This window comes from Hyperolius riggenbachi, chromosome 6 (assembly GCF_040937935.1).
Source record: "Hyperolius riggenbachi isolate aHypRig1 chromosome 6, aHypRig1.pri, whole genome shotgun sequence".
Classification (NCBI taxonomy): domain Eukaryota; kingdom Metazoa; phylum Chordata; class Amphibia; order Anura; family Hyperoliidae; genus Hyperolius; species Hyperolius riggenbachi.
In genome coordinates, this window is record NC_090651.1 from 236223751 (window position 1) to 236346937 (window position 123187).

The 123187-nt window shown below is 45.6% G+C and overlaps 2 protein-coding genes across 2 annotated transcripts; one reads left to right on the top strand and one right to left on the bottom strand.

Annotated features, from left to right (window-relative positions):
• Window positions 1-18699: 18699 nt before the first annotated feature.
• Window positions 18700-32315, top strand: LOC137522684 (claudin-16-like). The gene is made up of 6 exons (XM_068242749.1): window positions 18700-18741; window positions 21182-21239; window positions 23300-23435; window positions 23525-23689; window positions 28643-28707; window positions 31542-32315. Exons 1-6 carry the CDS (start codon window positions 18713-18715, stop codon window positions 31728-31730), a joined length of 642 nt encoding a protein of 213 aa, XP_068098850.1. The 5' UTR covers window positions 18700-18712; the 3' UTR covers window positions 31731-32315.
• A 20499-nt stretch (window positions 32316-52814) lies between these two features.
• On the bottom strand, window positions 52815-79696 carry LOC137522685 (claudin-16-like). The gene is made up of 5 exons (XM_068242750.1): window positions 79538-79696; window positions 62498-62600; window positions 58575-58739; window positions 53363-53554; window positions 52815-52906 (listed from the first exon to the last, which is right to left on the bottom strand). The coding sequence occupies exons 1-5, from the start codon at window positions 79694-79696 to the stop codon at window positions 52815-52817; spliced, it is 711 nt and encodes a 236-aa protein (XP_068098851.1).
• Window positions 79697-123187: the final 43491 nt, after the last annotated feature.

The window sequence follows — 123187 nt, forward strand, 5'->3', positions numbered from 1 at the left end:
TTCAAACTGCAAAACGGAGATACTTTTGGAATGATGATTGGATAGGGACGTGCAAGTATGCGTCCTCCAAGTCGATGGAAAGTAAAAAGTCGTTGACTTCTACTACCGAGATGATTGTGTTTAGTGATTCCATCTTGAACTTGTCCAACTTTATGAAGGAGTTCAGATATTTTAGGTCCAGGACCGGTCTCCAATCCCCCGTTTTTTTCTGTACAAAAAAGAGATTGGAGTAGAATCCCTTCCCTCTCTGCTGACGAGGAACTGGTGTTATCGCTCTTTTGTCTAATAGGCTTTGAAGATATTCCTGTAGTATCTGTTTTTTCTGAGATGAGACTGGTATTTTGGTTTCCCTGAAATGATTGATTGGTGGAGAGTTTTTGAACGTCCAGAAGTGCCCGGTAGTTACTGTTCTTAGTACCCAAGGGGATGCTATGTTCTCTTTCCATATTTGGGAAAAAAATTGGAGTCTTGCTCCTACCGGACAGCTCTGGGGATTCCTGATGTCAAAAAGACTTTTTAGCGTTTGTTGGAGTAAGAGTAGACTTTTGTTTCTGTGCCTTATTGAAAGTGGGTTGAGTTGTTTGCCAATTTCTCTTGAAATTCCTACCCGGTCTGTAAGACCTGGCATTCCTGTATCTGAAGGATTGAGATTGACCCTGTTGACCGCTGCTTTGTCTGCCCAAACATCTATCCTGGGGAATTAAACCTGACTTTCCCCCTGTGACTCTACTTATGGCCGTGTCCATTTTCTCCCCAAACAGTGTCTTGCCATCATATGGTATTTTGCACCACAGCAATTTGGATGAAGGGTCCGCTGACCAGGCTCTCAGCCATAGGGCCCTCTTTGCTGTGACTGAAAAGAACATATTTCTTGATGAGGAGCGAAGAATGTCTATCGCTGCTTCTCCTACGAAGTCTCCCGATATCTTCAGATCTTCCATGGCCGCTATTAGGGTCTCCTTGTCTGCGTCAGCCAAAATTGCTAGTTCTAAGTTTTCTGACCAACTTCGAATTGCCTTGCCCACCGATGTTAAGGCAATGGCCGGCTTACAAATACCACCTGACATGGTGTAAATTTTCTTTAAATCTAAGTCTAATTTTCGTTCCAAAGTGTCTTTGAAAGATACCGCGTCGTCTAGGGGTAATGTGATATGCTTGGCTAGCCGCATAACAGAGGCATCTACCGGAGGAGCCGTATCTAGAGGTTTGGTGGTTGTTTCCGGGAGTGGGTAAAGTTTGGACATCCTATTTGTTAAGGGAAGCCTTTTTTCCAATTTCTGCCACTCTTCCCAGATGATATCCTGGATTTCTTCCATGACTGGAAAGGTGGTTCTATCTTTCGATAAGTGCTTATAGTATCGTTTTTTAGAATTTGTTTTTGATTTTAACTCCTCTTCCATTGCCTCCTCCCACTGGATTGCATCTCTAACTGCTTTGACGAAGGGTTCCACAAAAGCAAATTTTAAATCCGACTTCGTAATCTTCCTCCATGTCCATAAAAGTGCCAGGCTCCCCCGGGGCCGCTGCACCGGACTGATCGGGATGTGTTTCCATACTTGCAACGAAATTTTGTAGTGATTCCTGTACTGCTTTTTGTACCAGCTCAGAAACGTCCACTTGGGTTGCAGCATCTTCCTTTCCCAGCTCCTGAAAGCAATCACTACAGACTAGCTTGCCAGGCATTACTGGCCGTGTGCAGGCCCAGCAGGCTTTCTCCTGATGAACATAGGTTGGGGATTTAGATCTCGATCTATGCCTTTTACTCGTTTTGTTATGCTTGGACTTCTTTCTGTGTGATTTGTCCCTGGAAGCTGATCTTTCCTTAGACCGTCTTTTGGATGCCTGGGATGATCTTGTCTTATCCCTTCCACGAGAGCTAGGGCAGGAAAAGCAATAGATTCACATCAGTCCCTGACTGTAAGTTTATCATCCTTAATGCAAGACTTACCTATCTTCCCCCCCTTACCTGGAGTCCTTGTGCTGATCTTTTGAGGGCTTATGGGCGTCCATGAGAAGGCCACCAAGAAATAACAGTGGCACGCTAGAAATAAAGATAGCATTCGTAAGTATATTAGCTTTAGGGCACCTGAGTAGTTTCCCTGCTCTCCCCTAACTATTCCTGTGATAAAGACTACACTTACTTGAATCAAATATGAGGAGTCCGACTGGTATAAATCTGGACAGGCGCGGAGATATGTTGAGCGCCATGCCGGATTTCCTCATCAACTAAATAGCCGGCCCCACGTCATAGATGCGCGCCGGCGCCTCTAGTGAGTCTGCCGGTAGCTAACCAATGCGGATATACTTCCGCGTACGCGCACTTCCGGCCATGCGTTCCATCTAGCTCCGGAAGAGGCGGAGCCAGTAAAATACTCTGCATCCGAGTGGAACGCACGCCGAGCCAAACTGCCCGACATAGGAAAGAAGCAAGGGAGGAATGGACGCCCGCCCAGCCGAGCATTTAGCCCAGAACAAGTAAATATATTTGTTCATATATTTGTTCATATATTCCGTCCTCTGCCCAGAGCACTGTTAGTGACTGTTTTGAGCAGGGACTAGGCGAGACACGGTAACTGACCCCCAAGACCAGCAGAACAGGGTCAACTCTAGCCATAGCTCTATTAGAGACTGTGAGGCTAAGTACAATATCACAAAAAAAAAAAAGATAAAAACCACAACAATTAGCGTGGGTGGTAAGGGGGATACAACTTAAAAAGTTTAAGCAGAAAACCAACCTGCCAGTCCTATGAGGTGAGTGGACAAAGAAAAAAGACACATGTAGGGGGGACGGTCAAACATTTATACATAACATGTCCTATGGGGTATAGGGGGCGTGGCCAATACCCGTAGTGCTGCCATGGAGGCTTGGGGAAAGAGAGAACCTGAAGGGGAGGAGGAGAAAAAGAACAGAAGCCAGTCCATAGGAAAGGCACCACATAAGAATAGAGAGGTATAGGTCACATCATGGCAAAAAAGTATTGGTACCTATTGGGAATATAACAAATTATTATTATAAATTGTATTATACAAAAGATGAATTAAAAAAATCTTCTAAATAGGATTAAAACCCCAAGGGGCAAATACCCTAAAGTGTAAGTGGGGAAAAGACCAAACCCCAAAACAGGGGTAGTTGCCATGATGAGAGCTGGTGGGCAACAAGAGGTGGCCTAGTAGAGAATTGAGTATAAGGGGTTACTAAGGATCTAGAAAGCAGGCAAGTTCAACGTAGTCATTGAGACCCAAAGCTCCCACAGCATTGGTGCGCAAAATCCAGTGCGCTTCTTGTCTGAGCAAAAGTTTTTCCTATCACCACCTCTACGGGGGTTATTGCAAACATCAATACATGCAAAGAAAAAAGATCAGGATTCTTTTGGTGAGCTGAGGACATGTGTTCAACTATCCTGGGGCAACCTTTGCCCTTGGGTAGTAGACGTGCATGTTCCAGAATGTGATCTTTGAAAATTCTGGTCGTTTTACCAATGTAGAAACGTTGGCATGGACACCATAATGCGTAGACCACAAATTTGGTTCTACATGTTTAAAAAAATGAAGTTTTACATTGTACTGGGCCAAGTTGAAAAGATCCACCCATTTTCATCAAGTGGCAGGCTTTACAAAAGCCACACCTGTGATTACCTGTGGATACGAATTCGCTCAGCCAAGTGCGCCGTGGATTTTCCCAAAAATCACTGTGCACCAGGACATCACCGGTAGTGGGTGCTCTTTTAAAAGCTATCAAGGGTTGAGAAGGTAAACTGTCCTTCAAAACTGGGTCTTCAAGTAGAAATGACCAGTTTTTACTGAAAGCCCACTGGATTTGCTTGGCCATGGGGGAGAATTCAAAGGAGAAGACTCCTGTTCCTTTGGTCGATCTATTTTGCTCCCTCCTTTTGACCAAGTCTGACCTATCCCTGTTGATGGCTTGGTCTAAGCTGCGCTTATTGTAACCTCTGACAAGGAGTCTTTGCTTGAGGTCCTCTGCCTGGTTAAGAAAATCCTCCAATACCTGGACCACATCCTCAAAGATGACTGATAGGGATTATTGGTGGAGTGGATATAAACTTCCTCCCATGCACCTAAAAACAGATTTTCATAGGTGCAAGTGACCGGGGTCCCCATCGCAGTGCCCAAGACCTGCTGGTACCATAAGTCCCCAAATAAAAACACGTTATGTGTGAGGACGAACTCCAAGCACTCACACACAAAGGCGTTATAGGGAGTGTCTTTTTTACCTCTATCCAGATACATCCTCACGGCACCAATGCCATTGGGATGTGGGATCCTACTGTAAACGCTGGTGACATGAATTGTCACCAACAGGTCTCCTCTACACCACGATGGGGATCCGAGGCCCTCCAGGACTTCAATTGTGTCGCTGAGATGAGAAGGGATAAGTGACAAAAGTGGTCGAAGGATGTGTCCAGGTATCTGGAGAGTCTCTCCGTGGCCGATCCAAGACCCGACACAATGGGTTGACCCGGGAGATCGGTCACGGATTTGTGGATCTTGGGTAGACAATACCACACATGTTTCACTGGAAAAGAAGACAAGAGATTATTAGTCAAAACATGTGTAAGAAAACCTTGTTCTACCCTTCTCCGAAGGAGTGATCTCAGGGCAGAGTGGTAACTAGCCGTGGGGTCTCCTCTGAGGGGTCTGTAAACCATAGTGTCCAGGGGTGTAGCAATAGGGGGTGCAGAGGTAGCGACCGCATCGGGGCCAGAGGGGCCCCTAAGGGCCCTCCCTCAACTACAGTATTAGCTCTCTATTGGTCCTGTGCTCATAATAATCACTTCTATAGATGCTTTGACTAGTGATAATCATTAACAAACTGCTCCCCATCCCCTTCTTGCACTTCTGACACTATAGTTGCCTTTGTCAGGTTTTGGTGCGCCGTATATATTGTTATGTATAGAGTGCTTGGGGGGCCCCATTGTAAAACTTGCATCGGAGCCCACAGCTCCTTAGCTATGCCACTGATAGTGTCTGATAATTGTCTCAGAGCCTCTGCTTTGTAATTATCAGTAGAGAGGAGGACCACAGATCCTCCTTTATCTGCTTTGCGAATAGTGAGGTCGGGACGATTCTTCAGCCAATGCAGGGCCCTATTTTCAGCAGGGGTAAGCTTCGGTGTTACTGTAGGATAAACTAAAGCTTTGATTTCGCTATCTATCTGTTTGCTTTTCAAACAAATCAATACAAGAACCTGTTTGTGTAGGAAAGGGCATCGTTGACCTACACGGTTTGAACTTCGTATTGTCATGCGATGGTACTTAAACCAGGGGTGACTCTGCCAATAGTTAATTTTAGGCTGTAATCTCCCCAAGTTCTTTGTCGTTCCATGATCCTGATGGATTAAATCCTAATGTGCTCACCATCGATTTTTCAATCTTTCGGGGACCCATCAGAGATACAGTCTCCTCCATTTTCATTTTCCCAAAGTGCTGTTGAATGTTTAGTTTTCTCACTCTCTTATAAAGGTCCACTTTGAATTGTGAATAGTTAAGTTGTTGAATCAAAGAAAAGTTTAGTCCTTTGTTAAGTAGACTCTCCACTCCCTCTGGTAATTCCACTGTGGTTAAATTAACCAGGTTTGTCTTGACATTGGAAGGCATGTTCACTGTTAGGTTGCTTTTCTCTTCTTTCCCTTTCCTCTCAGCAGCAACATCAGGCACAGTGGTGTAGCTACAAAGCTCTGGGCCCTGATGCAAAATTTTGAACTGTTGATTCAATGGGAAAAAAAGAGGGGAACAGTCATAGTAAGTGTCATTCTGGCACTTTTTCCATTTGGAATTAACACTTGAGGTCCAATTAAATGACATCTTCCTGGCCCTGCTTTTGTTTTCTTAGATCACTTCTCTGCATGGTCCTCCAGTTAAAGTGATATAAAACTCAACATTTCCTCTTTGCTCTAAAAAATTATTTACAGCATAAAACCTACTACCACAAAAAATAATTTAGCAGAACAACATTCAAACAGTTAATAACAGCACTTTGTTCTTCAGGGGAAAGCGCCTTGCTTCAGTGGGCAGCTTCTAGCCGCTTCCGTAGAGGTGATATTATCTTTTATTTACATTCCTTTTTCAGAAACATTTAATAAACATTAGAAAACTGCCAAAACTTAGCTGTACTGAGCTGAGAAGCAAAAATAGTTAAGAAGTGATCACTACATAGATTTTAATATATAAATACAGCAGCTATGCAATAAAATGCAATGGCAGCTGTATTTTGGGAATTTTTAATTTGTAGACAGACAATATTACTTACGCACAAAAGCATATATACTGTAACTGTATGGGTAATAATAAGAAGGAAAACACATTTTTATTGAATATTATGTCACAGTTTTATTCCACTTTTGTGCTGCGCATATAGTGCACCTTGCGTTACTTAGGGAACGCAGGTGTTGCTAGTGTAACACATAATGTATTTCATGAGTAGCATATTGCGCATTATACTAGGTTTTTTTTGCCTCCCCATTTGGAGAACAGTAATGCTTTGTTTGACGATCCTCATTACCCTGCCTGTGAATGTGCAGCTTTATGGACAGAGGAAGTGCTGGTGTTCTTGGGGTAGTGAATTAATGAGGTTATCAGAGTCATAATTCAGAGACCTAACTAGATAGCAATGTAATAATTGAGAACACTTTACAGCTCATATTGTAGAAAGCTCCACATTGATGATATGCTGGTTGCTGGCAAGGAATAGCTATCATAACCCTCCTTGCAGTACAGGACGGTAGATTTTATTTTTCCAAAGCTCCAGATTTTATTTTCAGCTTTTACGACACTTTCTACAATTCCTACATATGGGGCTGGAGGAATGCCCAGTGACATTAAACTGACATATTTTCAGGAATACATCAGTGTGGTTGCTAAGAGGAGTTTATTAGATCAGTGTGTAGAAATAAGACGTGTAACTTGGCACACTGGTGCTTCCTCCAGTAACAATTCTACACACAGCATTAGCTAGTCACTTGGTCTGGTATGGACATAAGCCAAGGATTAGTCATCTGGTTTGTCCTCCCAGTCACCATTTTATTGCACTTTGGGTGGATAGATTGTCTATACATAATGTGCTGCTCCATGGGGCCCCAGTATGGAGAAAAAGCTTATCGGTGAAAAGCAGAATCTGCAAAAATAAACAGGTGTTCAAGATGGTTGAAACCTTCTGTCCCATTGCTAATCATCTGCTCCCTTTAGTACAATGATCAGATGTTTTGTAGGGCCCGTTTCCATTAGGTAAGAATGCACAGCGTATCCATGCATCTGGGCTGGGTGAGCAAATGCTGCCTATTCAATAGCATGCTGTCCGAAATGCATGCTGGTGCAATTCTGGATGGCATGCAGCAGTTTTTCGTAGCATGCATCCTAATCATGGCATGCACAGCACAGCTTAGCACCAGCATGGGTGCTGTGTGTGATACAGAAACGGATGCGACACCAATGGAAATAAACCCTTAAAGAACTTAAAATGTGAAGTCACTAATCTATTTTTTACTCACCTGGGGATTCTTCCAGCCCCTCGCAGCCATCGGAGCCCCTCGCCGCAGCCCCAGTCCTTCATGTTGTCCCGCTGGCTGACCGTGACGATCGCGACCCTGAGTCTTCTGTGCGCCTACGCGGGCATTCGTACCCGTGCGTCCACATCATCTGGCACATACTGCGTCTGCTCAGTAGTTGTGCGCAGGCGCAGTATGTGCCAGATGAAGTGGACACGTGGAAAACCTGAGGTGCAGAAAACATGACCCGCAGGGTCACGATCATCACGGGCGTGCAGCAGAACAAAGCATTGGACCAGGGCTGTGGCGAGAGAGTCAGGCGGCTGCGAGGGGCTGGAAGAAGCCCCAGGTGAGTAAAAAATAGATTTATGACTTCACATCGGAAGTCCTTTATGGGAACTTGAAGTGAGAAAAATACGGAGGCTATTATCTACCTAATTTACAATAGCAGATTCCTGTGGGTCATACCGATCTCATGTTCAGTAACTACACACTGGGAACAGCACGTAGCCAATGGAGTCAGGGCCCGTTTCCACTTGAGCCGCACATGTCTGTAAGACGCGCGGCCGCACTTCCGGGTCTGCGGCTACACAGATGAATCCCATCAGCCGTGCCATGCACAACTATGGGTTTCGCAGCCTCCCACACCATTTCGGATGGAAATGCCAGCCGAATCGCTACCGCAAGCGATTCGGCCGGCGGCACCATTGTACCCTATGGCAGAGTTTCTCCACATAATTTGCCTGTGGGGAATCTCTGCGGAAACTGCGCCAGTGGAAACTGGCCCTTAGATTTGTGTTTGACCACCTGTTCTGCATCCTTAATCTGGGCCAGTGATTCAGAAAGTATTAAAGTGGATACCCACCATATAATGCATATTCAATAGATCATCTTCTCCTGTAAAGTTACAATTACATGCCTGGTCTTCCTCTTGTCTCGGGGGTCCGCGTCCGTCACCCTACGCCATTTAGCCATGTCACCGTCAAAAACGCTTTTTGTTTTATTTATCTTGAGTACAGAAAAAAATTGGCATTTTCCAGCGGGGGCGGGGCTACGCTTCAGAAGTCCGCTGATACAGACCCCCCGGGAATGATTTACAAGAGGAAGAATCGTCAGAAAATAAAATTACAGTTAAAAAATGGCAGTGGAAACATTGAAAGTTTAAACACAGTTAAAAAACAACTGTTCAAATTTGGCAGTTGGAAAATGACAGCTGAAAAATGGCAGTTGAAAAACAACAGTTAAAATTTAGCAGTTGGAAAATGGCAGTTGAGAAATGACAGTTGGAAAATGGCAGTTGAAAAAATGCCAGTTGAGAAATGACAGTTGGAAAATGGCAGTTGAAAAACAACAGTTAATATTTGGCAGTTGGAAAATTACAGTTAAAAAATAACTGTTGAAATTAGGCTGTTGGAAAAGGACAGTTGAAAAATGTCTTTTTTCAACTGCCATTTTCCAACTGTCATTTCTCAACTGGCATTTTTCAACTGTCATTTTCCAACTGCCAAATTTCAACTGTCATTTCCAACTGTCATTTCTCAACTGTTGTTTTTCAACTGCCATTTTCCAACTGTCATTTCTCAACTTCCATTTTTCAACTGTCATTTTCCAACTGCCAAATGTTAACTGTTATTATTCAACTATCATTATCAAACTGCCAAATTTCAACTGCCATTTTTCAACTGCCCTTTTTCAACTGTCAAATTTCAATTGCCATTTTCCAACTGTCATTTCTCAACTGTCATTTTCCAACTGCCAAATACCAACAGTTTTTTTAACTACCATTTTCCAACTGTCATTTCTCAACTGCCATTTCAACTGTTGTTTTCCAGCTGCCAAACTTTAACTGTTATTTTTTAACTGTCATTTTCAAAACTGCCAAATTTCCACTGTTGTTTCTCAACTGCCATTTTCCAACTGTCATTTCTCAACTGTAATTTTTCAGTAGTCATTCTCCAACTGCCAAATTTAAACTGTTTTTCAACTGCCATTACTGCCAGTATCTATCTATCTATGTGTGTATGTATATATATATATATATATATATATATATGTATATATATATATATATATATATATATATATATATATATATACTAGCTGATGGTCCGGCATTGTCTGAGTATGCATTTGGCTGGTTTTAGCTCCACCATATTTTTCTAATCCTAACATATAATTACTCAATTACTCAATGACCTAGTTTGTGAACTTTGCGGTCTTTGGCATCAATAATTTGCATTGAAATGAAACAAATCTGATTGGCTGTGGCTCCACCCCTTTTTTGAATTTGAACCCCAGTCACCTAATGACCAACCATACCAGGTTTGAGGCTTGTGTCATTTACAGTGCAAGAATGGCAGCAATTAAATATTCCCCTTGAAAATCAATAGGTGAGCTCCACTCACTTTTCTGAATATTAATCCCAGTCACCCAGTGACCTAGTGACCAACTGTGCAAAGTTTGAGAACCCTACCATTAACAGTGTAAGAATGGCTGCAGTTTATATTTTCTCCGTGAAATTTTTATTTGTCTTTTGTTATCGATGACCCGGTGTTGCCGATTATTTATTTGGATTATGTATTTGGCACACAATTACTTAATGACCAAATTTGTAAACTTTGCGGTCTTTGACATCAATAATATGCATTGAAATGAAACAAATCTGAATGGCTGTTTGTGGCTCCACCACCTTTTCTGAATTACCACCACCTTTTCTGAGCCTACAAAAGCCAATCAAAATTCACCTATTGATTTTCCATTTGAAATTCAATAGGTGAACTTTGATTGGCTTTTGTAGGCTCCATCCACTTTTCTGAATATTAATCCCAGTTATCCAGTGACCAGCTGTGCAAAGTTTGAGATCCCTACCATTAACAGTGTAAGAACTGCTGCAGTTTACATTTTCCCAGTGAAATTTGTATTTGTCTCCACCCAATGACATGGCATTGCCTGCTTACGTATTTGGCTGGTGTTTGCTGTGCCCACTTTTCCTAACCCTAACACACAATTAATCAATTACTCATTTACCAAGATTGGGAGCTTTGCGGTGTTTGGCATCAATAATTTGCATTGGAGTGAATCAAATCTGATTGGCTGTTTGTGGCTCCACCCCCTTTTCTAAATTTGAACCCCACTCACCTAATGGACAACTGAACCAGGTTTGAGGCTTGTGCCATTAACAGTGCAAGGATAACAGCAATTACATATCCCCTTCAAAATCAATAGGTGAATTTTGATTGGCTTTTTTAGGCTCCACCCACTTTTCTGAATATTAATCCCAGTCACCCACTGACCAACTGTGCAAAGTTTGAAAACCCTAACATGAACAGTGTAGGAATGGCTGCAGTTTACATTTTTTCCCAGTGAAATGTGTATTTGTCTCTGCCCACTTATGACCCCGCGTTGCCTGGTTATGTATCTGGCTGGTGTTGGCTGCGCCCTTTTCTAACCCTAACACACAATTAATAAATTACTCAAGTTTATGAGCTTGGCGGTCTTTGGCATTAATAATGTGCATTGAAATGAAACAAATCTGATTGTCTGTTCGTGGCTCCACCCCTTTTCTGAATTTGAACCCCATTCACCCAATGATCAACTGTATCAGGTTTGAGGCTTGTGCCATTAACAGTGCAAGAATGGCAGCGATGTAAATATTCCCCTTGAAAATCAATACATGAATTTTGATGGCTTTTATAGGCTCCACCCACTTTTCTGAATATTAATCCTAGTCACCCAACGAACAACTGTGCAAAGTTTGAGAACCCTACCATTAACAGTGGTTAATTTAATCAAGTGGTTAATTTAATTTAAGAATGACTGCAGTTTACATTTTCCCAGTGAAATTTGTATTTGTCTCCGCCCACTTTTTGGTTATGGGAATAAAAAGTATCCTATACTTTATTCCTATACTTTATTCCAGGTAATGTACTATGTGTGTGCCAAATTTCATTCAAATCCGTTCAGCCATTTTTGCGTGATCGAATAACAAACATACAAACATCCGAACTTTAGTTTGGGCAACCTTGTTAATTGTCATGTTTTTCCTGTATAAATTGTTGGTTGTTACGATTAAAAATGTTAGTTAAATATATCATGTAGGAGACACACACAGTGATATTTGAGAAGTGAAGCGAAGTTTATTGGATTTACAGAAAGTGTGCAATAATTGTTTAAATAAAATTAGGCAGGTGCATAAATTTGGGCACCACAAAAAAAGAAATGAAATCAATATTTAGTAGATCCTTTTTTTGCAGAAATTACAACCTCTAAACGCTTCCTTTAGGTCCCAATGAAAGTCTGGATTCTGGTTGAAGGTATTTTGGACCACTCCTCTTTACAAAACATCTCTAGTTCATTCAGGTTTGATGGCTTCCGAGCATGGACAGCTCTCTTTAACTCACACCACAGATTTTCAATTATATTCAGGTCTGGAAATGAGATGGCCATTCCAGAATGTTGTTGTAAGGATCCCTCATGTAGTGTATTCTGTCCGTTGCAGTGGAGCTGCAAACGGACAGTTCTGGCTTATCTGCTTGCATTCGGTTGTGCATTTGCAATGGGTCTCATTGTCATTAGCATCCTGAGCTGCCCAAAACTGCAGAGCGATTGCAGTCATCATTCCACCCAGGGCCGGGCCGAGGCATAGGCTGGAGAGGCTCCAGCCTCAGGGCGCAGTGTAGGAGGGGGAGCACAATTCATTCAGCTGTCATTCCTAATTGTGTTTGAAGCAGAAATAAATAAGAAAGGGGAATAAATGGCAGTGACTGCAAGCCATATAACTAGATATTAAGGTGTTGGGGAGGTTGTGGGCCCTGTGGCTCTCTTAGTCTAATAGCAATCAGTGTGTGACAGCTGGGGTGGGAGGGATGGAGGGGCGCACTTTGGTGTCTCAGCCTTGGGTGCTGGAGGACCTTGTCCCAGCTCTGATTCCACCAATTGCTTGTTGCAGCAGATAGCCCTGGATTTCCTGCATGCATGTTGTTACATAATTCTGCATGTATTTCTTATGGGGGTCCTTTGCATTCACAGCCAGCTAGCAAATGGTAATCGATCCAGCTCAGGATTGAGTGATTACCATTCAGCTGTGTGGAGATTTGCATACCTGCATCCATTGGCTGTTGCCAGCATAAAAGTCTGCCTCCCATTTTATACCCCGCCCGTCATAGGTCTCGATTCATAAAGCATTACCGCATGCGTTATCGCCCAAGCGGTAAATTATTGCATGGTATGTTGTTGATAGTGGATTCATAAAATTTAATGCATGTTTTACCGCATGCGGTAATAGTGCGGTAATGAAAACGTTGTTTGTGCCGGTAAACTGAATGAAGGTTATTCATAAAAAAAAAAAGTGGGAGTAAGGAAGCGATAAATAACATGTTATCGCCAACAAAGACCTGGCGAGTTTGCTCTACACAGTAGCATTTTAGGTGACAAATGGAGCCCTTTCAACTTAATGTTATGGAATCTTTAAGGATACAGAGGAGGAAATGTAGAAGGGTGGTTGTAATATCACCAGGGTGTTTAGACATCATACAGAGTTAGATAATTTATAAGAATAATTATCATAAAAAAAAATAAAATAATATATATATATATATATCACACAGCGTGATACTGTTTCAGCTGTCAGATGACACACTTGACAACAACCTCTGTGCAAGTGACAAGTGCAATGGCGTGTGCCCACCACCTCATCAACAAGAGGCTCACCAGATCCTAACCACCTATCTGCAGGTGGCAATTGCGCTCAATTCGTGTGTCTCACTCCGCTCATCAGTGATGCACACTCCACTCCAACGTAGTAAAATTAGGCCTTTTTAATAAACACATTAAAAGACTTCATTGCGCAGCATATCTATACATTGCAATATCTCATCTGCGCTTCTCTCGTACTCCAACAACTTACAAGCTTAAGGAATAGATGATTTGCTACAGCGGTGGTTTCCCCCAGGCTCAGCATTCCCTGATCCGTATAGCTTTCCACAGCGTCCTGCGCTCACGGCCGTGTATGTTCGCCTAGGTCCTTCCGTGTTCTTGGCCAAATGTATGCACCTGCCTAATTTTATTTAAACAATTATTGCACACTTTCTGTAAATCGGATAAACTTCATTTCACTTTTCAAATATCACTGTATGTGTCTCCTGTATGCAGGGCCGGCGCTAGCAGTAAGGCAAAGGGGCAAATGCCCCCAGGCCCCAGAGTCCCTGGGGGCCCCCAAGCAAAATGTCTCCCAATTTGCCTGCCCAGAAACAATGTTTGACCGACCGCGGCCATCTGATGCTCTGGCCTGTGTATCTGCGTACTGTTCGTGGTTGGTGCGGTGCGGAGGGATAGTGTTGGTGCAGGTGAGGCAGAAACAGGGAGGGGAGGAAGGCTGGGACCATACGTTACCTGATTCCTGGTGACGCTTCCTGGTTTCCTCCTCCTCTCGCTGCATCACCCGCAGCCAGCCACAGCGGCGCTCCCCCCCCCCCCCCCCCAGGTGAAGCAGGCACGGACGTCACGTAGTACGTCCATGCCTGCGAGGAGGGAGAGGGATCTCTGCTATCGCCGGTGTCCAGCAGGGGACAATTGTCGCTTTAGTGGCTGCAGCTGGACAGATATGCCTGACTGGTGGTGAGTCAGGCTGCCAGCAGCCTTCTCTATTTTACCTCCGCTCAGCTGGGGAAAGGGGGAGGAGGGTTGTTTGGTAATGGTTTCAGGACTGGCCGGGGATATGGGGGGAGGGGGGGGATGTCATATTGTATACAGTTTTGTGGGGAAGGGGTGGGGAGGATGTTCGGAGACTGGAAAGTTCATGGTTTGGGTGGGGATGTCATGTCATGTGCATACAACTTTGCTGGGGGAATGGGGTGGGTGGACTGGGGTGGCATGTGCATACCACTGTGCTGGCGAGGGGGATGTCATGTGTGTGCATACAACTTTACTGGGGGTGGGGGTGGACTGGAGATGGCACGTGCATACCACTTTGCTGGCAGCGGGGGGGGGGGGGGGGGGGTACGGGGGATGTCATGTGTGTGCATACAACTTTACTGGGGGGGGGAGGAGGGCCGGGGATATGCATACAATGTTGCTGGGGAAGGATTTGGGATGCGTACTTGACTTTGCTGGGGGGAAGGGGATATGCATTCAACTGTTCGGGAAAGGAAGGGGGGGCGAACGACGACCGGGTATGCGCATGCAACTTTGCTGGGAGGAGGCTCTGGGGATATGCATGCAACTTTATTGGGGGGGTCATTAGTGGCCTTTTCTGGCTCCACCTCTAGCGCATTTACGTGTCGGGCAGGGTACTGGGCCACAAATAAACATTCTCTACAATGGGCCCTACTGGCTCTGCCAATCCGTTGTTAGGGGGCCCCCAGGTCACTTTTGCCCCAGGGCCCCATTTTATCTAGAACCAGCCCTGCCTGTATGATATATTTAACTGACATTTTTTATTGTAACAACCAACGATTTATACAGGAAAATCATGACGATTAACAATGTTGTCCAAATTTTCGCATTCCACTGTATATATACATAGGTGTGTGTGTGTATGTATATATATATATATATATATATATATATATATATATATATATATATATATATATATATATGTGGAAAGAGAGTTTAGCCTGTCTATTTCCTCCTCTTTTGTCTATAATTACAAGTTGTAATTTGATCTCTCCCCTGAGTCACCTGACTGCCATGACAGAGATGGCAGATAAGCTTATTTGAAAGCACAGGATGTTTGGTTCACCAGTGCTTCTGCTTTACTGTTACCAATTTTTATCTGGGTTTTGACTACTCTCAGCCTGCCGCCTGCACCGACCTCTACCTGGGATTTGACTGCTCTTTGCCTGCCGCCTGCACCAATGTCTGCCTGGATTTTGACTACTCTCTAACTGCCGCCTGCACCGACCTCGGCCTGGATTTTGTCTACTCTTTGCCTGCCGCCTGCACCGATGTCTGCCTGGATTTTGACTACTCTCTGCCTGCCCGGCTGCCATCTGCACCGAGTTCGACCTCTGCCTGGATTTTGAATACTTTCTGCCTGCTGTCTGCACCGACCTCTGCTTGGATTTTGTCTACTCTCTGCCTGCCGCCTGCACTGATGTCTGCCTGGATTTTGACTACTCTCTGCCTGCCGCCTGCACCGACCTCGGCCTGGATTTTGTCTACTCTTAGCCTGCTGCCTGCACCGATGTCTGCCTGGATTTTGACTACTCTCTGCCTGCCCGACTGCCATCTGCACTGAGTCCGACCTCTGCCTGGATTTTGAATACTTTCTGCCTGCACCACCTCTGCCTGAATTTTAACTATTCTCTTCCTGCCGTAGTTGTACAGTTTCACTATTTTTTCAGTTTATTTATAAATTTAACGAATTCAACAAATTTGTGTTCTAGTCCTTTATTTATATGCAGAATGTCTACCAGGCTTTTATTCTGACATATTTTGATGAGTTATGACTTAAGAATTGGAGGCCTAATATTCTTGAAAAAAATGTACCACTTTTGACTCATAATTCCAGACAGAAATGCACCGCCAAGGAGGTTAAAGGGCAACTGTAATTAGAAGGATATGGATGCTACCATATTTATTTCCTTTTAAGCAATATCAGTTGCCTGGCTATACTGCTAGGTGCACCGCTGGGGAGTGGGAGCCAGCGGCTGAAAGCAGAGCTGCGGCAAGGGACAGATCGGCTGCTATGGGCTGGAGGAAGCCGCGGGTAAGTAAATGTCATTTTTTTTTTGTGGCAGCCTGGACATTCCCTTTAAGGAACGTGTTATTTTAGTTGTATCTTGCTTCCACCTAGTGGCAAAATTGCTCTTATTTGCTTATGTCCAGCTCACATGTCTATTCAGCGCTTGAAATACAGTAGTTGTATTAGCAGCCAGTGACATCATATCTGATGTGTAATACTAGCACGTTGATAACACAAGGGAATTTTATTTAACCTCTTGAGGACCAGAGGTTTATACACCCCTAGTGACTAGGCCATTTTTCACAATTTGGCACTTCACAATTTTAACGGTTTATTGCTCGGTCATACAACTTAGCACCCAAATGAATTTGACCTCCTTTTCTTATCACAAATATAGCTTTCTTTTGGAAGTACTTGCTTTCTGCTGCTTGTTTTAGTTTTTTTTATATGAATGAAAAAAGACCCGATTAAAAAAAACAATAACATACAAATAAGTTAATTGACTTCCCCTTTAATTTGCCCTAGACTATGATACACACACTAAGCAATACAGTACATACAAAGACATATGCCTATGGTAGGGATTAGACTGTGAGTCCCTCCGAGGGACAGTGAAGTGACAATACTATACTTTGTGCAGCACTGCATAAGATCTCAGCGCTATATAAATATAAATTCACATAATACAAAAAAAAAAAAAAAAGCTGATGCTGGGGCCCGCTTTGTTTACTTATTGGAGCCCCCGTCAAATCTTGCTCCTCGTAATATGACGCCGTATGGCATCGCTGAGACCTGAGAGAGTAGCGTTCCTGCTATCCTGCGTTAGGCAGACGGAAGCAGAACCCCATAGCTCCATAGTGATAAGGCTTTAGTTGCTGCCATTTTACTCCCTTTTAAAATGTTCCTTATCTGGCTGTTTTACTGATCTTCCATCATAACATTTATTGAGCCATTGACCCAGAACCAGTGCCACACCGCTTTACCACCGCAGTCAGGTCAATCTGTTTAACCACCTGTGGGTGTGAGTGTAGATCTGTTTGTGAACTGTGTATGTTGTAACGTCTCAATACTGATGGTCACATGCTCAACCTTGTCTTCTCTTAGTCCTGCTTCTTATCAAAAACGCCTCTTCCCGACTTTCTGACCACAGCCTTCTGAATGTCATTCTGAATGTCAGTCTCACATCAGTTAATGGTGCCCATACATGGTACAATTTTTTCATTTTTTTCAATTAGATAATTTTGTTTGATTATTCAGAAAAAAATGTAATAGTTACTTTCGAGGTACCATACATGAATGTGGATTTGTCCGAAAATCCAGAAAAAATTATTGCATTCAAAGATTTATTGAAAAATTTGATAATCGTTTGTTTTTCTTAATAAAAAAAAGATTATTTTTTACTTTCATTCAATTCTATTGTTTTGGTCAAATAACTGGGAAAATTGCATTCGTACTGTACCATGTATGGGCACCATTACAGAGACTCTTCAGTGAGAGGAATGTGGCTGCCTTATTCAGCGTCAGACAGGGCTGGTGGGAGCTCTGGATTCTGCCCTGTTGGCCACCCTTCTAATGGCCCCGGGGGCCCTGAGCACTGCAAGAGGGGGCACAGCACAGGAAGGAGGAGCAGTGGTGGGCACAGAGCAGTGGGGAGGGGGGCAGTTCCCCCCCTCCCTCACCTGGGGCCCCCACTTCACCGCTCTCCCCTCCAAGCTAGAATGAGCAGCGGCAGCGAGCGGGCAACAACTTACTACTTACTACTTCCTGCATGATCCCGCTGTGCCTGCCGCTGCTCTGGTCTGGTCTTCTTGCTTATCCAATCACGCTCTCACTGTGCTTCCTGTGAGAGCATGATTGGACAAGCAAGAAGACCAGACCAGAGCAGCGGAAGGCAGAGCGGATCATGCAGGAAGACAGTAGTAAGTTGTTGCACGCTGGAGGGGGTGGGGATGGAGGGGGGTGGGCCCCAGGCTGAAACTCCTCTGGTGGGCCCTTAGTGTCCCAGTCCGACCCTGGCCTTATTTCCTTTTAAACTATGCCAATTGCCTGGCTGTTCTGCAGATCTTTCCTGTGTCTCTATGGCTGTTTACACACAGTGCAATTCTTTCCATTCTCGTGCACTTAATTTCGAATGGCGTTGTGTGGGGGAAGAATAGAGCCTCCTGCCATTGCCATGCATTGCCACAGCAGGGGCATTCAGATGTGAATTCACATTAACACAGATACTGCTTCTGTTCAGAAACGGACAATTGCGGCGAGTGGAAACACACTCTAATGCTTTCAGCCACTGACCCAAAACAAATAGGAACAGGTATCATGATATAGTAGCCATATGCTTATTTTAGATGTGTGATTCAGACTCTGCTGCAGCCAACAGAATTAGCAGGGCAGACATGCAATTGGCATACTTTAAAGGGAGTCTGAAGTGAAAATTAAAAACAGATACTCACCTAAGGAGAGGGAAGGATTACAACAGTGAATCCTGCAGGGGAACGAGGGGACCATGAGGAGAACGGAAAGCCTGTATGAGACCCAGAGCCTTGCCTCTCCTTAGGTGAGTATCTGTTTTTTATTTTCGCTAGATTCACTTCAAAAGGAAATAAATATGGTAGCCTCCATATCCCTCTTACTACTGTGTTCTTTTAACCACTTCACCCCACAGGCTATTTTACCCTTACCACCAAGAGCCCTCCTCCCATTCATTTGGCCATACCTTTATCACTGCTTATCACACCTAAATGATCTATATCTTTTTTTTCACCACAAATTAGGCTTTTTGCGATATACACGATTTCCAATTCCATCCCCTATAATTTTAAAATAAACAATGCTACTATAAATAAAACCCACACATTTTATTTGCCCATTTGTCCTGGCCATCACAACATTTAAATTATTTTCTTGTACAATGTATGGAATCAATATATTATTTGGAAATAAAGGGCTTTTTATCTGTTTTGTGTTTTTGTACCATATCAATAATAACAAGTCCTTATTTACTAAAATAACAGGAAGTTTTTTTTTTGTTTTTTTTTCCAGTTTTTGTTTACTCTCATTATTATGAATGAACATGGCTCCTGATTGGAGTCATGCTCATTCATTTGCAGGCACTTGATTGACTCGGGGAACATGTTTCCATTTACCAATCCCCAACATGTAAATCCCGTTGTGAACAAGCGGCGGGAGTGCGCTCCCACCTGCTGCTGATTGACAGGTTATTCAGATTAGTCCTGTTTGTATTAGTAAGGCAGAATCTGGACTTACCGGTATGTCCAGATTGTGGGAACAGGTTAATTCTGTAGCCTGTATATAGATATATATGTGTGTATTCTCCTGGTCAGCAGCTATGATTGTGATTGCTGCTGACTCAGGAGTGTTAGGCAAGCTGGCAGGCAGATAGGGAGAGCTGCTGTGTGTTATGGTGGGAAGAGGTGGTGCACATGCACTCTCAGTGCAACCAGGACGTACAGTGGCTGGGCAGAGTTTTCAGCACTCGTGTGGCGAGAGCGAAGGAGGCTGGTGCGAGGAGAGCCGTTGAGCGGAACTGATTTTAACCGGTTCTCCTGTGGCACAGCAGTCAGTCTGGCTACGATGACAGGAGCGGACGGACCAGAAAAAGGGCGGCTCTGAGGGGACCAGGAACGGTTACCGGAGCGCACGGACTCCGACTATGAGGCAGAGAGAGAAGTCCTTTTCCTGTTCTTTACACACAGTAGCCAGCAGAGGGACAGACTCTGAACCCGGACAGGCCACAAAGATAAGCATATGTTATAGGCCGCAGCTGAGAAGCAGAAAAGGGACAGAGAAGCAGATTCAAATGTAACACAGCCAGTCAGAAGCGACAGATGAGTATATGTATTGTACTTGAAAGTGCCACAGTCAGTAATCAGAGCAGGAGCGAGAAAGACAAAGAGAGGAAGAATTCGGTGTTAATTGCCAGCTGGAGAGTGACAGTTGATTAGTGCATTATTTTTCTTTGATTAGATTGGCGAACCAGAATCTGCCTGCCAAGTTGAATTTAAGGAAACAGTAACCTTAAAATGATAAACAGTTTATTTATATAGCACAGTTTATGTCTAAGGAGATAAGACTGTTTCCAGGTACATCACAGTGTATCTTGAACAATATTGCCAGAAAGTATATGGCCTTCCCTTGAGCCCTCAATTGCTGTGTAGCTCAGCCGCCAGACTGTTATGTGTTTCTTGGCCTTTTGTCCTGTTAACAGTGCCATACCCTCAGTCCCATGTTAACTTTAACCAGACAGTAAAGTGAATATATTGCAAAAGATGCTTTGCCAGACTGCAAGTCCTGTTAAAAGAAGGAAAGAGAGAGAAAAAGTTAAAACAAAGAAAGTTATCAGATAGACTCAACATGGTTGGCAACTTACCAGAAGGAAAGGAGATTGTGTAGCCGAGTCGCTGTGAACCTTGTTGAAGGAAAAGAGCTACAGTTAAAGGAGAATAGCATCTGATATAAAGAAGACACCCCGTTGTTCAAACTCAGTTGTTACCCTTACTTCAGTTGATCTTCATCTGCTGTGAAATCTAAGAAAGAAAGAAGGAAACCTTTGTTGTCCGAGCTGAATATATTTGGTTTGTAATTTCTTCTATTTCTTTTATTTTTGATTTCGTTATTTTCTTTATTTGATTTCTTTTATGCTTGTTTTGTTAATTTTTTATTTTGTTTATGCCACAAGAGAAAAAGTCTGAGAGATCCCTTGATTCTAAAGAGTGGAAGTTGCTTAAGTACCATACCCAAGTCAATTGAGAGAGTTTTGCTGAGCAATATAGCTTGGACTTGGTAGCAAGGGACAGAGACTGATTAGAACTAAAATTGCTCAGTAGACCTGTTCCCGCCCAATATAAGATAAGATGGTACTATGATATATTTGGCAAAGAATCCGTAATTATTGTAAACATAGGTTGAACATATGTATAAGTACTTACTTGTAAGATATAAATATATATATATATAACATGCACTTTCTTCCCCAGCTTTGACCGGTGCACCGACTGTGAAGAAAATAAGATAAAAATTGATTCTTTGGTTGAGGTACTTATATTTGACCATCTGTTTCAGTCATATTCTCATTTACATCAGTGTCTGGTGGATTCCTCTCAGTCAGGCAGGAACAAGAGTCAAAACAGGTTACAATTACAACCCCCCTGGCGGTATGATTATTTCTGGATTTTACGGTCTTTTTAAAACATTTCACCTTAGTAAAGCATAGGCTGGGGGCATTTTCCACCTTACCTCTCCAGCTCTATCATGCACTGCGTATTGGTTTCTCTTCCCCATTTCATAGCAACAGTACGGATTGGTATCTTGTACAGCACTTGCACCTAAATTGTCACCTGAGAGATCGATTCCAGATCCCTGCGAGTGACAGTACTTGTGTGTGTATTCACCTTGAGAGCAACACAAGTGAGCTTTTTGAAAAATACAGAGATGTCCTACAACAGTTTAGGCAGGCTCTACCAGTGTCCAAACAATCATGCTTCTCATTTTTTATCTCTTGACAGTTCCTTGATCTCAAACATCTTTTTAAGGGCCCTTTTCCACTAATGCTGAATCTGCAGCGTTTCCCCAAAGATGAGTTGCTTGGGGAAACATTGCCTAATCAAGCAATGGCTTGCTGTCCAGAATCGCACTGGAAATGCGATCTGGACGGCAAGCCACTGCTTGCATAGGCAACGTTTCCCCAGGCATCTCATCTTTAGGGAAACACTGCGGATTCGACCCTAGTGAAAAAAAGTTGTCTGCAGCACATACCCACATCCCTATAGCCATGCATGGTATGGTTACAGGGAATCGGATACATACATCACTGCAAGTTCTGGCATGCAAGACGCACACCAACTCAGTGGAAAATGGCCCTAATGCTTTTAACTCTTAACTCTGTGCTCTACCTCAAGGAACTACTCTGTGCATTTCAGCTGAGGCTGCTACTCTCCACTGCCTCTCTTCACTTACGTGTCATTAGGGGAACCTCTACCACTGACTGAGTTTCTCGCAACTGAACCATGGGTCAGTTGAAAAAGATGGCCTGGTCTGATAATTCATGTTCTCTTTTTAATCATGTGGTTAGTCAGTTGAATGTCTGTATGTTTATTTTTGGAATTTGCTGGATAAACAAATCTGATCCATGAAGGACCTACCTCACAATTAGTATCTGTTGCTGAAGTCTTGGTGCCAGATTATACAAGTCACCATCTTCTTCCGGTGTTGAGGAGTTTATGCCTAAGCTGGTCAGAGCTTCAGTAGGAGGACCTGTGGTAGTGGTGGTTTCATGTTTTGGCTGATAATTCTATATGTCTCTGTTCCACTTCAATGCACAGTTGTATCTTTATTTCAGTTCTATGTATAGTTCTCTCTCATTATTTAGATAGAAATAGGTGGGTGTAGAATGGGCATGAAGAAAGACAGATGGACTATTTATTTCCCAAATATTGCTTGCACGGCAGTTTTTCTGCTTTACTGTTTTATATGTTAAAGGATATATGAGGCCAAAATAATTACGGTAATCTATCTTTGCTTACCTGGGGCTTCTTCCAGCCCCTAGAAGTCTCTGTGTTCCTCGCCACAGTTCCGGTCTCTCCCGGTCTTCTGCTGTCCCCTCCATAGCGGTCGGCGACCCAGCCAGGTTCGTGTCTTCTGCACACACAAGGTTGCGCGCACGCGTCACTCACAATTGAGCTCCCATGGCCAGTAGCGTTTTGCACAGGTGCAGTAACATTGCACCTACATACAGTAGAACATTCCTGGCCACAGGAGCATGAGGGGCATGTGCTCACACCAGCGCATGCGCAGATACCGCCGACTCTACCGAGGGGACAGCAGAAGACCAGGTGGGAGCAAAACTGCAGAAAGGGTTACAGAGACTTCTAGGAGATGGAAAAAGCTCCAGGTAACCTCTAAGTTAATTGTCTTTTAATTGTAAGTATGATGAGTTTGTGACATAACAGTAAAAGCTTGACTTCACATTCTTGCGAAAGATCACTTTAAGCATCATGTTATATACTGTAAATATGAGAAATAGTGTAACTACACAGACATTCATGTTTGCCAAACTCTCACTTCATTACTAAGACCCCATGCCATTTGTGATCTAGCAAGATGCAAAGGATCCTTACTCCTCCGTAGGGCTGAGCTCTAGATGCCGCGGACTGTGGAGTGAGTGTCTGTATGACCACATGGCTCATATCTGGACCTGTGACATCCCAGTCTCCTATCTCAGTGATCATCCAGGTGGGTGCACAGTCCATAAAAGCACAAGGAAATTATTGAGTTGAGGTCTGGCAGTGGCCACTGTAATTTATTTACTGTTTCTTCTATAGTGCTTCTGGTGGTCACTCGTACCCTGGTCATTGTTAATGGAGTTCTCAGCATTTCTGCAGCGCCCCTTCTAGTCCTGGGAATGAAATGCACAACAATCATTAACAAAGAAGATGATCTCAAAATGAAGTTGTCTAGAACAGCTGGCATTATGCTGCTTCTAGGAGGTATGACTTATAGCAGAGAAGACATGTTATGAAGGGATGGAAAAAGGGCACTTTTCCACTAGCAATCGCAATCACAAATCACAAACACCAGCGATTGCGATTTTTCATTAATTTTGTTTTGATTTGCATTATATTATCCCACAAATCGCTCCAGAAAGCGATTGCAAATTGCGATTTGCAAATCGAATCACTATAGTGGAAAATACTTCTCATGATTTCTATGATAAAGTAGCAACTCTAGCGATTTAAAAATCACTAGCGATTTGCGATTCAGCTGTGTAGTGGAAAAAGGCCCTTAGTCAGTTTCACCTTAACAGTTTAAAATGCCTTAAAGTGGTATGAAACCCAGCATTTCTTCTTTGCTCTAAAAGATTATTTACAGCATATTATATACTACCACCATTATTTTTAACTAAAACAGAATTAGGACTTTCAAGCTCCCTGCAGGGAAAGCTGGACGCATTGGAACTGGAGATAACATTATCTTGTGTTGACTTAATTGTATCAAGTGAGGAATGTAAACATTCTCTGGCAATTCAGACACTCCAGAATACAGACAGATACTCAGAAAGCATTTCTGGGTACATTTCAATATGAATACACCAGTTATGAATAAAATGCAAAGGCAGCTTTCAGAGCAAAACAATTGTACTTTGGGAACTTGTAATTTCTAAATGAATAGTAATACTCATGCACAAAAGCAAATATGATAACTGTATGGGATATAAAAAATAGGAAAACATGTTTTTATTAAATATTATGTCAGAGTTTTATACCGCTTTAAGAGATTTTTTATCATTGTGATTGTATATTTACTTATATTGTGCTGCATATATTTGTAAATGTCTGTTTCTGAATAGCATAGTGGTTATGTGCTGACTGTTGTGCAAGGACACAGAAATCATGCCATCACCTTTCTACTGGAGGAAGTGGTTGTAGTTTTCTGTCGGAAATGCAGGAAGGTCAAGGTTTGTACATTGAGTAGAGTGTACAGAGACACTGAGGGTCAGACTTATCAAGACAACAAGACAAGCTCACAGTAAGATGTGACAATCACTCAGCTTGTGGTTAAGATTAGGAGTCAGGAAGGAAGGAGGGGGGGGGGGGGGGGGTCAATAACGGGTAGGTTAATGATTGATAATAATGTAAGTGTTTATACAAATGTAAGCAGTTTGAAAATAATCAAATACAGCAGCTACTGCCTTTGAATGGTCTATTTTCAAGCTGCATAGATGTGCATAATTAATCAACTATTAACATCTCATAGACCATCGCTGGTAAGGAGGAACCAGGAAGAAGGCATACAGCAACTAGGCAGAGGTTAGTGGTAGAATTTAATAAGTGGGGTTTTCAGGACAGAAGGTTAGGGTTCAGTATCAAGAAGGGGGATTTTGTTAAGGGGGAAGCTAGAGTGATATGAATGATGGAGGTGGGCAGATGCTAAAATCACCAGCACAGGAACCAATGGCACTGACCACAAATGTACGCCTGTGGTCACATTGCAAATTTACTTTTACCTTTCATTTCTTTTTGAAAATTCACAAGTTTAACTGCCACAAAACATCTAGGACTGCAACCACTAATAATTTTAATCAGAATAACAGAATTAAGTAGCAATGTGCTCCCTGGTATCAAGATTAAGTAGCCACATTCCCCCAGATATCATGTGCCCCATATATCAATCTTAGGAAGCTGTGTGTCCCCCAAAGTGCGTTCTTGTGTGCCCCCTAAAATTAAGTAGCCATGAAATTTCAGAGTTAAGTAGCTGCATCACCCAGAATTACATAGCTATGTGTCTTTAGAATTAGGTAGCAGTATACCTCTGGAATTATGTAGCTGTGTTCCCCATTAAAACATAGCTATGTGCCTCCAGAATTAGCTAGCCATGTTCTCTCAGACTTGGGTAACTGTGTACCACCAGAATTAGGGAGCCATGTGACCTCAGAATTAGGTAGCCATGTGACCTCAGATTTTGGATATGTGCAGCCAATTAAGTAGCCATGAGATCCCAGACTTAGATCACTATGTGCCGACAAAGTTGGGTAGCCACCTACCCCTATAGTTATATTTCCTTTGTGCTCAAACCCCCCCTCCTTCCCACCACCACCACCACCACCATCACCATGCAAAAGGGTCAGTGCTCATTGTTCCCCTTTGCTAAGCTACTTACCTTGTCTCCCAACCAGAGTAGGTTGCCAGTGTAGTATGGTGAAGTTGTGCAATCACCTCTTCAGCCAGTGGCATAGCTAAGGAGCTATGGGCCCCGATGCAAGTTTTAAATAGGGCCCCCTAAACACACTATACATAACAATTGATACAGTGCACCAAAATCTGCCTATGGCAACAACAGTGTCAGAGGTGCAAGAAGGGGATGGGGAACAGTTTGTTAATGATCACTACTATTCAAAGTATCTATAGAAGTGATTATTATGAGCACAGGACCAATAGAGAGCTAATACTGCAGTTGAGGGAGGGCCCTTCGGGGCCCCTCTGGCCCAAGGGCCCCGATGTGGTCGCAACCTCTGCACCCCCTATTGCTACGCCCCTGTCTCCAGCTTCTGCATTCCTCCATCTTCCAGTCCAGTTACTGATTCCCACTATGCTTGTTGAAATCAGTCACATGCCAGTGGGTCACAGAAGCAGTGGCAAGGTTGTGGGAAGCCCAATGAATGATTTGATTGGAGGAATGCACCAGAGGGACAAGTGAGCAATAACAACTCATCCACATTATGCTTGCTAATCACTAACGGGCAAATTTCCCTCACCTCCCGGGCGATCCAGACGCTGGCGGCCTTTCCTCTTCCTGTCCACAGAGGCTCTGCATCCCCCTGGTGAGATCGTTGACTGTCGTCATGCCAACCGCCGACAATCTCACTATAGGTTGAGCTCAGAGGGAGAACTGCGGCACTGGATTCCAGGGAGGTGAATAAGTGCAGGGGCTGTTCCAGGTTCTCTCGTGGTATGTTTTTTTTCTTGCTTCTAGGGTCTAAAACACATGAAAAAATGGTACCGCTTTTATACCCTAAAATCAGGAAGGAATCATATCGCCAGGGAGGTTAAACAAAACAGGAATGTTATGTTTGTAGAAGATGATACTGAGTGTCTCTGACACTTCAGTTATGTACAAAATCACTATGTTGCTGTTCGATTTCTAAATCTCTCTCTCTCTCTCTCTCTCTCTCTCTCTCTCTGTTATTTGGTCTGTTTTTTTCTTTTAACCTTACTGTTGTCTTTTTAAAATGTCACAGAAATGCAAAGCTTGTGTTTCCTGCATACACCGCATTGCATATGCCGAAGTGACTAATGACGTCACTTCCGCATGCGCAGTGCGGTGTCCATGGGGAACCATGCACACTTTGTTCCGTGGCTGATCGTAGGTCTGACTACGTTGCCTGTGACATGATTTAGGCAGCAAGGACGCGACACAGGCTAGCAGGCACAGGGGTGCAGCAGGCATCGCGCCCATGGCATGAGCCATGCCTCCACCCCTCAAGATTCGCCTCTGATGACCCTATAGTGTGAAGAGGTCATAGTTGTTGAATCAGGCTGGGGTCAGGACTAGCAGAGGGTGGACAGGATGAGGACAGGCCAAAAGTCAGGGCAGGCAAGGTGAAGATATAGGTCAAGGTCAGTATTCAGGAAGCAGATCATTAGTAGTGAGCAGAGCCGGGACAAGGTCCTCCAGCACCCAAGGCCGAGACACCAAAGTGCGCCCTCCATCCCTCCACCCCAGCCATCACACACTGATTGCTATTAGACTAAGAGGCACCCCAGGGCCCCAACACCTTAATCCGGCTTGTAGTCACTTCCATGTATCTCCTTTTCTTATTTCTTTCTGTTTCAAACACAATTAGGAATGACAGCTGAATGAATTGTGCGCCCCCTCCTACACTGCGCCCTGAGGCTAAAGCCTCTACAGCCTATGCCTCGGCCTGGCCCTGGTAGTGAGAATGGCCCGGTTGGTAGCTGGAGCAGGAGATTTAGAGCAGCTGTTAAGGCCGGGTCACTAACAGGACAAGCCATACAAGCTGGGTCAATAATAGGATGAGGACGAGGTGGAGGAGATCAGGAATACTTATACAGACCAGGAGGTCAATAACAGGAACAGAGTTTCAGTAGTACTTGTACAGTCCAACCAAGGTCACACAGGAACAATAAAGGTAACTGACTGGAGCTACTTAGAACTAACTGTACTCAACCTGTGTCTAAACCAGGATGCATGATATCTCCCCAGAGTCCTCCAGTGCCATCAGCTCTGCCTGCCGTATACCTTCTGCCACACACAGCAGACACACCACCTGAGGCAAGAAAAGATTTTCCCAAAAGACTGTTGACTGCTCCAGCCCATGAGTTCAGGTGGAGCAGTGTATCCATACAATGTTATCCTGCAGAAAAGATGGAAAATAAGAACCTGCACAAAAGGATTGATAAACTCTCCTGTTCCTCCAGCCTCTGTCTCTTGATTGTAATTGAATTAAGCACTCCTCTTCTTACTTGGCTTGAGTCTTTCTTTATCGGACTGTTCTGTCTCCTCTAGCTAGCTTTAGTCTTAGTCTTCTTCTCAGAATGGCTACTTCTGTCTACCTTCTTCTCTCGTCTTCTCATGCTCTGACCATCATAAGACTTAGAGGGCTGAGAGCCAGGAGATGGGGAAATGCCAGCAAATTGCAGTACCTGCCAGAGTCTCTGGCCCATATTCAGAAAGTTCTCACTTATGTTGTGCACACGCTGTGTATGGGTATGATTGCCGGGGGGACTAAATTGAAGGATTTGATTTAATGATCCTGAGGATTAATAAATTATTTTTATAAAAAGGGTAACAGGATCATCAAAGCAAATTCTAGCCAAAGGTTGGCTACGAGCTCTGCCTGCACAAGACACATGTAACATGAAGGTGAATTTAACAAGATCACATTTGTGGACTCAGTAACTTGGTGCCTTCTCTTTTTACAGGTCTATGTGAAGGCACTGTATTGCTCTGGTATGCTATGGATACAGCTTTTAAATACAGGGCAGAGGTAAGCAGATCTTGTTCCCGCCTAGATGACTCTTACAAAGTGAAAGTCAAGACCAAGAGAGAGTAAAAACCACTTTCAGGTTCATAGGGATGTCTTAGTTGGAAACATTTCTTCTCACTTCCTATTGTGTCTCTGGAACAGGAAATGAGGAATAGAAAAGTTCTGTAAGTTAGAGCCCTGTGTGGGTCTGATTTTTCAGACCCACACAACCCACAACCACAACCTACTACCTGCTCCCAATCTGTCATTGCTTTGCTGGTGAATCCAATACTGTCACCTGACCTGCAAGCTCTTGGACCCCCAGCATAACTCTAACCCGCTTTTTAATCTTTCTGCAAAAATACTCACTTAGGGCCCACACTATAAGCGCTTTTCTGAGCGCTTGTGATTGATTAGCGCTGAGCGCTTTCTAAAAATCGCTCCCATTCGCTTTCATTAAAATCGTGTAAACATCGCAGTGATTTTTTACGTATGCGCTCGAGATGATTTTTACTGCAACTCCCGCTACACTTAACACTATCCCTCATTCCCTAACTCACTGCCACTACACTTACATGAACCCTTCTACTGCCACTACACATACTTCTAACACTAACCTTCCTACTCCTATACCTAACATTACCCTTCCTTCTCCTACTTCCTTATTTACCAAAGAAAGATGTCAGCTTGCCAGTCATGTCACCGTTGCGCCATTGCTGCCTGAACATAATACCGCAGTTCCACAGTTTACCGAGGTCTGGCGCAGAGTGTGCAGAATGTAAGAACGCAGGTACATCATAGCTGCAATAAACTACCCCCAGTGCCAAAAAGTAAGTGCTTTGAGAGAAAGAAGTGTTTTGAAAATTTTAAAAAATGTATGTTTAAATCAACAAATACAGAGATCTGTAATGGTTCTTACATAAATCACACTAGAACTAAGTACCCAAGTACCTACGCCTTCTCTTCAGGTTATACTGAGCACAATTATCTCCCAAGTAAACCCTATAATAAAACCCACATTAGCTGGACTAGCACAGTTCTGCTCTATAACTCTAACCTCTCACAGGGCACCCTAAGGGCTGGATTTTTTTATGCAATTCAACTTGAAAGAGAAATTACAATTTTACTTAGGAAAACAAGCAACCCTATCACTTCAGTTGTACAGTGCAAGCAACACTAATTTGAGCCTGCTTTGTTTGTTTTGTGTACATAAAAAAAAACAGAATATGTCAGATAGGTATGTCCAGGGGCGTAACAATAGACCCTGCAAGGGATGCCTCCACAGGGGGGCCCGTGGGGGAAAAGTTTGAGAGACTGACAGCTAAGTTCATGGAGAAAAAGAACGTATTCTGCTCTCGCACCATTGTTATATTGACTGCATGTATCCACCACACAGATAAGGACTCATGCACACTTTGGAATTTGTGCACTGTCCCTGCTCCCTAGGGTTCGTAAAAAACATCTGTCTCTCACTGCTACAAAGTTCTGATGATTTCAAGTACAACCTTAAAACTAAACGAGTCACATTTTGAAAAAAAGTTGTACACTTTCCCTTAAACTCCTTGCTTTCACTCTGAAAGGATTCCTAGATTCTTATCACACATGCTGACCTTATGGCCTCGGATTACTTTTACAACACAATGGAGTGGAGATTGATGTCTTTACTGTTGCTGCTTCATTGAGAGCTTGGTCCAAGATCTTGTAATAACAGTATCAATCAGTGACATTCTGAATGTTTTGCCAAAGTTATGCTGGGTTTACATCATACAATTTTCTGTTACATTCTTCTGTTAGATTTTTCTGTTAGATTTTCTGTTAGAATGCATAATTTGATCATTTTCTGTAGGGAATGGTCATTATCTTTGGTGCATTGTCTTCTGTTTATCTCCTGCTGAGTAGAACAATGCCTAATTGCTCTGCAGATAGATCGTAAGATAGATACATTTCCAACATGTTGAACTTTATCTATCTGACAGGTAAATCTAACAGAAAATTGTATGGTCACGGTTTAAACCCAGCATTACAGTGAATACTATATCTTATGTTCAGCATGTCATTGTTGTTCCTCCATATAGCATGTGCTCTCATGTAGTAAAATAATACAGCTGTGTGTGTATGTATGTACTGGGAGCAGAGCTGCAACAAGGGACTTGTCAGCTGCAAGGGGCTGGAGGAAGCCCCGGGTAAGCAAATCTGGGGGTAGCATAGATTGCCTGATATTTCCTTTAAGTCTAAGTGTTTTTATCTGCATGGGGAAAACACATTGGTCCTCAGTTTTCCTGTGCAGAAGGCGAGGGGGGTGGGGGGCCCCATCCAAAGTTTCGTGGGGGGTGGGGGGCCCCATCCAAAGTTTCGCAGGGGGGCCCAGTGATGTCTAGTTACGCCCCTGGGTATGTCACAGCTTGCTGCCAATCAATCGATAAGTCCAGGTGTGTAAAGAAAATAACAAGGAGCTTGATGCACAAAAGGCTGGTTATTGTGGTCTGCCAGCTGATAACGTGTCTGGCGCCAGTAGAGTAACAGGCGGTGCTCGCCTGGAATTAGGACCATCAAAACTGTCATGCGCTACCTGTGCAACATTACCAGCCTTTTGTGCATGAGGCGCAATAAGTCCTGTTCTGTGCATCTAATGACTCTTGCAGCAAGATAGGAGTTTCCAGGCAGAGTGTAATTCAGGTGACAAAGCGGCCCTGGTTTTAAAAGGTGATGTTGCCGCTTACAATCAGGCAACTTAATTTTAAATAGCACTAAATTAAAAAAGGCTTGAGTAGCACTAATCTGTTTCTGTGAAATGTAAATGATTATTTATGTTTGGGTGGACTGTAGCTTTACAAAGATGGTTCTCCCTGTCCTAGGTAGTCCTGGCGGTCCCTGGAATCACATATGAACTTGGCTACTCTTATTGGTTGGCGGCTGTGTCCGCTGGATGTGCCTGTGTCTCAGCCGTGCTGCTCATCTGTCAGAAATGTAAACATGACAACAGTGCTGAAGCTAGTGGCCCTGGTCACTATAGACCCTGCAATAACACTATGACCTACCTGTGACTGTGCATCTGCCTGACTGCTGCCTGGATACCTGCCTGACAATGGGAAGCAAAGCAGGTCATTTGGATGCGCTCATTGCTGCACTGAGCCTGTGGCTTGGAAGCCGCCATACGTGTAATGTTAGTGACGCAGCAGGACTTACAGTGTATTTTGGGGGCTGGTGATACCCGGACCCCAAATTACTTCTTCCTCCAAGTTGCTATGACTCGGAGGGTGAAAAGTATTTAACGCCGCCCGGAATTTCAGCGGCTCACCCTGCACCCAACTGACTGGGCAGTGAGTACCTACATACTCGTGGAGAGGACAAGGTGTCTGTCTGCTGGGAGCTGACTGCCGCCCAATCACATCTGACAAAGTATGCAGCAGTGCCTGAAGATAAACTACAGCTTAACTAATGATGGTTCTGTGAATGCCAGGATATTAAATGCTCTGGAGCCATACTTAGGGAGAAACTGTGGAGACTCAAATTTTTATTTCACAAACTCGATGGAACTGATTATATACCACTATTGTTAGAAACAAATGACACTGTTTCCCTTTGGTACACATGCACCGGCGTAACCACCGGGGATGCGACCCCCTCAGCCGCAGGGGGGCCCGCCAGCCATGTGCAGGGGGGGGGGGGGGATCGCTGCCGCCCGCCCGATTCTAGGACCCCCCAGCCAGGTGTGGAACTGGCCGCAGCGTCTAATAGACGCCGGGCCAGTTCATTCCCCGCAGCCACAGTCTCCCAGGAGGCAGAGCATGGCTACGCCAAGATGGCTGCCGAAGCCCTGCTCTGGAGACTATTTGTGTCTCCAGTACAGGGCTTCGGGAGCCATCTTGCCGTAGCCCTGCACTCTGCCTGTCAGCGCGGGAGATGTGCAGGAGGATCGTCGGGGGATCTGAGGCCAGGAGAGGAGACTTCTGCCAGGTGAGTGAATTGTTTTATGTTGTTTTTTTTACAGGTGCTGCCCACTGTACTATTTTCTGTTGACTGCTGCCCACATTGCGATTTTCTGGTGCCTGCTGCCCACATTGCGATTTTCTAGTGCCTGCTGCCCACATTGCGATTTTCTGGTGCCTGCTGCCCACATTGCGATTTTCTGGTGATTGCTTCCCACATTGCGATTTTCTGGTGACTGCTGCCCACTGTACGATGTTCTAGTGAATGCTGCCCACATTACGATTTTCTGATGACTGCTGCCCACTGTACAATTTTCTGGTGAACACTGCCCACATTGCGTTTTTCTGGTGACTGCTGCCCACTTTACGATTATTTTATGGTGAAATGCTGCCCACTTAAAGATTAATTTCTGGTGAAATGCTGCCCACTTTACGATTATTTTATGGCAAAATCCTGCCCACTTTACGATTAATTTCTGGTGAAATGCTGCCCACTTTACGATTATTTTACGGTGAAATGCTGCCCACTTTACGATTAATATTTGGTGATATGCTGCCCACTTTACAATGAATTTCTGGTGCATTACGATTATTTTATGGTGAAACGCTGCCCCATTACAATTATTTTATAGTGAAACGCTGCCCCATTACAATTATTTGGTACCTATGGGGGGGGGGGGGGCTCTTCCAAATTTTCACAGGGGGGGGGGGCAGTGATTTCTAGTTACGCCCCTGTAAACATGCTTTACAGCTAGAGGAAAAAAGCCTGCAGATACAAACGAGTATCACTTTCTTACAGTGGATATCACCAATGACTAATTCAGGTACCGAGTTAAACAAGGAGGAAAGCTGCTTTAGCAATGCTTGCTGAACCAAAGTTTATAATTTTCTGAATGGAATTGTTTTCTTCTCCATGAAAGGCAATGTATTCTGTAGGTTTAGCATTTGTTGTATACATTTAATGTGCCTAGAACTAAGAAAATTAAAAATACTTTTAATTAAAAACAAGAAATGTTACAAACAATTATTTTTGTACTCTACCTGCACATCCATTTAGTAATGTTTTATGAGCAGAAGAATGTTGCTTTAAGGCATACATGTCAAACTCCGTCCCAAGGTCCAAATCTGGCCCTCAGAGGCATTAGATTTGGCCCTCAGGTGGTTTCCCCACTTTGCATTATGTTTGGCCCACTCTAGACCAGCAGAGAAGCTTTATTTGAGGGTTAGCCTTAGATCAAGCCATATGGGGAGGGGAACAGCACTAGATCCGAGGGAATTGTATAGGAGAGGAAAGGGAGCCACTAGACACCAGGGAACTATTTAGGGGAAGGAGGGGGGCACTATACACCAGGAAACTGTATAGGGGAGGGAGAATCACTAAACATTAGGGAACTGTATAGGGGATGGAGGGGGGCTATTAGACACCAGGGAACTTGGCTTGGCCACAGAGCTCAATTTGGGCCCTCTTTGTATTTGAGTTTGACACTCCTGCTTTAAAGAGGAACTCCAGTGAAAATAATGTAGTAAAAAAAAGTGCTTCATTTTTTACCATAATTATGTATAAATGATTTAGTCAGTGTTTGCTCACTGTCAAATCTTTCCTCTCCCCGATTTACATTCTGACATTTATTACATGGTGACATTTTTACTGTGGGCAGGTGTAGCTGCTCCTAGCTGTTTTGGCTGTTAGAGACAGCTGTAAACAGCTAATTCCTGTCTGTGAACCTTGTTACATTGTGGCAGTTTACCCAGAGTAACGCGGTCCCAGAGCGTCTTGTGGGAGGGGTTTCAGCACAAAATCAGTCATACAATACAATACAATAACATTTCTATAGCGCTTTTCTCCCATAGGACTCAAAGCGCTTAGGCTCTCTCAGATTCAGTAATTAGTAGGATGAAGTATTCACACAACAAAAGTTATATTTCTGCAAATGCCAAACTGAACAGGTGGGTTTTCAGTCTGGATTTAAACACGTCCAGGGATGGAGCTGTCCTGATCTGTTGAGGTAAGGAGTTCCAAAACGTAGGGGCAGCATGACAGAAGGCTCTGGGACCAAAAGTTTCCAAGTGGACTCTGGGTATGACTAGGTTATTAGAACCTGTTGATCTGAGAATGCGGGGATTGCTACGCAGCTGCAACATATCTTTCATGTATCCAGGGCCTAAATTATTCAGGGATTTAAATGTCAGTAGGCCGATCTTGAATAGGACCCTCCATTCTATAGGTAGCCAGTGAAGGGAGTGCAGGACTGGCGTTATGTTATACAGCGCCCCCTGATGGTCTGTTTGTGAAAATCATTATATTTCTCATGTAAAAGGGGGTATCAGCTACTGATTGGGAAAAAGTTCAATTCTAGGTTGGAGTTTCTCTTTAAGGTCTCTGACATTATGAAAGCAAAAGTCTCCACACTTGGTAACTAGGCCCTCTTGTTTTCCATGGAGTTATCATATCCTTACTGCACAGCAGGAAAACGAGGTCTTTGTTGCACTTACAGATAGAGCTGTAAACATACCATTTAATTGGTGATATTTAAAAATTATATGATATTTAATATAAAATAAGTGATATGTACGGTAATACTCGCTTAAAGTGAACCTGAGGTGAAAATAACCTGATGAGATAAACAACTGTATCCTCCTACTCCTAAAAAGAACTAGATTTCCCACAGTTTTATTTTATGTTTAAAAACTTAAAAAGTAGATTTAATGTTTTATTGTCTTTGCTCAATGACACAATTTTTTAAACATCTCAGAGGTAAAATATATGAGCTATTGACCTTTTTTTTAATCTATCCCCTGCACCTGTTCTCTGCCAGGCAAGACTTTTATGGCTGTAATTCTTTGTCAGTGACGGTTACTTTACTTTTGATTCCCAACTGGAGGGAACGTGTTACTTGCATATTTAAATGTTAAAGAGAAACTTCAGCCTAAACAAACATACTGTCATTAAGTTACATTAGTTATGTTAGTTAAAATAGATAGGTAATATAATCTCTTATCCACCCTGTTTTAAAAGAACAGGCAAATGTTTGTGATTTCATGGGGGCAGCCATCTTTTTGGTTGAAAGGAGGTGACAGGGAGCATGAGACACAGTTCCAACTGTCCTGTATCCTGATCACCCATCCCAGCTGCGCGCTAGGCTTCAAATTTAAAATTCAAAATAAAAAAACAAACAAATTTGCACCACAACAACAGAACGAGAACAACAACATCAGAACTCCCATCATTCTTTGCACAACATCTGGGAAAAATGCCCGGGCAGTTTTCTTCTGTGCAGCTAAAAATGAGGCTTGGTTAAGAAAAACAAATTTCATATGCCGTTAAACTGAAACACTAAGCCTTTTCAGTGCTGCTGAGTAGATTTTTAGTTTGGAGGTTCACTTTAACTATTTCAGGCAAAAAAAAAAGAGAAGAAACACAGCCTAATTATTTGGATGCTTGGAACTGTACTGTGTCTGTCCCTTCATGTCAGGGCTGTGGAGTCGGTACAAAAATCATCCGACTCCAACTCCTCAGTTTATGAAACCACCGACTCCAGGTACCCAAAAGTGCTCCGAATCCAAGACTCCAACTCAGACTCCACAGTCGTGCTTCATGTCACATGTCACCTCAGGCATACTTTAAAAAAATAAAGTAATTAACTTTTGGCATGAGACTTAATAAATAAAATGAGAAAATGATAATGCATTTCAGACTTTTTTTAGAGCTATTATCTTAATTCTAGAATGAACGATCTAAGAATACTAGGATTGCTGTGGCTGTGCATAACCAATAGTAGTGCAAGAACTGCTTTTCAACAGTGTCCTTGTAGGCTCTTTATTGCAGGACTGTTAAAAGGCCTTCAGCCTGGTTTAGGACACTCACATTGTAGTCTTTCATAACTTTGAAATGGCAAAAACATTTGTGAAGCCCTAACTAATACACATACCTCCCAACTTTTTAAGATAAGAAAGAGGGACACTTAAGCCACACCCCTGCTACACCTCTAACCGTGCCCCAGCACACCCCTGGTCACATATACCATAAAGATTTCATAAGAAAAATATGTTTTATAATTCAAACTACACTGGTCCTTTCTGTCTTGGTTTATATTCCTTCATATTGATTGACATATAAAAATAAGAAATACATCAATTTAAAAGATAGAAATAAAATTTGGAGTCAATTACACACATTTTCAGTAGATACAATACATAATATACATAGATCTGTACATGAGTCCTGAATGAGGGACAAATGAGGGAGCAGGGGACTGGGTTCCCAAAGAGGGACTGTCCCTCCATAATAAAGGACAGTTGGGAGCTATACTAATACATGTTTGAAGGCATTTTTAGTAATAGTGAAATGTCACTTTAAACCTCCTGATTGTCCACATCTCGTGCTTGAAAATCCTACTAGAGATTTCGTATGATGATGGAACATAGCGAGAAGCTAGGAAATGAAGTGAGATCAGGCTACAGCACTGTCTGCCATGCTGTGAAGGGATGGACATATCTGTAATGACAGCTGTACCCTGCTGTGAGCTCTCGGGCTGATTCTGGCAGCTTTTTGGCCATCTCCATAAACAGGAGATTGAAGTAACAATTACAGAGCACACTTGTGTTTCTCATGGTTTCATTACTTTGTGGCCAGAATGATTAAGATCAAAGTCATTACATGCTTCGTTGCTCATTGCACTAATGCTGGCTGAATGGAATGGTCAAGTCTGCACTTTGCACAGCAGTTCAGCGTTGGGACTGCTGTCAGCACTAGCGCTTATTCCAAATTATGTCTTTAAAGCTAAACCTCAAATACAACGTTTTTCTGATTTGTAGAGACTTGAAGACAGAGGCTCTGTTGGGTTTTTATGGCCGTCTCTGTTCCTTCCTAAAGAAAACTTCCCTCACATCCTCTTCTTGTGACACCAGGGTTCTAAAATCTGGACATTGGTCAGAAATCTCTGAATCTATGAATTTATGCAAGAAAATCCAGATACGGCCCTCTTCTATGTTCTGTTTATGTTCCACTGAGCAGTCTCATTCCTACAACCTTTGACCACTTACTCCCCTGATCCTTCCTCAGTAGCACTGTCCAATAGCTGAGGACATTACAGGCGCACAGGTGAGAATCAGTGTAATCCTCCATGCATGCCCGCAGTCACAATAAGACAATTGTGGTCTACACTGCAGGGCTATACCACCCCTCAACAACATAATGCTGGGTACACACGATGCAATTTCCCGCCTGACAGGCTAGGAATCGGGAAATTATTTCCGTCATGTCTGATCGGCTCCTGATCGATAAAGTGACCGATCACCGGTCGATTGGGCGGGAAATTGCATTGTGTGTACCCAGCGTTCAAGTGTCTTGGTCAGGCTTTCTACATTGCATACTAGCAGCCACAGTGTGATACCCAATCTATGCCAATATTACCCAATTTATGTCAGCTGTCACACTGTGGCCCCCAAAATCTATATCAGTTGTACACTACAAATCTGAGGCAATTACAAAGGACGTTGAAAAACCTATGGGCCTGATATGCTGAGGCATCTCTATACCAGTAGGTCTCTAAGCACCCCCAATGGAAATATACCGGTAAGTGACTCACCAAGCTTGCACTGTATTTTTTTTTTTTTTTTATTCTACTATGAGGTGGTGTAAGTTTGAAATTCAATGCTGAAAAATGTAAAGTCATGCATTTTGGTTGGTCCAATGGTCTAGCACCATACAAAATAAACGGGATACCGATGGGGACATCAAACTTGGAGAGGGACGAGTACTCATCGACAGGGGCGTCGCTAGCCCTATTTTGGGGGGGCACGTGCCCCCAATCTGTCCTGGGGTGCCACGGATTTCTTCCCCAACCGCCACCCCCTCTGTCAGCGGTTCCCTCCAGCCGCCGCCGCGTCACTCAGACCTCGATCAGGCAGCGAGCCGGCGACCAATCGTGCGGGCGCTAGGACCCAGCGCCCGCACTATGTGGAAGTGACATCACTTCCGCATATAGAGCGAGTGCGTCCCGTGCCCGCTTGTACTACTGGTCGGGTCGCCGCTGATCCTGAGGTCTGAGTGACGCACTGTCTGCAGTGCAAGGTAAGGGGGGAGCGGCGGCGGCTAGAGGGGGGGCCTCCCTGTCACTCACTCACTACCTAAAGGGGCTCCCTGGCACTCACTGCCTAATGGGGCTCCCTGTCACTCACTGCCTAATGGGGCTCCCTGTCACTCACTCACTTCCTAAAGGGGCTCCCTGTCACTCACTCACTTCCTAAAGGGGCTCCCTGTCACTCACTCACTACCTAAAGGGACTCCCTGTCACTCACTCACTACCTAAAGGGACTCCCTGTCACTCACTCACTGCCTAATGAGGCTCATTGTCACTCACTCACTTCCTAAAGGGACTCCCTGTCACTCACTCACTACCTAAAGGGGCTCCCTGGCACTCACTCACTACCTAAAGGGGCTCCCTGGCACTCACTCCCTAATGGGGCTCCCTGTCACTCACTCACTCCCTAATGGGGCTCCCTGTCCCTCACTCACTGCCTAAAGGGGCTCCCTGGCACTCACTCACTGCCTAATAGGGCTCCCTGTCACTCACTCACTTCCTAAAGGGGCTCCCTGTCACTCACTCACTCCCTAAAGGGGCTCCCTGTCACACACTCACTCCCTAAAGGGGCTCTCTAGCACTCACTCACTATCTAATGGGGCTCCCTGGCACTCACTCACTGCCTAATGGGGCTCCCTGTCACTCACTGCCTAATGGGGCTCCCTGTCACTCACTCACTCCCTAATGGCGCTCCCTGTCACTCACTCACTACCTAATGGGCTCCCTGTCACTCACTCACTACCTAAAGGGGCTCCCTGGCACTCAATCACTACCTAAAGGGGCTCCCTGGCACTCACTCACTACCTAAAGGGGCTCCCTGGCACTCACTCACTGCCTAAAGGGGCTCCCTGGCACTCGCTCACTGCCTAAAGGGGCTCCCTGGCACTCACTCACTGCCTAAAGGGGCTCCCTGGCACTCACTCACTCACTCACTCTCTAATGGGGCTCCCTGTCACTCACTCACTACCTAAAGGGGCTCCCTGGCACTCACTCACTACCTAATGGGGCGCCCTGTCACTCACTCACTGCCTAATGGGGCTCCCTGGCACTCACTCACTCCCTAATGGGGCTCCCTGTCACTCACTCACTACCTAAAGGGCCTCCCTGTCACTCACTCACTACCTAAAGTGGCTCCCTGTCACTCACTCACTGCCTAAAGGGTCTCCCTGGCACTCACTCACTGCCTAAAGGGCCTCCCTGGCACTCACTCACTGCCTAAAGGGCCTCCCTGTCACTCACTCACTACCTAAAGGGGCTCCCTGTCACTCACTCACTGCCTAAAGGGGCTCCCTGGCACTCACTCACTGCCTAAAGGGGCTCCCTGGCACTCACTCACTACCTAAAGGGACTCCCTGTCACTCACTCACTCCCTAATGGGGCTCCCTGTGACTCACTCACTACCTAAAGGGACTCCCTGTCACTCACTCACTACCTAAAGGGACTCCCTGGCACTCACTCACTCACTCCCTAATGGGGCTCCCTGTCACTCACTCACTACCTAAAGGGCCTCCCTGTCACTCACTCACTACCTAAAGGGGCTCCCTGTCACTCACTCACTGCCTAAAGGGGCTCCCTGGCACTCACTCACTGCCTAAAGGGGCTCCCTGGCACTCACTCACTACCTAAAGGGGCTCCCTGTCACTCACTATCGGGGTCCCTGTCACTCACTACCTAACTGGAGGCGCCTGTCACTCACTAGCTAACCTGGGGTTCCCTGTCACTCACTACCTAACTTGGGGGGCTACCATATTAAGGGGGCATTCTGCCTATTTATGTGAAATGCTGTCTATTTATGTGCCTCATGACTGCTGAATTTGTCTTGTTGTGAGCCTTATGATTTGTTGGGGGCCTCAAGATTGCTGAATTTGTCTTGTTGGGGGCCTCATGATTTGTTGGAGGCCTCATGATTGCTGAATTTGTCTTGTTGGGGGTCACATGATTGCTAACTGTGAGACTATGGGAAAAGCTGAATCCTTATCATATGAGACAATAGCATTAAACCTACTTTTTTAGCTTTTTAAAACAGAAAATAAAACTGGGAGGTTCTAAAAAATTGAATACATTTTCAGTGGCGTAGCTAAGGAGCTGTGGGCCCCGAGGCAAGTTTTACAATGGGGCCCCCCAAGCACTCTATACATAACAATTCATACGGCGCACCAAAACCTGCCAAGGACAACCACAGTGTCAGAGGTGCAAGAAGGGGAAGGGGGGACAGCTTGTTAATGATTACCACTATTCAAAGTATCTATAGAAGTAATTATTATGAGCACAGGACCAATAGAAAGCTAATACTGAATTTGAGGGAGAGCCCCTCGGGGCCCCTCTGGCCCAAGGGCCCCGATGCGGTCGCAACCTCTGCACCCCCTATTGCTACGCCCCTGTACATTTTTCAGGCGTAGGATGGATGAAATTGTTTATCTTCACAGTTTATTTTCAACTTGGATTTTCCATAATGTTCATGTATGAGTTAAAACGTTTGTACAGTATTTAGTTTAAATTGCTGTTGCCACTTTGCGATAGATAAGTGACTTTTGTGTTGCAGTTTGGGCACTCGGCCTCCAAAAGGTTCGCCACCACTGTCATAATCTAATGATCTAATGTCCCACCATAGCTAGGTTCATGTATATTTGTCTCCACCCGTTACCACACCTATATTCTGGTCCATGGCCCACCCATTTTTCGGTGCGGCGCGATAAGCACGCCGCACAATGTGATCCTCATATTTTTGGCTCGCTAGCTGCAGTGTGCTGAATTCTGCTGCCTACAGTATGTACAGTATACGCTGTTCTCTAGTGCCTGCACTGTGTGCTGATTTACCTCCAGTGTGTACAGTGTAAGGTGTTACTCTGTGCCTTTACTGATTGTAAACCAGCTGTATTGTATGCTGATCCCTGCTACTTTCAGTATGTACAGTATTAGCTGTAAAGCCTGGTACACACATACAATTTTGATTAGCCAGTTTTAGCTCTGTTCATAAAATTAATTGTCTGTTGGCCCACTTACTGCACAGGGGGGGTTAAATTGGGGGTCAGTGATTGACCAATCAAAATTGTATGTGCGTATACATCTTTGATCTATGCCTATACTGATTGTTAATTATCTAAATAAAGGACAGGGGGCTCCATCCAATATTTCGATGGGCAGGCCCGTTATCTGTAGCTTACACCGCTGCTAAGTTCATGTACATTTGGCCCCACCCATGGCCACGCCCACTCACCTCATGGCCACGCCCATTTTTGCCGCGGCGCGCGCATGCACCTCCCCACCTGGTGCCCACAGGTGCCCCCGATCTCCAAGGACCCTAGAAACGCCCCTGCTCATCGACAACAAGTTAAATAATCGTATTCAATGCCAAGCCCCTGCAGCTAAAGCTAATAAAATTTTGGGATTCATTAAAAGGGAAATAAAAACTTGAGATGCTAGCATAATATTGCCCCGTTTAACTCTCTAGTAAAGCCTCATTTGTAATATGGAATTCAGTTCTGGGCACCACATTACAGGAAAGATATTGCAGTTTTAGAGCAGGTGCAGAGACGAGCAAAAAAATTGATGCGAAGGATGGAAGGTTTCACCAAGAAAGTTTAGATAAACTGGGTTTATTTAGTCTAGAGAAAAGACGCCTGAGAGGGGATCTAATTAACATGTATAAATACATCAGAGGGCAATATAAAAGCTTGGCGGATGAGCTTTTTGTCCCTAGGCCTTCACAAAGGACTAGAGGACATGATCTCCGCATGGAGGAAAAACGTTTTAGCCATTTATTTAGGAAAGGGTTCTTTACAGTAAGAGTGATTAAAATGTGGAATGCATTGCCACAGGAAGTAGTTATGGCATAGTCTATATCTGCATTTAAAGGGGCTTAGATGCTTTTCTTGCGTTGAAAGACATCCATGGCTATAATTACTAGGTATTGCCCAGTAGTGTTGATCCAGGGATTTTATCTGATTCCCATCTGGAGTCGGGAAGGAATTTTTCCCTTTTGAGGCTGATTGGACCATGCCTTGTAAGGGTTTTTCGCCTTCCTCTAGATCAACAGGGATATGTGAGTGAGCAGGCTGGTGTTGTACTTTGTTTTCTGGTTGAACTCGATGGACGTATGTCTTTTTTCAACCCAAATAACTATGTAACTATCAGGGGCGTAGCATTAGGGGTTGCAGAGGTTGCGACCGCATCAGGGCCCTTGGGCCAGAGGGGCCACAAAGGACCCTCCCTCACCTACAGTATTAGTTCTCTATTGGTCCTGTGCTCATAATAATCACTTCTATAGATACTTTGAATAGTGGTAATCATTAACAAACTGTTTCCCATCCCTTTCTTGCACCTCATACACTGTAGTTGCCATTGGCAGGTTTTGGTGCGCCGTATCAGTTGTTATGTATAGAATGCTTGGGGGGCCCCACTGTAAAACTTGCATCGGGGCCCACAGCTCCTTAGCTACGCCACTGGTAACTATGTAACCTTAGTAATAGTTAAACATCTGGATTTATTAACTGTTTATTCTATGTGAATAGTACTTGTACAGGAATGGACAAATGTATTGGTACAGCACACTTAGAAAGTGCTTTATGCCTCCTAAAGTTGTCCCTCATAAAGCTGCATGTAGTTAATATATCATTGATTGTTCAGTGCTGGCTACCTTGTCACTGTAAGTAATAGTAAACTTGCTGTGCTTTCGTGCATATGGGCCTTTGTGCTGGTGCCATATTACTCTGATAGAGTCCCTGTGGCTCTGCAGGTGCCATATTATCCTGATAGAGTCCCTTTATGTTGGTGCATATTACCCTGATCGAGTGCCTGTGCCTTGTGCCATATTACTCTGACAGAGTCCCTGTTACTTGTACTGGTGCCATACTACTTTGATAGAGTCCCTGTGACTTGTGCTTGTGCTATACTACCGTACTTTGGTAGAGCCCCTGTGTCTTGTGCTTGTGCCATATTACCTGGACAGAGTCCCTGTTACTTGTGCTGGTGCCATACTACCATACTGTTATAGAGTCCCTGTGACTTGTGCTTGTGCCATATTACCTGGACAGAGTCCCTGTTACTTGTGCTGGTGCCATACTAGCATACTGTTATAAAGTCCCTGTGACTTGTGCTTGTGCCATATTACCCTGACAGAGTCCCTGTTACTTGTGCTGGTGCCATACTACCATACTGTTATAGAGTCCTGTGACTTGTGCTTGTGCCATATTACCCTGACAGAGTCCTTGTGACTTGTGCTGGTGCCATACTACCGTACTTTTATAGAGTCCCTGTGACTTGTGATGGTGCCATATTACTCTGACAGAGTCCCTGTTACTTGTGCTGGTGTATTACTACCATACTGTTATAGAGTCCCGTCTAGAAGAAAATGAAGCGCTCCATTGTGCATTACCAAAAGAAAGTTTAATCGCAATTTAAAAAGATCTACTTACAAGATCCAGTAAAACAACTCGCTTATTCAGCGGCACAGTCCACCGCTAACTCCGCATGCAGATGGGCAACAAGTCCCTGTGGCTCTGCAGGTGCCATATTATCCTGATAGAGTCCCTTTATGTTGGTGCATATTACCCTGATCGAGTGCCTGTGCCTTGTGCCATATTACTCTGACAGAGTCCCTGTTACTTGTACTGGTGCCATACTACTTTGATAGAGTCCCTGTGACTTGTGCTTGTGCTATACTACCGTACTTTGGTAGAGCCCCTGTGTCTTGTGCTTGTGCCATATTACCTGGACAGAGTCCCTGTTACTTGTGCTGGTGCCATACTACCATACTGTTATAGAGTCCCTGTGGCTTGTGCTTGTGCCATATTACTCTGACAGAGTCCCTGTTACTTGTGCTGGTGCCATACTACCATACTGTTATAAAGTCCCTGTGACTTGTGCTTGTGCCATATTACCCTGACAGAGTCCCTGTTACTTGTGCTGGTGCCATACTACCATACTGTTATAGAGTCCTGTGACTTGTGCTTGTGCCATATTACTCTGACAGAGTCCCTGTTACTTGTGCTGGTGCCATACTACCATACTGTTATAGAGTCCCTGTGACTTGTGCTTGTGCCATATTACCCTGACAGAGTCCCTGTTACTTGTGCTGGTGCCATACAACCGTACTTTTATAGAGTCCCTGTGACTTGTGCTGGTGCCATATTACTCTGACAGAGTCCCTGTTACTTGTGCTGGTGCCATACTACCGTATATTTATAGAGTCCCTGTGACTTGTGCTGGTGCCATATTACTCTGACTGAGCTCCCGTCACTTGTGCTGGTGCCATACTACCGTACTTTTATACTGACTTTATACTACTGATTTTTTATAGAGTCCCTGTGACTTGTGCTGGTGCCATATTACTCTGATAGAATCATTTTGTCTTAAGCTGGTGTTATACTACCCTGGCAGAGCCCCGAGCCTTGTGCTTGTGCAATATTACCTTATAGATACTCTTAAGGTGGCCATACACTGGCCCGATTCCCGGCCGTTTCGACAGCAGATTCGATCCTGGGATCGAATCTGCTGCCAATCGTTCGCGGTAAACGTCGCCGACGATCCGATTTCCTCCCGAAATCGGATCGGTCCGTCGATCGCGCCGTGCGGGAAATTACCCTCGATCGCCCGCGGTTAAGTGCGCGTCGCTAGCGGCGGCCGATCCGATGAAAAATACATTACCTGATGCGGGCTCCCGGGCGTCTTCTCTGCATCTTCTCAGCGCTGCACCCGCTCCATCCCGGCGCTTCCTGGGTCACTGCAGTGACCCAGGAAGTTCAAATAGAGGGCGCTCTATTTGAACTTTCTGGTCACGGAGTGACACAGGAAGCGCCGGGATGGAGCGGGTGCAGCGCTGAGAAGATGCAGAGAAGACGCCCGGGAGCCCGCATCAGGTAATGTATACGGGGGGGGGGGGGACAGGCGTCAGGAGCAGCTGAACAGATTGTGATCGGTTTCAGGCTGAAATCGATTCACAATCTGTTTGCAGTAAAGGCAGCCATACGATCCCTATCTGATCAGATTCGATCAGTTAGGGATCTGTCAGCTGGTCGATCTGATGGCACATCGACCAGTGTATGGCTGCCTTTATAGAATAAAAACTTGAGTATCTTGGGGCACAGCTACCGGGAGGAACTGCATACTGGAACAATACGCCCCTAATCTCATCCTTCACTCCACAAACAAATCCAACCTAATGGGATTTCCAGGTTCTACTTAAAAACACAAAGTGCATGGCATTCTCATTCACAGTCGCAGCCCCAACCCTGTGCAGCCTACTGCCACAGTCAGTCCCGGTGTCGCTACTCCAAGACATCTCTAAAAAAATACTTTTCTGACACTATTTAATCTATAAGACTATTTAATAGTGCTGTAGAGCACTTTGAGTCCCCTAGGAGAAAATTGCTAGGTAAACATTATTATTACCACCATTCCTATTAAATAAGGCTTTGTTAATTCTTAGAAAGTTTAAAAGTGGCATTCTTAGGAATGAACCCCCCCCCCCCCATCCCCTTATTTCTCAGAAGAGATATTGCTCATTCATGGGTCTCTTTATATGATAGCAGAAAACTCCTCTCTCTGAATTACTAACCCTCAGCGATTTTGCACATCAGTAGTTGGCTGCATATAATGGCAGTTGAGTGCAGGGCATCTTTTATTACACAATCAGTACATTTCTCCTAATTATCAGGGCTAAGCTGCAGTGGAATTCTCCAAGTGCCTCTAGTCTGGGAATCTGGATATACAGCAAGTTAATGGTAATAAGGGGAATGATTAGGAACACAGTGGTTTTACTATAGAATAATTCCAAAGCTCATTAGATGGCTTTTTATCTTCTATACCCAGAAGACAAGTTGTGTGTGACACAGTCCCATGCTAATTTGCTTAGAAAACTTCAGTAAGGATATACATTGTGAGTAGAGGCCTCTGTAGGGACAGCACGGCTTGTGAGTCTACAAGCAGAAGAAAAAAGGTTCTGAACTTTTAGGAATTTTTTACATTTGTAAAGGTACATAGATGTGTGCCTAGAAATCTGCATCTACAGCATGAACAAATCTAAGTCATAATAACAATATTTCACATGTGAAGTTAGAGGGAAATGCAAGATGACATATTTATTTCCTAAACAATACACTTTACCTGGATGTCCTGCTGATCCTCTTCCTCTAATCCTTTTCGCCATAGACCCTGAACAAGCATGCAGGTCCTTTGAATGAAGTCTGACTGGATTAGCTGCATGTAAGGATGGTCAATAAGATGCAAATAATTTTGAGTTGATGCAGCATTATGCAAATTTTGTATACGAATGTATGCAGCTTGAATGTGAACCAATCGATCCTGCTAAGGTAAAAAATGGTTCATTTTCAAGCTAAATAAATTTGCATACAAATTTTGCATAATCCCGCATCAACACAGGGGAAGGATCAAATTACAACTAGTGATTGGACACAAATGAGGAGGAGTTAGACAGGATAAACTCTTTAAATACGTACAGGGTGCATTTCTGTTACAGTACGTTTTCCTTCTGTCCTGTGCAATACACTTTAATGTCAGTTCTGGGGCTATGTCCCTGCTAGATGCTTGGTTGGCTGTACATAGGTGGCGATACATGCTGCCGGACACTGCCACCAGCTGTTTCTGATGACGAGCTCCCCCTGCTTCTTTCAGGAACTCGTCTCCTCCTACTCCTCTCTGACTCCCCCTCTGAACTGTCCCCCTGTTCATCTCCTCTATTGGGAACATACGTGGGATCCGTATCATCGTCATCATCATAAACATCCTGCCCAGCTTCGTTTGCCTCAGACACCTCCAAAACTGCACCAACAGCAGATACTTTACCATCCCCCTCTGCACACGTTACGTCCATAGTGTCGCTTAACTCAGACATATGAGGTGGTGTAACTTGCTTAGCGCCTTCATCTGGTTGTAACAATAATGGCTGTGCATCAGTGATTTCCCCGCCAAATAACTTCTGTGAACTGTCAAATGTAGCGGATGTGGTACTTGGAGTAGCGCTGGTGACTGCGGAAGATGAGGTGTTCTGTGTTAAATATTCAACCACGTCCTGACAATCTTGGGAGTTGATGGGACGTGCCTTCTTCTAAGCACTGTACTTTGGTCCAGGGCCGCACAAAATCACATCACCATGACCTCGCACAGACCTGCCCGGTGGCCTTCCTCTGGGTCTGCCTATACCTCTGCCTCTACCTGTTTTGTCCATTTTGTCCATATCGGAGGGGATGAAGTGAAAGGAATGCACTGACTTGAGTAATACAATGTGCAGTCACACAGGTGCAGTTAACAGGTATGCACGGAGTGGTATATCACACCGCGTGCGCTCACGTAGGTAGGTGGGTGCACTGAAGTGAACAACAGGTAGGTATATGCAGTGATGGGTATTACAATGTGCACCTGTCACACACAGACAGGTACCGAACAGGCACAGTGACACGGCGTGCGCTCACATAGCTGGGTAGGTGCACTGAAGTGAACAACAGGTAGTAGTAGGTATATGCAGTGATGGGTATTACAATGTGCACCTGTCACACACAGACAGGTACCGGACAGGCACACCTGGCACAGTGACACTGCGTGCGCTCACATAGCTGGGTGGCTGCACAGTGAACAACAGGTAGGTATATTGAGAAAAAAAGAGCAGAGATGGATCGGCACTAGATGAGGCAGACCTTACTGGGAGTTCTTGAGGGGATTACTCACTGTGCCTCCGGACAGCTTACATTCATAGCAAGATAAAGAAGAAATGAATCCAGGCACCAGATGAGCTGCTATGCACACCCCGCTTTATTTCATCCCACCAGACAGATAATAGCAAACAACAGATGGCGGCCTAACAGCCGTTTCGAAAGCCCAACGCTTTCTTCTTCAGAGAAGAAGAGAAGAAGAAAGCATTGGGCTTCTGGTGCCCGGATTATTTTCTTCTTTTTCTTGCTAGGTAGGTATATGCAGTGGGTTTTACAATGTGCACCTGTCACACACAGACAGGTACCGGACAGGCACAGTGACACTGCGTGCGCTCATGTCGGTGGGTGGATGCACTGAAGTGAACAATAGGTAGTAGTAGGTATACGCAGTGATGGGTATTACAATGTGCACCTGTCACACACAGACAGGTACCGGACAGGCACAGTGACACTGCGTGGGCTCACGTAGGTGGGTGGGTGCACAGTGAACAACAGGTAGGTATATGCAGTGGGTTTTACAATGTGCACCTGTCACACACACAGGTAGTAGTCACTGAATGTGCTGGGCCTGGCAGTGGCACACACACAGTAGGAATTACCAAGGCTGTCTATGCAACACAAGTGTCAGTGACACACACACAAAAAAAAAAATAGATCACAAGACCAAGATTAGCTCTCAAAAGAGCTGTTGTGGGGTGCTGTTTTAGCAATAGGAATCAGCAAGGAGCAAGCTAAGAAACCTACAAGAGCCTAACTAATCTTTACCTATGAGAGTCTGAAGCAGCTATCCCTTCACTAATTACTGCAGGCACACGAGTGAGTGAAAAGCCTGACGCAGCCTGCCTTTTATAAGGGGGGGGGGGGGGCTCCAGGAGGGAGTGTAGCCTAATTGGCTACAATGTGCCTGCTGACTATGATGTAGAGGGTCAAAGATGACCCTCATGATGCACTATGGGGGTGAACCGAACTTCCGGAAAAGTTTGCGGTTCTCCGCGATCGCAAACCCCGGATGTTCCCAGGGAACCGTTCGCCGGCGAACCTTTCGGGCCATCTCTACTATTGATGGAAGGATGATCCCAAAGATGGAAGTGTTTTTCTATTTTTTTATGTTCTTGCACCTATGATGTCTTTGTACTCTTCATGTTTGTTTCAATAAAGCTTTTGAAATGTACAAAAGAAATAAGGGAAAGAAGATGAATGTTTGGAAGAACAGATCTGGATTTATGACATTGGATTTGATTTTAGTTTTGAAACCTTTCTGAAGCTAAGTGACAAAATCCCTCTTACAATTCCACTGCAGTCCTATGATTAGAGGTTTCCTAAGAAGGGGACGAAGGTTGGGACACAAATTCACAATTCTGAATGTATTTTCTGGAGGATCTTTGGTAAGACAAAGGATTGTTTCATAATTATAGAGAATGTTGCAAAACAATGGTTGGAGAGTTGAAAGATTTTCACTCTGTCCACATTTTTTTTTCTAAAGACAACTTTTTTTTTAAAGACAACTTTCCTGTTGCATCAACTTTCACATCTGCTTAATAGAATCCCTCTACTAGTGTCTTTTAAGGTCTTGGCTTCATCATCATGTTTTTCTTCCTGGTATTTACCAATTGGTATAGACCAATTACATAACACTATCCACTGTAGCCTCACATGGGTTTTAAGGCTTGGTTTAAAAAGGTGTCCAGTTCTGTCCTGTCAGTTTTTGACAGTTGGCACCAGTTTTTTATGTGTTTTTATGGCCGTGTTCACACATAAATCTGTACATTTCTGGTACATTCCGTCCTGTCAGTTTTGGATGTGCTTCTATGGCTGTGTTCACACATAAAAAGTGTACATTTCCTGTCCAGTCCAGTCCTGTCAGTTTTGTATCAGTTTTTCTATGGGTGTGATCACATATAAATATGCATGTTTCCGGTCCAGTCAGCTGATAGGAAATTGATGCAAAACTGACAGGATAGGACTGGAGTGGACTAGACCGGAAATGATTTATGTGTGAACCAGGCCTGAGTAGTAGTTTTGGTCAATCACTGTTGAGGATCCTCAGTATATACAGAGAAGGCATGCTGAAGTGGTGATGAGGTTCTGCAATGGGGAATGCTATACGGTTCCCTAATTTAGGCAAAACTTTAAAGAGAACCCGAGGTGTTTTTTGGGGGGGCAGATGGGACACAGAGGCATGTTCTCTATCTCATGACATGCCTGTGTGTCCCCAGATGCCGCTCTCTGACCCCCCAACGCCGTGCTATAGCCCCCTGAGATTAGCGACAATATTTGTCGTTATCTCGAGGGTAAACATTGAGGAGAGGGATTCCCTGTTGAAAATTTCGTTTCTGCAGGGTTTCCAGAGCTGCTATTGGACAGCTCTCTCTCCCTGGCCACGCCCCCTGCCGCTCCCCTGCCTCTCTGCATGCTGTGAATGAGAGAATGAATCTTTCATTCCAGCGTCGTGACCCAGAGGTCATGAACGATAAAGTGGGCCATTGTGGCCCACAGGAGCGGCGGGAAGCGGCGGTTTTGGAGGCTACCTGATTCGCTCAGCCCCCCGGATCAGGTAGCCTAATTTTTTTTTATTTCATGAGCCCACCTCGGGCTCTCTTTAAAGAGAACCTGTACTGAGTAAAAATATTTAAAATAAACACATGAGGTAACTTCAAATGAACATTACATAGTTACCTTGCCATCAGTTCCTCTCAGAAGCTCACCATTTTCTTCTGACAATAATCCCTTCCAGTTCTGACAATATTTTGTCAGATCTGAAATATATCAGTTGCTGTCAGTAAAATATCAGTTGCTGTCAGTTATGGCTGAGAGGAAAACTGATGTACCAGGTAATGTCCATGTTTCCCTATGGCTCAAGTGGGCGATGTTAAAGTTTAAATGTCTGCTGACCAGAAAGCTGTTATGGGTAATGACCATTTTCAAAATGGAGGATGGAAAATTCCCTTGATCACAGTGAACAAACAGGACGCGGGACAGGAGAAAGACACTAAGGAGTAGACTGCATGGAAGGTAAGTATGACTTGTGTATGCTTATTTTGACTTTTAATTTTCAGTTCAGGTTTTCTTTAAAGCCAGGGTCACACTTTGCAGAATCACATGTGGTTTCCCCATAGTACATAGTGGAAAAAAACGCATACGATTATGCTTACCGCAACCCTGGCCTAAGGCATCATGAGCGCTAGTGTAATAATAATATCAACACTTGCAAGACCAACAACTTATATTTCATAGATTAAAAAGGACACACTCATAATAAGATAGAGGAGTACCTATATCAACAGTCCTCCCACTCAGTCATTTGGGACTGATAGGACATGGGCAAAGCCTTTCTGGCCCATTAACTTGATTATGTTAGATCCAAGCTTCAGTTTTTCTGTTATTTTGAACTGGTTGAAGATTTGTATCAGTTGCACCTAGGCATTTTTAAAGGGAACCTGAAGCAAGTAAAATGATTTAAAATAAAAACATGACGTAGCTGCAAATTAATATTACATACTAGCCTCACCATCAGTTCCTCTCAGAAGCTCATCATTTTCTTCTTACAGTGATCCCTTGCAGTTCTGACAATATTTTATCAGGACTGAAATTGTATACCAGTTGCTGTCAGTTATATATCAGCAGCTGTCAGCTACAACTGAATGTGCAAGGTAATATCCGGGCTTTCCTATGGTTTAAAGAGGAACTCCAGTGAAAATAATGTAATAAAAAAAGGCTTCATTTTTACAATAATTTTGTATAAATGATTTAGTCAGTGTTTGCCCATTGTAAAATATTTTAAATCCCTGATTTATATTCTGACATTTATCACATGGTGACATTTTTACTGTTGGCAGGTGATGTAGCTGCTGCATGCTGTTTTGGCGGTTGGAAACAGCTGTAAACAGCTATTTCCCATAGTGCAACAGGGTTCACAGACAGGAAACTGCCAAGTGTACGTACTCAGAATTTCTTTGTGGGAGGGGTTTCACCACAATGTCAGCCATACAGCGCCCCCTGATGGTCAGTTTGTGAAAAGGAATAGATTTCTCATGTAAAAGGGGGTATCAGCTACTGATTGGGATAAAGTTCAATTCTTGGTCGGAGTTTCTCTTTAAGTGGGCGATATTACAGTTTAACAGTGTGCTGACCAGGAAGCTGTTATGGGGTAATGGACATTTTTAAAATGGAGGACAGAGAATTCCATTGATCTTAGTGGACAAATGGGATGCAGGAGAAGAGAAAGAGATTGAGGAGTAGACTACACAGGAGGTAAGTATGACCTGTGTATGGTTATTTTTGCTTTTAATTTCAGTTCAAGTTCTGTTTAAACACTTTTAAACTCAGGATCCACAAAAAGGCTTCGACATTACAAGTCTGTGTATATAAAAAGCATTAATACAAGGAATAAATGTTATTTATAAGATGCTACATGCTATATATCAGGTGATATTATTCGGAGGACATGGCAGTCACACCCTGGAGACCATGGCATACATCTTGCCTGTAGCTGTTCTTCCAAATCTATATACAGATTGCTGCTGCCTGGATGATGACCCTATATCTGTTACAATAGAAAGAAAATAGTGCATGTAAAATGTACATTTCTACTGCTATCTATAACATTTGTAATTTTTGCTGCTGGTCAACTATTAAAATAAACCCAAGGTGAGAATAACGTGGAGGCTGCCACATTTATTTCCTTTTTAACAATACTAGTTGCCTGGCAGTACTGCTAATCTATTAGGCTGCAGTAGTGTCTGAATTACACCAGAAACAAGCATGCAGCTAATCTTGTCAGATCTGAAAATAACAGAAACACCTGATCTGCTGCATGCTTGTTCAGGGTCTATGGATGATAATTTCAGAGGCAGAGGATCAGCAAGACAGCCAGGCAACTGGTATTGCTTAAAAGGAAATAAATATGGCAGCCTCCATATCACTCTCACCTTGGTTTCACTTTAATCAGCTGACAGCATTACAATGCAATAATTTTGTGAGCAGCATAATACATACTGACCTCTAAATATGTATAGACAGCATGTAAGAACAGTACATGCCAAGATGCAACCAGTAGATCCAGCCATTCCTAGCCAGCAAGACCATCCAAACTCATAGTGGATTCCCAGGAATACGTTCTGTAGCACCAGAGTAGTCCTTTCTACATACACCTCCACTGCGTACCACACAGACCCGATCATACCTGGTATACCTGGGTGAAACAGTGCACAATATTCTGAAATGTGCTAACATAGGGTAATTAGTATATGATATAATGGGTGTATTCACAAAGGGACATTACATTTTACATTGTGCTGATAGTGCACATAAAATTCCGTAAGCTACAAACAGCGACTTATGCAAATAATGTAGGCATTATCGTGACTTACGCAAATAACAGAAGTTGAGTATGCACTCATCACACTTGCTGTTTCTTTTACATGCGTAGACGTGCTTTGGGTGTAATCAGTGCTTAAGCTATTTGCGTAAGTCACAGTGCACAGTGTAGGTAACATTCATTAATTGTTATATGCATCGTCTGCGCTATATAAAAACGATTGTTGTGACTACACCCCAATGGGAGCTAAAAGATTATTTAACCTTATAATAATAATATGTATGAATCAAAGGTGCAAACAAGCAAAGTAGACAGGACAAAACTTATTTTCATAGCATCACCTTTTCCCCCTCACCTGCCTCTAATGTATCAGATAAGCCTAATACAAATCCTGACCCCTGACCTTTCCCTGACACAGTGGCTGCAACCCCCACACCAACCCAAAGCTTGCATTAATGCATAGCCTGTTCACAATGGAATTGTATAAGTCATTCTAATCTTTCACTTAAACCCAAACCCTCTGACCCTACCCTTATCTGACACTAACCCTCATCTGAACCTAACACTAACCAACCATAACCCTTAATTTCATAACCCCTAATAATAGTGATACATACTTTAGTAATGGAATGGTTAGCTTGGATTCTTTGATCTCCTGGAACTGTAGTAATTATAACATAATGGTGTGTAAAGAATTTATGTATACTTTTGGAGTAGCTCTCCTGTAATCTGATAGGAGCCTTGGGTCCCATTCAAGTCATTTCGGCACTTGGATGGCACCATGTAGCACATGACTTGGGCGCCGTGCATAGACCTTAATGGGCCCCGGTGAAGCTGCCCCCCCCCCCCCTACAATCAGCCCAAATAAAAATTCCATCATGTTTGGTTAGTGCTACGTTTGTGCCCATTTAGGCTGCAAAAATTAAGATTTGTGCTGCTCTCTTTTTGAAGATAATAGCACTTATTTTCTCCAAAATGATAACATGACCCAGCCCCCATAAAACAACCTATGGGCATGAAACAGATATGCGTGGTTTGTGCTGTGTGTGTGCTCATTTGTGCTGCACAAATCATCTTTCTATCTTTTATAGTTTTTGAGATATTCATGTTTTTATAAAGGTCAAAAGTTTACTCAGGCTCACTCAGCCTTTGCAATGTTTCACTCCCCCCACCCCCTACAACATTGCAAAGGCTAAGTGAGCCTGAGGAAACTTTTGACCCATAGGTTGTTTTACGGGGGCTGGGTCATGACAGAAATTATTGGTTCGAAAATTGAATGGTGTTTACCTAGCATATTGGTTTGGGATTATACAATAGCAAAATATTTGAATGTAAAATACATTAAAAGACAACAAAGCAAGAAAATTAGGAAACCATTTGACAAGGTTCCCTTGAAACTGGAACATCAAACTTATTTCTCTTGGTTAATGTAGAGGAGAGTAGTAACATCTCTAATGGCCCATACTCACGGGCAACTTTTTTGCATGTCGCAAGCACACGGGAGCGTGCTTGCGACATGCTGGCGACAGCTAGTCGCCAGGTCCCTCCGCATACACACGGCGGAGGGACCTGGCAAACCTGGCAAACTGATGCGACGGAAGCTGTCGCCGTTGTCCCTCCCCCCGCCGGAAGCGCCGTTTATTTACTATCATGTTGCTGTCGCTAGTCCGCGTACTCACGCGGACTAGCGACAGTTGCGGCGGAGGTGCGGCGGCGACTGTTTGCCATGCGATTGAAACTTTCAATCGCATGGCGACATGAGCGACGGGCGACAGTTCGGGGTGCGCGCGCGGGCAACGGCCCATACTCACGGGCGACCTGTCGCCGCAACACGCGCGCTCCGCGTGTTGAGGCGACAAAAGTCCCTCGTGAGTATGGGCCATTACATTCAGTATTGGCTGGGTCCCTGCTGGCACCAGGACTGTAAGTGAAAGGCATTATAAATGGTTACAGAAGTCACCAGAGCAGAGGAATAGTACACCTAAATGGGCACACGCTCCAATGTCAGAGGTCGGATTTAACAGTAACTATTTTTCCATCTCATCTGGGATTTACTGTATTTTTCGGACTAAATGACCCTCCGGACCATAAGATGCACCTAGCTTAAAGAGACACTGAAGCGAAAAAAAAATGATGATATTATGATTTGTATGTGTAGCACAGCTAAGAAATAAAACATTAAGATCAGATACATCAGTCTAATTGTTTCCAGTACAGGAAGAGTTGAGAAACTCCAGTTGTTATCGCTATGCAAAAAAGCTATTAAGCTCTCTGAGTAACTTAGTCGTGGAGAGGGCTGTTATCTGACTTTTATTATCTCAACTGTAATTGAACTGTTTACTTTTCCTCTGCTAGAGGAGAGTTCATTACTTCACAGACTGCTCTGAAAGACTCATTTTGAATGCTGAGTGTTGTGTAATCTGCACATATTATAGAGTGATGCAATGTTAGAAAAAACACTATATCCCTGAAAATAAAAATATGAGAATATTTTCTTTGCTGCTAATCTTCTAGTAATTATTCATAGTACACAACCAATTCATTATATCATATATTTTTTTTCGCTTCAGTGTCTCTTTAAGGCTGTGTTCACAGTGGAACGTTACAGGTGCACGTTAGAGCAGCCTGTAATGCATCCCAACTCAGAGCAATAAAAACTCAATGGGCTGTTCACAGTGCCCACGTTGCGTTACAGGGTAATGCTTCACGCTGTATGAAAGTGCAGCATGCTGTGCTTTCTACGCGGTTTTAGCCGCGTTAGACTGCTTGCACATGCGCAGTGATTAGCCACATGGCTAATTAATATTCACTGCACTGCTGAAGTGCAATGTTTTCTTCCTGGAGTGGCCGCTTTGTGCGCTGATTGGCTGGCGGGACCACATGATGCGGAGTGTTACCATCACGTGGTCTCCGCAGTCTATACTGCGCACCAAGAGCTGCATAACGCGGCTCACTCTGGCATCCTCCTTCAACACCACCAGGCGTTGCGTTAGGGGCACGTTATGTGACCTTAACGTCCCCTAAAACGCAACGTCCTAATCTGAAAGAGGCCTTAGAGGACAAAACTAGGGTAGAAAATATATATACTAAACTTGGAGGTCCATGGCCTTGTGAATCTTCTCCCATCAATCCCCCCCAATTATTTCCCTCCTGTGTCTCATCTGTCCCCTTGTGTCCTTCTGTCTCCTCTGTCCCCCTGCGTTTCTTGCGTTCCCTTGTATCTCTCCTGTCGTTATGTCCTCCTTTCCACCTCTCCCTGTCTCTTCTGTCCCCGGTGTGGCTCCGTCCCCCTGCCCTGTGCCTTCTGCTCTGTCCCTTCTGTCCCCAGCGTGGCATCTAACAACCTCTCTGACACGGGGTAGGGGGACAGAACCACGGGGACAGATGGGGATGGAGGATATGGGGACAGAAGGGACATGGAACAGCATCATCCACAGGACACTTGTGGACCATAAGGGCCCGTTTCCACTAGAGCGAATCCGCATGCGTTGTCTGCATGCGGATTCGCACAGCCAATACAAGTGGATGGCCCTGTTTCCACTTGTCAGTTTTTTCCAGCGTTTTTCTGTGCAGGATTTTTCTGCACGGTAGAGCCTGCAGAATTCGCCTGCGTGAGGAATGCAGGCGATTCGCAGGCTATGTATTTGATAGGGAAAACGCACATGCGTTTTTTGCCGCGATTTCGCGTGCGAATTCGCATGAAAACTAATGTAAATTGAACCAGGCAGTGACATGGTTAAATTCGCATATACCCTGCCTATGCGAAATCGCATGCGAAATCGCGGCAAAAACGCATGCGGAATCGCATCCGCATGCGATTTCGTCAGTGGTGGAATCCCAGCGATTCGCACCGCACTAGTGGAAACGAGCCCTAAGACTTTTGGGGGAGAAAAAGTCTTATAGTTCACCAAAAATGCGGTAACTATTTTTCCATTTCAAAAATATCTACAAAATGTGTGCATTCCTTACACAAAAGGCTACTAGAATGCTTGTTTTTGCTCTAATCATGTCCCATCTTGATTACTGTAACACCCTACTCTGTGGCCTATCAAAACACAGAGTTGCATGCCTCCAGTCCCTACTGAACTCTGCTACTCGGCTCATCCACCTCTCGTTCCTTTGATGCTGCCCCTCTCTGCCAAATGCACTATTGACTACCAGTCACCCAAAGGATCCAGTTTAAATTGCTAACATTATCACACAAAGCTCTACACAGGCTATCCCCTCTGTACATTTCCTTATTAATCTCCATTCCTGGACTTTAACTCCTCCCAAGAGACCCTCTTGTTATCCAGCTTGGTCACCTCCTCTTACTCTCGCATTGAGGACTTCTCACAAGTGTCACCTCTCCTTTAGAACTCTATGCAACAGCCTATCCTTCATACTCTAAGCCTGGAAATTTTCAAACAAGACACACCTTTTCAGACAAGCTGATAATTTGCTATAGCTAGAATTTAAAGCTCACTGGCCCATTCGCTAACCCCTTTGTCTACTTCCTGAGTGTCTCAACTCCGCTACCCTCTAGATTGTAAGCTTTCAACGGCAGGGACCTCCCCCTTTTTTACTATTTCTGTGCAATTTATAAAATGAACATCTATCCGTATTATTGTTTTATTCAAACTAAACATCAATTGTATGTATCGGCACTTGTGTCCTGATTGTGCAGTATGTTGAACGTCTCATCAATCTATGCTCCCCATTGTTCTATGTTTTGCATGTTGTACAGCACTATAGAAAATGTAAAAAATAAATGTAATAAATAAAATAATAATAATTTGCTGTTTTTAGGAAGATTTCTCTCAAACGGAACACAGTCAGTAATAAAACCCCAACATATCTTCTAACCCTTTTTTTTTTATCCAAAAATGTATTAAGTATAGTCCTGAAAACCCACCTCCAATTCCAAATATGAATCCTGCCATGTAGCACATGCGCAGCTTAATATGAGGCTCCTCCCTCAGGAACTTGACCACATCCAATCCCAGCACCAGCATAAAGAGGGCAAAGCTCGCCAGGATGTCTGCTGTGATCATAAGGGCTCTTGTAAGGACAATCTTTACTGTAAAGAAAAAACACATTTATCAGCAGCACAAATGAATTTACCAGAGGAAGACAATTCAGCTTGTAAACTCCTTATTCAAGTGGAGGTGGAGACAATCAGTGTAAAAGTACTATATCTAAATTAATATTGGAGCCCATGGCCACCACTCGATGAAAGTCTCTGCTTCGAGAGTCGTTGCGTACAAAACTGCCAAACTGGGGTGTGTGCGCGCAAATTTTATGTGGCCAGGTTATTTTGTGTTGAAATCTGTCTGCACCTGTTAAATTGGCATTTATAATAGCTACATTGAGGGTAGTGCATTTCTGCGTATCTTAGAAAATATCTTTTTTTTTTTTCATTGTGGAGAATGTATGGAAGCCCATGGCATCGATTTGATCAAGTGACTGGTTTGTAACTCTCTAACTGGTAGTTCATGATTATGTAATCATGTCTCCTTTTTGCTGCTTGTGTATGCCAGAACAGGAAACAGAAGTGAGATATGATCACAAATATCCACTCAGAACCTTACAAATTAATCACCTGATTAAAACTCATCATGGGTTCTCCATGAATTCTCCTTAAAGAAAAATCGTAACCAAGAATTGAACTTCATCCCAATCAGTAGCTGATCCTCTTTCCCATGAGAAATCTATGTCTCTTCTCAAAGGGATCATCAGGGGGCTCTGTATGGCTGATTTTGTGGTGAAACCCCTCCCACAGTGTGATGTCAGCACCTCACAGCTCTGAGATCCTTACATCACATTGCGGGAGCCTTGCTGTATTGTGGGAAATAACATAGCATCTCCTTCCAGTGACATCACCTGTGAGCAGTAAAAATGTCACCATGTGATGAATGTCTGAATGTAAATCAGAGACAGGAAAAATTTTACAATGAGCAAACAATGAATACATCATTTATCAATTATTGTAAACATTAAGCACTTTTTTTTATTACATTATTTTCACTGGAGTTCCTCTTTAAGTAGAATAAAGGTACCATCTCTACAGTCCTGGCCAAAAGTTTTGAGAAAAATATGAGTTTTCACAAAGTTCGCTGCTTTTAGATCTTTGTTTCGGTTGTTTATGTGATGTACTGAAATATAATTATAAGCACTTCATACGTTTCAAAGGCGTTTATTGACAATTACATGAGATTTATGCAAAGATTCAGTATTTGCAGTGTTGGCCCTTCTTTTTCAGGACCTCTGCAATTCGACTGGACATGATCTCAATCAACTTCTGTGCCTAATCCTGACTGATAGCAACCCATTCTTTCATAATCACTTTGAGTTTCTCAGAATTAGTTGGTTTTTGTTTGTCCACCCGCCTCTTGAGGAATGATGACAAGTTCTGAATGGGATTAAGATCTGAGGAGTTTCCAACGTTTCAACATTTTGGTCCCCGAGCCACTTAGTTATTACTTTTGCCTTATGACACGGTGCGCCATTGTGCTGGAAAATGCATTGTTCTTCACCAAACTGCGAACAAGAGAAAAGGCTGTACACAAACTGCACCACCAAAACTATATTCAGAAAAGTATAAATTTTATTGAACATCAAAAAAGACCATAAAAACACTTAAAAAGGGGTCCTATGACCCACTAAGTCAGAAACCCATTATAAAGACACATGATAATGCCATAATAATAAATGCTTCTCCTCAAAGAAATAGATACAGCCTGAAAAAACAATACACTTTAACCTGAGGCTCAAAATAAGAGCCCCAAGTAAAGAATGGAGACCCGGGTCATGCACAGAAAACAGTGACTAATACAGTGTGGATGAAAAGAGAAATAAATGGGTGAGTAATATCTGTCACCTAGCGTGCAATAGGGTATATGCTCATAGACAAGTGGAATATATGGCGTGATACAAACAATGATGATGAGCAGATATGCAGCTGGCTAACAAGTGACTGCCAAGTGGTTAGGCATACTGTACCGACCAGGGACTCCACAAAATGGATGGTGATAATCTCAGGTTGAGGGAAGCATGTGAGGCTCCACGCGTGGCGTGATCTCTATGATCACTTCATCAGGAGCTGAGGATTGTGGGATATGGGACATCCCATATCCCACAATCCTCAGCTCCTGATGAAGTGATCCATCCCATATCCCACAATCCTCAGCTCCTGATGAAGTGATCATAGAGATCACGCCACGCGTGGAGCCTCACATGCTTCCCTCAACCTGAGATTATCACCATCCATTTTGTGGAGTCCCTGGTCGGTACAGTATGCCTAACCACTTGGCAGTCACTTGTTAGCCAGCTGCATATCTGCTCATCATCATTGTTTGTATCACGCCATATATTCCACTTGTCTATGAGCATATACCCTATTGCACGCTAGGTGACAGATATTACTCACCCATTTATTTCTCTTTTCATCCACACTGTATTAGTCACTGTTTTCTGTGCATGACCCGGGTCTCCATTCTTTACTTGGGGCTCTTATTTTGAGCCTCAGGTTAAAGTGTATTGTTTTTTCAGGCTGTATCTATTTCTTTGAGGAGAAGCATTTATTATTATGGCATTATCATGTGTCTTTATAATGGGTTTCTGACTTAGTGGGTCATAGGACCCTTTTTTAAGTGTTTTTATGGTCTTTTTTGATGTTCAATAAAATTTATACTTTTCTGAATATAGTTTTGGTGGTGCAGTTTGTGTACAGCCTTTTCTCTTGTTCGCATTACTCTCATTTCTGTACTTTGCACGCCAATCTTTACATATGGGTGTGCAAATGCGTTAGCTCATTGATGTTCTTCACCAAACTGCTGTTGAATTGTTGGAAGAAGTTGCTGTTGGACGGTGTTTTGGTACCATTCTTTATTCATTGCTGTGTTTTTTGGTAAAATTGTGAGTGAGCCCACTCCCTTGGATGAGAAGCAACCCCACACATGAATGGTCTCAGGATGCTTTACTGTTGGCATGACACAGGACTGATGGCAGCGCTCACCTTTTCTTCTCCTGACAAGCCTTTTTCCAGATGCCCCAAACAATCGGAAAGGGGCTTCATCAGAGAATATGACTTTGCCCCAGTCCTCAGCAGTCCATTCACCATACTTTCTGCAGATGCGTACTGTGCGTGCAGATGCGCTCACACCTGCCTGCTGCCATTCCTGAGCAACCTCTGTACTGGTTGCACTCCGATCCCACAGCTGAATCCTCTTTAGGAGACGATCCTGGCGCTTGCTGGACTTTCTTGGTTGCCCTGAAGCCTTCTTAACAAGAATTGAACCTCTTTCCTTGAAGTTCTTGATGATCTTATAAATTGTTGATTTAGGTGCAATCTTAGTAGCCACAATATCCTTGCCTGTGAAGCCATTTTTATGTAACGCAATGATGGCTGCATGCGTTTCTTTGCTGGTCACCATGGTTAATAATGGAAGATCAATGATTTCAAGCATCACCCTCCTTTTAACATGTCAAGTCTGCCATTCTAACCCATTCAGCCTGGCAAAATGATCTCCAGCCTTGTGCTCGTCAACAATCTCACCTGAGTTAACAAGACGATTACTGAAATGTTCTCAGCAGGACCGATAATGACAGCAATCAAATGCAGTGGAAAGGTTTTTTTTGGGGGGATTCAGTAAATTTTCATGGCAAAGAAGGACTATGCAATTCATTCGAACACTCTTCATAACATTCTGGAGTATATGCAAATTGCTGATATAAAAACTTAAGCATCACATTTTCTCATTTCCAATATTCTTGAGAGTCTCAAAACTTTTGGCAAGGACTGTAGATTTATGCCTGTAAGGGTGCTTCTATACTTACATGGATGTTCAGCTAATATGGATTCATACTGGTCACATGTTTTGATGCCATCCTGAGTATTGGTCACACATTCCCACCACAATCCTCGACATTTCTGGCTGACCTGGATGAAGGAATTTTTTTTACTCATATATATATATGCTAGGGTTATTCAGAAAGTAACAGCTATGCAAGGTATTCTTTCTGTGTAATTTAATTTGTACTTGGTGGTGGCTTCTGGAACTCTCAGGAGTGAGAGTTACAGAAGTGGGTTTAAAGTGAATAGATATTCCTTTCACGTTTCCTTATTTAAGCTTACAACTGCTTAATGGTACTTAAAACTTTGTGAAACCTTTCAAGATTTTCTATATTTTTATAGGGATGTGACCTAAAATATTTTCTATTGTTTAAACATGACCTAAAAGCGGATAAAGAAAAGATAGGAGGAGGCATTGGAAGAGACCATGAGACCAAGGTCCCAAGAAGTAGTGGTTCTGTGGTGAAAGAAATGCCCCTGTGTTTTCTTCATCCAGTAGTAGTATTCTATCACAACTGGGAGCTTGTGTCACCACCAATCTACATCATCACCAGTCAAATACAGAGGTGTTTCGTGGCTAGGTGGGGGGTCCAGAAGAGTCTCTTATGGGTTCCAGTGATTTGGTTGAACTGGATGATGTTTTGGATGATGAGGCGGCTGATCCAACATGGTCGCTATCTGGTGGGTTAGGCACTAGCAGGCGTGAGCAGCATGGAGAAACAGAGCAGACGGTTGGCCAGCAGCCTGCAATTGCTTTCCCGTCTGTCAGTACCCACCAGTCCAATGCTGAGCATGGACGTGCTAGAACAGGTCGCACCACTTCTCCACGTGCATGCACGTCCCCTGCATGGAATTATTTTACTGTTCTGTAAGAGGATGAATCCAGGGCAGTCTGTTCTGTGTGCCGTAAATCGGTGAGCAGAGGTAAATCGGGCACCGGGTTTGGCACTTCAGGGCTGATAAGCCATCTGCGCAACCACCACAGAAAAAAAATAAAAAAAATTATAATGACTGCCGTGGAACTACCTCTAGGTCCCATGTCCTACGACAACTCCTGCTGCTCCCAAAAGAATTATAATGACTGCCGTGGAACCACCTCTAGGTACCATGGCCTACGACAACTCCTGCTGCTCCCAAAAAATGATAATGACTGTCGTGGAACCACCTTTAGGTCCTATGGCCTATGACAACTCCTGCTGCTCCCTAAAAAATTATATTGACTGCCGTGCAACCACCTCTAGGTCCCATGGCCTACGACAACTCCTGCTGCTCCCAAAAAAATTATAATGACTGCCGTGGAACCACCTCTAGGTCCCATGGCCTACGACAACTCCTGCTGCTCCCAAAAAAATTATAATGACTGCCGTAAATCCACCTCTAGGTCCCATGGCCTACAACTTCTCCTGCTGCTCCAAAAAAAATTATAATGACTGCCGTGGAACCACCTCTAGGTCCCATGGCCTACGACAACTCCTGCTGCTCCCCAAAAATTTTTTAATGATTGCCATGGAACCACCTCTAGGTCCCATGGCCTACGACAACTCCTGCTGCTCCAAAAAAATTATAATGACTGCCGTGGAACCACCTCTAGGTCCCATGGCCTACAACAACTCCTGCTGCTCCAAACAAAAGTTGTAATGACTGCCGTGGAACCACCTCTAGGTCCCATGGCCTATGACAACTCCTGCTGCTCCAAAGAAAAAGTGTAATGACTGCCGTGGAACCACCTCTAGGTCCCATGGCCTACGACAACTCCTGCTGCTCCAAACAAAAATTATAATGACTGCCATGGAACCACCTCTAGGTCCCATGGCCTACGACAACTCCTGCTGCTCCCCAAAAAATTATAATGACTGCCGTGGAACCACCTCTAGGTCCCATGGCCTACGACAACTCCTGCTGCTCCCAAAAAAATTATAATGACTGCCGTGGAACCACCTGTAGGTCCCATGGCCTACGACAACTCCTGCTGCTCCCAAAAAAATTATAGTGACAGCCGTGAAAACACCTCTAGGTCCCTTGGCCTACGACAACTCCTGCTACTCCAAAAAACAAAAACAAATGACTGGTGGAACAGCCTCTAGGTCCCATGGCCTACGATGTTTCAAAAACGAGGTTTCAAATGAGAGTACTGCTATTGTACCGCCGGAACGCGGAATTTCGTAGAATTCCACCAAATACTGCCGAAATGTAACGGATACGGAATTTCATTCTGACGGAATTCCAAATTTCCGCGGAATCGGAAATCGCCCTTTCCGATCATCCCTATGTGAAACAATATCAGGTAAATTTCCAGATAGCGCTCATTAACAGTTCATATTATAAAAGCATCATAGAGCCCCCCCCCCCATAGAGCAACTCACCGGGGGATGCGGCCCAGACCAGCCCGATATCGCTTCTGGGGTATATGGTCACCCCACTGCCTCCACCTGGCAACCTCCAGCTATTCACAGTCATCTAGGAGTACAAAAAGGGGCTTCCATAGCGTAAAGTGTCTTTTATTAAAAATATAGGCTTAAACCTTTAAAACTTGCGAACCAGTCAAACAACTCGGTGACATACAAAAAATGCACTATACAAAACCCTTATATGTTGTTATAGGGTTCGCGGTTTGTGGCCGAGCTATATGCGGATATAGGAGTGTGTATAATACACTACCAGCACCGCCGCTCACCGTGCGTTTAGCGTTACATAGACGGCACTCCGCTCTAGATAATTGCAGCACCTGCTGCGTCCAGCCTGCTCTGTGTGTGACGTCGTCGCTCCGCCCTACGTGTTACGTTATAAAACAACTCATCAGGGGCTACAGAGCCTCGGATGCAACGAAATTAAATCCTATTAATGCATGCAAATTAGCCTCCCTATCGGCCAATCCACATGCCTGAATAGCGTGCTCACACGCCGCGATCCCCTTACAGGAATTCAAACATAAATTCATGCTAACTTCCACTTTCTTACTTATTAGCATCCAGTTGGAATAAGATTATTTGCATATAACCAGAAATCAGTACACAATATATTCAAAAAATAAGAATGGCATTTCAATATGTTAACGGAATTCAGAATTAAAAAACATTACGACCTGTTACAGATCCCAAATTCTCATATGAGCCAGTGTGTGTGTAACACTTCACTGCAGCCAAGTACCCAAACGGGGACATTAATTCATCTCTATTCAAATGGATGGTTAGCACACATTGCTACAGTAAAACCCAATATGGGTGAATAACACCATACTGCAGCCAAATAGCAGCACCGTCAATCACTGACCACCAATATGGCCATTGTAAATATTGATAGGGGCTTACTCTTCCTACAATTATATACAAATTGTCACTTAGTTAGGTGATGGTCTCTGGATGTGTTCCACATCATACTGGGCATCTCTGCTATTCTGTATACCTTGGTGCTCTCTTACCTCCCCTACCCTCCGGCACGGGGCTATACTATCAGGGGGCCCCACTTCTTGTAGAAAAGTGGTCACACCCAGATTACCATTCCCCTTACAATGCACATTTTTAGGCTCACATGTTACTTCTACACTCTCTCTGTCAGCAATCTACAAGTATACACCCCCACAGGTGATAGGAAGGGAACACAGGGGCACCTTAGACACGCAGAACCCATTAGGGAACTTGTTCCCAGATCACTGGGTTATCATAACAAGGACACCCCCCCCCCCCCCCAGGCCACATATACACCCCACCTAACTATTACTGATAAAGCAGTTCAGATCAATTTCAATGTTCAGGCCTTTTGGTTTGAGTGTCTCCATGTTGTAGATCCATTGCGTCTCCAACCTGGACACTGCTCTCTCCTTATTACATCCTCTCCACCCAGGTACCAGTTTTTCCACCCCACATATTTTCAACCGCCTACAGTTCGCAGCATGTTGTTCCAAAAAAATGTTTAGAGAAGTTGTGCACAGTGCTGCTCATAAGGATTCCGGATATCCGGGTAACCCGGATATCAGAACTTTTTAAGCCTATCCGACCGGATTCGGATTGCAGATAGCTGGGCCCAAATCTGGATAGCTATCTGCGGATAGTTGGGCGCATAATCCGGATATCTGCGGATATTGCGGGTATCCGGATCCAAAATACTGTAACTAAGGTGATGACGTCCTGGAGCCAATCAGAGCAGAAGTCCTAGCAACCAGTCACAGAGGGGAACCCTGGCCGGCACCACCTGACCTCATTGAGCCAATCAGATGCCTCCCAGCCTAAGCCCTGGCACCCAATCACAGAAAGGAACACTGGCCAGCCCCCCTGTATAATAAGGAGGGCTGCTATGATGAGACAGATCGTCCTGGCTTGCTGAATTCACACTGAGAGACATGCTCCAGTGCTGGTGCCCTACAAAGAGCTGTACACAGTTATAAACCTAAAGCTGTTCATTGATTAACCCCTTCACTACTATCACTACTCTATAGTTAAGTCGTTAATTAGCTTGATTAATGTCTCATAGTGTGACAGTTAAGGCAGCCATACACTGGTCGATGTGCCATCAGATCGACCAGCTGACAGATCCCTATCTGATCGAATCTGATCAGATAGGGATCGTATGGCTGCCTTTACTGCAAACAGATTGTGAATCGATTTCAGCCTGAAACCGATCACAATCTGTTCAGCTGCTCCTGCCGCCTGTCCTCCCCCCGCACATACATTACCTGACGCTGGCTCCCGGGCATCTTCTCCACGCTGCACCGCTCTGTTCTTGCTCCATCTCGGCGCTTCCTGTGTCACTCCGTGACCAGGAAGTTCAAATATAGCGCCCTCTATTTGAACTTCCTGGGTCACTGCAGTGACCCAGGAAGCGCCGGGATGGAGCGGGTGCAGCGCTGAGAAGATGCGGAGAAGACGCCCGGGAGCCCGCATCAGGTAATGTACTTTTCATCGGATCGGCCGCCGCTAGCGACGCGCACTTTACCCGCGGGCGATCGAGGGTAATTTCCCGCACGGCGCGATCGACGGACCGATCCGATTTCGGGAGGAAATCGGATCGTCGGCGGCGTTTACCGCGAACGATTGGCAGCAGATTCGATCCCAGGATCGAATCTGCTGTCGAAACGGCCGGGAATCGGGCCAGTGTATGGCCACCTTTAGAGTGTGTGCTGCAGTGCTGCTGGGCCAAGGGCTGTACACAGTGATAAGCTGTTCAGTGATTAACCCCTTCACTATCACTACACTATAGTTAAAACGTTCATTAGCTTGATTGATGTCATAGTGTGACATTTAGAGTGTGTGCTGCAGTGCTGCTGCAGCTGCTATGTGTCTGTGTGTGTGCTGTGCACACACCAGGCCAGCTGCTGCCTGCCACGTGCAAACACGTGCAAAGTGCAAAGTGCCACATGCAAAGTGCAAAGTGCAAAGTGCCACGTGCAAAGTGCAAACAAGTGCAAAGTGCAAACATGTGCAAAGTGCAAACACGTGCAAAGTGCAACATGCAAAGTGCAACGTGTAAAGTGCCACGTGCATAGTGCACACACATGCAAAGTGCCACATGCAAACACGTGCAAAGTGACACGTGTAAAGTGCAAACACGTGAAAAGTGCAAAGTGCAACGTGCAAACACGCACAAAGTGCAAAGTGCCACGTGCAAAGTGCAAACACATGAAAAGTGCAAAGTGCCACGTGCAAACATGTGCAAAGTGCAAAGTGCCACGTGCAAAGTGCCACGTGCAAAGTGCAAACAAGTGCAAAGTGCAAACACGTGCAAAGTGCAAACACGTGCAAAGTGCAACGTGTAAAGTGCCACGTGCAAAGTGCAAACACGTGCAAACACGTGCAAAGTGCCATGTGCCAAGTGCAAACGTGAAAAGTGGAAAGTGCCACGTGCAAACACGTGCAAAGTGCAAAGTGCCAAGTGCAAAGTGCAAACACATGAAAAGTGCAAAGTGCCACGTGCAAACACGTGCAAAGTGCCACGTGCAAGTGCAAACACATGAAAAGTGCAAAGTGCCACGTGCAAAGTGCAAAGTGCCACGTGCAAAGTGCAAACATGTGCAAAGTGCAAAGTGCGAAAATGGTATCCGAGCAGCACTGGTTGTGCTGTATAAAGCCCTTTCCTATGTTGTAAATATGTTCTCCCCATCTTTTGCGCAATGCTCTAGTCGACCAGCCCAAATACTGTAACCCACAAGTACACCACATCAAATACACTGCATGGGGTGTGTTGCAGGTTATGAACACCCTAACTTTCAGGCAGGGGTCACACTTACCGGCTTTCGTACGCGTTTTCTGCACAGAAAAACTGACTTCAACTGAGAACTCATGTTAATCAATGAGCTAGGTCACACTTTCATGCAGATTTCGCATGCAGAAAAAAAACTGACATCTTGCGCAATTTGTCAGTTTTCTCTATAAATTACATTAGCTGTTGTACGGTAGAGGTCACATTTGTCTTTCAGTTTTCTGAAAAGTGTAGAAACTGAAAGACAAGTGTGACCCCTGCCTAAATGTTTTATTGTTGGCATGAGACCTCACTTCCTTGGTCTTGATAGTGTAACCCTCCTTGCAAGCTCTACAGCTTCTACAAGGGTGAAAAACGTCCTCTTGCCATGGGCTCCTTTTGTACTTTGGCGGGTTAACACAGCTAGGGGCCAGATAATGTTTTAAATTCGGGGACTTTTTATATAGGAACTTAGGTTTATCCGGCAGGGCCTTCCCCAATGGGGGGTCCTGTTTAAGTATACCCCAATGTTTTTTAACAATGGCTTCCAATTGTCTGAGTTGTTTATTGAATTCTGTTAAGAAGCCAAAATCCATCCCCTGTTTATTCCTGGGTCTTGCCTGAAAAGTATCACTCCGTTCTACTGCACCCACTTCTATTCTCTGGGTTTCTATCACAGCAGGAGAGTATCCTTTATCTATAAATCTCTGGGCTAACCTGATTGATTGATCATTGTAATCCTCCATATTGTTGCAATTTTTTCTGATGCGCAGAAACTGCCCCTTGGGTACTGCCCTCATCCACTGGGGGCGATGGCAACTTTTTATCGGTATAAAGCCATTCCTGTCTGTAGCTTTGAAGTGCGTCTTGGTCCACAAACCATGTTCAAAATATATACAAAAATGACTCGCACACCAGCAAGGATATAAATGCAAAAAGTATGTATTCAAAATGTCAATAAATAGCAACACAGTATGTCAGAAAGGATTACATACAATAGCCTGCTTAGCAGACATCACAGTTAATGAGCATTACACTGATCAATCACATGGAGTCAAGTTGTAATGAGTATAAATAGATAGATGCATTACACTGGCAACAAACATGGTGATAAGTTATACAAATCAAATCAAGCAAAATGAGCAAGACAAAGACTCCATAGTGAGAAAAGTATACCCTGACAGCGCGCTGTTTCGTAACCTTCGTCAGAGAGTATACACAATGAGCTCCTTCTGGCTGCTGCAAGAAAGCACTGTGACACACTACTTTAAATACCTGAACAGACGCCGACCGCCCGCCCTGGACACCTGGGCTAGCCTTTTTGGTGCATGAGAGACTACGCGGCGGCCGCCGCGAGTCCCACCGCGTCACTTCCGGTATCACGAATCCTCGCTTCCTGTGCCGCCAGCCATACGGGGACAGACATCCCCAATATGGCCGTCGCACATGCGCAAAGCGGGGAAACCATGCCGGGACAAATACGCTACGTACAATAACAGTAATGAGCAACATAAGATAAGCAGGTAGCGATGTGGATGTTCCAGAAGGCGGGTCTTCGATTCTTTATACAAAACGGTGTCCAGATGCAGGGCTTTCATGTACAGGTTACCACGACACTAATCTAAAAATAAAAATACAAAAATACATTATAAATCTACAGGAGCAGCACCGATCAGCAGCATTTAAAGGGAAAAACCTACATAAAGTACTAATGTGTAGAAACCAACAAGTAGTCTGTAAAAACCGCACATTAGCCCAAAAATCAATCGAGCAGACCCCAGAGCCTCAGTCCTTATCTCAAAAAGGGTATTAAATCCACCTCCTCATTCATACCACTTGGTGATTTACTGTCCAATTTATAAATCCAGAATAACTCTCTCTGAAGAAATTTCTGCTCCAGATCGCCCCCCCTAAACGATGGGGTCACCTCCTCCACTACCCTAAACCTCAACTGAGAAACATTATGGCCTGCTTCCAAAAAATGACGTGCCACTGGCGAATCCAGTTCACCGCAGCGTATATTGCTGCAGTGCTCACTGATCCTAGTCCTCACTTCCTGAGAGGTCTGTCCAACATATACCCGGCCACAGGGACAAAAAAGACAATAAACAACGTTCTTAGTGGAGCAATTAGCAAAAACCCTTAGTGTGATGCGTTCCCCTGTACGGGGATGTGGAAAAGAGGGGCCCCTTTGAACATAGCTGCATTGTGCACAGTGGCCGCATGAGAATATACCAATAGGCCTTGGTAAACTGCTGAGCCAAGTGTCGCGACTTGATGTTGATGGACTAGTGCTTTTGGCGTGAACCAAAGAATCCCGCAGATTCTTGGAGCGACGAAATGCACATACAGGTTGATCGCGAAAGGTGTCAGCTAGAACTGGATCACTGCGCAACACATGCCAGTGTTCCTTAATGACTTTCCGTGCCTGTAGGGAAAGAGGAGAATAAGTTAGGATCATCGGGATACGCATGGTACCCACTTTGGGCTTATTTGAAAGCAAGGTTGAACGATCCTTTGCCGCAGCTCTCTCTAGGGCCTGTCTCAAGACATTAATGTTATAACCTCTTTGTCTGAAATTATCAAACATGACCCCCGCTTCTCTATAAAATGATTCGTCTGTGGAGGAAATCCTCCGCAGGCGTAGAAACTGGCTGTAAGGGAGTCCCTTCTTCAGCCTCTGTGGGTGGTAAGTTTTCGCTTTGAGGTAAGTATTTTTGTCAGTCGGTTTTCTATATGGTGCTGTTTGTATCAAGTCCCCCTGAATGGAAACCAAAACATCAAAAAAATTTACTTGTGTTGGGCTATAATCCAAACTAAACGGAATGGTAGGTACTGATCTATCAAGATCTTGTTTAAAACTAAGCAACGAATCCTCTGTGCCGGCCCAAATCAGGAAGACATCATCAATGTACCTCAGCCAGCATAGATCATGGCTGATGTACAGAGGGTGGGTATAGACGAAACTGACCTCAAAGGCCTCCATAAAAAGATTAGCGTAGCTAGGGGCCACATTACTTCCCATAGCGGTTCCCTGTTTAGAAAGAAAATCAGTTGTGTCCAACAAAAAAGAACGCATGCAAGAGACCCTAGGCCGAAGAACCTGATCCAACAAAACAGCCAGTGGTTGAAAAACAGAGTTAGTGCCCGCCACAATTGGTCTACCTGGAGGATGGAAAAGTGTTTTGTGAATTTTAGGAAGAACATAAAAGAGTGGAGTAAGAGGAAATGGAGTAAAAAGAAAGTCATATAATCGTTTGGAAATGATGCCAACCTCAAGGGCACCTGAAATCAGGTTGTCAACTTCCTGTTTGATCATAGTAGTGGGATCCCCTGAAAGTTTCAAATAAACATTGGCATCATTAAGTTGCCTCATAACTTCTTGTCTATAATCACTGATATTCATGACCGCCGTGGCCCCGCCCTTGTCGGCCGGCTTGATTACCAGCCCAGGATTAGAGCATAAAGAAGTAAGCGCCTGACGCTCCCCAATGGGGAAATTGCCATGAGCTGGACGTTCAAGCCGACCGACATCGCAGAGATCACGTTGGACCAAGTGAATAAATGTTTCCACAGTATGAGATGTAGTAGGCGGTTGCCACTTACTTTTGGCCCTACACATAGTTAGGTCAACCTCCGGGGGAAATAGATGAGAAGAGGGTCTGTTGGCAGTGACCTGGCTGGAGAAGAAGGCCTTGATACGCAAAGTCCTAAAAAAATTAAAGAGATCACAGTCTAACTCCAAAAGAGACCCTGAGTGGGTTGGGACAAAGCCCAGGCCTCGCCTCACAAAACACTTTTCCATCCTCCAGGTAGACCAATTGTGGCGGGCACTAACTCTGTTTTTCAACCACTGGCTGTTTTGTTGGATCAGGTTCTTCGGCCTAGGGTCTCTTGCATGTGTTCTTTTTTGTGGAACACAACTGATTTTCTTTCTAAACTCTCCGGCTTTGGTTCTTTCCACTTTCCTGTTCTCCTATGCACGATGGATGTCACCAGCCTGTACACTTCTATTCCTCACTCTGAAGGCATCTCTGTCATCCGGAACAACTTGGCTAAAATGGATATTACCCCAGCTCTGATGGACTTTGCTTCTCCAGCTGTTGGAAGTGGTTCTGATTAAGAACTACTTCCGTTTTGAAAATAGTTTTTACCAGCAACAACAGGGAACCCCTGATGAGTCGTAAGACAAAACGCGTAGGGCGTGGCTAATAAATGATTTTACACCATATCAAGATTGTCTAGTTGCAGTGGGCTGCATTATATCCATGCGTGGAGGGAACATATACTAGCCAGCATTTCTGTGGAGGACCGCTTACCAAAAAATACTATGTGGCTGTCTATGACTGGGGCAGCATAGATTAAAGGTGAGCACGGTCCTGCTGGGTGGTAGCACACCTGTGTGTTATAGAGGTGGCCCCTATAGATACCTAGGCACGGTGACATAGTGGCTATTGGGTCTGATCCCGTCTGAAGAATTGCAGTAGCAGCCTACGCAATGATATGTCTTTTATTGTTTTAAACCTGGAATCGGGAGTAATCCTATTGGTCTGAAATGAGGAGAAGCCAGGACTTGGTGATACCTATATGTGCTGATTGCTGTCTGTGAGGTCTGGGCAGCTACAGCCAAAGGTGAGGGCAATCCCTGCGGGTGGTGGAACACAGGAAGAAGGTGTTACCCTCTAAATATCACACGGGCCCTAGCTGGTGGAGGATCAATTTTGAACTGATAGGCTATGCGATGAATTTTTTTCTTGTCTTTCTTCTGTCTGAGGTTGACTGAAGACGATCAGCTACGCCGGTGGTGGCTACGAGGCCAAGAACTTTCCTTTGGGTTATTCCTTGCTATTAGTGGACTGTGAGGCAGCGCAAATTTCTGGTTTTTATAATTTTATATGTTGGTGTGACATTTGAATTTGCAGCATACCCACGGTATTGTGAGTAAGATATATTAGGTGTGGAGCTCGCTAAGACATTATTAATTTTGAACAACAGGGAACCGCTATGGGAAGTAATGTCGCCCCTAGCTACGCTAATCTTTTTATGGAGGCCTTTGAGGTCAGTTTCGTCTATACCCACCCTCTGTACCTCAGCCATGCTCTATGCTGGCTGAGGTACATTGATGATGTCTTCCTGATTTGGGCCGGCACAGAGGATTCATTGCTTAGTTTTAAACAAGATCTTGATAGATCAGTGCCTACCATTTCGTTTAGTTTGGATTATAGCCCAACACAAGTACATTTTTTTGATGTTTTGGTTTCCATTCAGGGGGACTCGATGCATACAGCACCATATAGAAAACCCACTGACAAAATACTTACCTCCAAGTGAAAAGTTACTACCCACAGAGGCTGAAGAAGGGACTCCCTTACAGCCAGTTTCTACGCCTGCGGAGGCTTTCCTCCACAGACGAAGCATTTTATAGAGAAGCAGGGGTCATGTTTGATAATTTCAGACAAAGAGGTTATAACATTAATGTCTTGAGACAGGCCCTAGAGAGAACTGCGGCAAAGGATCATTCAGCCTTGCTTTCAAATAAGCCAAAGTGGGTACCATGCGTATCCCGATGATCCTAACTTATTCTCCTCTTTCCCTACAGGCACAGAAATTCATTAAGGAACACTGGCATGTGTTGCGCAGTGATCCAGTTCTAGCTGACACCTTTCGCGATCAACCTGTATGTGCATTTCGTCGCTCCAAGAATCTGCCGGATTCTCTGGTTCACGCCAAAAGCACTAGTCCATCAACATCAAGTCGCGACACTTGGCTCAGCAGTTTACCAAGGCCTATTGGTATGTTCTCATGCGGCCACTGTGCACAATGCAGCTATGTTCAAAGGGGCCCCTCTTTTCCACATCCCCGTACAGGGGAACACATCACACTAAGGGGTTTTGCTAATTGCTCCACTAAGAACGTTGTTTATTGTCTTTTCTGTCCCTGTGGCTGGGTATATGTTGGACAGACCTCTCGGGAAGTGAGGACTAGGATCAGTAAGCACCGCAGCAATATACACTGCGGTGAACTGGATTTGCCAGTGGCACGTCATTATTTGGAAGCAGGCCATAATGTTTCTCAGTTGAGGTTTAGGGTAGTGGAGGAGGTGACCCCATCGTTTAGGGGGGGCGATCTGAAGCAGAAATTGCTTCAGAGAGAGTTATTCTGGATTTATAAATTGGACAGTAAATCACCAAGTGGTATGAATGAGGAGGTGGATTTAATACCCTTTTTGAGATAAGGACTGAGGCTCTGGGGCCTGCTCGATTGATTTTTGGGCTAATGTGCGGTTTTTACAGACTAATTGTTGGTTTCTACACATTAGTACTTTATGTAGGTTTTTCCCTTTAAATGCTGCTGATCGGTGCTGCTCCTGTAGATTTATAATGTATTTTTGTATTTTTACTTTTTAGATTAATGTTGTGGTAACCTGTACATGAAAGCCCTGCATCTGGACACCGTTTTGTATAAAGAATCGAAGACCCGCCTTCTGGAACATCCACATCGCTACCTGCTTATCTTATGTTGCTCATTACTGTTATTGTACGTAGCGTATGTGTCCCGGCATGGTTTCCCCGCTTTGCGCATGTGCGACGGCCATATTGGGGATGTCTGTCCCTGTATGGCTGGCGGCACAGGAAGCGAGGATTCGTGATACCGGAAGTGACGCGGTGGGACTCGCGGCGGCCGCCGCGTAGTCTCTCATGCACCAAAAAGGCTAGCCCAGGTGTCCAGGGCGGGCGGTCGGCGTCTGTTCAGGTATTTAAAGTAGTGTGTCACAGTGCTTTCTTGCAGCAGCCAGAAGGAGCTCATTGTGTATACTCTCTGACGAAGGTTACGAAACAGCGCGCTGTCAGGGTATACTTTTCTCACTATGGAGTCTTTGTCTTGCTCATTTTGCTTGATTTGATTTGTATAACTTATCACCATGTTTGTTGCCAGTGTAATGCATCTATCTATTTATACTCATTACAACTTGACTCCATGTGATTGATCAGTGTAATGCTCATTAACTGTGATGTCTGCTAAGCAGGCTATTGTATGTAATCCTTTCTGACATACTGTGTTGCTATTTATTAACATTTTGAATACATACTTTTTGCATTTATATCCTTGCTGGTGTGCGAGTCATTTCTGTATATATTTTGGCATTTTAGGGCCATTTATGTGCCCGTCTTACAGACTCAGCACCCATTGAATTATTTGAATGATTAATTTAAGATTTTTTGCATAATTAAGGGTGTGCAAACCTTTTTTGTAAATATTTCACAAACCATGTTCCCCTTGTGGATCTCCAAATCCAGAAAGACCACACTCTCAAAACTACAGACAGAACTCAGCTCGATATTTAGATCATTATCATTCAAGAACTGGATCTATTTCTCAAAATCTGAGGCACTGCCCTCCCACATAATTAACAGATCATCAATATATCTGGACCATTTAAAGACCCGCCCCGATTCTGCTCTGATCAACATCTCTTCCTCCCACACTGCCATAAAGATGTTGGCAAAGCTGAGTGCGTATCCGGCCCCCATGGCACATCCCCTAACCTGTAAGAAGTATGTGCCCTGGTGCCAAAAATAGTTATGCGTTAATGCAAATCTCAATAATTCTACAATAAACGTACTCTGCTCCTCTTTTATCTCAGTTCTGGATAGATACTTCCGGACTGCCTCAATTCCTTGTTGGTGGGGAATGCAAGTATATAAAGAAGAAACATCGGCTGTACCCAATAATGTATTTTCAGTCACCTGTACCCCATCCAGAATCTGAAGCGTATGTTTAGTATCCCGCAACAAATGAGGTATCTATGATACAGCTACCTGTAGCATGTCATCCAAGTATTCCCCTAAACGGGGTGTGTTATAGATCCCATCCTGCTAATTATAGGGCGACCCGGAGGGCACACAGGGTACTTATGAATCCTTGGGGTTTGGTATATGACTGGAATTTTTGGTGCGGACGGCAGTAAATAATCATACTCTTTGTCATTTAGGTGCCCCTGTGCTCTCTTCCTATCACCTGTGGGGGTGTATGCTTGTAGATTGCTGACAGAGAGAGTGTAGTAGTAACATGTGAGCCTAAAAATGTGCATTGTAAGGGAGGATGGTAATCTGGGTGTGACCACTTTTCTACAAGAAGTGGGGCCCCCTGATAGTATAGCCCCGTGCCGGAGGGTAGGGGAGGTAAGAGAGCACCAAGGTATACAGAATAGCAGAGATGCCCAGTATGATGTGGAACACATCCAGAGACCATCACCTAACTAAGTGACAATTTGTATATAATTGTAGGAAGAGTAAGCCCCTATCAATATTTACAATGGCCATATTGGTGGTCAGTGATTGACGGTGCTGCTATTTGGCTGCAGTATGGTGTTATTCACCCATATTGGGTTTTACTGTAGCAATGTGTGCTAACCATTCTTGTTGAATAGAGATGAATTAATGAATTAATGTCCCCGTCTGGGTACTTGGCTGCAGTGAAGTGTTACACACACACTGGCTCATATGAGAATTTGGGATCTGTAACAGGTTGTAATGTTTTTTAATTCTGAATTCCGTTAACATATTAAAATGCCATTCTTATTTTTTGAATATATTGTGTACTGATTTCTGGTTATATGCAAATAATCTTATTCCAACTGGATGCTAATAAGTAAGAAAGTGGAAGTTAGCATGAATTTATGTTTGAATTCCTGTAAGGGGATCGCGGCGTGTGGTCACGCTATTCAGGCATGTGGATTGGCCGATAGGGAGGCTAATTTGCATGCATTACTAGGATTTAAATTCGTCGCATCCGAGGCTCTGTAGCCCCTGATGAGTTGTTTTACAACGTAACGCGTAGGGCGGAGATACGGAGCGACGACGTCACACGCAGCGCAGACTACAATTATCTAGAGCGGTGTGCCGTCTATGTAACGCTAAACGCACGGTGAGCGGCGGTGCTGGTAGTGTATTATACACACTCCTATATCCGCATATAGCTCGGCCACAAACCGCGAACCCTATAACAACATATAAGGGTTTTGTATAGTGCATTTTTATGTATGTGACCGAGTTGTTTGACTGGTTGACAAGTTTTAAAGGTGTAAGCCTATATTTTTAATAAAAGACACTTTTACGCTATGGAAGCCCCTTTTTGTACTCCTAGACGACTGTGAATAGCTGGAGGTGTGCAGGTGGAGGCAGTGGGGTGGCCATATACCCCAGAAGCGATATCGGGCCGGCCTGGGCCGCATCCTCCGGTGAGTTGCTCTATGGGGGGGGACTCTAAGAAGCCTTTATAATATGAACTGTTGATGAGCTCTATCTGCAAATTTACCTGATATTGTTGAAGATACGCACGCATCTTACCAGAGCGATCCGCCCGTGGAGTGGGCGTTAACAGTTTTTATTTGGACTTTTGATTAACAGTGTACAGAGCCATAACACGTTGCACTTTGAGCGCTGCTTTATTTTTGTTTGTATATGAAACATTAGAGGTTCATATAGCACCATTCTTGCTCTCCCAACATCATAGAACCATGATAATTCTTACTCTCACACTGTGTAAGTGCCTGGCGTACAGAAAAAAAATAAAATTAAAAATGGTTCTCATTGACTTGACAGCGGAAATGTCATTACTTGTGAACTTGTATAATTCATTTTCCAGTTAGAAGAAGGATCTTCGTGACAGCATCAATCACTGCCCTACTAATTTAAAAGAACGATGTCAGCCAACAGGAAATAGTAAGCCTGTCACAAAGAATTTAGCTTAATGTGAGATATTGGGTATTTCCAGTAGACAGGGCTGACTGCATTCTTGCATAAGTTCACAAACTACTGATACATTGTGTGCGAGAAATGTGATTTATTCTGTAATATGAAATAATGCCAAGTGGGGAAGAAACATGATTACTACAAAAGATGTCCTGACTGAGTACGAAAGTCCACAGCAAATGCCATTAATTAAAGTATGCCATTTTTGTTATGCTGGTGTTGAATGAGCCATTAAACAATGCTCTGTTATAAGATGGAAGGATAAAGGCTGACTTTAGTCCCTGAGAATTACCTGTATTATAGTATTATATATACAGTATAATGGTATTATAATGACAATATTATAACTGGGGGCAGTATAGGGATGTTAATGGAAAAACCTTATAGTGGAGGGGAATATACTGAAAATCTCTCCAGGAGAGAAACTCTGTAGCAAATCTGTAGCAGGGGGACATAATGGCTGTACATGCTATGAGCTATTTTAGTTATTTATGTTATATTTTTATGTTGTATTCCAGTTCTTAAGATGCTGTTGTGACCATACAGCTGTATATGTTGATTAATACATGAAATATCTGCTTAGCATTGATGTTTCCCTGTTAATGGTGATGAATTGAATATACTATACTAAACCACGCTAGGTTAGTAGGTTGCTGTGTATTTTCTGTGTTAGGTTCTACAAGCATCCACCTTTATCTTTAGAAACACACTTCTCACAGTATGACACTGTGGCCTGTGGAGCAGTGTAGCTTGTGTGTGACTTAGTAATATAAGTACCTACAGCATGCAACCTGAGTCCACAGACTATTGTGTTATGCCCATTATTTGCTACCTCTCACAGTCTGTTACGAGACACCTACTTTTTGCTGTAGGGCATGTCCCCCCCTCCCTCTTTGGTGCTTAGTGGAGCCCTTGATTCTTTTTGAACACCCCTTGCTAACGTCCACCAAAAGTTTTGCGTAGTGCATGCCCCTTTATTTGGTGCTGCTTAGTGGTGTCTTAGTTCTTGTGGGACTGGAGTCTAACAACACCCCTGGTTAACATCCACCCTAAAGTTTTGCATAAGACTGACGTTTTAGCGTAATTTATTGGTCTCACCTCTAGGCTGTCATCTGCATTCACCATCCAACAATCGGTCCATGTGGCTACAACCAGGAAGACAGTGGAGACCAGAGCCAGGCAGAGAGCCAAGAACTGGAGGGCCACGATCATTCTCAAGCCTGGAGGACTCCAAAACATGAAAAACTCTTTACACATCATGGATGAGCTCTTGTGCAGTTTGATACTTAGATGCTTATTAATAATACTTATACTGTACTTTTATATGTTTATTAATCTGAAAGAAATGGATTTGATAACGAATGTCCTTTGGTCTGAAGATCATTGGAGAACATAAATTGTTTTGCTGACTTGGCTTAATTTTTTTATTAAATGCAGAGCAGTCTGCAGGTGCAAGTGTGCCTAGCAATGAACCATAGTTAGACCTTCCTTTAAATGGCTAAGTTCAACAGAGTTGGGATCAGGGGTGTCCATATGATCAGAAATTCTTCCATATTTGATGGGAATCTGCATTGTACTGGATGTTCCTGGAGGGCGGTGTGTAGATCTTGGTCAGATAGGTGTAGCAATGGAAGTAAATAAGAAATCATTGGCAGAATAGGAAAATCCCACTGTGTCACCCTTGAAACAGGTATTCAGGTAACAACAGATAACAACAGGATATCCTCCCTAGGATTTGCTAGGCTGCAAAGATATTTTCAATTTTGTGCTGATAAAGACTGCTGTACAAAGGAGTTTTTGTTCAGGGTAAACATTAGGCTTGTACTGTGTAGAGACGATTTCTCAGCTTTAAGTTTAGTCAGTAGCTCAACCAATGGCAAGGTGTTATTTATGTGTATTTCCTTTATATACTGTACTGTATGTTTCCTGTATTAGGCTTCACTTTGACTTATTAACTGGTACGAATCTCGATCCTTCTACTATCAATCTTTCAACGCTTACAAACTCCATGCATTTCCTGTATTAGGCTACACTTTGACTTTTTAACTGGTACGAATCTCGATCCTTCTACTATCAATCTTTCATTGCTTACAAACTCCATGCATTTCCTGTATTAGGCTGCACTTTGACTTTTTAACTGGTACGATACTCTGATCAATGCCCTATGCTTTGTTTCTTTTTATGTTGCAAGCTACAATGCTAGTTTACATTTTAGTCTCACCTTGAACTATACTGTATAGACACCTTTTATTCCTCTTGTTGGGATGTAAGTTTGGCTGGCAGACAGACATTTGCTTAATTTGCATGTTACTAAGTCTCTCCTGCTGTGTTGATTTCCTTGAGGAGGCCCACCTGATAGAGGGGTGGTGATAAACCCAACAGGTCAGACTATATCTAAGCACACAGTCAATCAGGCCACTGACGTGTCAGGCCTCAGTGTCTGATCCAAAGTGTCATCGAGACGACAAAATTTACCAAAATTCACCAGAACTTCTCCAGCCACAACTTTAACACCTTACACCCAAGGTAGGAATAATTAATACTTTTAAAAAGCAGCTTCACTCTCAGCATGTTCAACCTGCTCTTTTTCATGTTCTGCCTTCTGGCCTACATCTGCAAGCAGCACAGCTACATGTATCCTCCCACTGAATCGCACTCCACACTCATCTCACCCTCCCTGCTCTTCTCACCTTTCTTAGCCTCTCATGAACTTCTTTCTCTATTGAAAACTTTGTCTCCCCCCTACACCTCCAAACATTCCCAGTCAACATTTAAATCTCACTCTCATCTGCTGACACTTTCCCTCCTTCTCCTACTTGCAGCTGGTGATATATCACCTAACCCTGGGCCACAGCTTATCCACAGTCAAACCTCCCCTCCCCACCTGCCTCGCACACCTCACAGCTCTCGTCCTACAACTAACCTTATTCACATATCTCGCACCCCCAGTCATCCCCCTCCCATAGCAGGTGCCCTATGGAATGCCCATTCTGTTTGTAATAAACTGGAACACATGCATGACATCTTTATTTCACATGACCTCACCTTTTTTGGAATAACTGAAACATGGTTACTCCCCTCAGACACTGTCTCACCTGCTGCGCTGTCATATGGAGGCCTACAGTTCCGCCACACACCCAGACTTGGTAACAAACATGGTATGGGCATCATCCTTTCTCAAAACTGTTCATTCAGACCCCTCCCTGCTGCCCCTTCTTTCTGTTTCTCATCCTTCAAAGCCCACTCAGTCCGAGTCTACTCCCCCTTTCACCTTCAAATCGCTGTAATCTATCGCCCTCCCTGGCCCAACCAGTCTTTTCCTTGACCACTTCTCAGCATGGCTTCCTCTCTTCCTGTCCACTAACATTCCCTCAGTCATTATAGAGGACTTCAACATCCCCATCGACACTAAATCATCCTGCGTCTCCAAGTTCCTGTCACTTACCACTTCCCTTGACCTCACACTTTGGCCTACCACCGCAACACATATTGACGGCCACACTCTCAACCTAATTTTCACTACTTGCTGTTCCTTATCCAAACTAATAAACTCTTCCCTCCCACTGTTTGATCATAACTTACTCAAATTCAACATCCTTCCATCCAGTCCCTACACATCCCCATGACACACTTCTGTACACAAGTTACGCAACATTCGAAATCTCAACCCCCAAACACTATCAACCTCTCTGCATCCTGTACATACTCTTATCCTCTTTTACTGACCCTTAACTAGCAGCTGATCATAACATCATCTTAACCTCAGCCATTGACTCTGTGGCTCCCTCCTCCACAGTCTACCGATGCCGGGCCCTTCGACAACCCTGGATTACTGAGGAGATTAAACTACTGAAACGCCTCTCCCGGATAGCTGAACAGCGCTGGAGTAAAAACAACTTGCCTGAGCATTTTCAAAGTTACAAAGAGGCTTTGCACACACTCAGACAGGCCCTCACAGCAGCCAAACATTCATACTTCTCCTCACTAATCTCCTAACACTCCCACAAACCTAAACTACTCTTTTGCTACATTCAACTTCCTCCTCCGGCCCCCACCTCCACCTCACACTCCCTGCATCTCAGCCGAGGACTTTGTCTCCTTCTTTAGTGATAAAATCACTAACATCCGAAAAAACTTTAACCAGCAGCCTCCTCTTTCCCTACATACACCACACCTTACATCCTCCCTGACAACCTTCTCACCACTAACTGAACTTACTGTCTCCTCTCTCATCTCTAAATCACGTCCCACTACATGCCCCCTTGATCCCATGCCCTCTCATCTCATTACTCATTTATCCTCTACCATCTCACCTGCCTTAACCACCTCTTCAACCTTTCTCTCACCAGAGGCATAGTTCCATCCTCCTTCAAACAAGCCCTTATAATGCCCATACTGAAAAAACCTTCTCTTGACCCCTCTTCCCTGCCCAACTACCAACCCATTTCTCTTCTCCCCTTCTCTTCTAAACTACTTGAGCGCCACGTTACAAAGACAAGTAGTTCCCTAAAAAACCGCACCACTCAACCAATATGTCAGAAAATATAATTCATCTTTATTCAGTACAAAAATCCATAAAAACACTAAAAACCATGAACAGAGGGGCACTGTAACGATTGGTGTCAGCAAGAACAGATTTTATGATTATTGGTGATCTGCAGTATCGCCAATAATACAGATGTTATACTTGATTATGTGGTGATCTGCAGAATCACCAATAATACAAGTATAGCAAGACACAGGACACACAGGTGTAAGATAGTGTTTTGGTGACACAGTAAATATTGATGGAGATACCCACTATCCCAGAGGAGCTGGTAGAAGGGGGTATCTCTAAGGAACACAGTAATCAGTACCCCAGCAGGCTGGAGACACAGAGCAACAGTGATAGTTTCACCCGAGGAGCGGGTTATGCACAGAGAGACAATATAGAGTGATCACTCGAGGAGCTACCTGAGGGGCAGGAGATCCCGACAGTGCTGTATTAGCTAGTCACCTGAGGAGCAGGTGATAAGACTGTACTGCAGTTATCAAACCTGAGGAGCACGTGATTAAGACTGTACTGCAGCTATCAACCTGAGGAGCAGGTGATTCAGACTATACTGCAGCTATCTACCTGAGGAGCAGGTGATTAAGACTGTACTGCAGCTATCAACCTGAGGAGCAGGTGATTCAGACTATACTGCAGCTATCTACCTGAGGAGCAGGTGATTCAGACTATACTGCAGCTATCTACCTGTGGAGCAGGTGATAACTAAACTGAGAGTCCCTCACCAAGACTAAGCTCCCTGGTGAGGGCAGAAGAGTCAAACAAGCAGGTTTGGCAACACACGGACAGATACGGTACAGAGACAGGAAGCTAAATCAGAGTAGTAGTTCAGGCAGAGTTGGCAACTTATATCAGATAGGCAAAGGTACCGAATCAGAGAGCAGAAGAATAGTCAAAGTAGCAGAAGGTCATAACAAATAATACAATTCAATTAGTACTTTATGCTATCAACAGAATCTGGCTAAGTGTGGATCCCCAGCTCCAGCTGGTTCTAGCACACTTTGGGTTCTGACTAGGTCTGAGTGCTAACACGTAGCATATGCAACAGCAGGCGCCGAACAACTGACAGTCAGGTCCTATATATACTAAACGCGCTCTATAGCGCCGCCCCAGTCACTCAGCCAATCCAGAGCATAGCTGGAGTCAGCTGACCGAGTGATCAGCTGACTCCCCTTCTAGATGCATTAAGGTCCTTTCGCTCGGCGCGCGCGTAGCCCTTAGTCTATGAGCAATAGAAGGACCAGGCAAAGCACCAGCATGTAACTGTGCGGCGGAAACCGCCGGCTGCGACGTGGAGATAGCCGCCATGCCGCTTGCTGTTGCGGCGGTATCTCCGCTATCCATTACAGTACCCCCCCCTGAGGAGTGGACCCCGGACACTTCCTACCCGGTTTCCCAGGGTGTAACTCATGAAACTCTTTCTTCAACTCCTCTGCATGCATGCGACAATCCGACACCCAAGTTCTCTCCTCCAGGCCATAGCCCTTCCAATGAACCAGGTACTGCACAGAATTCTGCACTAATCGAGAATCCAGATTCTTCTCGATCTCATACTCTGGTTGATCGTCAATCATCACAGGGGGGGAGTGCCTTCAATCCCACAGGTTGAGGCCACTCCAACACAGCAGATAATTTTTCAGGATCCATGGAAAGGCCTGAAGTGGAAATGATATATCCCAAAAAAGGGACTTGTGTGACCTTAAAGAGGAACTTCTCTAACTTTGCGTACAACGAGTTCTGCCTTAGTTTCCTTAACACATACTTCACATGTTTACGATGTTCTGTCAGGTTGGGAGAGAAAAACAGTATATCATCCAAATATACTAGGAAATATTCGAGATTCGTGGATTCGAATCCCGACGCCATTTTCCACTATACGAATCCGCCGAATCCCGATGCCGCATCGCCGCGCATCCGCCGCTCGCACTCGTCCTCCTCCGACCCCCCCGCGCCTCCTCCGCTCGCCCCCCCTGCCCGCATCCACTCACCTATCCATAGCGGAGCGCAGAGCGGCAGACCTCTCGCCGACTTCCTGGTTCCCCCTAGTGACCGGCTCTTACAATGACGTCATTTGTAAGAGCCGGTCCGGCCACTAGAGGGAACAGGGAAGTAACGAAGAGGTCTGCCGCTCTGCGCTCCACGGGAAAGGTGAGTAGATTATGCAGGGGTGAGCGGAGGAGGCACGGGGGACGGAGGAGGCACGGGGGACGGAGGGGGCCGTGGGGGGGTTCTATCTACCTACCTACCTACCGACCTAACACTATCCCTACCTACCTACAGGCCGCTATACCTACCTACCTACAGGCCCCTATACCTACCTAAAGGCCCCCTATACGCACCTACCTGCCTACCTAAAGGCCCCTATACCTACCTAAAGGCCCCTATACCTACCTAAAGGCCCCTATACCTACCTACCTACAGGCCACTATACCTACCTACCTACCTACCCACCTACCTACAGGCCCCCTATACATACCTACCTACCTAAAGGCACCTATACCTACCTACCTACCGGACACTATACCTACCTACAGGCAACTATACCTACCTACAGGCCACTATACCTACCTACCTACCTACCGGCCACTATCCTTACCTACCTACAGGCTGCTATACCTACCTACCTACAGGCTGCTATACCTACCTACCTACCTACCTACAGGCCACTATACCTACCTACCTACCTACCGGCCACTATCCTTACCTACCTACAGGCTGCTATACCTACCTACCTACCTACCTACCGGCCGCTATACCCACCTACCTAAAGGCCCCCTATACCTACCTAAAGGCCCTCTATACGTACCTACCTACCTACCTAAAGGCCCCTATACCTACCTACCTACCTAAAGGCCCCTATACCTACCTACAGGCCACTATACCTACCTACAGGCCTCAATACCTACCTACCTACCTACCTACAGGCCCCCTATACGTACCTACCTACCTAAAGGCACCTATACCTGCCTACCTACATACTTACCTATACTTAAGGTCCTATACCCTGCTACCTATACTGAAGGTCCCTTTACCTACCTACCTACCTAAAGGCCCCTATACCTACCTACCTACATACCTACCTATACTTAAGGCCCTATACCCTGCTACCTATACTGAAGGTCCCTTTACCTACCTACCTACCTACCTACACTGAAGGCACATGTACCTTACTACCTATACTGAAGGCCCCTATACCTAGCTACCTACCTATACTGAAGGCACATATACCCTGCTACCTATACTGAAGGCCCATATACCCGGCTACCTATACTGAAGGCCCATATACCCTGCTACCTATACTGAAGGCCCATATACCCTGCTACCTATACTGAAGGCCCATATACCCTGCTACCTATACTGAAGGCCCATAAACCCTGCTACCTATACTGAAGGCCCCTATACCTTGCTACCTATACTGAAAGCTACCAATATTGAAGGCACCCATACCTAGCTAGCTATACTGAAGGCACCTTTACCTCGCTACCTATGCCTGGGTACCTATACTGCGGGCAACTATACCACGGATCGCACAATTTTTATGTGCAGGATTCGTTAGATTCGGGATTCGAAAGGTTCGAGATATTCGAGAACCTTTTTAGATTCGGATCCGGATTCGGATTCGAAGAAATTGTGGATTCGTCCCATCCCTAACTGTCACGGACGATTGCGGGGACGCAGGCGCGTCCTGGAACCGCCCGTGAAGAAAAGCGATCGCACTCGATTCTCTGCGTCGATTGCGCTTCAAATCGATAGAATCTGGATTTATTGTGTAGGAGGTCTGCAGTCCCTTCTTAGCAGAGGAATAGCATCACCTTAACTGCAGGATGGCTCTTTTGATATGCTAATGAGCCTGGGCCCAGAGAGTCCCTGGCTTCAAGCTGTGCTGATGGCCCATCCATCAGGTATAAGGTGACAAACACCATGACAGAACCAAATTTAGAGTGAGGGAACTCAGACACTCCGACTCCTTTTCCCAGCAGGGAGCCGACATGTGGCTTGCTGCTGCCAACTTCAAAGAACCTTTGCCTGAGAATGACCTGGTATAAATCCCAGGGGTCTCTCATATTCCATAAACTGCTATATGTATCATATTTTCTGTGTTGCCAGGCTGGCAGACCCTCCAAACTAACAGAGCAGGTAGGGCCCTGCCTGGCGTTGGTTCTGAGCACATTTCAGAACCTTCTGAGGTAAAGACTGCCCGTTAGGCAGTCCAACAGTGCCCTAATGGTACCACAGGGGTCCCACCCCTCATGTTTGGTATCAGACTGCTGGGTACATCGAGGCAGATCTGCAAATATTAGTAAATCTGCCCTGACCTGTACGGTTCTGTGAGATAGAGCCCATATATGGTTAAGGCATGATTTCTGGTCTCCAGGACAAGGGCAGGACTCATCTCATGTTCTAAGGGGGTGTGTGGGCCCGCCCTCACTTCCTCCTACTGAATCAGGGGCATAAGAATGGGAGAGGAGCCAAAACTCAGGGTCCTCCACACTGAACCATCTTGCACTCATCAGATGCCAGCTTGAGGATATGCTGGTATCCACCTGGTCTGAACTCTGGACTTTGAAACCAAGGACTTTATGATTCTTCCCACAATAAGGACATCTTTCCAGGAACTAAGTATTTTTTCTCCTTTCTTTTATTTTTCATACTGGCTATTACTGTTTTCATAATTGTTGATTTTCATAATTGTCTGTATATATTAATTATTTATATTGCGTGAATAAACGACTTTCTCCAAGTCATTCACTTTCCGCTACCCTGCTTATCAGCACACACAGAAATGATCCCGGGTCTCTGAAGATACGCTACTGCTTGTTTGTTGTTGGCTAGACAGGATATCGTGTGTTTAACCATTTTATTCGCAGGATTAGTCAGTCAGTTAGTGGGCCCCACGGTCCCATAGTAACCGCGGTGGTGGCAGTTTACTCTGAACCAGTGGGTGACGTTGTAATCACCCGTGTCTCACGGGCTCCCTTCTGAGTTGTCTGCGGCTAATTCTTAACGGTTCCTGCGCATTGACTGCGGCCAGAGTTCGCACGATCTGTGCGCTGGCACCGTTTAGAAGGCTAAGTGCGGTCAGCCACTGAGGGCTCCTGTGACAGTGGTGGCAGCGGTGGGATCTGTGTTGTGCTGAAAGTATCTGCGATAGCGCTAGCGCTATCGAGAAACGAACTAATTCGTTGGTGTAGCTGGAAGGCAATATATTTTTTATATATACAGAGAGACTGTGTAGCCAGTACCCCTTCCCCAAAGTTTTATTTTATTTGGCATGGAAATGTCCGGGAACTACCAGAACATGTGCCTAGCAGACCTGGAAAATCTTTGCGAAGAGAGGGGCATTGGCATCCTCCGCAAGACAAAACGGGACCTGATAGCAGACTTGTCCAGATGGGATGCCCAGCAACTGCGGGAGCCGGGAGTGTCCGCTGAGGTGGATACCAGCCCATCTGACAATCAAGGGGAACCAGAGGCTGAAGATCTTAGGCGTACAGAGGTTGAGCATCCTGCGGGCCCTGTTGCAACAGTTACGCCAGAGACTGTCAGTATGGACCCCAATCCCAGAGTTTCTGACATTACTCGCCCGGAACTGGCCAGTACTGGACTGTCCATGGGTGCTGACCCGGTAATGCAGCAGGCATTACAAAAGCTGATGGAGACTGACCTGGACAAGTACATGCAGTACATGGAAGCACGAGAGGAACGGGAGCGCCAATCTGCAGAACGCAAAGCTGCTGCTGCTGCTGCTGCTGCTGCTGCTGCTGAACGCCACGCGGAGAGGGATGCCGCTGAGCGAGAACGGGAGCGCCAACGACAGCATGAGCTAAACATGGCAAAAGTGCAACAGGCCAGCCGGAGTTCACCGCCCAGTCTCCCTGCTGAAGGAGCTGCACCACCCGTAAGTGCAAAATTTAAATTTGCTAATATTGAAAAAGACACAGACATTGACTTGTTTTTGCGGTCTTTTGAAAAAGCATGCCGTCAGTATCGTCTGTCCCAAGACCAGTGGGCCAGACATCTGACACCTTTGCTGCGCTACAAAGCGCTTGATGCCTTCGCAGAATTGCCTGCGGAGAAGGATAATGATTATGCTGCTATAAAAGACGCTATCGTTACTAAGTACCAGCTGACGCCAGAAGCCTATCGGAAAAAGTTCAGGGCCTGGCAGAAAAAGTCTTCTGATTCGTACCGAGATGTGGTCAGCAGCTTGCTCACCACACTCCGCCAGTGGACACTAGGCCTCACCAAAGGGTCTTATGATGTCCTGGAGGACTTGATAGTCCTGGAACAATTTCTGAACATTTGCCCTGCTGATGTACGACAGTTTGTGTTAGAACGCAGGCCGGCTTCAGCCACTGTCGCTGCAGACCTTGCTGAGACTTTTGCAACTACCCGGGTGGCTGATACCCGCAGAACTGTTCCATCCAGCTGGAGAGGAGGTCAGCCCAATACCTCGGCAGACCCTCCTGCCCCTGTGAGCCGTCCGCCACAGAGGCCACCCAGCGCAGCTGCTGCACCCAGGCCTGCAGCGCCTGGAGAGGTCACCTGTCACTACTGCCGCCAGCCCGGACACATGAAATTCGACTGTCCGGAGCGGAGACAGACACCACCAGCACCTGGATCGTCTGCATCACCTGCACCTCACCCACAGCAGAGGCAACCCGCCAGCGAACCACAGCCTGGATCATCAGATTTTGTCCTGTTTGCACGCGGACAGGAAATCCGCGACCGAACCGACCAGCAGCAACTTGTTAGAGTGAACGGCAAAGTTGTCACCGGATTCCGAGACACCGGAGCTGACATCACGTTAGTTCACTCACACCTTGTGCCAAAGGAGAGCATCAGCTCCAGCCGATCCCTTGCCCTTACTGGAGTAGAAGGCACCCTTTTTCACATAGCCCACGCCAGAGTGAAGCTGGATTGGGGAGTGGGAGGGGTCCAAGAAAGGGTTGTCGGGGTTATGAAGGATCTCCCAGTCCCTGTGTTGCTAGGGACTGATTTGGGCAAGCTTGTGTCCTACTATGAACCTGCCACGACCGCCTTGTCGCTCACGGAAGGAGACGGACTCTCCACCCACCACCAGGTACTTTATACACTTGGGGGAGCACCAGGGGGAGGTGGGTTGAATGTGCCCAGTTCAAGGGTACCAGGTTCAATAGTGCCTGCTTCAAAGGCACCTGAGTTTGATGTACAGACTGTCTGTTGTGATGATGCTGTAACTGTACCTGAGTTTACTGTACAACCTGTCTGTAATGAAAAAATGTCTATACCTGTCAATGTCATTACTGCATGCAATGATGATTTGAGTAATGTCCGTCTGTGCCATTCTGACAGTGTACCGGTGCTAGCAGTACCGCGCAGCTGCACTGCTCAGAACCCGAGCTCAGGACAGGTGGAGGGGGTTCCGTCCTCCTCCCCCTCCTCTGACCGCAGGGATGAGACCTTTCAGCCGCTGGCCTCGTGTGACATGAGCCAGTTGGCTGAAACTGACAGCGCCGTATTCTCAGCCGCACTACAAAGTGACCCAAGCCTGGAGGTGCTCATGCAGCAAGCCGCTGAGCCCCTCGCAGACGGGGCCGCTTTCAAGGTGTACTGGGAAGGTGGGGGACTGTACAGTGAGTCTGTACAGCCCCCTACAGGTAGATCCCACGCGGATACCAAGTGGCTTGTGGTCCCGAGTGCGTTTAGGGGACATGTGCTGAAATCCGCACATGGTAATCCTCTGACCGGGCACTCGGGTGTCCGCAAGACACTCGCCGGTATTCGGAAACAGTTTTATTGGCCCCGGATGAACAGGGATGTAGCCAACTACTGCAGGGCATGTGCCGTCTGTCAGGAGCTGGGAAGGTCCAGGGATTCCCGCGGGGTTCCCTTAGGTCCACAGCCACTCAGCAGGGGAACCCTGCGTGGGCTGGCTGTTGACCTAACCAACCCACTGCCCGTTGTCCGCAGTCCCGGCAGACACCACGTCCGACTGCAGTGGCGCAAACGCCCTGTCCAGAACGGTCCATGTTGGGTCAACCCTGAGGGTAGCAGACCGCGACCGGTCCAGGGGAACCGAGCCACAGGCTCCAATAGGTTTTCCCGCCGTACCGGCAACTCGAGGCCCGTCAGCCAGGTTAGCGGCGCCGCCACACATCTTGCGGATGAGTGGCTAAGCCACGGACAAGGGGGGGGGGCTGTCACGGACGATTGCGGGGACGCAGGCGCGTCCTGGAACCGCCCGTGAAGAAAAGCGATCGCACTCGATTCTCTGCGTCGATTGCGCTTCAAATCGATAGAATCTGGATTTATTGTGTAGGAGGTCTGCAGTCCCTTCTTAGCAGAGGAATAGCATCACCTTAACTGCAGGATGGCTCTTTTGATATGCTAATGAGCCTGGGCCCAGAGAGTCCCTGGCTTCAAGCTGTGCTGATGGCCCATCCATCAGGTATAAGGTGACAAACACCATGACAGAACCAAATTTAGAGTGAGGGAACTCAGACACTCCGACTCCTTTTCCCAGCAGGGAGCCGACATGTGGCTTGCTGCTGCCAACTTCAAAGAACCTTTGCCTGAGAATGACCTGGTATAAATCCCAGGGGTCTCTCATATTCCATAAACTGCTATATGTATCATATTTTCTGTGTTGCCAGGCTGGCAGACCCTCCAAACTAACAGAGCAGGTAGGGCCCTGCCTGGCGTTGGTTCTGAGCACATTTCAGAACCTTCTGAGGTAAAGACTGCCCGTTAGGCAGTCCAACAGTGCCCTAATGGTACCACAGGGGTCCCACCCCTCATGTTTGGTATCAGACTGCTGGGTACATCGAGGCAGATCTGCAAATATTAGTAAATCTGCCCTGACCTGTACGGTTCTGTGAGATAGAGCCCATATATGGTTAAGGCATGATTTCTGGTCTCCAGGACAAGGGCAGGACTCATCTCATGTTCTAAGGGGGTGTGTGGGCCCGCCCTCACTTCCTCCTACTGAATCAGGGGCATAAGAATGGGAGAGGAGCCAAAACTCAGGGTCCTCCACACTGAACCATCTTGCACTCATCAGATGCCAGCTTGAGGATATGCTGGTATCCACCTGGTCTGAACTCTGGACTTTGAAACCAAGGACTTTATGATTCTTCCCACAATAAGGACATCTTTCCAGGAACTAAGTATTTTTTCTCCCTTCTTTTATTTTTCATACTGGCTATTACTGTTTTCATAATTGTTGATTTTCATAATTGTCTGTATATATTAATTATTTATATTGCGTGAATAAACGACTTTCTCCAAGTCATTCACTTTCCGCTACCCTGCTTATCAGCACACACAGAAATGATCCCGGGTCTCTGAAGATACGCTACTGCTTGTTTGTTGTTGGCTAGACAGGATATCGTGTGTTTAACCATTTTATTCGCAGGATTAGTCAGTCAGTTAGTGGGCCCCACGGTCCCATAGTAACCGCGGTGGTGGCAGTTTACTCTGAACCAGTGGGTGACGTTGTAATCACCCGTGTCTCACGGGCTCCCTTCTGAGTTGTCTGCGGCTAATTCTTAACGGTTCCTGCGCATTGACTGCGGCCAGAGTTCGCACGATCTGTGCGCTGGCACCGTTTAGAAGGCTAAGTGCGGTCAGCCACTGAGGGCTCCTGTGACACTAACTAAGACGAATTTTCCCAGAACCTCCCTAAAAACTTCATTAATTAATTCTTGGAAAACGGCGGGCGCATTACACAACCCGAAGGGCATAACCAGATACTCGTAGTGCCCATCGGGTGTGTTAAACGCCGTCTTCCATTCATCACCGTCCCTAATGCGTACCAGGTTGTATGCCCCTCGAAGATCCAATTTAGAGAAAATATTGGCATTGGTCACCTGAGCAAACAAATCGTCTATCAAAGGCAGTGGATAACGATTCTTTACTGTGATTTTATTTAAACCCTGATAGTCAATGCAAGGTCTGAGCCCACCGTCCTTTTTTTTGTACAAATAAGAACCCAGCTCCCGCTGGAGATCTAGAAGGACGGATAAAGCCCTTGGCCAGATTTTCTTTAATATGTAGCGAACGGTTCGCCGGCGAACGGTTCCAGGCGAACTTAGGGGGTTCGCGTTCGCCTGCACCAGGCGAACTTTTGCGGAAGTTCGATTCGCTCCATAATGCACTATGAGGGTCAACTTTGACCCTCTGCATCACAGTCAGCAGGCACATTGTAGCCATTCAGGCTACACTAAGCCCTGGAGCCCCACCCCCCCTTATATAAGGCAGGGTCCGGCGGCCATTAGCCTCACTCGTGTGCCTGCTAGAGAGAGGAAAGGGACAGCTGCTGCAGACTTTTTCTCCTAGGGACAGATTAGTTAGGTTCTAGGCTGCTTTGCTTGCTCCTGACTGATTATTATTGCTTTTAAAGCACCCAGCAACAGCTCTTTTCAGAGCTCAACCTGTACATTTTTTTTTTCTGTGTGTCAAACTGACACTTTTGTTGCATGCACAGCCTTGCTAATTGATATTGTGTGTGCCACTGCCAGCAGCCCAGCACATTCAGTGACTACCTGTGTGTGTGACAGGGAGCTGCACATTGTACTACTCAGTACTGCATATACCCCAGTACCTGTTGTGTTTACTTAACCCACCTCATCACTGCATATACCTAGCTTTGTGTTGAGTGAACCCAGCTCACTGCATCTAACTACCCAGTACCTGTTGTGTTTACTTAACCCACCTCATCACTGCATATACCTAGCGTTGTGTTGAGTGAACCCAGCTCACTGCATCTAACTACCTGTTGTGTTGAGTGAGAACCCACCTCACTGCATCTTAAGTACCTTTACTGTTCAGTGAACCCAGCTCACTGCATCTAACTACCCAGTACCTGTTGTGTTTACCTAACCCACCTCATCACTGCATATACCTAGCGTTGTGTTGAGTGAACCCAGCTCACTGCATCTAACTACCTGTTGTGTTGAGTGAGAACCCACCTGGCCACCTCACTGCATCTAACTACCTGTTGTGTTGAGTGAGAACCCACCTGGCCACCTCACTGCATCTAACTACCTGTTGTGTTGAGTGAGAACCCACCTCACTGCATCTTAAGTACCTTTACTGTTCAGTGAACCCAGCTCACTGCATCTAACTACCCAGTACCTGTTATGTTTACTTAACCCACCTCATCACTGCATATACCTAGCGTTGTGTTGAGTGAACCCAGCTCACTGCATCTAACTACCTGTTGTGTTGAGTGTGAACCCACCTGGCCACCTCACTGCATCTAACTATCTGTTGTGTTGAGTGAGAACCCACCTCACTGCATCTTAAGTACCTTTACTGTTCAGTGAACCCAGCTCACTGCATCTAACTACCCAGTACCTGTTGTGTTTACTTAACCCACCTCATCACTGCATATACCTAGCGTTGTGTTGAGTGAACCCAGCTCACTGCATCTAACTACCTGTTGTGTTGAGTGAGAACCCACCTGGCCACCTCACTGCATCTAACTACCTGTTGTGTTGAGTGAGAACCCACCTCACTGCATCTTAAGTACCTTTACTGTTCAGTGAACCCAGCTCACTGCATCTAACTACCCAGTACCTGTTGTGTTTACTTAACCCACCTCTTCACTGCATATACCTAGCGTTGTGTTGAGTGAACCCAGCTCACTGCATCTAACTACCTGTTGTGTTGAGTGTGAACCCACCTGGCCACCTCACTGCATCTAACTACCTGTTGTGTTGAGTGAGAACCCACCTCACTGCATCTTAAGTACCTTTACTGTTCAGTGAACCCAGCTCACTGCATCTAACTACCCAGTACCTGTTGTGTTTACTTAACCCACCTCATCACTGCATATACCTAGCGTTGTGTTGAGTGAACCCAGCTCACTGCATCTAACTACCTGTTGTGTTGAGTGAGAACCCACTTTACTGCATCTTAAGTACCTTTACTGTTCAGTGAACTCAGCTCACTGCATCTAACTACCCAGTACCTGTTGTGTTTACTTAACCCACCTCATCACTGCATATACCTAGCGTTGTGTTGAGTGAACCCAGCTCACTGCATCTAACTACCTGTTGTGTTGAGTGAGAACCCACCTGGCCACCTCACTGCATCTAACTACCTGTTGTGTTGAGTGAGAACCCACCTCACTGCATATAGCTAACATACCCCCGAGATGGACAAAATGGACAAACCAGGTAGAGGAAGAGGTAGAGGCAGACCCAGAGGAAGGCCACCAGGCACCGGCAGGTCTGTGGCTGTGCGAGGTGGTGTTGCTGAGATTTAGTGCAGACCTGCTCCAAAATACAGTGCTCAGAAGAAAGGCACGTGCCATCACTTCCCAAAATCGTGAGGAGGTGATTGAGTATTTAACACAGAACACCTCATCTCCTGCAGCCACCAGCGCTACAACAAGCACCACATCCGCTGCATTTGACACTTCGCAGGAGTTATTTGGTGGTGGTGGTGGTGAAATCACTGATTCCTAGCCACTACTGCAACAACAACAAGAAGGCGCAGGTACACCACCTCATACGTCTGAGTTAGGTGGCGATAGTATGGACGTAACGTGTGTGGATGGGGATGATGGTGGACCACCTGAAGTTGGTGCACTTGAGGAGGTGTCTGAGGAAAGCGCAGCTGGCCAGGAGGATTATGATGACGATTATACGGATACCACATATGTTCCCGGTAGAGAAGATGACCAGGGGGACAGTTCAGAGGAGGAGTCAGAGAGGAGTAGGAGGAGACGACTCCATGATAGAAGCAGAGGGAGCTCGTCCTCAGAAACAGCTGGGGGCAGTGTCCGGCGCAATGTATCACCAGCTATGGCCAGCCAGCCAACATGCCCTTCAACGTCAGCTGCTGATTCCACCCCAGGGGGGTTCAGCGGTTTGGAATTTTTTTCACGTGTGTGTCTCAGATCGGAGCAAAGCCATCTGTTGTCTCTGCCAGCAAAAATTGAGCCGTAGAAAGGCCAACTCTCACGTAGGGACAAGTGCCTTACGAAGGCACCTGGAGAGAAGGCACAAACAGCTATGGCAAGAACACCTGAGGAAAAGCAGCACCCCTCAAAAGACAAGCCACCTTCCCTCTCCTCTTCCTCCTTCAGGTGCATCGTCTTCATCCACTTTCTCCCTTGCACCTTCACAGCCACCCACCTCCACACCGCCTCTTCCCTTCAGCGGTTCCTTCTCCTCTGCCCACAGCAGTACCCAGCTGTCCGTGAAGGAAGTATTTGAGCGTAAGAAGCAAATGTCTGCCAGTCACCCTCTTGCCCGGCGTCTGACAGCTGGCGTGGCGGAACTATTAGCTCGCCAGCTATTACCATACAAGCTGGTGGAGTCGGAGGCTTTCCGTAAGTTTGTGGCCATTGGTACACCGCAGTGGAAGATACCAGGCCGCAATTATTTTTCACAAAAGGCCATACCCAAACTGTACCGTGCAGTTGAGAGGCAAGTGGTGTCATCTCTGGCACACAGCGTTGGGTCAAGGGTCCACCTGACCACGGATGCCTGGTCTGCCAAGCACGGGCAGGGCCACTACATTACATACACAGCCCATTGGGTCAACCTGGTGACCGATGGCAGCAAGCAGGGAGTACGTGGCTGCGCAGAGGACCGACTTGTCACACCTCCACGGCTTGCAGGCAGGCCTCCAGCCACCTCCTCTCCACCTGCTATCACCGCTTCGCTGTCGTCATCCTCCTCCTCCTCCTCCTCCTTGGCTGGTGCCGCCATCTCCTCTCCAGCTACACAGCCCCAGCACCCCAGGGCCTATGCTGCATGCCAGGTGCGACGGTGTCATGCAGTGTTAGACATGTCTTGCCTGAAAGCGGAGAGTCACACTGGAGCAGCTCTCCTGGCTGCTCTTAACAAACAGTTGGAGCAATGGCTGACCCCGCACAAGCTTGAGATCGGCAACGTGGTGTGTGACAACGGCAGCAATCTCATTGCTGCGTTGAATTTGAGAAAGCTGACACACATACCCTGCATGGCACATGTGCTTAATCTGGTCGTGCAAAGATTTGTGTCCAAGTACCCAGGCTTAGAGGACATCCTAAAGCAGGCCAGGAAGTTGTGTGGGCATTTCAGGTGCTCTTACAAGGCCATGGCACGCTTTGCGGACATTCAGCATAGAAACAACTTGCCGGTGAGACGCCTGATTTGCGATAGCCCGACTCGCTGGAATTCCACCCTGCTGATGTTCTCTCGCCTGCTAGACCAGGAGAAAGCCGTCACCCAGTACCTGTATCATTACAGTACAAGGACACAATCTGGGAGGATGGGGATGTTGTGGCCCAACAACTGGACACTGATGCGAAATGCATGCAGGGTCATGGAGCCCTTTGAGGAGGTGACCAAACTGGTGAGTCGCGATGAGGGCACCATTAGCGACTTGATCCCCTACGCCTACTTCCTGAAGCGTGCCATGCGTAGAGTGGTGGATACAGCTGTGGAGTGAACAAGAAGAGTTAGGGCAGCAGGAGTCGTGGGAGCCATTTACACACGAACCCGATGTTTCCACAACACCGGCAGCAGCACAGAGGAGGGAGGAGGAGGAAGAAGAGGAGTCGTGTGGGGAAGGGGAGGAGTCAGACTCTGATGATGGTGATGATGAGGAAGGTGTTTCTGTGGAGGAGGAAGAGGCGGCGGAAGGAGAACAACTGCGGCAGCCATCACAGGGGGCTTCTGCTGCTCCACGTTCCCGTGGTATTGTTCGTGGCTGGGGGGAGGAAGAGGAGTTGCGTCCCGTCACTGAGGAAGAGCAAGAGGAGATAGAGAGTACGTCTGCATCCAGCTTTGTGCAGATGTCCTCTTTCATGTTGTCCAGCCTGTTGAGGGACCCCCCGTATCAAAAAACTCAAGACGAATGACCTGTACTGGGTGGCCACGCTACTAGACCCTCGATACAGGCACAAAGTCGCGGACCTCTTAGCAACTCAACAAAAGGCGGAAAGGATGCAGCACTTGCAGAACAAGCTGTCGATGATGCTTTACAATGCATTTAAGGGTGATGTGGCTGCACAACGCAATCAAGGTACCACTGGCAGTAACCCTCCTCCTCCCAAGTCCACGCAGGCAAGAACAGGACGCTCCAGCGATCTCAGGGTGATGTCGGACATGCGGACGTTCTTTAGTACAACTCCTCGCCATAGTCCTTCCGGATCCACCCTCCACCAACGCCTGTACCGGCAGGTAGCCGACTACCTGGCCTTGAGTGTGGATGTAGACTCTGCGAAAAGCGACGATGAGCCCTTGGACTACTGGTTGCGCAGGCTTGACCTGTGGCCAGAGCTGTCCCAATTTGCCATACAACTTTTCTCTTGCCCTGCCTCAAGCGTCCTGTCAGAAAGGACCTTCAGTGCAGCTGGAGGCATAGTTACTGAGAAGAGAAGTCGCCTAAGTCACGACAGTGTTCAGTACCTGACCTTTATCAAAATGAATGAGGAATGGATCACGGAGGGCTACTGCATGACCGAAGACTAAGTCAGTCCCCACACACAGCATCTCTGCCTGCAGGCCGCTTGACTGCCTTCTCCGCCACTACCAACAGGGTCCAGGACTCTAGGCGGATTCCTGAATTTTTAAGGCCTCTGCTAGCAGCGGCCGCTACACTAATTTTTCTGGTGCGTGTACATGTGCCCATCCCCCTTTGTGATCATTACCTTGCCGCGTTGAAGGGGCTTGCGCATCACAATGAAGCAATGACCGCCGGCTATTTCTGTGTCTCGGGTGGGGGTGGCACACAAAAGATAATAAGGTTGTTGCTTCATTGTGGTCAGACCAAATTTGATCAGCTGGACAGTCACTGTTCTGTCATTCAGCTACATCAGCCGGACGAGCATATGGGCTGAAAAGCCACCATCACCTGCACTCTCGTCATGGTGCGCACCAGTCCAGCAAAAAATTTTTCAAAACATTTAAAAAAAGGGCAAAAAAGCTTGCCCTCCGTAAAACATTCTTGGCAAATGCTTTCGACTTGGTTTGTCTTCCGCTGGCTCAAGGGTCCATCTGACCACAGATGCCTGGTCTGCACAGCACGGTCAGGGCAGCTACAGCATGGCTCTCAGCAGGCTTCCACTTCAGGCCGGAATCCAACCTTCATTCCCCGCGGTGACAATGGCAGACTTGCCCTCCATAACGGATTCCCGTTAAAGGATTTAAAGTTAATTCATTTCAATTAGGGCCGCAAAAGGTCCTCCTGAGTCCTGTATTGTTATTTTTGGTCACTACCTCGGGGCGGGCGTGCATGCCTGCCTGCCTCCCTCCTTGCCTGGATGTGTGGTGGTAGATGTTGATCAGGCTCCAACTCCGGAACGCAATACAAGAGGGAGCTCGTCCTCAGAAACAGCTGGGGGCAGTGTCCGGCGCCATGTATCGCCCGCTATTGCCAGACAGCCAACCAACATGCCCTTCAACCTCAGCTGCTGATGCCACCGTAGCGCCATCAGCCCAGGGGGGCTCAGCGGTTTGGAAATTTTTTAACGTGTGTGTCTCAGATCGGAGCAAAGCCATCTGTTGTCTCTGCCAGCAAAAATTGAGCCGTGGAAAGGCCAACTGTCACGTAGGGACAAGTGCTTTACGAAGGCACAAACAGCTATGGCAAGAACACCTGAGGAAAAGCAGCACCCCTCAAAAGACAAGCCGCGGAGAACAACCGCGGCAGCCGTCACAGGGGGCTTCTGCTGCTCCACGTTCCCATGGTATTGTTCGTGGCTGGGGGGAGGAAGAATGGATACACTTTTAAACAATTTAAAAATACAACCATCTAAACTTTCAAACAATTTAAAAATACAACCATCTAAACTTTCAAACAATTTAAAAATACAACCATCTAAACTTTCAAACAATTTAAAAATACAACCATCTATCATTTTCAAAAAATTTTAAAAAAAGGGCAAAAAAACTTGCCCTCCGTAAAACATTCTTGGCAAATGCTTTCGACTTGGTTTGTCTTCCGCTGGCTCAAGGGTCCATCTGACCACAGATGCCTGGTCTGCAAAGCATGGTCAGGGCAGCTACAGCATGGGTCTCAGCAGGCTCCCACTTCGGGTCGGATTCCAACCTTCATTCCCCGCGGTGACAATGGCAGACTTGCCCTCCATAACGGATTCCCGTTAAAGGATTTAAAGTTAATTCATTTCAAATACACAGCAGGGCCTCGAAAGTCCGCCTCCTGTATTGTTATTTTTGGTCACTACCTCGGGGCGGGCGTGCATGCCTGCCTGCTGCCCTCCTTGGATGTGTAGTGGTAGCCGTTTCTCAGGCTCCACACCGGATTCCATCCCTCATTCCCCAGGCATTACCCGGGGTCACAAATGGCAGACTTGCCCGCCTCCATATGATTCTCGTGAAAGGACTGTGGTGTCATCTTTGCCCGCCATAACTGGTTCTCGTTAAAGGATTTAAAGTACATTCATTTCAAATACACAGCAGGGCCTCGAAAGTCCTCCTCCTGTATTGTTAGTTTTGGTCACTACCTCGGGGCGGGCGGGCGTGCATGCCTGCCCGCTGCCCTCCTTGGATGTGTAGTGGTAGCCGTTGCTCAGGCTCCACACCGGATTCAAACCTCTCATTCCCCGGCCATTACCCGGGGTCACAATGGCAGACTTGCCCGCCTCCACAGGATTCTCATTGTAGCGGTACTGAACAAGTACACAGCAAGTAGAAAATGTAATTTAAAAACAAAACGTAAGCTTTTTAACAATGCCATGGAAAGTTGAGAAGGAAGTCACACATTACCTGACATCACTGAGTGAGGAAGAGCAATCTCGCCATGTTGCGCAGTAGTCCAGCATGGCCGTCACTACACAAACAGCTGTTTGCGGTGCGTTACACAGTGAGTTTGGTGTGTCAGTGTGAAGCAGTACTCTAATTACACTCCCTGATTGATGTATACACATGCAAGATGTTTTAAAGCACGTTAGACCTGCAATTTAGCATTCAATGTGATTTCTGCCCTTAACCACTTGAGGACCTAGGGCTTTCTACCCCTTAAGGACCGGCCACTTTTTTTCCATTCAGACCACTGCAGCTTTCACGGTTTATTGCTCGCTCATACAACCTACCACCTAAATGAATTTTGGCTCCTTTTCTTGTCACTAATAAAGCTTTCTTTTGGTGCTATTTGATTGCTCCTGCGATTTTTACTTTTTATTATATTCATCAAAAAAGACATGAATTTTGGCAAAAAAATGATTTTTTTAACTTTCTGTGCTGACATTTTTCAAATAAAGTAAAATTTCTGTATACATGCAGCGCGAAAAATGTGGACAAACATGTTTTTGATTAAAAAAAACCCATTCAGTGTATATTTATTGGTTTGGGTAAAAGTTATAGCGTTTACAAACTATGGTGCAAAAAGTGAATTTTCCCATTTTCAAGCATCTCTGACTTTTCTGACCCCCTGTCATGTTTCATGAGGGGCTAGAATTCCAGGATAGTATAAATACCCCCCAAATGACCCCATTTTGGAAAGAAGACATCCCAAAGTATTCACTGAGAGGCATAGTGAGTTCATAGAAGATATTATTTTTTGTCACAAGTAAGCGGAAAATGACACTTTGTGAGAAAAAAAAAAAAAAAAAAGGTTTCCATTTCTTCTAACTTGCGACAAAAAAAAATGAAATCTGCCACGGACTCACCATGCCCCTCTCTGAATACCTTGAAGGGTCTACTTTCCAAAATGGGATCATTTGTGGGGTGTGTTTACTGTCCTGACATTTTGGGGGGTGCTAAATTGTAAGCACCCCTGTAAAGCCTAAAGGTGCTCATTGGACTTTGGACCCCTTAGCGCAGTTAGGCTGCAAAAAAGTGCCACACATGTGGTATTGCCGTACTCAGGAGAAGTAGTATAATGTGTTTTGGGGTGTATTTTTACACATACCCATGCTGGGTGAGAGAAATATCTCTGTAAATGACAATTTGTTAATTTTTTTTTACACACAATTGTCCATTTACAGAGATATTTCTCCCACTCAGCATGGGTATGTGTAAAAATACACCACAAAACACATTATACTACTTCTCCTGAGTACCACATGCGTGGCACTTTTTTGCACCCTAACTGCGCTAAAGGGCCCAAAGTCCAATGAGTACCTTTAGGATTTCACAGGTCATTTTGAGAAATTTTGTTTCAAGACTACTCCTCACGGTTTAGGGCCCCTAAAATGCCAGGGCAGTATAGGAACCCCACAAATGACCCCATTTTAGAAAGAAGACACCCCAAGGTATTCCGTTAGTAGTATGGCGAGTTCATAGAAGATTTTATTTTTTGTCACAAGTTAGCGGAAAATGATTTTAATAGTTTTTTTTCACAAAGTGTCATTTTCCGCTAACTTGTGACAAAAAATAAAATCTTCTATGAACTCACCATACTCCTAACGGAATACCTTGGGGTGTCTTCTTTCTAAAATGGGGTCATTTGTGGGGTTCCTATACTGCCCTGGCATTTTAGGGGCCCTAAACCGTGAGGAGTAGTCTTGAAACGAAATTTCTCAAAATGACCTGTGAAATCCTAAAGGTACTCATTGGACTTTGGGCCCTTTAGCGCAGTTAGGGTGCAAAAAAGTGCCACACATGTGGTATCGCCATACTCGTGAGAAGTAGTACAATGTGTTTTGGGGTGTATTTTTACACATACCCATGCTGGGTGGGAGAAATACCTCTGTAAATGGACAATTGTGTGTAAAAAAATCAAAAGATTGTCATTTACAGAGGTATTTCTCCCACCCAGCATTGGTATGTGTAAAAATACACCCCAAAACACATTGTACTACTTCTCCCGAGTACGGCGATACCACATGTGTGGCACTTTTTTGCACCCTAACTGCACTAAGGGGCCCAAAGTCCAATGAGTACCTTTAGGATTTTTGTTTCAAGACTACTCCTATCGGTTTAGGGCCCCTAAAATGCCAGGGCAGTATAGGAACCCCACTAATGACCCCATTTTAGAAAGAAGACACCCCAAGGTATTCCGTTAGGAGTATGGTGAGTTCATAGAAGTTTTTATTTTTTTGTCACAAGTTAGCGGAAATTGATTTTAATAGTTTTTTTTCACAAAGTGTCATTTTCCGCTAACTTGTGACAAAAAATAAAATCTTCTATGAACTCACCATACTCCGTACGGAATACCTTTGGGTGTCTTCTTTCTAGAATGGGGTCATTTGTGGGGTTCCTATACTGCCCTGGCATTTTAGGGGCCCTAAACCGTGAGGAGTAGTCTTGAAACCAAATGTCGCAAAATGACCTGTGAAATCCTAAAGGTACTCATTGGACTTTGGGCCCCTTAGCGTACTTAGGGTGTAAAAAAGTGGCACACATGTGGTACCGCTGTACTCAGGAGAAGTAGTATAATGCGTTTTGGGGTGTATTTTTACACATACCCATGCTAAGTGGGAGAAATATCTCTGTAAATGACAATTGTTTGATTTTTTTACACACAATTGTCCATTTACATAGAAATTTCTCCCACCCAGCATGGATATGTGTAAAAATACACCCCAAAACACATTATACTACTTTTCCTGAGTACGGCGTTACCACATGTGTGACACAACGTCCTATTCACAGGTCATTTTGAAGCATTTGTTTTCTAGACTACTCCTCGCGGTTTAGGGCCCCTAAAATGCCAGGGCAGTATAGGAACCCCACAAGTGACCCCATTTTAGAAAGAAGACACCCCAAGGTATTCCGTTAGGTGTATGGCGAGTTCATAGAAGATTTTATTTTTTGTCACAAGTTAGTGAAAAATGACACTTTGTGAAAAAAAACCAATAAAAATTAATTTCCGCTAACTTTTGACAAAAAATAAAATCTTCTATGAACTCGTCATACACCTAACATAATACCTTGGGGTGTCTTTTTTTTCTAAAATGGGGTCACTTGTGGGGTACCTATACCGCCCTGGCATTTTACAGGCCCAAAACCGTGAGTAGTCTGGAAACCAAATGTCTCAAAATGACTGTTCAGGGGTATAAGCATCTGCAAATTTTGATGACAGGTGGTCTATGAGGGGGCGAATTTTGTGGAACCGGTCATAAGCAGGGTGGCCTTTTAGATGACAGGTTGTATTGGGCCTGATCTGATGGATAGGAGTGCTAGGGGGGTGACAGGAGGTGATTGATGGGTGTCTCAGGGGGTGGTTAGAGGGGAAAATAGATGCAATCCATGCACTGGGGAGGTGATCGGAAGGGGGTCTGAGGGTTTGGCCGAGTGATCAGGAGCCCACACGGGGCAAATTGGGGCCTGATCTGATGGGTAGGTGTGCTAGGGGGTGACAGGAGGTGATTGATGGGTGTCTCAAGGTGTGATTAGAGGGGGGAATAGATGCAAGCAATGCACTGGCGAGGTGATCAGGGCTGGGGTCTGAGGGCATTCTGAGGGTGTGGGCGGGTGATTGAGTGCCCTAGGGGCAGATAGGGGTCTAATCTGATAGGTAGCAGTGACAGGGGGTGATTGATGGGTAATTAGTGGGTGTTTAGGGTAGAGAATAGATGGAAACACTGCGCTTGGGTGGTGATCTGATGTCGGATCTGCGGGCGATCTATTGGTGTGGGTGGGTGATCAGTTTGCCCGCAAGGGGCAGGTTAGGGGCTGATTGATGGGTGGCAGTGACAGCGGGTGATTGATGGGTGGCAGTGACAGGGGGTGATTGATGGGTGGCAGTGACAGGGGGTGATTGATGGGTGATTGATAGGTGATTGACAGGTAATCAGTGGGTTATTACAGGGGAGAACAGATGTAAATATTGCACTGGCGAATTGATAAGGGGGGGTCTGAGGGCAATCTGAGCGTGTAGGCGGGCGATTGGGTGCCCGCAAGGGGCAGATTAGGGTCTGATCTGATAGGTAACAGTGACAGGTGGTGATAGGGAGTGATTGATGGGTGATTGATGGGTAATTAGTGGGTGTTTAGAGGAGAGAATAGATGGAAACACTGCGCTTGGGTGGTGATCTGATGTCGGATCTGCGGGCGATCTATTGGTGTGGGTGGGTGATCAGATTGCCCGCAAGGGGCAGGTTAGGGGCTGATTGTTGGGTGGCAGTGACAGGGGGTGATTGATGGGTGATAGGTGATTGGCAGGTGATTGACAGGTGATCAGTGGGTTATTACAGGGAAGGACAGATGTAATTAATGCACTGGCGAATTGATAAGGGGGGGGGGGGGGGGGGGGTCTGAGGGCAATCTGAGCGTGTGGGCGGGTGATTGGGTGCCCGCAAGGGGCAGATTAGGGTCTGATCTGATAGGTAACAGTGACAGGTGGTGATAGGGGGTGATTGATGGGTGATTGATGGGTAATTAGTGGGTGTTTAGAGAAGATAACAGATGTAAACGATACATTTGGGAGGTAATCTGACGGCGGGTTTGCGGGCGATCTAATGGTGTGGGTGGGTGATCAGATTGCCCGCAAGGGGCAGGTTAGGGGCTGATTGATGGGTGGCAGTGACAGGGGGTGACAGGGGGTGATTGATGGGTGATAGGTGATTGGCAGGTGATTGACAGGTGATCAGTGGGTTATTACAGGGAAGAACAGATGTAATTAATGCACTGGTGAATTGATAAGGGGGGGTCAGAGGGCAATCTGAGCGTGTGGGCGGGTGATTGGGTGCCCGCAAGGGGCAGATTAGGGTCTGATCTGATAGGTAAAAGTGACAGGTGGTGATAGGGGGTGATTGATGGGTGATTGATGGGTAATTAGTGGGTGTTTAGAGGAGAGAATAGATGTAAACAATGGATTTGGGAGGTGATCTGATGTCGGATCTGTGGGCGATCTATTGGTGTGGGGGGGTGATCAGATTGCCCGCAAGGGGCAGGTTAGGGGCTGATTGATGGGTGGCAGTGACAGGGGGTGATTGACGGGTGATTGATGGGTGATTGACGGGTGATTGACAGGTGATTGACAGGTGATTGACAGGTGATCAGGGGGATAGATGCATACAGTAAACAGGGGGGGGTGGTCTGGGGGGGGGGTCTGGGGAGAATCTGAGGGGTGGGGGGTGATCAGGAGGGGGCAGGGAGCAGGGGGGGGGGGGGGATAAAAAAAAAATAGCGTTGACAGATAGTGACAGGGAGTGATTGATGGGTGATTAGGGGGGTGATTGGGTGCAAACAGGGGTCTGGGGGGTGGGCAGGGGGGGGGTCTGATGGGTGCTGTGGGCGATCTGGGGCAGGGGGGGGAGAAATCAGTGTGCTTGGGTGCAGACTAGGGTGGCTGCAGCCTGCCCTGGTGGTCCCTCGGACACTGGGACCACCAGGGCAGGAGGCAGCCTGTATAATACACTTTGTAAACATTACAAAGTGTATTATACACTTTGTATGCGGCGATCGCGGGGTTAACATCCCGCCGGCGCTTCCGTATAGCCGGCGGGATGTTGCGGCGAGCGAGCGGTGACAGGCGCCGGCGGAGGATCGCGTCACGGATGACTAGATCGCTCCGCCCATGCCCTTAAATGGACCGCCGCCTCTGTGGGTGAGCCGGTCCTTAAGGGCTCCACTTCCCGGCCGCCTCTGTGCGTTAGGCGGTCGGGAAGTGGTTAAAACGCTGCTTTGCGTCACATCCAGATTTTTCCCCGGGACTTTTGGCATGTATCCCACTCCGCCATGCCCCCCTCTAGGTGTTAGACCCCTTGAAACATCTTTTCCATCACTTTTGTGGCCAGTATCATTTTTTCTATTTTTCAAAGTTCGCCTCCCCATTGAAGTCTATTGCCGTTCGCGAACTTTTCCGCGAACCAAACCTTCCGCGGAAGTTCGCTACCCGGTTCGTGAACCGAAAATCGGAGGTTCGCGACATCTCTACTCCTGCATAACCAACTTCTCTGGTCCAGACAAATTGTAGAGATGGCCTCTAGGAGGCATACAACCTGATCTTAACTCAATGGGACAATCGAAACTCCGGTGAGGGGGGAGTTTGTCTGCTGATTTGGGACGAAATACATCCGCAAATTCTGCGTACTGCACTGGCACCCCTTTGACTTGAACCTTGGTGGCACAAACAGCAACTCTCTCCAGACAATGATGATGACAATGGGTAGACCAGCTCTGTAGCTGACCGGACGCCCAGTCAATCTGAGGGGAGTGTAGTTGCAACCAGGGCATACTGAGGATAATGGTAGAGGTTGCCATCTGAAGGACAAAGAACTGTAATTTCTTCTTATGTAGCACCCCTATAGTACACAGCAGTGAGGGAGTCTGAGAAAGAGGCTGTCTACACTGTAATGGAGAATCATCCACTGCTGTAACCAAAATCTGACGGTCCAGCGGGAGCAAAGGAATGCACAATTTTTTCACATAGTCATAGTCTATAAAATTGGCTGCAGAGCCCGAGTCCACGAATGCCTCTGTGGCCGTAGCCCGACCCTCCCAAGTGATGGAACAGGGGAGGAGTAAACGGTTATTATTTAGAGGTAGAAACGGCTCGCCTAGGGTATTACCTCTGACTACACCTAGGGGGCAGCGTTTCCCGACTTTTTAGGGCAATTCTGGACAATGTGACCCTCCTCAGCACAGTATAGACAGAGTCTTTCTGACCTTCTGCGATTCCTTTCCACTTGCATCAGCCTCGAGTGACTGATCTGCATCGGTTCGTCTGGAGGTGACGAGGGTGGAGAAGAGGCGTAGGAAACAGATCTTATAGCGTTCTTCCCACGCGTTTGTCTCTGATAGCGAAGGCGGCGATCAACCCGTACCGCCAACGCAATTGCTTCGTCTAGAGACTTAGGCTCAGGATGCCCTAACATTAAATCAGAAACTGCATCTGATAATCCTGATAGAAAACAGTCTAACAATGCATATGTTCCCCATCTAGCCAACACAGCCCTCTTCCTGTACTCAGCGGCGTAAACCTCCACCGGATTATGACCCTGCCTGAGCATTTTCAGTTTCTGCTCAGCAGTGGTAGCAATATCCGGATCATCGTAAATAACGGCCGTGGCCTTAAAAAACTCCTGAACTGAAGATAACGCTTCATGCTCAGCATTCAGACTATATGCCCATGTTTGTGAATCTCCTGACAGAAGGGTCTTTATGAATGTTACCCTCTGGTTCTCAGATCCTGACAGATTGAGCCTCAACTCAAAATAAGACAACACATGATTCCTGAAATTCTGAAAGTCAGATCTATGGCCAGAAAACTTTTCAGGGACGGACATGCGAAGGTCCGTGACTGGAGGGGATCGCACTGTATCTATAGTCGTTTGAAGTACCTGAACTGCCCCAGACAGTTGTGTAATCTGGGTTTGTTGGTTAATGATCACCCCGGAAAGATTGTTTACCGCAGTGGTCAGGACTTCAACATGACTATGCAGAGCGTCCATAATGTTTGGTCTGCTGTTCTGTAATGATTGGTGTCAGCAAGAACAGATTTTCTGATTATTGGTGATCTGCAGTATCACCAATAATACAGATGTTATAGAAGGAAGAGATTCTCCTGCCCTACCCCCTCACTCGGTATGGGCTATGATGGTTTCAAGGTGCTGCTCCTAGTTGCTGGGTGGTGCCAGTGACCATATGTGGTCAGTAGAAGAGTCAGGCACCTCTGATGTTATACCTGAATATGTGGTGATCTGCAGAATCACCAATAATACAAGTATAGCAAGACACAGGACACACAGGTGTAAGATAGTGTTCTGGTGCAACAGTAAATATTGATGGAGATACCCACTATCCCAGAGGAGCTGGTAGAAGGGGGTCTCTAAGGAACACAGTAATCAGTACCAAAGCAGGCTGGAGACACAGAGCAATAGTGATAGTTTCACCTGAGGAGCGGGTTATGCACAGAGAGACAATATAGAGTGATCACTCGAGGAGCGAGTGATTCAGACTGTACTGCAGCAGGTGATTCCCTGAGGGGCAGGAGATCCTGACAATGCTGTATTAGCTAGTCACCTGAGGAGCAGGTGATTAAGACTGTACTGCAGCTATCAACCTGAGGAGCAGGTGATTAAAACTGTACTGCAGCTATCAACCTGAGGAGCAGGTGATTCAGACTATACTGCAGCTATCTACCTGAGGAGCAGGTGATTAACCACTTCCCGACCACCGTATTGACAAATGGCGGCCGGGAAGTGGACCCCGCAAGGACCGCCTTATAGACAAATGGCGGCGGTCCTTGTAGGGGCATGGGCGGAGCGATCCTCCGCCGGGGTTCGGAAGCCTGGCATTTTGCCTCTGCTCGCCGGCCACTTAGCAGCGCCGGCGAGCGGAGGAATCCGTAATTCTGGCCAATCAGGATGTATAAGGCAACCCTACCCTCCCCCCACCACCTCCAACCACCACCTTCTGAGTGCATCAGATTTGCTTGTGCTGTGATTGGAGTTGATTGTGCTGTAATTGTATTTGATTGTCCCGTGATTGTTTGATTGCCTCTGAGACCCCACTTCCCACCAACCCCAATACCTCTCAAATACTCCCTTAGCAGCGCCGGCGAGCGGAGGAATCCGTAATTCTGGCCAATCAGGATGTATAAGGCACTTTGTTAGGTAAACAAAGTGCCTTATACGTGCTTCCTCCTCGCCTCGTGGTCTCATTGTTGCAGAGACCACCAGCGAGGAGGAACCACTTGTGAGTATCTACAGCACACAGCTTTTTTTGCCCTCAGCCTCCCTGATCACCCACCCCAGGCCTCATACCCCCCCTGATCACCCCAGCAGACCCCTGCCCAGCACCCTTGCACCCCTATAAAATCCCTACCCTCCCCCCCACCTGCCACTAACTAGCGACGCTGTCCCTTAGTTTAGGTCCCTAACTGCCTCCTAGTCACCCCTGATCCCCCCCACCTTTAGATCACCCCCAGACCCCATCCCAGACTACCCCCCTGTATATTGTATACATCTGTATACAGCTACCTTACCCCCTGATCCCCCTCTGATCCCCCTCTGATCTATCCCCCTCTGTCTATCACCTGTCCATCACCCCTCAGCACCCCCACCCATCAGAGCAGACCGTAACTGCCCCGCAGGGGTAACCGATCACCTGCCCAGGCCCTCGATTGCCCTCATACCCCCCTCCTGATTACATCCCCTGCTCTTTGTTTACATCTGTCCTCCCCAGCAATCACTAATTGATCTGCGATCAGTAACCCCCTGTGTCTGCCTCTCATCAGATCAGGACTCAGTCTGCCCCGTGCGGGCTCCTGATCAACCCCCCACCCCCTCAAATCACCCTCAGACCCCCCCCCCCAATCACTGTCCAAGTGCATTGTATTTGACTGTGCTGTGATTGTATCGATTGTGCTGCGCTTGTATTCGATTGTGCTGCGATTGTATTTGATTGTCCCGTGATCTGCTTCGATTGTCCCGTGATTGTTTGATTGCCTCTGAGACCCCACCCCACCACCACCCCCCACCCCACCACCACCCCCCATCACCTTCCGAGTGCATCAGATTTGATTGTGCTGCGCTTGTATTCGATTGTGCTGCGATTGTATTTGATTGTCCCGTGATCGGCTTCGATTGTCCCGTGATTGTTTGATTGCCTCTGAGACCCCACTTCCCGCCACACCCAACCCCCCCCCACCACACCCAACCCCACCCTCCCCCCCACCACACCCAACCCCCCCTCCCCCCAACAAACCCACCCCCCCCCCCCACCACGCCCAACCCCCCCCCCCACACCCAATCCCCCCCAACCCTACCCTCCCCCCATCACCTCCAGCCACCACCTTCTGAGTGCATCAGATTTGCTTGTGCTGTGATTGGAGTCGATTGTGCTGTAATTGTATTTGATTGTCCCGTGATTGTTTGATTGCCTCTGAGACCCCACTTCCCACCAACCCCAATACCTCTCAAATACTCCCTTTTTGCTAGGTAGGTGCTCTTTTTTTCTGGGTAGTCTCGGAGGAAAACCCCATAAATTTAGCAATCCACAATGGGAAGAAGGGGGCTTTCCGATGACGAGGTATACAGGTACATGGACCAGTCGGATGAGTTCTTTTGGGAAGAATCATCCGTCGAATCTTCCGGGTCCGAATTTGAACCTGTAGAAAGCAGTGGTTCCCTGACCGAAAGTGATGACGAGGCTTTGGTCCCGGCTAGAGCCAGGCGTACCAGACCCCATGTCGTTAGACCGCAGGTGGCGCAGGATCCGCCTCAAGGGCAGCAGGGTGGTGCTAGCGCTGATGATAGTTTTCTTGGTGAGGCAGGCACCAGCAGCGCAGCATCTCCTGGACTTGGTACCAGTACTTCTGTAGACCCTGGCGAAGTGGTGAGCGTCAGCATGGAAGTTGAAACTGGTACGGTGGCAAGTGCAGTAGTACCCCCGTCGCAGCCACCAAGAAGAAGACGGGCCCGTAGTACCCATAGACTCCCAGAGGTGCTGGCACAACCAGATTGGCAATCCCCTGATTCCGCCGCACCCGTAGTGCCCCCTTTCACCGCCCAGTCTGGAGTCCAGGTGGCGATAGCTCATCTAGAAACAGCCCTAGACTTTTTGCAGCTGTTCATCACCCAGGTTCTCTTGGACTTAATTGTGGTTGAGATCAACCGTAAAGCCACACAATTCATCACCGAGCACCCGGAGAGCATGTATGCCCAGCCTTTCGGGTGGAAACCAGTCCAAGTTTCCGACATTAAAATCTTTTTGGCCCTTATCCTTCACTTGGGACTAATGAAACAGAATGTATTGCGGTCGTATTGGTCTACGAACCCAGTACATCATGTTCCCTTGTACCCTGCTGCCATATCCAGGACACGATTTGAGTCCATCCTGCGCTTCCTGCACTTCAACGACGACGAAACCTGTCATGAAAAGGGCCACCCTGCTTATGACCGGCTCCACAAAATTCGGCCCCTCATAGACCACCTGTCATCAACATTTGCAGATGCTTATATCCTTGAACAGAACATCTGCGTAGACGAGTCCCTCTTACGCTTTACCGGGCGCCTTGGCATCAAACAGTACATCCCAAGCAAGCGCGCCCGGTATGGGGTGAAACTGTATAATATCTGTGAAAGGGCCACAGGCTATACATGTTGTTTTAGGGTCTATGAGGGAAAAGACTCAAAATTGGAGCCGGTCGGATGCCCTGACTACCTGGGGAGCAGTGGAAAGGTTGTGTGGGACTTGGTGTCACCCTTGTTCCAGAAGGGGTACCATCTTTTTGTGGACAATTATTACACAAGTGTGGCCCTCTTTCAGCACTTAAAGTTAGAAGAAATCCGATGCGGTGGCACTGCGCGGCCTAGTCGCCAGGGCTTCCCCCAACGGCTCGTTACCACCAGACTTGAACGGGGGCAGAGGGCCGCCTTGCGTACTGAAATGGAGGGACAAGAGGGACGTTTACTTTCTGTCCACCATTCACACAGACACGACAGTCCAAATTCAACGGGCAACTAAGGTAATTGAAAAGCTCCTTGTCGTCCACGAATATAATGTCAACATTTGAGGCATGGACTTCAATGACCAGAGGTTAGCCCCCTTTTTAATTACCCGGAAAACAAGAAGCTGGTATAATAAAGTGTCTTTTTATCTGATTCAATTGGCAGTTTACAACAGCTTTGTTCTCTACAGTAAGGCTGGGAGAACTGGATCTTTCCTCCAATTTCAGGAACAGATCATTCTGGACATCCTGTATCCAGGAGGTGCCAGGGCCCCCCCCCCCAGATGCAACTAGCCGACTGCATGGTAGGCATTACGCCTATCAGATTCCGTGTGCCCCAGGTCAACGCATCTGAAGAAAACGTTGTCGTGTCTGCAGCAGGACTGGAAGAAGGAATGACACCAGTTTTTATTGTCCCCGCTGTCCTGACCAGCCTGGCCTATGCGTAGGGGAGTGCTTTGAGAGGTACCACGAGCAGGTACACTATTAGAACCTAGGGAACTCCAGACATAGGAGTAGGCACACACTCAGTGGTCTTTCACACATTGTCCCAGGTGGAGGAGAGGTGAGCTTGAAAACCAAAAAAACGGGTAAGCATAAAAGTCGGAAGAAGGATCGGTTTCTATGCTTGATATTGCTGATCTGTCCTGGGTTGGCGATATAAGACGGCATGTTTGAATTTCCCTTGAGTGTGGACACCCCCGGTTTATATGTGATTTGGGCCTATGATGATGCTTTAATGCCACACAGAGTCATCTCTATTGGCAGGCATATTGCTGTATCCTACAGGCATAATGCTGTATACTAAAGTTCTGAGGCCCAGTCACATAAGTTGGTGGCTCACCCTGAGTGCAGGGTGGCACGGGGTGTCTCTCTCCTGAGGTTATCACTGCCATTGATGTGGAGGAAGATCTGCCATTGATGTGGAGCAAGGTATGTTTGCCGTTCATTTTTCCTTTCAGCCCAGAGTGCATTACTTATATACCCAATATAAGGAGTATAGCAGAAACTCCTAATACTGGCCATACATGTAATGATTGCAGAGACCCTAAAATGCCAAGACAGACTCCACAAATGACCCCATTTTGGAAAGAGGACACCCTAAAGTATTATGTGAGGTGCACGGTGAGTTCATAAAAGATTTTAGTTTTTGTCACAAGTTAGCAGAATTTTTTTTTTTTTTTAACAAAGTGTCATTTTCCGTTAACTTGTGACAAAAAATAAAATTTTCAATGACCTCACCATTCCCCTCATGGAATACCTTGTTGTGTATTCTTTCCAAAATAAGGTCATTTGTGGGGTTTGTTAACTGTCCAGGCAAGTGGGCGGGGTGCTAAATTTTGAGCACCCCTGTAAAGCCTAAAGGTACTCATTGGACTCTGGGCCCCTTAGCGCAGTTAGGGTGCAAAAAAGTGCCACACATGCCCTGGCATTTTAGGGGCCCTAAACCGTGAGGAGTAGTCTTGAAACGAAATTTCTCAAAATGACCTGTGAAATCCTAAAGGTACTCATTGGACTTTGGGCCCCTTAGCGCAGTTAGGGTGCAAAAAAGTGCCACACATGTGGTATTGCCGTACTCGGCAAAAGTAGTATAATGTGTTTTGGGGTGTATTTTTACACATACCCATGCTGGGTGGGAGAAATACCTCTGTAAGTGACAATCTTTTGATTTTTTTACACACAATTGTCCATTTACAGAGTTATTTCTCCCACCCAGCATGGGTATGTGTAAAAATACACCCCAAAACACATTGTACTACTTCTCACGAGTACGGCGATACCACATGTGTGGCACTTTTTTGCACCCTAACTGCGCTAAAGGGCCCAAAGTCCAATGAGTACCTTTAGGATTTCACAGGTCATTTTGAGAAATTTTGTTTCAAGACTACTCCTCACGGTTTAGGGCCCCTAAAATGCCAGGACAGTATAGGAACCCCACAAATGACTCAATTTTAGAAAGAAGACACCCCAAGGTATTCCGTTAGTAGTACGGTGAGTTCATAGAAGATTTTATTTTTTGTCACAAGTTAGCGGAAATATATTTTTATTGGTTTTTTTCACAAAGTGTCATTTTCCGCTAACTTGTGACAAAAAATTAAATCTTCTATGAACTCACCATACTCCTAACGGAATACCTTGGGGTGTCTTCTTTCTAAAATGGGGTCATTTGTGGGGTTCCTATACTGCCCTGGCATTTTAGGGGCCCTAAACCGTGAGGAGTAGTCTTGAAACGAAATTTCTCAAAATGACCTGTGAAATCCTAAAGGTACTCATTGGACTTTGGGCCCCTTAGCGCAGTTAGGGTGCAAAAAAGTGCCACACATGTGGTATCGCCAGTGCTGGGTGTAATGGAAAAAGCTACGCTTACGGATCATTACGCGTAATTTTACGCTATTACGCATTATGGAATTACGCTTACGGCGTAGACATTCAATTACGGTACATGTCTGTAATTACGCATAGCCCTTACGCAATTACGTGTAAGAATACCGTAATTCAGGTTGTTACGTTATAGGCTTACGCGTAAAATCCTACTAGCAATTAATGCGTAAGGTCATGCTGCCAAGCGGAAAAGTTGACGCATGGATCAATGTTAGGTAGCCGCCGACTTTAAGTGTTAATAGAAAATCCCCCTTAATTGCTAAGAGCCTCAAATTTGGAGAATATATTAAGGAGATCAGAAGGAATAAGAGGAAATTTTTTTTTTTCAAAAAGACCTTATAGTTTTTGAGAAAATCGATGTTAAAGTTTCAAAGGAAAAATATATACATTTAAAAACCCGCCGACTTTAACGGTTAATAGCAAAGCCTGCTTAAAATTTAGGAACACCAAATTCACAGGATATATTAAGGGGATCAGTGGGAATAAGAGGAAAACATTTTTTTTCAAAAAGACCTTATAGTTTTTGAGAAAATCGATTTTTAAATTTCAAGGGCAAAAATGTCTTTTAAATGCGGAAAATGTCAGTTTTTTTTTGCACAGGTAACAATAGTGTTTTATTTTCATAGATTCCCCCCAAGTGGGAAGAGTTTTACTTACTTCATTCTGAGTGTGGGAAATATTAAAAAAAAACTACGTGGGGTCCCCCCTCCCAGACCTCTTTAACCCCTTGTCCCCCATGCAGACTGGGATAGCCAGAATGCGGAGCACCGGCCGCGTGGGGCTCCGCACCCTGACTATACCAGCCCGCATGGTCCATGGATTGGGGGGTCTCGGAAGGGGAGGGGCAGCCAAGCTTTCCCCTCCCCCTCCGAGCCCTTGTCCAATCCAAGGACAAGGGGCTCTTCTCCACCTCCGATGGGCGGTGGAGGTGGAGGCCGCGATTTCCTGGGGGGGGGGGTTCATGGTGGCATCTGGGAGTCCCCTTTAAAAAGGGGTCCCCCAGATGCCCACCCCCCTCCCAGGAGAAATGAGTATAGAGGTACTTTTACCCCTTACCCATTTCCTTTAAGAGTTAAAAGTAAATAAACACACAAACACATAGAAAAAGTATTTTAATTGAACAAAAAACATAACCACGAAAAAAGTCCTTTAATATTCTTAATTAACCATTAATACTTACCTGTCCCTTTAAAAGCCAGTTCCCACGCAATATCCTCGGAAATATACTAATCAGTTACAATGTAACAAAGTTGTTACAATGTAACAACTTTGTTACTTTGTAACACCACCGCACCCGACGTCACTCGCCGCTCACCCGCCGGCCGCCGCATACACTCTAAGTCCCCGCCGGCTCCCGCCGTCCACTCCGCCCACACCTGTCACCCATATACATGCTGGCACCCATGGGTGCCAGCATGTATATAGGTGACATGTGGGAGAGGCGGGGAGGGCAGCGGAGCCGGCGGGGACTTAGCGTCCTAAACCCGACAGAGCTCTGAGCTATATAGCTCAGAGCTCTCTAAAGCATCTTTGTATTTGGGCTCCAAGGAGCCCCATTGGTCCTTAGCAGACCAATGGGGTTCCTTCTGATTTGAAGTAACCCCATTGGTCTGCTAAGGACCAATGGGGCTCCTTGGAGCCCAAATACAAAGATGCTTTAGAGAGCTCTGAGCTATATAGCTCAGAGCTCTGTCGGGTTTAGGACGCTAAGTCCCCGCCGGCTCCGCTGCCCTCCCCGCCTCTCCCACATGTCACCTATATACATGCTGGCACCCATGAGTGCCAGCATGTATATGGGTGACAGGTGTGGGCGGAGTGGACGGCGGGAGCCGGCGGGGACTTAGAGTGCATGCGGCGGACGGCGGGTGAGCGGCGAGAGACGTCGGGTGCGGTGGTGTTACAAAGTAACAAAGTTGTTACATTGTAACAACTTTGTTACATTGTAACTGATTAGTATATTTATGAGGATATTGCGTGGGAACTGGCTTTTAAAGGGACAGGTAAGTATTAATGGTTAATTAAGAATATTAAAGGACTTTTTTCGTGGTTATGTTTTTTGTTCAATTAAAATACTTTTTCTATGTGTTTGTGTGTTTATTTACTTTTAACTCTTAAAGGAAATGGGTAAGGGGTACAAGTACCTCTATACTCATTTCTCCTGGGAGGGGGGGTGGGCATCTGGGGGACCCCTTTTTAAAGGGGACTCCCAGATGCCACCATGAACCCCCCCCCAGGAAATCGCGGCCTCCACCTCCACCGCCCATCGGAGGTGGAGAAGAGCCCCTTGTCCTTGGATTGGACAAGGGCTCGGAGGGGGAGGGGAAAGCTTGGCTGCCCCTCCCCTTCCGAGACCCCCCAATCCATGGACCATGCGGGCTGGTATAGTCAGGGTGCGGAGCCCCACGCGACCGGTGCTCCACATTCTGGCTATCCCAGTCTGCATGGGGGACAAGGGGTTAAAGAGGTCTGGGAGGGGGGACCCCACGTCGTTTTTTTTAAATATTTCCCACACTCAGAACGAAGTAAGTAAAACTCTTCCCACTTGGGGGAATCTATGAAAATAAAACACTATTGTTACCTGTGCAAAAAAAACTGACATTTTCCGCATTTAAAAGACATTTTTGCCCTTGAAACTTAAAAATCGATTTTCTCAAAAACTATAAGGTCTTTTTGAAAAAAATGTTTTCCTCTTATTCCCACTGATCCCCTTAATATACCCTGTGAATTTGGTGTTCCTACATTTTAAGCAGGCTTTGCTATTAACCGTTAAAGTCGGCGGCTTTTTAAATGTATATATTTTTTCTTTGAAACTTTAACATCGATTTTCTCAAAAACTATAAGGTCTTTTTGAAAAAATTTTTTTCCTCTTATTCCTTCTGATCTCCTTAATATATTCTCCAAATTTGAGGCTCTTAGCACTTAAGGGGGCTTTGCTATTAACCCTTAAAGTCGGCGGCTTTTTATATATTATACGGGAGCGTAATATTACGCGATTACGGCAGACTGTGTAATTTCAATGGGAGTTTACTGTCTTACGCGTAATTTGTAACGCTTACGGTGCATTTGTAGTGAATTACGATGCGTAATTACGCTAATGCGTAATTTCGGCCCAGCACTGGGTATCGCCATACTCAGGAGAAGTAGTATAATGTGTTTTGGGGTGTATTTTTACACATACCCATGCTGAGTGGGAGAAAGATCTCTGTAAATGGACAATTGTGTGTAAAAAAAATTAACAAATTGTCATTTACAGCGATATTTCTCCCACCCAGCATGGGTGTGTGTAAAAATACACCCCAAAACACATTATACTACTTCTCCTGAGTACGGCAATACCACATGTGTGGCACTTTTTTGCAGCCTAACTGCGCTAAGGGGTCCAAAGTCGAATGAGCACCTTTAGGCTTTACAGGGGTGCTTACAATTTAGCACCCCCCAAAATGTCAGGACAGTATACACACCCCACAAATGACCCCATTTTGGAAAGTAGACACTTCAAAGTATTCAGAGAGGGGCATGGTGAGTCCGTGGCAGATTTCATTTTTTTTTGTCGCAAGTTAGAAGAAATGGAAACTTTTTTTTTTTTTTTTTTTTTGTCACAAAGTGGCATTTTCCGCTTACTTGTGACAAGAAAATAATATCTTCTATGAACTCACTATGCCTCTCAGTGAATACTTTGGGATGTCTTCTTTCCAAAATGGGGTCATTTGGGGGGTATTTATACTATCCTGGAATTCTAGCCCCTCATGAAACATGACAGGGGGTCAGAAAAGTCATAGATGCTTGAAAATGGGAAAATTCACTTTTTGCACCATAATTTGTAAACGCTATAACTTTTACCCAAACCAATAAATATACACTGAATGGGTTTTTTTTAATCAAAAACATGTTTGTCCACATTTTTCGCGCTGCATGTATACAGAAATTTTACTTTATTTGAAAAATGTCAGCACAGAAAGTAAAAAAAATCATTTTTTTGCCAAAATTCATGTCTTTTTTGATGAATATAATAAAAAGTAAAAATCGCAGGAGCAATCAAATAGCACCAAAAGAAAGCTTTATTAGTGACAAGAAAAGGAGCCAAAATTCATTTAGGTGGTAGGTTGTATGAGCGAGCAATAAACCGTGAAAGCTGCAGTGGTCTGAATGGAAAAAAAGGGGCCGGTCCTTAAGGGGTGTAAAGCCCACGGTCCTCAAGTGGTTAAGACTGTACTGCAGCTATCTACCTGAGAAGCAGGTGATTCAGACTATACTGCAGATATCTACCTGAGGAACAGGTGATTCAGACTATACTGCAGCTATCTACCTGAGGAGCAGGTGATAACTAAACTGAGAGTCCCTCACCAAGACTAAGCTCCCTGGTGAGGGCAGAAGAGTCAGACAAGCAGGTTTGGCAACACACTGACAGATACGGTACAGAGACAGGAAGCTAAATCAGAGTAGTAGTTCAGGCAACTTATATCAGATAGGCAAAGGTACAGAATCAGAGAGCAGAAGAATAGTCAAACTAGCAGAAGGTAATAACAAATAATATAATTCAATTAGTACTTTAAGCTATCCACAGAATCTGGCTAAGTGTGGATCCCCAGCTCCAGCTGGTTCTAGCACACTTTGGGATCTGACTAGGTCTGAGTGCTAACACGTTGCGGACGTCGCATATGCAACAGCAGACGCCGAACAACTGACAGTCAGGTCCTATATATACTAAACGCGCTCTATAGCGCCGCCCCAGTCACTCAGCCAATCCAGAGCATAGCTGGAGTCAGCTGACCAAGTGATCAGCTGACTCCCCTTCTAGATGCATAAAGGTCCTTTCGCTCGGCGCGCGCGTAGCCCTTAGTCTATGAGCAATAGAAGGACCAGGCAAAGCACCAGCATGTAACTGTGCGGCGAAAACCGGAGGCTGCGACGCGGAGATAGCCGCCATGCCGCTTGCTGTTGCGGCAGTATCTCCGCTATCCATTACAAGCACTCTGTAATAATGATAAGTCATACAGAATTTACATGTAGCCACAATGCCTAGCAACACACATTATATAGTAACAATATTATAAGCATAAATATAATTATATGATGATCAGGTAAATATGAGGTAGAAATCAGGTTGCCCCGGAAAAGACATCAGGCAGAACATGCAAAAAATAAATAGAAAATATAGTGAATATATACATCAGAGGGTGGCAGAAAATAAACAACCATCCACAGTAACATCAGTGAAGAGACTGTGGTGAAGGAACATAAGCCAAACGAATTGCATAGAAGAAGTGATATGTGACAGAAAAAGAGTCTGGAGCTTACTGGGGATAGTGAAAGCCAGGCAAGGGAAAGGTGTGTCCCGCACTCGCCATCGCGATTCGCTGCCTGCAATTCGCAGCTTCGTCTGGGCATCATTATTACAGAGTGCCCCTCTGTTCATGGTTTTTGGTGTTTTTATGGATTTTTGTACTGAATAAAGATTAATTATATTTTCTGACATATTGGTTGAGTGGTGCGTTTTTTTAGGGAACTACTTGTCTTTGTAACGTGTATACTATATATTTGGTTCCTTTTTGCACACTCTCTATTATTTACCCATATTTTATGGTGTAGGACAGGGGTCTGAAACTCGCGGCCCACGGGCCATTTGCGGCCCTCGATACAATATTTTGTGGCCCTCGCCGGCAAAAGCTTCCTTATAGTTTGCTTCAGTGCTCCCAAGTTAACCGCCGCATCCTCGGCACTAAACGAGGGCAGTGCCCCCAAATCGCCCGGGGGCAATCCGCCGGCATTTCCTGGTAGGGGCAGAGCTTTCAGCTTCAGCTCTGCCCCCCCCTGACGTCAATCGCCGCACGGATCGCCGCCTCTCCCCGCCCCTCTCTGTGAAGGAAGAGTGAGAGGGGCGGGCAGAGGCGCCGATGCGCCGTGATTGTGAAATCCCTTATGCGGCCCAGCCTCATCCTGACTTTGCCTCCTGCGGCCCCCCAGGTAAATTGAGTTTGAGACCCCTGGTGTAGGGGATGGTGCTTGCCCAATTTGGTGTTTTTTACTTGAGCGCCACGTCTACACTGAATTAGTCCGTCACCTCACTGCTTTTTGACAACCTCCAATCTGGATTCCGCCCCAGCCACTCAACCGAAACTGCCCTACTTAAAGTAACCAATGACCTGGCGACTGCTAAATCTAAAGGCCTCTACTCTATTCTTATCCTCCTAGACCTCTCTTTCACTTTTGACACTGTGGACCACCCCCTACTTCTCCAAATCCTCTCATCCATTGGCATTCAGGGTCCTGCTCTCTCCTGACTTTCCTCCTACCTCTCAGATAGGACCTTCAGAGTTGCATACTCCGGCACCACCTCCTCTCCACGTCCCCTCACTGTTGGAGTTCCCCAAGGCTCAGTCCTCGGACCTCTCCTTTTCTCCATCTACACATATGGTCTCAGTCAGCTCATCAGCTCCTATGGTTTCCAATATCACCTATATGATGATGATACCCAGATCTACATTTCAGCACCTGACTTGTACACCTTAACAGCTTGTGTCCCAGGCTGTCTCAATGCCATCGCCTCCTTCATGTCCTTCCGTTTTCTAAAACTCAATATGGACAAGACTGAAATAGTAGTCTTCCCACCTCACAAATCAATGCCCCTGCCAGACATCTCTATATCTGTTGATGACACTTCCATATCGCCTGTCCCTCAGGCTCACTGTCTAGGTGTAATTTTGGACTCAAGTCTCTTATTCAAACCACACATTGACAAACTCTCCTCCTCTTGTCGCCTCTACCTAAAAAACATCTCCCACATCTGCCCTTTTCTAGCACAGGACACTACCAAACTTCAGGTGCATGCCCTGATCATTTCCGGACTAGGCTATTGCAACTCTCTGCTCTGCGGTCTCCCTGACAACCGTTTAGCCCCGCTACTCTCTATTATGAACTCTGCTGCACGACTCATCCACCTCTCCTCACGCTTCTCCAGCCCAAGCCCCCTCTGTCAGTCCCTTCACTGGCTGCCAGTTACACAAAGCATACAATTTAAAATCCTTACTCTCGCCTAGAAAGCTCTCCACAACATAGCTCCTTCCTATCTTAATCAGCTTATTTCCAGATACCATCCTACACGCAATCTCCGCTCTGCTAAAGATATCCTTCTGTCTTCCTCCCTGATCACGTCTTCCCACTCCCGCTTACAAGACTTCTCTCGATCCTCTCACCTCCTCTGGAACACTCTCCCTCAACACATCCGCCACTCATCCACACTTACTATTTTTAGGCACAATCTGAAAATTCACCTCTTCAGGCAAGCATACTGTCCTACCTAGGACATCGCCCACTAACCACCATTTATACCACCCCATACACAGCTTCCCTTTACCTACTGTCCTATACCTTAAATGTTCAGACTGTAAGGCCTTTTGGCCAGGGCTCTTCCCTTTCGTCTCACAATGCTGTGTAATGGGTGTACCTACCACTCACCTCTGTGTAAAATATGTAGTTAACTTTTTCACTGTTTTAGCTGTTATACCCTCTTGTCTTGTATCAGCCATTTGTATTGTATGCTTTGTACTGTTATACCCTGTATGCTATTGTACAGTGCTGCGGAAGATGCTGGCGCTATTTAAATCCATAATAATAATAATATGTGAGTGTCTTAAGTAATTAGTGGCCTATATGACTCCTCACAACTAAGCCTGACAAAAAGCTTAGTGAAGACATTAACCCTTTTCAATCCTGTGTCGGACTATGTCCAATGCTGACATTTTCCTTCGGTTTCCAGATAAAATCCTGCATAGCATCAGCCCCTTCAGATCAAAGTGCCGGACTAAGTACAATACCTGATTGATGCCAGCCCCGCCCCCATCCCCCCGCTGCTGTGCCATGTAACATAAATATTTTGTGGGTGCTTTTGTGCTGATCACTAGCGTCGCTGTTACCAGATCTAGTACGGTGCTGCATTACAGGAGCTCGCACTGGCCCCGCCCCACATCACTAATGCTGGGTTACTACCTCGCTGTAGTGTGAGGAGGACCAGACCCTTTCGAAACCCTGCTGCCACCCCACATTCTGATCACCCATGCCCTATCCAGCACACCGGAAACAATTAAGTGCTGGGGGAAATGTGGGTAATCAGGAAATTGGATTGGAAAGGGTTAAGTTCCATACAGACATCATATGTTGTTGGCTGACCCATGCAGATGATTGGTGACTGTCACACATGCTGGGCTCAGTTGGGATTCTTGTTATGTACTATATAATTGGGTGTGGGAGGTTCTGCCCTGCTAATTCTATGTGCTTGATGCATACCCTGTCTATACCTTTTCTGAGTGATGGAATCTGCCTGAAATCTCCTGCTGCTCTCAGAAGTGATCACAGTCACTCTGGTTGATCTAAAGTGTGGTCAGTGGTCACCAGGCAGGATGTAAAACTTTAATCAAATGGGATACAAATCAATATTTTTTATTACACTTATTTGTAACCATTTGGATGCTCAGCCAAAGATGGAAAAGCGTGACATTAGGTATCATTTCTGGTGGCAGACAGTGTAGCAACAA

Coding starts and splice junctions, on each gene's coding strand:
- LOC137522684 (XM_068242749.1), top strand. CDS start 18,713: ATGAGACCCAGAGCCTTGCCTCTCCTTAG. Junction 23,436..23,524: donor CTATCTCAGTGATCATCCAG/GTGGGTGCACAG, acceptor TTTCTTCTATAG/TGCTTCTGGTGGTCACTCGT. Junction 23,690..28,642: donor CATTATGCTGCTTCTAGGAG/GTATGACTTATA, acceptor CTCTTTTTACAG/GTCTATGTGAAGGCACTGTA.
- LOC137522685 (XM_068242750.1), bottom strand. CDS start 79,696: ATGTGTAAAGAGTTTTTCATGTTTTGGAGTCCTCCAGGCTTGAGAATG. Junction 58,740..62,497: donor CATATTAGCTGAACATCCAT/GTAAGTATAGAA, acceptor TTTTCTTTACAG/TAAAGATTGTCCTTACAAGA. Junction 53,555..58,574: donor ATTCATATTTGGAATTGGAG/GTGGGTTTTCAG, acceptor TGTTTCACCCAG/GTATACCAGGTATGATCGGG.